At 41.9% G+C, this 122,519-nt stretch overlaps 1 protein-coding gene across 1 annotated transcript; it reads left to right on the top strand.

Annotated features, from left to right (window-relative positions):
* Positions 1-13,618: 13,618 nt before the first annotated feature.
* On the top strand, positions 13,619-119,382 carry Map7 (microtubule associated protein 7). Its single transcript, XM_035438762.1, has 17 exons — positions 13,619-13,751; positions 73,426-73,524; positions 75,841-75,918; positions 86,712-86,875; positions 88,782-88,899; positions 92,500-92,610; positions 98,257-98,370; positions 102,689-102,813; positions 107,352-107,467; positions 107,762-108,033; positions 110,384-110,612; positions 114,061-114,235; positions 114,703-114,804; positions 115,172-115,222; positions 115,519-115,576; positions 116,991-117,090; positions 119,130-119,382. Exons 1-17 carry the CDS (start codon positions 13,619-13,621, stop codon positions 119,380-119,382), a joined length of 2,298 nt encoding a protein of 765 aa, XP_035294653.1.
* Positions 119,383-122,519: the final 3,137 nt, after the last annotated feature.

The raw sequence follows: 122,519 nt of genomic DNA, 5'->3' as shown, positions 1-122,519 counted from the left end.
CCTAGTACTTGGAAGATGAAGAAGGATTAGAAGTTCAAGGCCAGCCTTGGCTACATAGTGAGAGGCCAGCCTTGGCTACATGAGATCCTATTTCAAAAAAACTGGTTGCGTAGGAGACCATGAGTGAATATAAGTAATCTAGAGGGGGAAGAGGATAATGGAATCCATGTGGCATGCAAGCAGAGTGGGTGGTTGGTTAGGGGAAGGAGAGGAACCAGCAAAGTGGGGCGGGTAGGGGATTAAGTAAACATGAATGGAGGAAGATAAATGAAGACAGTATAATAACATATATGTATAAAGACGGAGTATAGTAACATATATGTATGGAAATGAAACTCGTTACTTTGTGTGCTAATTTAATCTTGAAACCCAGTTGCATGAGACAGTGCCCAAAAGGATTGGCACAGCTAACCTGATAGTGCAGGTGGGCCCAGCGACTCCAAGGAAAGCAGAATGGGAACTTGGGAGTGGTTTGCTATATGTGAACTGCAAGCAATGTTAGTAAAATCTGTGTTTCTAAGTTTAGAAGCTTACCATACAAGGGATCTTAAGATTCTGTGGCTTTTTAAAAATTGCAACCAAAACCTCCCTTTTAAAGTTGGCTTTCTGGTAAATGGAACTGTGCCATAACCTTCTGTGTATAAAACATGTGGCATTGACACTGCATTAAATATAAAAAGAAGCTAGACTCTATGGTAACTGATATTTCAAGGTCAAATTCTCAGAAGAACCCCTTCCTCCAAACCATGCTGGGTGGTGCTGAAACGCATAATGAGGTTATAAATAAGATGGGTTCCTGCTTCAAGAAGCTTGGCTGCTTTTCAAGATTCTAATCTAGATATGTGGTTCTCAGGAGCTCCTGACCTGAGTCTTCTGTATGGCAGACACCACAGACAGGCCCTGGTTGACAGTGTTCTTCCTTCCAGCTGGATTGGTTTCTATTGGAGGCCCTTGCTCTAAATTAGCCCAGTGACACTCTTAACCACTGCCCTACGGGGCTCATTTGAATAAAGCTTACTCCTTGGGCAAAAGGTCCTGTAGTTGAGACAATGACCAAGGTCACCTGCTAGAGCACCATTGGTTCAGATCAGTCTTGGCAAAGAGTTAAAAATCACTTGGGGACCTGGAACTCTCACGGTGCCCAGGCAATTATCAGGGAATCAATCTTGCAGGTAGGAACTGGGTGGCTCCTGTGTGCTGTCCATGCTGAGAATTGCTTTCAGCCCACTCCTGCTTCCTGCTCTTCCATTTGTCTGCATGGGTAGGTTTAATTTGGAGGTGTCAGGTAGACCTGGCTTACAATAACCACACTAAGTTTCTCTCTGTGTCTCTCTTCTCTCTCTGTCTTCCCTTTCCCCACTCCCTTCCCTTGTCCCCAATAAAACTTCCCACCTAAGTTCAAAAAGAGATAACCACATAGAAAATCTTAACTGCTGCCATCCTGCAGTTTGTAGACTTGTTCCATTTCTCTCCCCAAAACTTTTGAAGGAAATATAGATACAAAAGTAGATGTGAGTACATTTTTGTGGACACTTGTGTAGTTTGTATATAAATGTAAAGCTTGGCAAAATGTTACATAATGAGCTGTGTTTTTATTTTTGTCTACTTCCTTTAGTTTTCACTCTGTCATTTTCCTTCTCCCCTCATAATTGGGAGAGGTGAATTTGGAGTAAGTAGATGGTATTTTGTCAAAATGAGTACACTCTTCCCGGAGAAGCTGCTGGTCGCCCTGTTGCCTCTAATCTCCTTGGTCCTTCTGTCATCTATAAATAGTTAATAGGGTATCACCTCCTCCATCTGTCCCCTTTGGTCCTCCTGTGAGACTGAATGCTGATGGCCTTTAGGGGAATATTCCCTCCCCTCTCCCACCCACAAGGCACTGTGGTACCCAAGGCTCAGTGGGTGCTTGCTCTTTTCACACGAAGCTTTTTTTCTCTGTAGGATTGGTCACACTCCAGATATCACCTCCAATTAACATCTGACACTGACACTTTATGTGCTGAAATGTCTAGAGGTGCTCCTGTATTGCATTTGTGTCTGTTTCTGAGGATTTGCAAAGCCATCTGTTGCCATCTGAAATGAGGGCCAACCCTCAGCATCCCTGTTTCATTCCTCCTGGCAGCTTAACCTTGTGTGTATTATCATGCAATCTAGGACCAAAATAAAAAGAACTGACCTCTAAAAAAGAGAGCGTCTTTGATTTCTCCTCAAGATTATACTGAAAATGATTTAATGTGACAACAGATCTTGCAAGGATGAAGCAAGGCCTTGCACTTAAAACTAAAACTGGTCAGGAATAATACTAATTAGTTTTTGATGCAAAAACGCTGGAGCCTCCACCCCTTACTGCCTGTGGTTTCTTGACAAGTCACCTAAGCAACCACGCTCTTCCTTAATGTCTTCCTTTTAAAACTGAAAACGGTAATGCTATTCTTTCAGGGAAGCAATATAATATATATATATATATATATATATATATATATATTATATATATATATAATATCCTATTATATATAATAGGATATATATATATCCTATTATATATATAGGATAATCCCTGACACAGTAAGGTATGAAGTGTTTGTTATAAAGGTCTGATACTGGGTCGCCATGCAAAGATGGGCATACCCTGACATGCTGAGTTTCTCCCTTAAGCAAGGGCCTCCTTAAATCAATGAGCTCACCGTAAGGAGGGCATTGGAATGCAATGCTGACTCAGAACTAATTGTAACATGTGACCTCACTGTCCCAGGTAAGGCCAGGTGTAAATGGTGTCTCAAAGCAGCTTTTCACCTGTCAAAATGCCACACAGTGTTCCACTAGAAGATTATTCTGTACTAGCCTTTGGGACGCTTAGACTGTGTCAGGTCGTTGAATTAGGCACCATTATTTTCATTTTACTTTTATACAAAGTGATTGCATTGTCTTCAGTTCTTTATTATTGCTGCAGAAGTTCATTTGATTTAAGCCAGGGAGACAGACTTCCATTCCCTTCAGACCATGAGATGGGGCTTCCCAGATCCAACTGAGTTAAAGCACTCCCTCCCCTCCCCACAGTAGATGTACTGTCTGTGAGGGAAACAGAGAGACCATGTAGCTCACCTCCACTAGGCTTTCAGAAGAAGCAGGAGGCAATTGGGCTTCTTTAGACAAAGTACCTATGTGAAGCAGAAGACAACAGTAAGTGATTTCATTTCTTAAAGTCATTTCTAAAGTTTTTAGAAGAAACTTCCTTAAGCTGAAAAAAACCTATCCTGGTTGTAGTGGGGTGCATTTCTCCCTTAGGAAATGTTATGTGCAAGCCAGGATCAGTTGTAATTTAGGTTTTTTTTTTTTTAATCTCATTAAAAATAAATAACACTGGGCGTTGGTGGAGCATGCCTTTAATCCCAGCAGAGGTAGGCGGATCTCTGTGAGTTCGAGGCCAACCTGGCCTCCAGAGTGAGTGCCAGGATAGGCTCCAAAGCTACACAGAAAAACCCTGTCTCAAAAAATAAAACAATAAATAACAATTTAGAAAAGTTAAAAATGTTAATAATGTGTCACTTCCTCAAGTGAGCTCTGATTTCAGTTCTCTAACTCATTCCTGTAGGGTTTGTATACAGTAGCCACTGTGGTGATTGACAAAGCAAATGTGCTTCATGATGCTTCTGAAGTATTAAAATGTAACTTTCTTCCGTAACAGTATGCTATAGGAAATGATAGTTTATTGTATACCGATATATTCAGCGTTAAGAATAAAGACAGGTTTTTTTTCCTAACCATGACTTTATACTTTTTTTTTTTTTTTTTTGAGACAGGGTTTCTCTGTAGCTTTGGAGGCTGTCCTGGAACTTCACTCTGTAGATCAGGCTGGCTTTGAACTCACAGAGATCCACCTGCCTCTGCCTCCCGAGTGCCACCACTGCCCGGTGACTATATTTTCAAGCCCCCTTGTGAAGATACATTTACATTTTATATGTCCAATGCTCTGTGTAAGTCACAGACACCAGTAAAAAGTTAAGTGCAAGTAGAAGAGATGGCTCTGCCATTGGGAGAAAGTATTCAAACTTATTGAGAACCAGGAAATGTAGCTGGTTAGTCCAGATCTGTAAGATTCAAATGACTTTAGATAGAAAAACCTTGTAACCACATAACCCGGTGAAGCCTCCCAAGACAGAATTCTGCTTTAGCATTTCACATCAATCCTCGTGGACCTAACGTCCAAGTCAAGGATTCTATTTCAACTCACTTCCAAGTTGAGCAACTCCAAGATATACCTGCTGCTCACTAACGAGAGCATAGAAGGCAGGAATATGGTCCCACCCATCAAACAACTGGTGCAGCACAAAATTCAAACCTTTTATTTAATTAAAGCCACACAGAGTCATGAAGGTGTCACAGGATGAATTGTCAGACATAAGAGAAAGTAAGTCTTCAGAACAATTTGGAAAGAGAGAAGGGATATGTGAAATGTCAGAAGAAAGGGCAAAGGGTTACTCAAACCTGCAAATGGTTCAGAATAGAACTTGGGGTGTGGAGTTCAGACAGCTCTGAATTGAGTATTTCAAACCACTGTAAAAGGCTCCGTGTTTACTAAGCATTCAGGCCTATGGGTAGAGCTCAGAAATAATCCTCTTACTTAGCATGTACAGGCCCTGCATTTGATCCCAGTAACCAACCAAAGAGTACACAACTGCTTTTTAAAACATCTTAGTGGGCTAGCTCAGTGGTCGAGAGCACTAGCTGCTCTTGCAGAGAATTTAGTTCCCAGCACCCGCATGGTGACTCACAACTGCCTAGAACTCCAGTTCCAGGAGATCTGATGCCTCTTCTGGCTTCTGGAGGTACCAGGCACACATGTGGTACACATACATACATGCAGGCAAAACACCCATGCACATAAAATAAATCTTAAAAGCCTTGGGTTACCTGTCTGTGTTATGAAAATGCCCATTCATGTGTGTATCTGCCGTGGCATGTGGTCTGAGGACAGTCTAAGGTGTTTGTCCTCAACTTCCACCTTATTTGAGTCAGGCTTTTGTTTATTTCCTTCTGTATATACTAGGCTTCCAGTGATTCTCCTGTCCCATCTCTCCATAGATGTGCTGGCCTTGCAGACATGCATTACCATGGCTGCCTTTACATGGATTCCGGAATTCAGACTCAGCCCCTTGCACTTTCATGACAGATGCTTGACCCACCAAGCCATCACCTTAGCACCCCTCAAATCTCTCACTTCCTTTTTTGAGATGAACCTGTCGGGAACTATATTCCTGAACAGGTTTCAGTACCCAGACATTCAGTATTGCAATATCTTATAATCAACAGCTTTTGGTTATACAAACACCTATCCTTTTGTCTATAAACAAGACCTTTTCCAGGAAGCTGAAGAAAGCCTTTTTCTGGGTGCTAGGAATCACCTTGTTTCAAGGGTGTGGCAGTGGGGGCAGGGAGCAGCATTTCCTCCGGACCTATGTAGAGACTGGTGCCAAGTACTTAGGAGACAAGAGAGTTTGATTCCCTCACTATAACACTGCATGTGTCTGGAACAGTTTTCAAAGCACATCAGAGATTTAGTTGACTTAACAGAGTGTAGCCACTTTGCCTCATGATAAAAAGTATAATGTTAGGGTGTTTTAGGAAGTTTGCCAAATAAAATTTACATGGCATGGACCTAGATGGTGGATACAATAAGTGAAAGGACTTTGGAGATAAAGTGGGCATCCAGTAAGTGCTTATCAACCTACTCATCTTTCTGAGGAGGTTTTTCTTTCCATATAGGACCCCTAAAACCTTGATGGCTTTAGCTCAAACCAAAGAGAAAAAGTGCTTATTAAAACCGAACAACAAATATACTAGTTTGGTAATAATATCCGGTTTGTGGAGATTAAATAAATGCTTCATATCTTTACTAAGCACAGTTATTGCATTGAGAATTCTTTTGCTTTACATTTGTAAATTTTCAAAAGCATCTAAGCTTTCAATTGAATCCTATTATATGTTTGTATCTTACAATTTAACTTAAGGCTTTTGATGTCCCAGTTGGCTGCTAATAATTACACCTGTTGACAGTTCTCACTATTGATTTGACTAATTGAAAATGGCCCAGCCCTAGCTTTATCCTGACAGGGTTATGTCATTTGGGTTTTCTGCTAGGTCCTACTTCCTCTAGGCCACATCAGAACAATATTGGAGAACTGTGTGTCTATGCTCTTTTGTCAGAAACAGTTCTAGTTGTCAAACTAGTAGGTGTTTACAGTTTAGTATTCAAACCTTCATAAACTGTTTTGTTTTTGCTTCTCATCTTTGAGGTGGGGTCTCACACTGCAGCCTAGGCTGCTTTCAGACTCATAAACTAAATTGCCTTTGCCTCACAAGTGCTAGAACAGCAGGTGCAAACTCCCTCCCTCTTCACTCCCCAGCTACCTCCTTCATATACATGTTTTCCTTCTAATGAATAAAATGTTCTCTTCAACTTGACCTCCCAGTACGCTATCCACAAAATTACTTGAATTTGGCAATGAGACAGTGGGTTTGCTTTATGATAACAGTAGTGTGTGTGTGTGTGTGTGTGTGTGTGTGTGTGTGTGTCTGTGTGTGTGTGTCTGTGTGTGTGTGTCTGTGTGTGTGTGTCTGTGTGTGTGTGTGTGTGTGTGTGTGTGTTTCGTATTAAATTTAACCCGGAGAAGGCCAGAAGGCTTACCTCTCAAATGACAGAAATGATTTATTTGCTAATCCTTTTAGCCACTATTGGATTCTCAGTGGGAGATCATTGATAAAAACAAAAGGGGATTTGATGGGTCCAGTCTGAAGTATCCTTATCCCAATTGTATGACCATCATTTTAAGAATATTACTATATTGGGAAATTATATGAGTAAATAGTATCCATCCTACTCAGTGAAGATTATGACCATTGACATGTATACCTTTGATGTGTTGCCTGGAATATGGGATATGATAGACCTTTGCAATTATCTGACTTTAAGTAGATATCCCTGGATGATGTTTGTAGGCGTGACCCATGCTGTTGTAGAGGAGAAGCCCTGCCCTACAAGTTTCAGTCTAGACAGTTTCACAGTTGAGAAACATTACTTAAAACAGATCCTTGTACATATATACACATGCTTGTCATGTGTTCTAGTAAGAAGTTTTTTCTCTTTTGGGAGGATCCACCACCTAGCTCCCAAATAAATCACACACAGAGTCTTATTATTGCTCATGAATGCCCTGCCTTAGCTTGGCTTGTTTCTTGCCAGCTTTCCCTAACTTAAATTAACCCATCTACCCTTTTCCTCTGGGCTTTTATCTTTCTCCTGTATATCTTTCTTTCCTTCTTAATCCATGGCTGGCTGAGTGGCTGGGTGGCTGGCCGCTGGCATCTTCCTCTCCTTGTTCTCTTGCTGCTTCTCCTCGTCCTCATTTTGCCTTCCATTTATACTCTCTGCCTGCCAGCCGAGCCTTTCCTTGCTCCTGCCTCGCTATTGGCCATTCAGCTCTTTATTAGGACCCCTAGGTATTTTAGACAAGCACAATAACACAGACTCACAGAGTTAAACAAATGCAGTATAAACAAAAGTTATATGCCTTAAAATAGTATCCCCCAACAATGTGTTGAACCAAAGATATTTGTGTTTCTGCTTGTCTGTGCTGATATACTGCCCACCCATCCACCCGCAATCATTTTCCCCCAAGATTTGTGCAAATCTCTTAAATTATTTCTTAAGTGATATATTTTGAAATTACATCCTATCTGACTTGTGAGGTTAAGGAAAGAACGTGAAGCCTTCTTTTTCTGGGTGTTGTTACATCCCCGGCCCTTAAGGGGGACTCTCAGGACATTGCACATAAACTAATAAAGTGCCTTGGTTTGCTAATGTTTGTATTGCTTTTCACCGGAAACCCTTAGATCTCATCTCAAGTTGAATAGTCAGAGTGGTCCTCCCATAACCAACTGTCTCATGGGGAAAGAGCTGTGTGTTTCCCTCATTTTTTTCAGTGGGTTTCATGAAGATGGGTAAGAGAATGGGGGCTCACAGGTGCAGATATCTCCTAACAGCTGTCTCCTGACCTAGCTCATTATTTGAGTATTTAGCCTTAAGGCCCAAATCTCTGGGACTGTGGATGGGGTGAGTAGAGCAATCCAGCCATATTCATGTGAGGTTCATTTTTATGGGTAGGTGCAGAGATTGGTGACAACAAAGGACGGGTTTATCTGAGTCTTGGTTTCTTGTTTGCCCATTTCCTCCTGGGTACAGAGCTCTATTTTCCATCCTTATAAAGTAGGAAACACAGGTCAGAAGAGGGCTGAGGGCTCTAAAAGCTCAGCCCATACACAACACAATAATCTAACATCAGCACCCAAGGTCAGCACGTGTGTACCACTGCCCACGGTGATAAGAAGCACAGTTGGTTTCCGGCCACTGGTCCCAGTTCTTTCTGTCTCCCAAATCACATTACAAGTAGAAATTTGGCCAGGCATAGTGGTATGTCTGTAATCACAGAACTGAAGGTATAAAGTTAGAGGGTCATGAGCTCATGATCCAGCCTGGACTATGTAGTTAATTCCAGAACAGCACTACAATGTGGGATCCTGTCTCCAAGGACAGAGAATGGACTAGGAGTTCCTCCATATGTTAACACGAATTCTATTATTCCCGAATCTCCCATGCTCAGAGAAAGTGCTTCTTCTCAACAAGCCTCCGCTGCTCTGCTGTGGCCTGGACTGTCTGTAAGTCCTGTGTCTGTAAGGTGTTACCAATGAGAATCATGAGCAAGAGGGTGAGAAGCATTCTAATGTGCTCTTAGGTTAAAGTTTAATTCGACATTTGATAATGTTCCCAAGTAACCTAGTGAAACTTAGGGTTTAAGGAAGGGTTAAAGAAAGCTTAGCATATACCTCATAGCCATACAGATGAATCTTAGAGGTTACATTTCAATCCTGGTAGAGCAGGGGAAATGCACTCTGTTGGCAGTGAAGTGCCTAATGGGTAATGAAGATTTATAGAAATGTTATAAAAGGCCCTGCAGGGCTCTGGTACTTCTTGGCTGATGGCTTTGCCACTTCTAGTGTAGTACTGTTCCTCTCATGTGCCCCTAACAAAAGGTGGTCACATAAAGAAGATCAAAGCAAACCTGCCTTTTGATTTTCCTTTCAAAGAATCAGCATCTTTTTGTGCAGTGTTCTTTGTGCCTCTTAGAAGCTAAGATGGCAGAATGTTGTGCTTTTGTCATCACAGAAGCCATCATTAAGCAGCAGCATCCTAGGAAACTGTGAGAGAACCCCTTAACTTCAAGGATGAAAATGGCAAAGAACCAGCTGGGCCCCTTTGTTCCTCAGGGGTGGCTTGATCCCATGTCAAATGGCTAGCTTTACTACTTTCAAGTCATCTGAGGTTTTAAACTTGCATTCAAGTGTGGATTTCTAAAAACCCTGCTGGAAATAAATTACTACTTACCTTGATGGGGAATATATCAAATGTTTTAAAAATTACTAAGTCTGGTAGTTTTCTAGGATTAATGACCTCATTTAATAAAAAAAATACTGAAAACAATTTTGATGTTTCTGGGCTCTACTGAAAAGTAAATAACACACATATATAGAACTTGTAATTTACCAGTGGCAGCCACTCAACCCAGTGGTAATAATTTCTGTTTTTAACTATGGTCCTTGAATAGTCCAAATTAGGCTTTCTCCTGATGCAGCATGGTTTTGTTTTGTTTTGTTTTTAAAAAAGCTCAATAGGCTTTTAGAAAGGAAAATTGTAGGTATACTTCTCACTGATTGGGCAGATTTCTTCTGTTCATTCATGGGCTCTGCTAGTTTCTAAATGTCTGCTTACAGCATGGAAGCCTGGGAAGTATAGTAGTGGTCATGTGTGCATGTGTGTTGGGCTACATGCCTCAGCCTCTATATAGGTTGCTGCAGCTGGTGCTGAAGGATTTAGACTTGTGCTACATAGTAAGCACTAGGCCAGCCTCAGTTAAGTAACAATATCCTGTCTAAAATTAATTAATTGAGAAGGGATAGCTGAGGAATAGAGTTCAGCAATTCCAAGTGGTACCCATTTTACTTCAAGGAATGTTTAAATTTAATGTCTTGCCATTTGCCCTTGTTGAGAATCAAAGTACAGAAGGCCAAAAGTGTTAGAAGGAAGATAGTAGTTACTTTATGACCCTGAGGGATTAAGTCCTAAAACCCTAAGAGCAAACTGCTCTATCCGTTAAAGATTGGATTGAAAGAGTTAAACTGGTCTCAGATTGGAGAGATGACTCAGCAGACTTAATGTTTGTTGTGCAGGCATGAGGACCTGAGTGAGTTCAGTTCCCCAACACCCATATAAAAGCTGGCCATGTTTTTAACCCCCTTGGTGAGGGAATGGAGACAGACAGCACCCAGGGATGCACTGGCTAGCCAGTTTAACTGAAATAGTGAGTTCCAGGTCCAGCGAGAGACCCTAAGGTGAAAGGTGTGTGAAGAAAGCATTTTCTTGTCAACCTCTAGCGTCCACGTGCACCCACATGAATAAGCACACAACTATACCACGCACCTACATACTCACAAAGACTGACATCAAATGTATGTGTGTCTTAAATGAAGAGAGATCAAGCCTCAGTGTTCATGAGAATTGTGTAAGAACAAACTCCTATATCAAAGAGAAGAAAATGAGAAAACGTGTACTTCACAAGAAGGAAAAACAACCTCACTATTATCACTATTTGACATTGGGCTGTTTTCCTCCCTGTGACTGATCACAGCCATGGCTGTGACAGACCTAGCTGGTATCAGAGTCAGGATTCATAAGGCCCCAGGACAAAATCACCTTGACTCCTAGGACAAGAGGCCTGAATTTAATCCTGACTCAGTGACCACCCAGCTGGCTGTTTGACTTTGGCCTCTCTGTGCCCATTTCCTGTTAGCCAGGTGGCAGTAGCTCCTCTTCACATTGTGGTGACTAACCACAGTGACATTTCCAATGACCCTAACATCTGCTGTGATAAGGCTGAGCAAGTTCCCAGTCAGTGGGCCCCTGCTTTGTCCCTTGCCTTGCACTCACGGTTTGTTTGGAGGTGACTTTTGGTCTCCTCAGTCAGTCTTTCATTTTTTTCCGATAAAGGTTGTCAAGAGTAGCGTAAGAGTTTTAAAAGAAAACAGAAGTCTTCACTTGGGTGATTTTCACCCATTGATACAAATCAGATTTCAAGATCTCTCAGGCTGGAGAGAGTGAAGAATCCAGTGTTTGTCACTGGACAATAGCCCCCTGACGTGGACACTAAAAGGAAAACTACTACTCAGTTGAGCATGGTGGGTAATGACTTGGGTCTGGTCTTCTATGGGATCCTGTGTTCTGTAGCCTCTTCCTGGGTACCTCCAGCACATGGGACTTCTTGGTGAAATTTGTTGTCTTATGTGGTCAAATTAAACTCCAGGTGGCTTCTGCTTTGCTGTTACCCTTCATCCCTGTTAAGCATTTGAGGCCTTGTGAAGTGACCTTGAAAGTAATGGAACCACCTTCTTCTACTCTTGTCTAGAGTTATAGCACATAGGTCAATCTGATTTCCCATTGCATTTTTTCAAGCCACCAGTTTAGATCTAAATGTGCATTAACATAACTGAATCCCCAAGCCTTTGGAGGGAAACATTTTTTGAGGATTTATTCATTTCAGTGGAATTTGCTAACCATTATACCCAGCCACAGGCAGGGCAATGCAAGTAAATAAAAACAACTAGTTACAGTGGGTATGTTATAAAATATAGGAGCTGATACTTATAAACCACTTCTTATTGCTAGTACTATATTCATTAAGTCTTTACCCTCAACCCCATAAAGTAAGTGGAGTCATCATCCCAGCTGTCCAGAGAAACTGGGACACTTAGGAGTGCAGTCCCATATGCAAAGTTTGTTTCACAGAACAGGTTGTTTGCCTTAGAATCTATGATAATGTGAGTTTTTAAGCACTGAGGTAATTTGCAAGAGTAGTTTAAGGGAAGAAGGATTGCTTCTGACTTTCTAGATAGATTTGATTTTGATTAAAATGCAAAAGAAAGAACAGTTCTTTTTTCATTAATTTAGCAGTTGGCATTTTTGAAATTTTATTTTTGTCATAAAAATTGTTTATTAGTTTTTTATACAGTACAAATTTTAAGCAGTCTAAAAATGGAGAGTCTTAAAATGAAAAAAAAAACTTATTTCAGAAGAAAACAAATCGTACATACTGCTGTATGCTTTTGAGAGAATAGTCCAAAAGAGTGGAAATTATGACTAGTGTTGAGACCCTCTCAGCAGTGCTGCTGGGGCATTGGGATAGGAATGTGCTGGGGTGCAATGTAATTGAGGCAACTGGGACTCCCCTCTTTGCTGGCTTTGTTCCTGCCCTTTAGACTTGGCCTGCAGAGGGAATATTCCATTCTGTGTTTTTTAGTGGGAAGGGGTACAGTCTCCAATTTCTGGTCTTCTAGTGGGGTCTCAGAGATGCGGTACTGGTTGACCTCATGAATAAGGTGAATAAAAACAGCATTATCTTGGGGCTGAAGAGATGGCTTGGCAGTTAAGAGCACTGGCTGCTCTTCCAGAGGACCCGGGTTCAATTTCCAGCACATACACAGCAGCTCACAACTGTCTGTAACTCCATTTCTAGGGGATCTGACACTTGTGTGCAAGCAAAACACCAATGCACATAAAATAATAAATTATTTATAAAAACAGCATATCTTGAGAGAGTTTATAGTGGAGTTGAAAACATCTTGAAAATGAATGCAAAGCAATGTACATCCCGACAGATGCCACCAAGGCAACGCCTCTACAGACACAGGAGGTTATGAATGTCAAGAGAGTGAGGCAGTTCCAGCATGCCAGCCATGTGCTCCTCTGTTTATTATAATAGACCACCTAGCTAGGGATAGAAAGAGAGCTCCATGCTCCTTACTGAAGAATTGGCTCTTGCTTGTGCCGGCAAAACTCTGTTTCTCCTTCTCCACCCATCCTGCCGCTCTGCGCTGCCACCCAGAGGAAGAGGGAACTGCATAGTGGCCTCCCGCTGCAACCAAACCTCTGCTGCTGAGTTCCGAGGACACTGCATGCTAGGGCAGCTGGAGAAGGAGCTGCTCCCTGCCTTCCTTGATTAGCCTATGTTAGGGTTGTCAGGGCAACAGTTCGCAGCGGGCAGTGTGTCATCTTTTGCCCTCTGCTGTAAGCGGAATGTTTTGCTGTGTGGTGTAGCAAGAGAAGACTGGGGAAAGTGCCACAGAAGGAAGGCCAGGCTGGGATCTGATTGAACAGGTTAGGCAGTCGGAAGGAGGCATCTGAACCTGCACGCCTATATAGAGTTGTCCTGGCATGGGTGTGTGTGTGCGCGCGCACTCGAGTGTGTGCATGTGTGAGAGTGTTTACTCACCAGCGCATGTGCCTACTGGGGGGAGTAAGTAGGAGGGGGCTGCTGCTAGGTGAGGGGGAGCTGCAGGGCCTCAGTTGCCAAGTAGCTGGTAGTGTCTGTCAGCTGTTTGCGCACTGTTTACCCATAGGGGATCTATTACAAGTGCTCAAATGAACCGGCAGCTTAGGAGCTAGCAGCTTCCTGGGAGCTGCAATTACATAAGCATATATTTTTAATATAATTGTTGAACAAGTAGCAGCGGTATGCCTGGATCAGCTACAGCGATCCGACAAGAGAGACTGAAGAAGACCCATGCAAGTCCAATTCCCCTTGGTTTATTCACCATTAATGAGGAAGATGAGCAGCAAAAGAATGGAAATTCCAGAAGACCCAAAGGTATGCATTAGCCCTCCCCTTTGGTTGTAGCCAGCCGGATCCAGCACTGTTTCTTACTCTTCTTATAGCACAGGTTCCAAACTGTACTCACGGCGCCTGCTTCTCGGAGTACTCATGACCTAACACAGCTTGCCGGTCATGTTTACACACCCCTTAAAGTAGAGGATGATGAATTGGGAATAATTTTTTGCAGGTCTAGTCGATTTCAGATATGCTGCTTTTTAAAACCCAAAGTGTTCCTAATATGAAGGTCTTTAAAGTCCACTCCTTCATTTAAACGGGAGCCAGTGACTCTGACCTCATCCAGGGAAAGAAATTTGACTTTGAGGGGTTTAAAGGAACAATACCTTCACCTTCCTGTAGGCACATCAGATCCTTTTCATTTACTTTAATGAAATGATCTTTTCTGCAAAAACGATGGATTGGGTAAAGTGGGGAAGAAGAAGGAAAAAAAAAAAACGGCCCCTCTCCATTGGCAGAGAATGAGGATGCTTCTGGGTGTCCTTTACTGAGATGCTGAGGGACCAGGAAAAAAGGCATAGTTTCACAGCAACCGCAGAAGGCAAAGCCAGGGAGCTGGGAGAGCACTGTGGTGTCTAATAGCTGATAGCTGCTGCTAAGCACTTGTGTAGCAGTTCAAACGTGCGGGGTCCAGAAAACAGAAAGATCTGAGAGGTGTGGTGTTTTACTTATGACATGTAGCAGCTGGCCAGACTTAAGTCCCATGTACTGTGTCATCCAAGGCATTGTCTCACAGCCATTCTCATGCATTTTTGAAGAAGGGTTTTCAGGCTTGTACTTAAGTTTTATGGCATCCTGATTCCTGTAGCTGCCTTCCTCAAACTATTCTAGCTGTTCTCTCTAGCAGATGTGGTACCAATTTTGTTATTTTTATGAGCTGATGAAGTTTTAGCTTGTATTCTGTTCTATCACTGATATTATCAAATTTTCCCTGTGCTGGCTCAGAATACCAGCACAACATGGCAGCCACAAAAGATTAAGCAGTAGAATGAGTGTAAGCAGGGTCTACTAGCCACTGCTGCTTCCTTATTCCTGGCTTTTAAATGAATCCTGTTGCTTTTGTTAAATAGAATGGACACTGTCTACTTTAAACCCAGAAGTACATTTTGCTGCTGGTTTTAAAAACAGGTTTTAAAGAACAGAATCTTATCACTGTAGTTGATTTCTTTTTACTGTCAGGGCTTCTGTCTGAAGATCAAATGACCTCAGAAATTCAATGCTGCTGTAGGGGAAGGGGCCTCTCCATTTGCCCAGGAGTGGGCTGTTGAGCCAGAGTCTGTGCCTTGCTCAGTGAAAATGCTTTAAGTCGTTAGTAGCAGATCAGTCAACCTCTGAGGGGGTTGGTAACTTTTTTAAGTTAATGGATGTTTGCCTAAGTATTCCCACAGTGTATTTGTCAAAAACAAGTCCCTTTCCGTGAGTGTCGGGAACAATCATTCAGAATAGCTACCCAGTTGTTCTTGATAGTTTCCATGACTTTCTCTTCCTCGCTCCTTCTTTGGTTTGGTTTGTTTAGATTTTTTTTTTTAATTTCTCTTCTGTGTAAAAGCTGCCATTGGATATTTTGTTTCATTAAAAAAAAAAAGAGGAAAAGTCAGAATTTCTAAAGATGTTTTTTATGCACCAAACTTTAAAAGCCATGTCATGAAACCTACAAACCTTTTCAGTGCACAATAGCCTGCATGGACACTTCATTCCTCCTTCTCCAGGTATTCCTTACAGTTGCTCTTGTTGTATTGTATCATCTTCTGCAACTTTTAATGGGGCTTCTATTTCCAAAACAGAACCTGACGATACAGGTTGTTCTTTATGAGTAACTATTAAGATAAGCAATCAAATTTGGTTTTCTTTCCACTCCACAGCCTAATCAGCCCATCCTGTCTGAACCTGGTGCACAGTGCTGGTTTGCATGCCTAATACCTTTTTTCTGTCATTATCAGTAGTAAAGAACCTTGCTATCTGAATTCATTAAGCTGAGTGCTTCTGGCGAGGATTAATTACCCTGGGTTAGTGATGAGTACTGTCTTTTCAGGTGTACTTGCTGTTGAGTAACCATCACCAGGCTGTCATAGGAATGAACAGTGTGACTGTCCTTTAGACTCCTGGATAGTGTGGCCTCTGAGTTATATGGTGGAGTGAGTCAGGAATTTGGTCAGCTAATAGACAAGATCAATTCTTAAAAGCAATGAGCACTTGTCCATGGAATTGGAGTGCACATGCTTTACATGCCTTACAGCTGCTGACACATAGCATTTATATAATATTGGAACAAGCTAGGCTGATACTGCTGTTTGCATGCCTCTAAATGTGGAACCTCTGTGTAATGCTGACCTCGGGCCTGCCCAAGCGAAGTCTTTTAGGTACTGCTGTAAGTAAATGCCTTTGCTAGGTCCAAGGCATGCTTGCTGAATTTTTCTAAGCACGGTATGTTATTAAGTAATGAGACAGTTTTTTCTTTGAGCTGCCATTCATTAGCTGTTTACTGTGTCAGTATTCTTTAAGAATGTTGCAGAAGTGTTGGGATGCGAAGATAATTGAGTATTTTTGCCCTCAGAAGTGTTAACTGTCTAGTAGACGAGGACAAATACAGCCAATAATATAAGTGAAAATTGAAATGAGGGGACTCATGTGGGGGATGCCCTCATGACGAAGCAGTTAGCCTGGAAACTGAAGCAGATGCCTGAAGCCTATCCCAGACATCTCGATGAGGCTGGGAAAGCATCTGGAAGCACACACACAATCCAAGGCAGGAAATAGGATGAATGGTTGAAAGGCGTCTTTAAAAACAATTTCAAAACCTAGTTCTGGGGCCGGGCTGTGGTGGCGCATACGTTTAATCCCAGCACTTGGGAGACAGAGGCAGGCAGATCTCTATGAGTTTGAAGACAGCCAAAGCTACACAGAGAAACTCTGTCTCTCGGGTTGGGGTGGGGGGAAAGGAGCGAAGAAGACCTAGTTCTAAATACAGTGTTTTCCCATGAAAGGTCATTTCCATGCCAAACTCTAAGTCTGCCCGAAAGTATGACAACCATAATACACTGTGTACCTTCTCATTAATAGTGACTTCCCTACCACTTGTGAGCCATCTGAAGTATTATCTTCTTTGACTTTATATTCCTAAGTTTTGTCTGTTTCCTTGTTTGTGTATTTGCCTGTTTGAAATGGGATCTCAGCCCAGGCTGGCCTCTCCTGACCCTTCTGTTGCTCCCAAGGGCTGGGATTACAGGTGTGTGCCACCACTCCTGGTTCAGCTTAATTTTTTTTTTATATAAACCTGGTTGGCTTCCAGCTCCAGTGTTAAGTTTATTTGTGAGACTTGACTCCAAATAATTTATTTTTTAAAAATTACCACCTTCAAAAGACAATCGTATCTGTGCCTGGACGATTCTCACCCTCCTGCTTCCACGCTTCCTCTCCAGTCATTCTCCATGACATTCGAGGAAGGCCTCTGTGACAGTACGTCTTTTCACCTCTCAGTGGCAATGCTCCACTGGAGACAATGTCACAACTGCGATTCACAGCCATCTTTGATCTATAGGTATTTTCATTTAGCACCTGGGTTTTTTGTTTTGTTTGTTTTGTTTTGTTTTGTTTTTGAATAAACCTCCATCAGTGATCTGGAATTTAGCTTCCCTCTATCTTGGGTTCCTTTCTATTGCTATGATAAAGACTGTCCAAACACAGTTTAGTGACAAGGAGGTTTATTTCCAGTTCCAGTTGCAGTCCATCGTGAAGGGAAGTCAGAGCAGGAACTCAAGATGGGAACCTGGAGGCAGGAACTGAAGCAAAGACCATACAGGAATGCTGCTTTTTTGCTTTGCTCCTGTTGCTTGGCACAGTTTGCTTTCTTACTAACCCCCACCCACAGTGAGCAGAACCATCCCTTGTCAATCATTAACCAAGAAACTACACCAGAGCTTGCCTACTGGCCAGTCTGATGGAAGCATTTTCTCAATTTATGTTTCTTGCCTGTGTCAAGTCGGGAAAAAAAAAAGTCTAACCAGGATGCCTGGAAAAATTGGAAGGCATGCCACACCTGGTCATTTCTTCTCCTCAGTAATTAGCAAGAGCTAATTGCAGCTACCATACAGAGGAGTCATGCTTCCAGTAACCCCCTTCTATAACAGAATGTGCACCAACTGGTCTACCTTAATTGCTGCATTACCATGACCATTTGCTTTTAATTAAAGCCCTTGACCTAGAAGAAGAAGAAGAAGAAGAAGAAGAAGAAGAAGAAGAAGAAGAAGAAGAAGAAGAAGAAGAAGAAGAAGAAGTTGTTGTTCCAAACTCCTTACCCTGGATGTGATTTTCCTATAGTCTGGTCCTTTCTCCCTCATCATTCTCTTCTCTTTTACTCTTCAAACTCTGTGCCCTAGCTACACCAAAATCATGACATTTCCCTGTCCTCTTATTCTCCTCCTGTGTGTCTTTCTTATGGTTTCCCTTGACCCTCTTCTGCTTTCTTCTTTGTCTGGATATTCTAACACATGGTTTGGAATCAGACCAGATGTCCTAGACCTCCCTTCCTTGCCCAGCTCCTCTAAGAACACTCCCCTCGAAGGGCCTAGGCCTGGCCCAGGACAATGTGGTAGACTTTGGGGAGCCCCTTTTGAGGGCCTTACCCTGCCTGGGGAGTGGAGGGGGGATGGCTAGGGGCAGGTGGGATGTTGATGGGGAGGGGAGGGAGAGAGAGAAGAGATTGACATGTGAAGCAAGCTTGTTCCTAATTTGAACTAATAAAAGAATTAAAAAAAAAAAAAAAGAACACTCCCCTCTCACTGCCAGTCTCTCTGTCCTGGTGCAGAAGGGCAACCCTTCACCATGCTTCTTAGCTCCTGAGTCTCGACCACAACTGCATTTAGATAATAATATCCCAGGATTTGGCTTCATTTTGCTGTTTCCTGTGATTCTGTTATTTTCTTTAATGTAAAAATGAAGTCATATACTTGCCAGGTGTGGCAACTACTTGGCTTATATCGGCGTTAATAATGCTTTCTGTCCCTTTGTTAGCTGTTCAGATTAAAATTGTAGTGAAATAAAATTTCCCCTTGAAATCATAACATAGTAGTTCTGAAAAACAGCTTTCCTCCCACCCTTGTTGTTAAGCTGTATTTACAGAACCTTTGGCCCATTCACTGCAGAGGGAGAACACTGCTGGTTAAGGTCTGCAAATGGAGTATGATCTGCCCTCTACACACACTTGTTGGACAGGTGATGATATAGTGACTGCAGTGTCCACATGGTAAATCATGAATCTTTGTTCACAGAAGTCTTGGCACAAGGCAAGTGAGCACCTCTCTGTTGTCCTCACATCTTCCTGATTCTCTCTTCCCTTGTTCTATAGGACATGACCATTGTCTATTACCAGTGTCCTTTCTCAGCCATTTCAGAACAAGGTAAATGGTTTTAGTAGGGAAATTTAGCAGTTAGTGAGGTAGAAGGAAACCTCAAAGCCCACCCCCACAGTGACACACTTCCTTCAACAAGGCCATACCCACTCCAACAAAGCCACACCTCCTAACAGTGCCACTCTCTCTGAGATTATGGGGGCCAATTACATGCAAACTACCACAGGCCCTAAACGTCATCTGAGACATGAAATAATCATGCTCAGATGTAGGTGAGGACTAGAAAGACTTTACAAGTACATAGCACACTTCTGGAACAAAGCTGGAGCCCATAAAACAGTAAGATTATAATCATGATCTATAACCAAATGACCCTTATTTCTTTTCACTTCTGGTTTGTAAGTTTTATTTTATTTTTAATCATGTATATTTCTCTGTGTGAATATGTGCTGATGTGTGTAGGTTTGAAGAGGGCATCAGAATCTCAAGTTGGAGTTACTAGCCATTGTGAACTGCCTGATATTGATGCTGAGAACTGAACCTGGGTCCCCTGCAAGAGTAGAATGTATTCTTAACTGCTGAGCCATCTCTCCAGCCCTCTATTCACTTCTGACACATTCTGTTGATTGCCTTTACGGGAACACTACCATGATCGTCTGTTCCACAGCTCTGCTCAGTGTGTTTATGTAAAGATGCTTCTCCTTGTTGAATTTGCTGCCTTTATCTTAATTTGTGTGTCTAGGGATATTGCCTCCTTCCCCCTTAGTCAGGGTTTTGCTGTGTAGCCCTGCTTGTCTTGGAACTTCCTATTATAGACCAGGCTAGCCTTGAACTTAGAGATCTCCCCAGCATGTGTCTCCCGAGTGCTGGGATTCAGCTCCCGAGTGCTCCCACCACACCCAGCCTTGAGGAGTTTTTAGTAATTTTCTTGTCATGGCCCTGTGTGACTGGATCCTTGTTCTATGCTTATTCTCGTGGATCAAAAGTATTAGACATCAGGTAGATTACTCATGAAGTACCCTGTAATTTTCTTTTGTTTAATGAGGGAAGTAAATTACTACATTAGGTCAGATCACCTCACTTGTTTCAAATATAATTAAGGGAGTGTACTTTTTGTTCCTTAAAATTAATGGCAAACTCAGTCTTTCTTGATCAGGGAACAATAGTAATGATTCATCTTGGAGTATTCAAAATGAATTTTTTTCTTAAAATTATGAAGGTATGTGTGGATGTGCCTATCACTTGATGGGAATGTTCTAGAACTGTAGGCAGGTTTCCACAAGTGTGTACAGTTACAGATGCTTGTGCTCTGCATGGTTAATGCCAATCTTTATTTCAGAACTTCTTTCTCTGTGATAGTCTTCTTTCATTCATTAGTCAACTGGCAACAAGTACCTCAGGCACATATGACAGCAAAGCACCCAATTAGCTGACATGCTATCATCAACCTTGTGTGCAACTCGGTCTTTGTATCCTGAAGCCGTGGATATTGGATACCACCTGGCTTTCCTTAGAGTTCTCCCCTCTTCTGTGTGGCCCCCTACTGCTCCTCTCCTTTCCTCCTGCTCTACTTGATTCTTGCCTACTTGACCCTAGGTCCTTTCCCTAAGGACACCCCCAAGCCATCAGGTTTCATTGATCATGAGTTCCAACCAAATTATAAAGTATGTGTGTGCTCTTTTGCTGAGTCACTATTGATGTCTCATTCTTCAAGTCACGCTGTGCTGGAGACAGCACCCTAATACAGAAGCTTTGGTGCAGTCGAGGCACCAAATTCCTGAATATTGGTTGTGTGAACAGATATTCAAAAAAAAAAAAAAGTGAAATTGACAGGAACGTATCCAGCAGAATTTTTAATTTATCATCAATAGTTCTGGAACACGTGACCTTCAGTTTCCCAGTAGATACATACTCTTTTGCCATTAAGCCTTAGGGAAATTCATTCTAGAAGCCAGTGCCAGACTGTCAGGCCAATAGGTGGTAACTAAGTGTTGAAGCACAAATCTGGCCTCTCAGGAGCTGCAATCAGCAAAGGATGGGGGAGGGCAGCCAAGGAAGTCTGGTTCTGCTGGCTTGAACGGTCCAGGGCCAGGACTTTGTTCTGAACCTGGCAGAAGAAGGACATCAGATTGATCATTACCCTACAGGTAGTTACTACTGTGACTTTTGTATGAAAGACCTTTGCCCACAGGCCTTCAAGTGAAGGTGATTAGTTGGTTTTAAACTAGACATTATTATGGTCTTGAGACTCTGTTGTAATTTACCTGCATCAGGTTCTCGTGGCGGATCCGGCTAGAAGCACCTTCTACCATCCTATTTCTTTTAAGTACTGGAGCTAATTATGAGATGCTCATCTTGAGTTGGTGGTGTGTAGTCATGACCATGTTTGTGTTATTATTAGCATATGCTTTCCTTTTGAGCAACTAGAGCTCACTGTCAAGGTCGTAAAGCATAAATTGTAGACCAGTGAGAAATGACATAAGAAATCCCCAGTGAATTTAAACTTCCCTTCCCACTGTACCCCCACCCACACTAGCTGCTCCATGAGTCAGAAAATGTCCTGGAAAGAGACCTGGAGCTGCTGCTAAGTTAGCAAAACCCAGTCGCATTCCTGCCTGTCCCTGCCCATCCAAGTGCATCTCATTAAGCCACCCTCGGAAGTTGCCTTTTATGCTTCTCTTTTATAAAGCCATCTCGGCATCAGATTTTTTTAAGACCTAGAAAAACAGGTTTCTTTGTGGGCAGCCCTTTCAGTCAGCATTATAAAGATGCAGAGTGGCAGCTGAGACCTTGGGTTTCCAAAGCTCAGTGCTGAGTTTTTACCCTAGGCTTGTTTGGGGAGCCAGTGTTTTCTTTTCATGAATGTATTACAGCTAATTCTCCTGTGAGACTGCAGCACTAATCCTTTTCCTTATCTGCACGTGGTGGTGTCCATTATCCTGCAGCTTCCCTTTACCTCCAGTAGTTTGGAATGCTGGCATCCACAGCAGCATGACTTATGAACAGAGCTCTAAACAGCCACTTAATCAACACTTCTGATCATTAACCAACTTTATCTATTTTCTCTCAATCCAGTTCATTTCAGGCTCCTCTCCACTGCCTTTTACAAATGCAATAACATGTTGGAAACTGCACAGCCTTCACTTCAACCCCATGCAGGCCTCAGCAGTCCAGGGCTATGCTCGTACTTGTTTGCACTCCGCCTACCATATCATGAGCCTAGACATTCCCTGAGGCCCACCGACTTCAGCAAACACTGAAGTGTCTGTCCTGTACTAGTAGGCGGTGTGCTGCATGTGTCCATATATGTGAGTGCATGTTTCTGCAAGCCTAGAGCCTCACCCCCTGGGAACCCACCTCTGTGTGCATCTCAGATTTCTGCCTTTGTGTGTTCAACCTGTGTGACTTTGGCCTTAAAAGGGAGGGGATATCACAATTGATAATTAATATAGGAAAAATGCTAGAAAAGATAATATAATAAATACCCACATGCTTATGATCTCAGCCATTAAACATATTTAAACATTTTATAGTAAAAGACCTAATAGTAGGGTGTGTGTGTGTGTGTGTGTGTGTGTAAGTATAAGTGTAAGTGTAATAGCTGATGGCTCCTGTATCCTTGTATCATCAATTTTTTTGTCTGTGCCCCCATGTCATTAATTCCTTGTCCCAGGGAGGGACAGTATTTACCCTTCTCAACCATTTCTGTGTCTTGGATACATGCACACATCTGTAAATGCGTTATCTTGTCAGTTTGCAGTTTTGTGCTGCTCCCACTTCTAGAGTGTTGACTGCTGCCTAGAGTTCAGGGGTGTGACAGGCTTAGCATCTGCATCCTCAGTTGATGGAGGAGTTGACTGCATCTTTGTTCTGGCTCTTGTCCTGCTGGTGGTCTAAATCTCCACACTGTACCCTTTCAAGGGCATGTGTGTGTTCCTGGAAGTGGGTGTTGTGTGTATTCGCATATGTAGAACAGTCTTGCCATGCTTCCTCCTGGGCATCGGAGAGGAATCACTGCCCCACATCCTCACTTAGGCTCCATGTAGTAAGACACTTTGATTCATGATTCAGATGGATATAAAATGGTAATTGATTTCAACGAAAAAAAAATAGGAGGCATTAACTCCTATAAATTCTTTTCAAGTAACAGAACTGACAGGACCACTGAGATGTGTTTCCTCCTGAGGAAGGCAGGAGAAACCACCACACTACTAATTGGCTTTCGAACATACTGTTTTTGAGAGATGTGGGGGACTTGAGGGAAGGCAGTTTTCACAGCATTATTGCCTTGGTGGCTTTGGTCAGAGCTGGCTTCATCCTGCTCCAAATAGTGCCTCCATTCTTAGGAACGGGGCCTTTTAAAGTCCTACCTGTTGCTTATTCCTGTTCATGTTCAGCTCACTGTTACTAGATGAGCAGAGAGGCTGGAAAGTATGAAGATTAAGGCAGGCTGTGATTCAATTACTTCTCCCAAAATTTCATTCAGGATGAAGGATATTAAAAGTGGAAAGGAGGAGTGAGCATTTGGAGATTCCTCTGGAGAGCACGTATTGAAAACAGTACTTAAAACCAGATTTTCTAATCATTTGTGGGATTCCATTATTCATGGAATCCTTGGGCTTGATTAGCATGTGTAAAGTATCAACTCCACAAATGCTGGGCATTAACATGAATAATTAAAAGGCCAGGAGGTAGCACTGTGTGGCTGAGAGTTTCTTTATTGCTGCGGAGGCTATTTCAGTCCGTGAGAGGAAGCTGGAATGTGTAGACAGCTAGTCTGAAGATCTCAGTTGTTGCTTTTAGCTTGGCCACACGAATGTATAACTGTCTTATTTTCCTGGAAAAAGAAAGTTGCTTTGCTGGAAAAAAAAAAATCAATGTTTTGTGGTCTCTGTATCAATAAGATGCAGTCTGAATTCCTGTAGTGGGAGCTGTGCTCAGCATGACCCAGACAGACTAAGAATACAGGTTTGTGCACTCCTGGTTTTAAATTAACTCAGTTCTTGTTCTGCAGATTATTAGTCCCAAATTTTGGGCATTTCTTAGGGATTTCTAATGAGCTTACATTGTTATTGTGAATTTTAGGGTGTCCCATGGGGTTACCAGATGATGCTGGGGAAATCAGGGTCCCCTCTCACGAGTCTTAGTCTCATTCATAACATATTTTAAGAATTGACTTAAACAGAGGTTCTAGCACAATTTTATTAGACTTTAAAAGAAAAGGCCCTTTTTTAAAAGAAAAGGCCCTAGGGCACTAATACTGTAAATCTTATCAGCTGCCCAGAGGAGGAAAATGAAAGAGAGAAGGGGAAAGCGATGTTGTTTGAAGTACTGGCATGCAGATCCAACACATGGGGGGAGAAGGAGGGTGGTCTTGAGAGAGAGGGAGAGAGAGAGAGAGAGAGAGAGAGAGAGAGAGAGAGAGAGAGAGAGAACAAGGAAACCCAGGTACCAGAAATAGCTTTCTTAGGTCATGGCTGTGTGGCTTGTAGGACCTCTGATGAAGGGAAGAGAGGGAAGACTAAGTCTTTAGCATGGCTTAAAGTGAGCCCACCTTCCTAGAGGCAGGTTCTTTAGCCAAGTCATCAGCCCTGTCCAGAATGTTAGCTCTACTCAGGCCAGAGATTCTATTCTTTTGCCCAGGAGTTTGCTCTTAATGGTCCTTTACTACCACTGAAACAACAGGCCCTCGTCCTAGTGCCCAGGCTACCCCACAAGTCACGCACATGCCTTGTCACCAACGCTGGGGGAATGGGATTTCCCCTCAAGAATTCCAGGGCAAATTCCAGTGAAACAAAGTCACCAAGTTTATTCATGAGGAGAAAGGAGGAGATTCCTGTGCAGGCAAGGGGGTCTTGACCCCCTTTACAATTGCAAATCAGGTATCCTGCATATCAGATATCAGACACTTACATTACCATTCATATCAGTAGCAAGATGAGTCATGAAGTAGCAATGAAATAATGTCATGGTTGGGATCACTACAACATGGAACTGTATTTATGAGTCACAGCGTTAGGAAGGTTGAGAGCCACTCCACTATATAGTGTTTCTACTTACTTCCTTTTGAAACAGAGCCTCATTCTGAAGCCAGAGTTGGGCCCAGACATCATAGTCTTCCTGTATGAGCCTCCAGAGTATTGGAATCACAGTACTCCCAAGAAGGTGGGTGGAATCTCTAACATTACTATATGAACTAAAAGGGAGTTTACTGTGGTCTATACTGTTTCCATAGTGACCCACATCAAACAAAGGATGCTTACTTGAGACAGCTCTAGGCAGCAGCTAGGGAAATCTTCCTTATATAAATACGTGTAAATGTTAAAGACTAATAACCATCAAACATTAGCAATGTGTTCCATGAAGCAGAATCTAAGAGAAGAAAGAACTTTTGAAGAAACAATGCAGGATTGTGAACAATAAATTTACTCTCCCAGAATACATGTGAAACCTGAGGCATTTGGAATTTTTATCAGAATAGTTGTTTAGTGTGATGCTTGTCAATACTTAACCAAACTCTTGCTGTGTAACATGTGCTTTATATAGCTACTCTGTAGCACCATGCTGTTTGGACACTCCAGCCACATAACCTATTTTCTTTATGATGGACCCAGCCTTGGGTAATTGTTATAGTCACACAAAACAGGCTAACTCACAGTCTGTGCTTGAGGACTGGCAAGTTAGTTTTTGGCTACAATAAAAAGTATTAGCTTGTCTTTGAGGCATTCTTTAACTGTCTTATGTTTTGAACTACAACCCATTTTAAACTCCTTGCTAGATTTGTAGACCCTGAAAGTTCAGTTAGCATGGATGAAATGTCCTTTTCTGTCATTCTCATCTCCCTCAAAAGAAAGCGCAAGTCCTGGAGGCAGACTCCTTATCTTACAAGCCACTTCAAAGTCACCTTCCCTTTTACTACTAACAGCAGTCCTTGGAGGTAAAGGGTCAAGGGAAGGGGGACAAATTCTCCCAAAGCCCAAAGCCACAGCAGGCCTTGCCTCTTTCTGTCAGTTGGAGTAGCCTTGTGATTCAGCTGTGTTGTCTCTAGGCTAAATAGTGAGAACCCCTGGCTGTTTGGAATTCCTCAAGGAGGAGGTCTCATCGGTACATTAGAGGCTGACTAAACCTGCAACTACATCTGATTTCCCTGGGTGTTGTATCCAAGAGGAAAAGTGGTATTAAGATGAGCAGTATTAAATCCACACATGACTTTTTCCCTTGTAAAATCAGAATACAGAGAAGGACTGATGACTTCCTGATGAGAGACCAAGCCCAGCATGCATACTGCCAGGCCCTGCACAGCCCAGGCCTACTGGGCCTTGCCTCAGGTCTTCCATGTAGATGGAAAGATAGTTGAGCATAATGAGTAAGGACACTGTCTGTGGAATTGGAAGGCTCTGGGCTCACTTCTGGCTCCATTGCCATTATCAGCTGTACCCTCAGGCAAATCATGTGACCTCTGAGCCTTTTTCCCTCCTACCCTGTCAAATGGTGATGATAACAAGTGGTGGCTTCAGAGTTATCGAATGGTTAAACAAGAAGACACATGCGAACCCACACGTGGTAGGACAAATACAATGTGAATGAGATTTATTGGCTTATGTCAACAGCATGTACACAGACAGAATGCAGAGAAACCTCTTTTCCTTGGAAGTGAAAGACCCTTGAAGTCTTAGAGTAGCTGAACCAAGAAGGGGGTCAGTGGAGAAAATGTCACAAAATGCATGACATGATTGTAGGCACCTGTAAGCCTGTTACTCTGGACACTAGGTGGGGAGGACCTGCGTTTGACACCAGTTGGTGGTCTACATAGTAAGACCCTATCTCAGAAGAGGGAGAGACCAAATGACAGCATGAGTGAGGGTACCCTGAGGCCTTTCCTGCCTGGAGGTCTGTCTCATCTGAATGCCTGTACAGCCCTGGCTTCACAACTGTGGGTGACTTCTGTTCTGGTGTTGCCATAACAAAACACCAATCTGTGGCTTCAACAACAGCAATTTGTTTCCTTCATCTAGAGATTAGAAGTCTGTCAACATGTCCTCAGGGGTGGTTTCTTTGGGAGCCCATTTGCTAATTTGTCTCTGTCCTGGATTCTCACTAATGCCAATCAGTAACTTCTTGTCCCCTGATAAGAACACCCTAGGACCTTATTGACCTTAGTTACTTCTTTGAAACACTGTTTCCAAGTAGTTGCACTCCAAGGTCCTGGGAAGTAGGGTTTCAGTTCATGGTCCATGGTGAGTTGTGATTTTTATAGTTCTCTATGTGTATTAACTGGCCCTTTGAGGAGAATTGCTGTAAATTAGTTTAGTCCAGATGGAAACTTCTGTTGGACCTGAATAGGGAGACTCTCGTACACAGCAAGGAAGGTGAGGGGAGAGTCAGTCATGATGTTACTGGAAGCCCTTAACACATCTCTTCACACTGGCTAAGTGCTCAATATCCACTGGGATTTTTACAGATACAGTTTTCAGCTTTTTGAGAACTTTATATGTGATCACTCAATGCATCACTCCCACCCCTCCTGGTATAAACTGCTTTTAAGAGATAAATTTAGAGCCAGTAATGTTGCATGCTTGCAATATCAACACCCCAGAGGCTGAGGCAGAAGGATCTCTTTGCAAGATAGGCCAGCTTGGGCTACATAGTGAATGAAAGGCCAGCCTAGGCTACAGAATGAAACCTATCTCAAAGTAAATAAGGGGGAGAGAGAAGGAGGGGGAACAGAATGGGGAAACTGTTTTGTAATTTTTAGTACATATTGAAAGTTTTTTTTTAAACTCCTAATGAGTCACATCATTTTTAAATTAGTATGTTTTTATACTTGTAAACCCAGGAAGACATTCTGCAGGCCATCTCTTGAGCCACCAAGAGTCCCATCATTCAGCCAGCCCAGGGGGTGGCTTCCACATCTACCAGTCTCTGCACCTGCCCAGTGTGCTGGATCAGTGCCATCTCGCTGACACATCATGCTCAAGGGAAGGATAGAGCGTTCTGGAAAATTCGGGTAGCCTAAAAGAGATACAGCTTCTCCGCCTGACACTGGCATTTAAATTCTGCTAGTGAGACAACATCATTTAGCTGTTGCTGCGCAACATGCCACTCCAAAACCCAGGTGTCTCATAGCCCTGTGGTTTGGCATAGTACTTCTCTACCTGGTTTTGCCTGTACTCACTCAGGCTCCTTTCAGCCAGGGCCTGGCAGTTCCTGGTAACTGTCAGCACGTCTTTCCTCGTCCTCCACAGAGCCTTCCGATCTTTTAGGGAAACATTCCAGAAGAATAACAGCCAGCAGGTGCTGCCTGGTCCCTTGAGTCTTGGAAGTTGCCCATGGTTACCTTTGCCGTGTACAATACAGGGTCAGGTGTGTCGATTCCAGCCCTGAATAGGGGAGTAGTAGAGGCCCTACTTCCTGGTGGGAAGAGTGGCCAATCAGATTCAAAGAAGGCTGTGACCCAGTAGGACCTGTGACTGGAACCATTGCCCACAGCTGCCAATGTTCCCTGGTCCCATGTGCATCCCATTGTGATTTGTGGGGGATGCTGACTGAGAAGCATTTCAGACCTGGGAGCCAATGTGCTGCACAATATACACTTCCTCAAGTGTGCTTATTTTAAGATTTGTTTACTTTTACTTTATGTATACATGTGTTTTGCTTGCATGTGGCCATTTGCAGCATGTACATGCTTGGTACCCTCAGAAGACAGAGAGGGCATCGAATCACTTGGAATTGGAGTTTGAGACAATTGTGGGCTGCCATACGGGTGCTGGGAAATGAAGCCAAATGTTCTGGAAGAGTAACCAGTGCTCTTGACCACACACAGAACAATCAATCACTCCATCTCGAGTGTGCCTATTTGTATGCAACATTCTAAAGTGTGTAATAAACAGAAGCTTGTCTGTTACACTTTGCTTCTAGGACAAGGTCTTTCAGAGATCCCATCCTCTACCCTTACAGTCGACCTATTGAGGGTCTTCAGCCGAGCTGATCACATAAGTTGCTGAAGTGATTGACATTTCCATTTGCTAGGAGCTTCAAAATAAATCTTTTCTAAATTGACAACAACGTTAGCTTTGCTATGCTAGATGATTTTTTACACTCCTTGCTTTTGTATTCAAATGCATTTTCATTACTACATTGGGATCTGTGCTCAAAATAGAGGTCAAATCCTATTACATTCATACATTCAGATTGGTGGACACCTGTCTGTAAACAGCTCTTTATTTTAAAAGACGTTTATATGTACAAAACCTCATTGCTTATTATACACACATGATAATGTGTTTTTTTAAACGTGCTGCCCTATGGGTGTAGCCACCCAAGTCAAGTGTGAGCAGTGAATGACTTGTGACCCCTTCTGCTCACACAGTCCTACATGTTTTCTTTCACTCATCTGTTCCCTCTTAGCTGAAACTCACTCTATATCCCTTCTCCCTCTAATCTTAAAGCATTCTCATTCTGTCTCTTCTCTGTAGACAAGCATGCTCTTACAGTAACGGCTAGGTGTGAGCACCCTTTAACACCAAGCCCCAGTACCAGGCAGAGTCCAGCATCCCCATTCACATTTGCTACCCATAGATATAGGCATTGTTTTCATGACACTACCTCTATTCCCTGAGCATTCGACGACGACAACGACAATGGGCATCAGAGCTTCCCTGGGTGACCCTCTAAAAAGCAGCTGGATTTAACTTTCAAGTAAGAATCTCAATATATGTTCCTTACTGTCTGGCAAAGGATCTTAAGAGGGAGCTACTAAAACTCTTGTGCTCCAAAAGATTGATGATATGAAGTTATGTCCGTGTGTGTGTGTGTGTGTGTGTGTGTGTGTGTGTGTGTGTGTGTGTGTGTCTGTGTCTGTGTCTGTGTCTGTGTCTCTCTGTGTTCTCTGTGTTCTCTGTGTTCTTGATTTTTTTTTTTTTTTTGAGACATTTTCCTGAAAGAACTCAGAACTCCCAGAAAAACTTCAACAAATTTACAAACCACTTTTCTGGAATAAGTTAGAGATGTTACATCATTCTCTCTGAAGAAGTTTAATTTTCTATATCCAAGCATTCGGGGTCTTAGAGCATCAAGGAGAGTAGAGTGAGTTGGGTATGAACAAGTGACGGGATGCAGTGATAAATAAAAGAAGGGCCCAGGGCCATTCTGAAGGGTAGATGGGACTTCTAGGACATTGGCTTCTGGGGTGTGAGATGTTGTAGGTGAAGTTTTAGCACAGTAGCTTTATTAATTACTTCCTCTTATTTGTCTCTGTTCTTGCATTTTTTTTTTATGTGTGATGGCCTAGCCTTCTATTAATAGTCTCTATGTACATGAGTAACAATTCCCCTTGTGTGTCATGTTCCTCCATCCAAAGTGTCTTCCGGACATAGTCTGTCTGCTGGTTTGATGCACAGGGCTTGAAGGTGGTGTGAATTAAGTCACCCAGGTTTTGTTTCCTAGGCCCACTATTATGAGGGGCATCCTCACTACTCATGGTCTGTTTCCTAATTGTTTATCTACTTTTGCTATCACTTTCCAGTAAACATGACTCAGTAATGAAAGAATCCTGTCAGTTAAATGTAACCTCAATGTTGAGGGAAACTACTAGATAGAAGACATGACTGTGTGAGGATGTGTTTTGTGTGTGTGTCTGTGTGTGTTACATAAAATGATATGTATGATCATAAGCTTACTGCCCGAAACATCTTTAAGAGTATGGCATTCAGTACATTCACAGTGTTATGCCTCCAAAGGGTTGGTTTAACATCCTTTTCCTATATAAATATCTCTACCTTGCACAGTCAGGTTTCTATCTACTAAACTATAGCTCTTAATCCAAACCCCAAGGACAATGTAAATGTAACATATCTGCTGAACACATCAATCCACTTTCTGCCCTAACTGAAAGACTTAATGTTGTAATTGCCACCAAATCTGTCACCTCCTGTCAGGATTCTACTTAGCGCATCACACCCTATGAAAGCAACCTTCAATGGTGGCAAATGCCCTTGATTATCTCCTCTGCCTCCTAAGTCATAGTGATATGGAAAGCATATACCTTAAATGTTGACTTCTACTAATTAGTCCAACAAATACTTATTTCCTTTTCTACATGATAGGCTAGTCCTAGCTATCCTCCATGTCAGAGGTTTTAGCCCCTCAAACCAAAAACTACAAATAAAAAATGATAAGGTATTAAGAACTCTAAAAAGTTTGATTACTTACAACTTGAGAAGCAGGTAGTTTTTAACATTCCAACTCTATAGACATATAATCTGAAGTTCAAACTTAGATAAATAGCTTCTCAGTGATAGTTGTGTTTTAGCCTATGTCACTTCCCTATAGAATATATCCTTCACTTAGAATTTAATGTCATCTTAGACCTATAGGGATACAAAAACAAAGATATGAAGATCCAGTGTGTTCACATGTATGAGGCCCTGAGTTCAGCCCCCAATGACAAAAGAATATAAGCTTTGAGTGTAAGGACATTTAATAGTCTATGTTCCAAACAAGGAGAAACCATGGCTATGTGAGTGTCATTTACCTCCTATAGTAAAGCACAGATCTCTGCATAAAGTTATTTGCTCATCTGTCCTAACCCTTTCCTGTTAGAATGTGGGTTCCATGGTTAGGGTTGAGGACAGGGAAGATGTTACACTCTTAGTCCCAACCCCCCAGCAGCTTTGTTAAATACTAAAAGGGCTATTAGTTCTGTAGGGTTTCTGAGTGACTTGTTTATTGTACAGAACAAATGTGTCACAGCATAATTATTCCGCTGTTTCCCCAACAATACCCTCTTTCAGATCAGACCCAAAGGCAAATAGAGCAGCCAGTCATGTGGAGATGACCACAGGTGGATCATTTAGTGTTTTTGCTTTTGGTTTCAATTCTATACTTAAAACTAGGATGTCTACCTATCTAATACAGCCCACTAAATAAAAATGTTACACTCACATTTTACAAAGGATTTTGGAATTCCAGAAGAGGTGACACATACCTGTTAACCTAGCACTGGGGAGTTCAGGGTCATCCTTGGTTACATATTGACTCCCAGGCCAAGCTGGGCTACATTTGGTACCTGTCGCCAAAAAAAATAAATAAATAAAAAATAAAAATGCATAAAATACTTGGAAACCCAGTAAGGGAAAGGGGAGAGATTTCTTACAGCTGTACTTCCACTATCTGTTTCACTCTTCATATCCTGTTAGAATCACTGATGGTGCATATACAAACACAGCTCCCTCACCACAGTTCTCCTTGTCTGTATAGGTGTCAGTACCATCAGCTGTCTGCTGGCAAGGTAGACTGGGTTCAGGCACCACAATGTAGCAAAAATAGGCCACCAGTTATGAACAGCTTTATCCTAGGAACAGGGGCTTGCTGGTTGTCATCTGTCTTTGGAAAAGCAACTGATCTTGGCACCAGGAAGCATTAGCATAAACTGGGTCAGATAATAGAGTGAACCCTAAGACATCATCCTACTGAACTATTTTGACCCAACATGACAATTTAATGTTGTCCATTCAGTGCACTACAAAGTGCAACTGAAGAAATCTATCTAAATTTTAGGCCCAATGTTACCTGATAAAACAAGACTCAATAATCCAAGAATTTATGCAGCTAACACCTTTCACTTTCAGAAATGTCAGTATCATGCAAATCATGGCAGAGTCCTAAGTGTTGCAAAGTTAAAAGTCTTTGAAGGAAGCATCCGAAAGAGGGATAGCAGTGGGGAGAAGGGAGTGTTTAGCTCATAAGGCTGGTGGTGCAGAGGGACCATAGACAAGGCAAAGGCCTCCAGGGCAGATCTGTAGTGGGATGGCTGGTCATTCAGGCCCACGGAAGCAGTGATGTTCAGACTGTGCCTTTGAAATAGTACAGGTAGGTGTGTGGGCATAGAATAATTCAGTACCACATCCTTTTATCCCAAAAGATGGCTTCAGCTTCAGACTCAGAAAAGACCATGCCGTTTGCTGATGTCTGAAGTCAAACCGAGGTTGTAAATAGTTGAAAAAAACCATCTATGCAATGCTTGATAATGTTACATTGTAATCATTAAAGATGAAAATAGTCAACTACATAGATCATTTGGTGGTTTAGAGAATTATTGAAAAACAAATGTCCAAAACCCAAGAGACACATCACTAGAATAACATTAGAGCCTGAGAAAACAGGCCAAGTTTGCCTTCTACAGTGTGCGGGAAGTGAAGTTTCACCAGCAAGGTCACACTGTGTCTCAGTGTTAAGATTAAAACAATACAGATTGAGCATTCCTAATCAGAAAGCTCAAAGTCCAGAAAGATCCACAGCCATTTTGAACTCTAGCATGGTGCCACAAGTGGAAAATTCCACATCTATCCTTCATGTAATGGATCATTGTCAAAACACAGGTGCACAAATGTATTGTGTAAAATTACCTCCAAGCAAAGTGTGTAAGGATATATGAAATGTAAATGAATGCCAGGTGTGTGTGTGTGTGTGTGTGTGTGTGTGTGTGTGTGTGTGTGTGTGTGTTTCACAATCCAAAGAAAATCCACACCCTCAAGCATTTAAGGGATACTCAACCTGTAATAGAATACATGCGATCTGATGATGACTTTCAAGTGAAATGCTTTATACTCTTGTAATGATTTTGTATTCTTGGCTCCTTAGGTTTCTTGTGCCCATTGTTTTAAAAGCAGAACTTGATAAATACAGGATTAATAATTATGAGATATGATTCTTAGAGGCTTACGACTAGCACAGTTTTTCTTTGTGCTTATCTTTAAAGACATAGAAGGAGTTTTCACTCTTTCAAGCTCTCAAGATTGTCTCTTGCCAATTTATGAGGAAAAATATATTTGGAAGTGGAATTGAATGTCTTCATTATTGGCTGTCTCCTATTCAGAGGTGCCTTATGAATCTCTGAGTGTAATTGATGCCTATCCCAAATTTAATGGCATGGGCTTGCTGTTCTAATTCTGTTAAAGTGTTTTGTGGTTGCCTTAGCAACTGTGACTAGGTTTTTCACAATTATAACAAGGAAAATAAAATTAAAGTCATCAAATTACAGAAGGACAGAAGGAACAACATGTTATTTGTCTTTTAGCTTAAAATGTAACATTTTAGTTGAGGATATCATTTATCTGATTGTAAATAATCTTAAAATTATGAGACTTCTGGTTTTGAATGAATATTCTTATTTCTCTAATCACAGATCTTTGGGTTTGGTTTGTTTTTTTGAGACAAGGTTTCTTTATGTAGCATCCTGGAACTCAATTTGTATAGTAGGCTGGCCTAGATCTCAGAGATCCAACTGCCTCTGTCTCCTAAATTCTGGGATTAAAGATGTGTGCCACCTCGCCCAGCTAATCACAGATGTCAATATCCATTGTTCTCCTCCGTGCCCACCACCATCCTTCACTCACTCTTTTCCCAAAGTCATGAAGTGCTGGGTTCTCTCACCTCTCCTAACCTGCCCTTTATGTTTCTTTGCTGATAGCATCTAAACCTCACATGGAAAATATCGTAATTCAATGCTGTTGTGCAACTAGAAGAAACTATTATTTTATTGTTTTCTGGGGTGTTATGATTAGCTGAATGTGAACATAATAGAAAGTTGAAATTTAAGTATTCTTTTCACATAAGACTTGTCTTTATGGAGTTTTGGTTTTGTTTCTGGAGTGGTGATGCGGAATGCCTTTTTTTTTCTTTTCTTTTTTTTTTAATAAATATGCCTTTTCATAGAGGGCCCTCTCCTCCGCTCATTAGCATATGAAGTGAGTGCCTTCACAGAGTGCCCACATAGCTTAAAGATTTTGTCTGTCCGCACTAATAACTGAGCCACACAAGATCCTCAACAGAAGTCTCCAGGTATTTTTCCCCTGTTTATGCCTAAGTATTTAAAACTGAAAATGCATTTTTCTAATGATAAAATAGGAGTGAACACCAGTGTGTTTGACTAATACAGGGAAAGACTAAAACTGTAGGTTGGCTGTATTCCTACCATTTATAAGTAGCCAAGTCAACATTTGTGTACCTTATTCTGGCTTTTACAAACTGTATGTATCATTACATATGTAACGTTACAGCCCATTTTCACTTGTATTAGCAGCATTCTTGACATTGTTCTGAAGTAGTTTTGACAAGTGTCCTCTTATTTGAGATTCCTATGAAAAGAACTGGTGGTTTATTTCTACAATTTACATCTTTTTGACTGATGGTAATGATAAGCATTTTATATGCTTATTGGCATTTTGCATCCTGCACAAATGTTCATCTGTTCTGGTATTTTTTGTTTTCCCATTAAACCCACTGACTGTCATTTACTAAGCAAGTGTTCTACCACTGAACTACACCCCAGCCCCTTTGACATTTCCTTTTGAGATGTGTTTCTTATAAAGAATGCTTATCCTTTTCTATCTACCTGTATAACAAGTAGCTTTCTCATATCAGCATTAGCAAGTTATTACTGTTACAAGGTTTTATTTACGTTTTTATTGTTTGAGTTGATCTGGGATGGCCTTCAGTGGTCAGACCCTCACTATACTGGTTTCCCACAGCAAGTGACCTATAAACTGTAAACTCATAAGAGCTGATGAACCCTAAAGCCTGGAAGCTGGGGCAGGATTAACCCAGCTCAGATGCACTCAGCCTGACAGTCCTAACTAGGTCAGTCTGCAGTTACTCTCCCAGGCTCTGAGCTATTTTTATCAGTGTTTCTTCTGCCTATGAAAATTAAAATTGAAAAAACCTACAGATGCTTCTTTTCATATGGTTGCTATTCATCAAATGTTGTGCAGAAGGTTCCACTTGAAGAAACAGAGTAGACAGGAGACTTCCAGCAACCACAGGTGCAAACTCCTGTCCACAGGGAGGTTCCAACCCCTCTGGGAACCTCCTGTCCTTCTCTGGGGTTTACCTCCAATGGGTTGACTGTCATGCCCGTTGTTTAGTGTGGTGCTTTATGAGGGCATTCAGTGTTTTTTCCCTCCTTTCCTCTCTCCATGCCACTTTATTCAAATAAACATCTCCTTGATTTTTATGTGCCTTTCTTGATTTTCCATTGGGCTTCATGAATTGAGCAGAGAGCAAGTGCTGTCCCACACATCCGGGACTTAGAGAGCATCTGCTTTTGTAGCCATTTGTGCTTGGTCTTGCAGCAGTTTGTTTAGGCACAGGGGAGTGGGCGATGATGGCTTACCACCCTAATTGGTCCATTAGACTTACTCGCCATCTCATGAAGTTCTAGGAAGATGGAAAAAAAAAATGTTGATTCACATCAGACTTGTGGAGCCTACTAATGGAGTGTAATATCTATTTTTGCCATCTTTAAAAATGCATTATGTGTTTATATTTAAAGCCCCCAAAAGCAAGAGGAATTGATTATTAAGTCATCAAATTTAGTTACCTTCTTCTGAGGCAATCTGGTGACCCTCTAAATTAGATTTCCCCTAAATTTCTAATCAGCATGCCTCTTCCAGTACATTTGACTAGGAAAGAGAATTTACTGCTGTGCTGTGTTGATTTTATGGAAAATCAAGTGAAACTCTATAACATAAGTGGAGTTTTTAAAGAGACTCTTATAAATAATATAATTTAAGAATATATTTTAAGGTGGGTGTGGTGCATGCCTATAAACCCAACACTTAGGAAATAAAGGTAGGAAGAAAATTAAGAGTTCCAGGCATACATGTGGGGTCAGATGACAACTTTTGAGAATCTGGTGATTGAACCCAGGTCATCAAACCTGTGTGACAAGCTCTTTTACCTACTGAGCCACCTGTATGGCCCTTAAATGCATTCTTAACAGTAGCAAGATAAATAAAAGACCCAGAAACTGATATTGTGGTTCAAGCTGAAGATCAGAGAAGTTAAGCAGCTGACCACTAGCTCTTACCTCTCTCAGACAAAAGGGGCGGTCCTAAGACGGTTCCAGACTTCACAGCTCCTCAGATTCACTCAGAATGCTCTCCTCAACGTGGCTAGAGACTCTATGCCTTTCTATACTCAATGTGACTGGAGACTGAATGCCAGCTCTGAGACCCTGTTTCTGTCTTAAATACCTCAAGTACTGGGATTAAAGGCATGTGATTCCAGGTGCTGAGATTATCTTTCTGTGAACTGTATCTTTAGGACTGGATCAATGTCGTGTAGGCAGTGTGGCCTTGAACCAACAGAGATCCATCTACCTCTTAATCCTGGTATTAAAAGTGTGTGCCGGTCTTCTATGGCTAACTAGTATGGTTGTTTTTCTATTTTGATCTCCAGTGGCTTTAGTAAACCATAGGCAATATATCACCACACTTAGCATCTTTCACTGGCATCCATTGTCAGGAATCTGTACCATTAAACAGGAGCTACCCTTTCCTTATCTCAGTCTTTGGCAACCAAAGCTCTACTTTCTGTCTGAGAAATTAAAGGCTCTAGGTACCTCAAATAAGTGGAACAAATCATGTAATATTTGTCATTTTGTGATTGGCTTACTTTACTTTCATAATGATCTTGGGTTTATCCATATTGTAAAATGTTTGTATTTTCTTCTTATATATAGATGAACAGTATTCCATAAAAAAAAAAAAAAAAAAAGAGTTCCAGGCACCCTCCAGTGCATAGGGAGATCAAATCCAGGCTGGGCTACAGGAGGCCCAGAGTGAAACAATAATAATAAAAGCAAAGAATTCCCACAACTACTAAGGATGTAAATACTATCAGGGGGGTGGGGGGAAGTAGAGTGCTCAATTAAGTCAGGAACCTCGTAAAATTGTTTGCCTTAAGGATTCTTCAAGTTTTATTCGTTATTTAGTTGTTGCTTTTAAAAAAAAGACATGATTCAAACCATCTCCCGATGTATTTAATAATGAAAGCCATCCTTTTGGAATCAGAGCACATGGGCAGACCCTGAGCCTTGTACTTTTGTTATGCTTGCAGTTCAGGAGCTCGTCATTGCACTGGGTTAGATTTATTTTGTTATAGAGATATGTACAGAAAGCATATCCTAATACATAACAAAATGCCTTTGGTCCTTTTTATGTGCAAATACTCTGGCAAGGAAAGCTGAGGCTGTAAGTCATAGAGAGAGTGCTAGTCTATCTTGTTCAAGGAACTGGGTTGGATCCCTGGAACTGAGGGATAGGGAAAGCCAAGGGATTCACCAATCGTGTGAGAATTTACTGACTTAGTAAAGAATGTAGTTAATGCACCATCCATCCACATCATACTGGAATGGCTGTTTGGGTGAGAAAATGGGGGTGGGGTTTTTTTTTATTAAAGATGATGCTGATTGACATTTATAATATAGTAATGTGCTACAAGAGTACCTTTTGTTCCACAATTCCTGATTATTATAGTGTTTTCTTCAATAAGAACATTTAGTTAGCTTTTATCTTTATGGGGGAGAGCATAAAATATATTTCTTCTTGCTTTTGTGTTAAAACACTGCAGGTGTTTCATTTGGCTGAAGTTTGTGTAATGTGGGATCTCCCCTGGTTCTAGGAGAGCAAACCAAACTTTCTAGAGACGGATCTTCCAAGTCTAAGTCTGAGATAATACAATTCTCAACCAGGCAGTCGTCGTGCAGGCCTTTAATCCCAGCACCTGAGAGGCACAGATAGGCAGATCTCTGTGGGTTCAAGGCCAGCATAGACTACTGAGCAAGTTCCAGGACAGCCAGAGCTACACAGAGAAACCCTATCTCAAAAAACAAAACAAACAAGCAAACAAACAGAAAACAAAAAAGAATACAAGTCTCAAGTCAGTTGATGCTACAGGGGATTTGATCTCTGAAACTACCCCGCTGTTGTCTACTGTTCCTAGTCCCCTTTACCACAAGCCAACCAGCTCCAACTCTATTTGCTTTTTGCTTTCTTTTTATACTTAGTTTTGGCCAGTTTGAAATTTGGAAGCACTGCTTTTCCCATCTGAAATCTAATTGATTTTTTATTTTGTAAAGGAAAAAGGTAAAACCATCTGAAGATGGTACATTATTTCAAAGAATAGATTTGAGTCTTTCCTCTGGAGTTATAACAAGTTGCTTCTAATTGAGATGGAGAAAGGAATTCATGAGAAACTCACATTCCTTTTCTGTCTTTTGCTTTGGAGAAGTTGTTCTAGTCTATTTTAGAACGCCATTAATTTGAGTGTTTTGCATTCAACTCTGTTTCCATTTTCATTAATGTTCCAATGTATATGAAAAGAACCCTATATAGCGTGCACGAAGGACGATCCTTAGTCCATAAGGCTAAGATTTCTTTATTCAGATAAACACCAGCCAAATGCAAGCCAGAGCGTGCCCAGAGGCAGCAAGCTAGGAAGCCCAGAGCCAGAGGGGTCTCCACGTGTCTGCGACCCCTTAAGAATTGCCCCCCCTCCCCGTCATCTTCGATCTCCCTTGACCACGCCCTCGTGGGCGTGGCCAGACACACCTTTAGGGGCTTCTAGGAGGTAGGGCTACAGTGTCTCCCTAAAACCCTAAGTTACATTTTTTAAAAATCAGAAACGAGTAAGGATTCAGTAGCCTTGGCTTAAGCCCTTTTCACATATTTTCAGGCCATAGGAAAAGTTGAAAGAGCAAGAATGATATAAAGATTTCCTGTGTGCCTTTCTCTCTTAAAGTATTGGGGTTGGAGAGATGGATGGCTCAGCAACTAAGAGTACTAGCTGCTCTTCTAGAGGATTTCTCTATTGGTAACTTAATTTTTTTAACTTGTTATTAAAAAACAAGTTTCAAGTAAACACACACACACACACACACACACACACACACACACACACCAAAATTAATAAAACCCCAAACCGCTAACTTTTTTCTTTTAATGATTTTCCTTTTAATGTGCATTGGTGTTTTGCTTTCCTGTATGTCTGCTTGAAGGTGTGAGTTCTCCAGGAACTGGAGTTACAGACCGAATTTGATGGAGTTGTGAGCTGCCATGTGGGTGCTAGGCATTGAATGGGACTCTTCTGGAAGAGTAGCCAGTGTTCTTAACTGCTAAGCCATCTCTCCAGCCCAAAGACTTAAACTTTTTAAGATTTTATTTAAGATTTATTTTTAATTGTCCTAAAAAAAGGGGGGGAAGAATGGTCTTCTGGGCATATTATATTTCTCAAATGCAATAAACTAGCTCCAGTGCAACACCACTTGTCCCAGTGATGAAAGCCCAGGATTGTGCACTATAAGCCCTGTGTCTAATCTTAACAGTTCCTCAGGGGCTTTCTGTGTAGTTACTAACACTAACCTTTCGAAGCATGAGGTCAGTTTTTCTGGGGTAGCATCTCTGTTTGGGATTTGGCTAATGGATGATTAATTTTAGGTTCTATACTTTGGGTAGGAATGCCACAGAAGTGGTATTTAATTCGGCATGAGACAACATATCAGGAGACAGAACTTGTCCCAGCCCTGGTGATGGTAACCTTTCTCACCTGGTTGTAGCAGATCTGCTAGATTTTCCTCCACTGTCAAGTAGCTAGCCTTGGTTTTGTAGTTGTTTTGTTGTGGGAATCCATTTTGAAGCTTTGAAAATGTGCTCCTCTTCCTCATATGTTTACCCATGAGTTTTAGCACCAATTATTCTTTCCTGGAGCAATTACTGTTCTGTTAGAAGCCAAGTAGTGATTTGGTAAGTCATTATTCTTCTTACATTTATTAGTTGGCTTTCTGCCATAAGAACTGCCTCCCCTTCTCTTTTTATTTTTATCAGTCTGCACTAATGGATATTTATTTTCTTCTATTGTAGTTTTTTTTTGCTAATTACATATCTTTAGGATAAGGTTCTCTCATGTTTGATCAATGAGACCCCTTTCAAATTTTCATAGTTCAACTGGTATCTATGATATGTATATTGTAAAATTACAAATAATCTCAAATTAGGATGTGTCCTATATAAACTAGGGTGATTCCTTACAGGTCAGGATTGTGTAGCCACTAGTAAAGGTGTTTTGGAAACATTCCTGATACACAGAAGTTATCCCGACAGACTCCAAGATAGGATGAGTATGACATGAAGATTCTGGGGTTTGTATCATTGAATCTTTGAAAAAAAAAATCTGTGAGAACATATACTAAAATGCTTGTGGTATTTGTACCTAGACTGAAGCTGTAACTTATTGTGAGCGTGGTGCCCATTTATATGTTCTATTTTCCAGACTTAAATTTTTCAACTGGATATTTCTTGAAGAGTAAACCTCCGTATTACTGGAAATTGGTAATACATTGGATAGTAGGCCATTGCGATTTGGAGTAAAGCTTTCCCATGCTGTGGCTCTTAGGGAAGATTAAGCAATGTGCTTCTGTATTTATAAAAAGAGAGAAAGTCTTTCCTGCCAGGAGGATCCAGGCAGGCTTCCTGCAGGGAGATGCCATTGGCTTAGGCTAGGGAAGCACCTGGGAGGTTTAACATAAATGACTGAAGAGTTGGTCCAGGTAGAAAGAAAGGCAGAGAGAATCGAGGAGCACAGGATGGAGCAGCTAAGGCATCCACTCTGTGTATAAAGGGGATTCTGGCATTTGAAGAAATTGACGAATATCCCATTGGAAAGTAGGTCATGGGCCTCAGTTCTGTTTCTGGGCTAACATGGAACTCCAGCTGTCAGGCTCTGTCACTAATCCGCCATATAGTAAAATCCCCTCTGAAATACATTGTAATTAACCTGAAAGATCTGACACCAAAATAAAGCACTCAGATATAATAGACCTCTCAAAACCACCAGAAGTGCTTGGGGAAACTGAATTGTGAAGAAATTCTTTCCATAGAAGGAAGCAGTTGACTCTCTTCTAACAGTTTCAACTTAAATCATCCCAGCTAACCAAGCAATTGGCTTTGCTGGGTTGTTTAGTAAGCCGTCTGACTTCCAGCCAACATCTTTTTTGACATTGTTTTCTTCTATTTTTAAGATTATATTTACATCATTTTCCCTTTCCTTTCTTCCCTCAAAACCCTCCCATATACCCATCTTTGCCCTGCTTCAAATTCATGGCCTTTTTTTTTCCCTCATTAGTTGTTGTTACATGAATATATGTATGTGCATAGACATATATATTCCTAAATATAACAGGCTCAGTCTGTATAATGCCATTTTAAATAACTAATATAATCATCCCATAGCAAAGCTGGTTATAATTGATCGCAAGCCTGCGGCCTACAATCACAGTAGGGAGAAGCCTGGGGAGGTGGGATCACAGACATGATAGGAAGATATCATGTACAAAATAAAAATGCCTTGATTATTTCATAGAAAGTCTTGCTTCAGTCACTACTGTGAAGTACAGATCTAAAGGAAATTGGTTTTTGTAATTTGAAGTCTGCATGTAAGAGTCCAGAATAATGAGCATGTGGATTAAAAAAAAAAAAATGGCCCAACAAGTAAGGTCATACCCCATTTTCTAAAGAAAACAGTTACTTAGTTGGCCCTAGTGCTCACACCTGCAAACACAGCTCTCATGGAAGCTAAAACAGGAGGATGGTGAGTTTGAGGCTAGCCTGAACTACATAGCAAGACTTTGTTAGAAGGAAGGGAAATGAGGGAAGTATGGTGACATACACCTGTAACGTCAACACTCAGGAAAGTAGAGACAGAAGGATCAGGGGTTCAAGGCCAGCCTTGGCCATCTAGCAAGCTGGAGGCTAGCCTGGTCTACATGAGACACTGTCTTAACAAAACAAACAAACAAACTAAAGCAAATCTTTAAGTGAATCCACAAGTTTCTTCTAAATAACAAAGCACTTGTAGCTGTGTCACTCACCGAGGTACTATTAAATTGGGGCTAAACAGGCAACAGTGTCCTTTCCCATTACTGTAAATCGTGTCCTCTGGGAACTTCTGAGAGGAAAAGAAAGAGAATAAAATAACTACTGAGACACAGAATGACCAGGGGACCAGGCCGCACAGTGACTGCTCCAGACAGGGGCCTTCCACAGCTACCCTGGCTTTCTGAACACAAAGAAAAGGGAAATTAGGAATTAAGATGAAGGGATCTGAAAAAAGGTATGCAGTGGGATTCTTAAACAGACATTGAAATTAGAAGCAGTTTGGGTGTGGTCAAGTTAGAACCGTATGGTAAGGCGGAAACCAATTTGCAGAAACTAATAGCTGCCTGGCTAACTGGCTGGGGTCCTTTAATTATGACTAATACCGGGATATAGGTTTTCATTTTTTAATTTTTAAGCAAAAAACACAACATACATTTCATTACAGAATGTTTCTGATTTTTCTTTTCTATAACTGCAAATAAACTGTTCGTGAAGCCTTTTTCTCAATATTTGCCTCTCCAAATAGCAGTAGCCAAGCTCCTAATAGTTTGTTAAACACCAAATTCTACTAAACACCAGTCTAAGCTGTATCATTCTGATAATTGTGACAATCAAGCCTAGTTTGTTTATCTTATGTTCAATACTTTAAAGTCTGCAAGAATAAATATTTTAAATTCTTATAAAAAACAAGAATATACTAAGTGCAATGTCATTTTCAGATTTGTGCTGCTAGGTTTTTTGTCATCTTGACACAAGCTATAGAATCATTTGAGAAGAAGGAACCTCAATTGAGAAAATGCCTCCATTGGTTTGCCTGTACCCAAGTACATAGGGCATTTTCTTGATTAATGATTGATGGAGGCAGGGAGGGGCAGCCCGCTGTGGGTGGTTCCACCCCTGGGCAAGTGGTCCTAGGTTGTATAATAAAGCAAGCTGAGCAAGCTATAGGAAGAAAGCCAATAAACAGTGTTCCCCTGTGGTCTCTGCTTCAGTTTCTGCCTCAAGGTTGCTGCCCTGCTTGAGTCTTAGCATCGCTCAGTGGTATACTGAGACTGGAAGTCAAACTAAGTAAACCCTTTCCTTCCCAAGTTGTTTTTGGTCATGGCCTTTATCACAACAATAGAAAGCACACTAGGACAAGATTTAAGGGATTGACCAGTCCATGTGATCACAGTGACTGGGGAGAACAAGCTGGGTCTTTGTGTTTTCATTTACATGTTGGTTACTGTTCCTGTCCCTGAACCCTCCCTTTTCTCTTCTCTGTAGAATACAAAAGGATGCAGGACCCCACAAATCTCTGTAACATGAAGCCTTGTTACAAACAAGCAAGGAACAGAGGGATGGGGAGATGTTTGTCAAAAGGCACACACACACTGGTTATGAGTTCTGGGAACCTGCCATACAAGGACTTGGTAGTAAAGAATTCTGTACTTGAAGTTCTCTATGGGAGACCTGCATTCCCATCACACACAAAAATGTGAGGCGATGGAGGTGTTAATTAACTTGATTGTGGCAATCACTTCACAGTGTGTGCATAAGCATGCTATTATGTTAGACACCCACAACATACAAATTTACTTCTTAATTGCAAGTCAGGACAGTTAGGGGTGGGGAGAACAAACAAACTCTGCTAGATCTCTCATAGCCACATAGAATTCCTGTTGTATAAAAACCAGGTTAGTAGTAGCCAAAAGTTAAGGTGGAAAAACAAAGGAAAGGGGGTAAGCTGCGGATTCACTGAGAGAATACCAAGTGCTGTGTGCCGTTCCCACAGTTTACCATGTCCACTCAACAGCTCTCTCCCATCTCAAGGATAGCATGCAGGCTAGGGTTGGAGAAGAGTGCTGATAGGTCATGATGTTGACCAAGTTACAGCTGAGGTCGATTGTAGGGAGAGCATGTAGGCACTGGCCAGGAAGTAGATGAGCACATAAAAAGGAAGTCCATAGATTCCTCGGACTTTCTTCCTAGGGTCTACTCTGTAGTCAGTTTCCTCATCCATCAGCTCCTGCTGTGAAATGTTTACCCTGTTTTATATTTGCTAGGGATTATCATGTGGTGTTTGTTTATAAATGTATGTTTATTTCCTCATAACTTATTGGGATTCGTGTACATTTAATCTCTGCTTAAGTGATTTCCATTCCTGTAAGCAGTAAACTACCAGTTTGACCTTTATTCATCTGTCAATATCATTTATTAATATAATTTTGCAATCCATTGAAAGTGAAATAGTGGGAGGATGGGAGGTCGAGGGATTGGGGGAGGATGGATATGTAAATATGAGTAGTAATTTAAAGAATTTAAATTTTAAAAAAGTGAAATAAGAAAATGGAATGAAAAGCCAAGCCTTTCGGCTTGAGAAAATAACAAGGAGGATAGCTGGAGCCAGGCTTGTACCTCTTTCCAAGACAGTTTCTGTGCAGTTTAGGATGAGTCATCACTCACAGCACCCACAGCTCCAGTGCTGGGCACAGGCACCTTCTGGAGCCACTTGTGTAGAAAGCCTTTGTTCTCCCCTTGTTGACCATCAGCTGGTCTGCTGCATGGCTGCATCATCGTTTAGTAAAACACTGTTGTTTAGGAAAGAGAGCAGCACTGTGCCCACACAATGTCCTCCTCTGTCCTTCCCTTTCTTCTCTCCCTGTGGCACTGGTCATTGCCCAACAGGCCACCCTTGGTGCTCATCCCCTGATTACTTAAAGAGCTCATGCTGCACTTGAGCACAGTGAAGGAGTTATAAAGAGACTGACGGTGACAGGGGACCCTCCAGTGTCCCTGGGGGCTGCCCCCAGTGCTCCCACATTCTTCTGTCCTTCTCCATAATAGTCATTTGCATACACTCCCTATACTCTAAATCATTTCCACATCTTTTATAGTACCTTATGCAGTGTAAACAGCTGTTAGACTGTACTGTTGAAGCAGTCATGTTCAGCAGACATGTGATGTTTCCACGGTATGTTTCACCAGAAATTGTTTAAATTTGTGCATTTAAGACTAGCGTCAGTGGATGTTCATCTCTGTGCAGCCCAGGCACCTCATCCACAGAATTGACATAATAATGTTATTGCAGTGATATCAGATCGGCCCACATGTGTAATGCTCTCAGAATAGCATTTGACCCCAGTAGATCATCATTAAGTTTGAACTGCTATCCGTAACACAGAATTTTCCAGGCTAAAGACCAGTGGCACCAGGGTTGTGAAATTCTATATCAGAGAGCTTGTCTATATTATGTAAGTGCTTTTGATGGTGTAAGAAGCTAGGAGAAGAGTGGTAACAGCAGCTATGATGGTGGACCCTGAGGGTGTTGGGATGCACTGGCTGAATGTACTTCATTAGCTACTGGTGAGTAATCTATACTTTCAAGGGCTTTAGAAATGGTTCATTACCAACTCCAGTGTGTGTTTGAGCCTCATCCATATTAGAAACCATGGTGTCCAACCTCTTTCTGGGGCCTGCCAAGTCATTTACTCAAAGACACTTAAATCTTTTTTCTTCTAAAAGCCTGTCTTCTATTTGAAATTGTGCCTGTAGCTAACTTAAATTCATTAGATTAATTGCTTTTAATCAAAGTTTTCTGCACTCCATGCCATGTGTGTAAGTCTTCTATTGGGCCTCTACATGAAAGATAGCCCTTTAAAGCTCAGTATCGTGGTTCAAATCTATAATCCCAGCACTGCATTAACAGAAGTAGGAATTTTGTGAATTTAAGGCCAGCCTGGGCTACATAGCAAGCTCTGGTCCAGCCTTGACTACATGATGAGCTGCTATCTCAAAAAAAGCAAGCAGAGACTGGTCATATGGGTCAGTGGTTAAGAGTATGTACTTCTCTTACAGAGGGCCTAACTTCAGTTTCCAGCACCCACATTGAGCAGCTTACAACCACCTATACACAGTTGACTCCCTCTTCTGGCCCCTGTAGACACCTGCACACAGGTAACATGTACTGATACACACACACACACACACACACACACACACACACACACACACACACACGCACACAAATAAAAATAACATTTTAATAAACAAGCACTTTGCAACTGAGTAAAACTGGGAACAGGAGAGGTGGCCCTCCCCAAAGAAGAGCACACCAGTTGGTTGTCCAGTCAGCCCTGAAAACATGTGTATAAATAACACTAAATGGACCCAACAGGTTATATTTGCAATAACAACCCATGAAAAAAGAGGCCATGAATTTAAAGAGAAGCAGGGAAGAGCATATGAGAGTGTTTGGAAGGAGAAAAGGGAAGGAAGGGAGAAATGTTGTCTTTAAAATACAATCTTAAAAAAAAAATTAAAAGGGGGGACCCCTTTAAAACATGAACAAAGCAAAATGACATCAGGGACACTGACCCCAGAGTTCCATGGGGCTCCCCACTGACTAGAAGTGGCAGATTCTCTGGACCTGTCCATAACCAGTGCAGAGATAATCTGCAGAACTTCAGCATTTGTATAACTTGTCCTCACCCTCCTCTTTGAAGACTTCTATCATGTCTTAGAACCTGCTAAAGCAAGTCTGTGAACAAAGCAGCTAAGCTTTAATCCCTGCAGTGAGTATCTCAGTGGCTCCGTGGCTGCCCTTAGCAGCAGGGGAGAGAAGAATAGAGGTCTCTCCGCATGACTGAGTCTGAATGACTACCATTGGATGCTTCTGCTTTGGGAGTAGAGTTAGTGGGAACCTTGGGGGATTTAAATGCCATTGTTGTGCATCCCCAAACCAAAAGGCAAAAGAGCCTGGAGAAATAGAAAACAATGCATAGATGTTTGGATCAGCGATGTCATTTTTTTTTTAAGTAGGTGCTTCATGCACAGCCTATTTGGGCCCCCCAACCAATGAATCCCTGAGATTGGGATGTTTCACAGGCACTTTCTAGCCAGGAAAGGCCTCCCAGCCTTCAGCCCACACCCCTGTGAGCTTCACTGACTCTTTTGAATAGAACTTTTACTTGGTTCAGTGAGCACGGCTACTGTGTCAAAACAGGGCTGCAGGGTTGGCTAGAGGTCTCTTCACCCTTTGGTTTGCTCCGGAGTGTACCCCAAGCTGTAAGAGAGAATCTTAGCGTGATTAAACAGCCCCTGACTGACCATTTGGTGTTTGTTTGCCTGGCTGAGGGACACAAAGCAAGAAGAGGGAGACATGCAGATATGGTGCAGCATATTCGAGAAGGGATTTTAGGATGGAAGATGTGGAAATGGACTGTAAGTTTCCCAGCTCAATGTTTTGTGAAAACCTTAATAAGGAGTTTAGTGTTCTCTAGACCAGTTTTGACAAATTAACACTTTTAGCAGATGGAAGCTCTTAATAGATCAGCTGGCTAAAACAAGAAAAAACTATCTAGTTTTGATATTTTTAGAAAGCAGAGTGGGATTTAAAGTTATCTTTGCTGTATTATATAAATGGTGGAAGTTTGCTTGTCATGTCCTAGAGCCGTGTGGTAGTGCCCACGGTTTTCCATTATTGTCCGTGCCGCTGCTGCTTTCTTCTGACAAAAACCAAACGAGAGCCCTATATATTGATATACAGCTCGTAGGGTCTCCCTAAAGAACTGCAGCCCCACAGCAAACCACACACTCAGTTATGCCATTGTCTGAACAAAAGTTTGATACATAATTTATTGATAATTTCTTATTGTTCCTAACATTTCCCTCTGGATCACATCAGGAGAGTTTTTGGGGAATGATTGCTTTTCTATGTAGAGTAATACATTTGCAGAATGCTGTTGTTATTAAAAAGGGTTGTGTTTGTCTTGCTTCTCCCTGCCCCCTTCTTCCTTCCTTCCTTCTTTTACTTCAGAAACATGGCCTGCATTTTCCTGTCCTTTCCTTGTCTTGGCCTGTGAGCACTGATTTCATATGGTCTCTACAGAGAAAAGGCATGTTTAGAGAGTTATTTTTATAACCCTAGTTTCTTCTCCAGTAGTTTCTTCAGTATATGTTCATCAAGCTTAAGTTTTGATTGTAAGGAAGAACTTGTTTGCCTTTAAATATATTTTTATTGGCATCGTTTATAATATTCACTATAAAACACTTGCTGTAGGAAAATCATGAATTTTATGTAGTTACCAATCTCCAGCAACTGCTAGGAGATGACTTACAGTCTGAATAATTGTTATTTATATTTTGTGTTAAAAAATATATAATCAATACAGCATATTTTTAATATATTTGAGGTTTGATTTGAATCTGCCTTTTAGCTCTGACCTTTACTAATTTGAGATATCAGAAAAAATATCAATCACAATTACAGTAAAGTTTATATTCTGTAATGTGTCAGTGTTATACAGTGAAATCATCTCAGATTTTTATAGGCTTCCATATACATTAAAGAAAAGCAAAATGCCTCCTTTATGATTTACTCAATTAATTAATTGCCAAATTCCCTTTGCCCTTGAGTGTATTTTATGGAGACAGCTTTCTACACAAAAAGAAAGTACATTTAAATGGGGGAGGAAGGTGCATAGCACTTCTCTACTGTGTTCATGGCCCTCAGTTTGACACCGAGCATTGCTGAACAAAATTCAAAGCAGATTTACATAGAGATTTTGTGTCTTAGGCTGAAACATAGTGATGAATAAGCAATAGGTTTCATAGTATTTAGATATGGTGAACTATAGTTTACTCAGCATGGAAATGGGATAAATCTCCAACAGGTAAATTTCAAATGGGGAGAGGTGGGGGGACTACGCCAGAGAATTCTTAATATCGAAGGTAAATTCTTACATGATGCTGGGTTTGGGTCCTGCTATTCCAGTTTCCACCTCTTGATGTGACATTACAGACCCCACAGAAGCAGAAAACAGGAAAGCTCTATGCTTCCATTGACTCTAGCCTCAGTGTGAAACCAGTACTTTAGAGAGGGGGTGACCAGACTATACACTTAGCAATGCATGTCCTCTGCCCACACAGAGCTCAGCCACTCAGCCATGGACGTGTACACAGGTAGAAAGGGACAGCCAGAGATGAGTGAGCACTGCAAACAAACTGCTTCTCTGCTGCGCCCTGGGCAGTCCTAGCACATACCACTTCCCACCACCTAGGTACTCAGTGAGGTGAGGAGCTTTGCTGTATTCACTAAGTAGCTTCTGGAAGGTTATCAGGCCTAGTTCCAAACAGAGATGTAAACAAGACCACACTTTGGTTTTTGGGGTGTGTGTGTGTGTGTGTGTGTGTGTGTGTGTGTGTGTGTGTGTGTGTGTGTGTGTGTGTGTGGTTTACAGGGTTTCTCTGTGTAATAGCCCTGGCTGTCCTGGAACTCATTTTGTAGACCAGGGTGGCCTTGAACTCACAGAGATCCGCCTGCCTCTGCCTCCCAAGTAATGGGATAAAAGGTGTGTGCCATCACATCACACCCAGCCTGAGACCACACTTCTTTTCTGGAACTTTTCTGAGCTTAATGATGCTTAGATTTGTGAAAAACATCCATTAGTAAAATTAAAATTGTCAAGTACCATCATTTACTGACCTTCTGCTAGGTCAAATGTAATTTAATTTCTCTGGAGCAAAACACACAAAAGCACAATAATTCTGGGAGGAGTAAATTAAGGACAGAAATTAATTTTTTTCCCTAGGGAATGTGTGTTGTTTCTGAATCCTCTCGATGTCCAGCCACAGTTGTTGGAGCCTAACCTAAAACTCCTTGTGTTCTAGAAATGAAATAGCATAAAAGGGAAGAGACTTACATCAACAGTGGGGATAACAAGGTAGTGACACATATCACATAACCTGAAGGTTTGTAACATCATCTAGAGTACAAATCATGCATGCAGCTAAAGCCACTAATCTATTCTAATAGCATTTGACTGAGTCGTTATTTAGTGGATATTCTCTCAACTGAAGTTTTACTGCTGAATTGCAGGCCCTTGTATAATAACTTGACACTGTAATTTGTTTCTCATATCAGAACCTTAGGGTAACATAAAATTTTTATTAAATTGTAAACTGACAGGTCTTTCAAACCTTCAGATTTTTTAACTCTCGTGAACAACTGATATATGATTACTTGGCATGAATATGAACAGGTGTGCTTTTTTAAAACCAAAGAGACTTTGGTCCTGAGATCTAAAATGCCTGATCACATATTAGAGAGATACATGTGTATAAATTAATTCCATGATACTAATAATTAGGCTTGTTGGTGTCTACTTCAAAACATCCACAGGAGTTCTTAAAACAAGATTCGTAATGACAAGTTGCTACAACCCATTTCTGCACTGTAAACTGTTAGCTTATACAGGTATATTTTTAATGTCTTCAAAAACAGAATAAAATAACATGACCAAAGAGCAAGTAACATGACAAATGGTCAAGAAGGTAAAAGTTAATATATAATCTTTCTGCTTACTTGATTTGATGGAATATTAACAATGAAAGGTTCCATGTTTTTCCATAACAAACCTTATAAAGTCAAAGATTAACATTTTTATGTAACATTTTAAGACTTCTTAAGGCTAGGGGTGTGGCACATGTTTACAATGTGGAAAGCCTTGGAATGATCCCTGGAACCAATAAGAAGGCTTCTTACTTTGTGTAGTTCGATTTTGTTGTATTTTTCTGATAATTAAAATTCCCAACTTGAGGTGGAAGCAAGATGATCAGGAGATCAAGGTCATCCTTAGCTACATAGAGAATGCAAAGCCAGCCTAGGCTACATGAAACCTCATCTTACCCCAACCCAAACACTCATGAACAATGGATATACAATTACTTGGCATGAATATGAATGAACAGTAGTGCTTTTTTCATACCAAAGAGACTTTGCCCCTGAAATCTGAAATGCCTGATTGTTAGAGAGGTATTGGAATATTAGAGAGGTACATGTAGATAAATAAATTCCATGAACTTATAACTAAGCTTGTTGATGTCTGACTTCAAAACATCCACAGGCATTCTTAGAGACAATAAGTGTGATGTCAGTATGCTCAATATAAAAAACAAAGCAAATATATGGTTCAAAATGTTAAGTACATTTAAATGAGATTAAATCACTAGGAACTAAGAAAGTGTATTTAAATGCTTGCATTTTTCTATATGAGACAGCTCTTCCTTACCAAATGTGGAGCCTGGAGTTAAATATTCTTAAGTAGATTCATATAGCTACATTAAGTATGTTTAAAGGTATACAATGGATGTTAGTGGCCCAATGGGGCCCATGTACTGAAGTAGTTCTCAATCATATAAAAATGTATAGTGTTTTAAACTTACATACTTTACCTTTGCTATCTGTAACCTACAACACCTGAGCTGATTGATGGAAGTTCTCTAGAGTAACTAAGCATTACAGTCGCCATGGGTGTGAAATGGAATATAATGTCTTCTCAGTACATATAGACAGATTGTGTTCCTCATATTAATTGTGCTTCCGGCTTACAGCAGTTGATCCTTCTTTTTTTTTTTTTTATTTGAGTTACAAACACGATTGAATTACATGACAATCCCAGATCCCTTCTCCCTCCCCTCCTCCCTTACCACCACCACCCCAACTAAAACCCTACCTATCGAATATCCTTTCTTCTAATCTACACCTGACTCAACCTTTCTGCTCCCTCATGACCTCTGCATCCTTCCTCTTCTTCCCTTCTCATTCTCGTAGCTCCCTCCCCCCCCCCCCGCAGTTGAATTTAAAGTTAAATTTAAAGTTAAATTTAAATTCCAAAACAGATCTTGGGTGTGGTGTTTGTCATGATATCTACTCAGCAATCTCACAGCCAACAGCATATAGATAAGCTAAATTCTCCCTTGATAGTGGGTGAAGCCAGGTTCTGTAAGTTACAACCAAGCAGGCTGTGAGGTTATGTCTTTTGGAGGGTAAGGACAGCATAGAAGATCCTTCTAACTTATAAGAAAGGGACTGTCTTTCCAAATGACACACAGCAAAGGGGTGGGGCAACATGCTGCCCACCTGTACTCCCAGTACTGGGCTGTGCAGTTGAAGCAGGGGAATCTAGCGTTTGAGACCAGGCCAGGCTTTGTAGCAAGACCCTGTCTCAAAACATCAAAGCAAAACTACCAGCATAAGAGGAGCAGAAATCGCTCCTTTTGCCTTTTATGGGCTGAGTGACTTTCAGGTATGAAATTTAGGAGATAAATTCATTTAAAAGGCAAAGGTGCACTTATTTTTCAGCTGTCTTTTTAAAACAACACTGCTTCTCAGATTTATTTTAGGTTATCAAAATATGCCTTAGCACTATACAACCCTTGACAGAAATACAAAAGAGACATCGCCCACCCCCAGTCCTGTCACCACAGTGCAGTCTTAAGACCCTTCGGGTATCCACTCTCAGCATCAGTGTGCAGAGCTGTGATTTAATTACAAGCCACAATACTGCCTCTAAGTGCATTAATTCTGCTGGTTATATAATAATCCATGGAGAGGTATCTCCCCACTGACTATTGTTACTTCTGATTTTTCTCCCAGTGTGTTGTTCTAATAGACCATCTTTAGATATAAAAATATCTTCTATGTTTTTTGGTTATTTCTTTAAGGTGATGTTTCAGAAGAGGGATTGAAGAGTCTTTAATTTTGACCTCTTTAATGTGTACATAGATATTACTCAATTCCTTTTTAGTAATGTACTGTAATTTTGATTGTTTTCCGTTTATTTTTTGTGGTGGTCAGGATACAACTCTTATGCCAAGGTGGATTTACCACCAGTGACCTACTTCCCCCTCCGGTGTTTTGTTCAATTTTGTTTTTAAACTATGGCAAGAACATTTAACAGAAGACCAGCTCCCTGGTGTTTTGCCATATCATACAACATTGTTAGCTCTGTGCAGTGTTGTGCAGCGGCAGATCCCTGGGCCTGATTCGTGTCATACAACTGAAACTCTTCCTCTCTTCCTCTCCCTGGTCCTTTGCAGCTGACTTTCTGCTTCTATGAGTTTGCTGTGTACATCAAACTGCAGTTGGTCCTGTGACTCGAACATTTCTCCTAGGAGAATCCCTTCCGAGCTTCTCTGTGCTGTCGTTGTTTCCTTCTAACTATGGTTACTTTTTAGGACTTTTGTATGTACAGACCATCTTTTTTTTTTTTTTTTTTTTGGTTTTTCGAGACAGGGTTTCTCTGTGTAGCTTTGGAGCCTATCCTGGCACTCGCTCTGGAGACCAGGCTGGCCTCGAACTCACAGAGATCCGCCTGCCTCTGCCTCCCGAGTGCTGGGATTAAAGGCGTGCACCACCATCGCCCGGCTCAGACCATCTTTTCTCTGTCCACTCAGCACTAAGTGGAGATTTAAGTTGAGCCAATGCCCTGGCCCTGGTGCTGTGTGGGGAGAATGTGAGCAGAGGTGTTATCTGAGGTCTTGATTTCCATTCTTCTAGACCATAATTCTGGTTCCAGTACTTGTGCTTGCTTGGGTTTTTTGGTTTTTAATTTTTCGAGGCCCTTGTATACTGCTTTCTATAGCAGTCATACCACTAAATAGTTTACAAGAGTTGTATACAAGGGTTCTAATTTTTCTCCATCCTTCTCAACATTTGTAATTTTTCTTTATAATAAAGCATCCTGACTATGAGAAGATGTCCTACCATGATTTTAATGCATTTCCTTTATGGTTGGGAAGGAGTCATCACTTTATATCTACTTGCCCCTCTGTATTTGTGGGGTTCCACATCTGAGGATCCCACCTTCATTACATCTGCACTGAACATATATAGAATGTCTCTTAAACAGTGTGCGTGCGTGCGTGCGTGCGTGCGTGCGTGCGTGCGTGCGTGCGTGCGTGCGTGCGTGTGTGTGTGTGTGTGTGTGTGTGTGTGTTTGAAACGAGAGTTTACACTGTAAACCAGCCTGGACCACAGCTCACAGTGCTATTCCTGCCTCAGCCGCCCAAGTTCTGAGGTAACAGGCCTGAGCCACCATGCCCACCTTGTACCAAATTTAGTACTTCAAATACTCCTAAGTGGTTCTTTGAATGAGCAGTAACTAAGGAAAGATCTCCTAAGTTGTGAATAGATCATGTGAGTAAGGTTGAGTTTCATATCTATCAGCAGTTGATGAGGATGGGCTTACAAATGAAGGGTGGATTCTGAGGGGCACAATATGGCTAAACATTTGTAGTTCAGAATTGGAACCAAGTAAACCAAAAGGGACTTGTTCTGGAGCCTCTCGCAGTTTGGGAAGAGCCTCAGGGCTCTGTGTGCCTGGTAGGCAAAGAACTCAGCAGAAGCTGCCCACTTAACTACGAAGGTAAAATACTGAAAAGTAATGGTTTTGCCGACCTTTTCCAAAGTTCCAAACTAACAATAAAGAAGACAGACATCTGGATACACAGAGATAGCAATTACAAAATCTCTCACATCAAAAAGCAGATCCAGTTCTTCTCAGTGAACACAGAATTCTTTATCAGAACTGTTTATAGGGATTTAGTATAGGCCTGTAACCCTAGCACTCTATCTAGCAACTGAGGCAGGAGCATCAAGTTTGAAGCCAGCTGAACTGTATAATGAGTACCAGGACAGCCTCAGTTACATGGTAAGATGCTGTCTCAAAAAAACACAACAAAAAATAATTAGCCTGTTCTGTATTTGTTGGTGTAAGAACTGGTAGTAAACAGATGAACTGCTCACTTGGAAATTATTTCTTCAGTGTTACTCAGTTGCTTTTTTAAAAAGTTAATGTTATTTAACAAACTCCATCAAAATGTTTCATGCACCCAATACCTCCAAACAAACATAAAGAAGAGCAAATTAACTTACCAAAATATGGTGGGATTAATGATGCCCAAATGTATGTAATTCATCATAATTACACATCATTCTCCTGTCTGTAGCTAACAGGAGGGAGTCTTTTTTTTTTTTTTATTACAGCATGCACTTTAATAGTGAGAATAACTCTTCACAGGCTAGGGGAAGTAGTTAGGTTCATTAAGCACCAGCTGCTGTCATCAGAAGGTGTATTATGACAGTGCAAATCCAGGAATCTAAACACTGTCACCTTCAACTAATTACCTCTAGGGTAGAATCCCAAGCAGCGCTTTTGAAGATGCAGAAACAGCTTGGATTTATTATAAATTAATGACATAGGATGTTCATTAATTATTAACTTTGTTGAAATATGCTGAATGTTTTACACGGGTTTTACTGCCAATAGCTGTCATCAGAATGGTTTGAAATTATACCCTTGAGAAAAATAGAAAGGTTTTTTACCTCCATGCATTTTGAGCTGTTTGTTAGTTTTGCAATATAGAAAAGGAAAATAAATAAACTCTCCTTCTCCCTTTCTGAGTTCATTATAACAAAGGGCAGATTAAAAAGAAAACAAGCCATTTCTAACACATGCAACACATGTGTTCATGGATGATCCATGGAGAAACTGCATGGCAAGCATAACTCTTTAAACCTAGTGTGAGTGCCTACCTTCTGGAGGGCAGTGTGGGAGGCAGAAGACGGAAACTGGGCTCCACAGGAAGAGCACAGTAATGGGAGTGAGGCCAGCTGGATGCAGGAGTTTCTGGGTCAGAGAAGGGTCACCCTTTAGATGCTTGTCTTTTGTTAAAAAGAAACTTCCCTTTTTCTAGAGCTTTTCCGGGTCTACTGCTAACCAAAATTATCAGTGCAGTGTAATCAGTATGCCAAAAAAAGCAAACCTGGGGTTTCATATTCTATTTCTTACAATGATTTGGCTTGGTGAAAATCTAGCCACTGTTTTGAAACAGTATAGTAGGTTTCAAAAAGTGCTTCTTACAGATGACTTAGGAGTTGGCCGAAGAGGCTGCAGTAAAGGGCAAATCCCTTGAGGCCAGCCTCAACAGTTTAGGAACACCCTATTGAAGATGCTGCTGCTGCTAATGATGACAATGACTGCAATGACAATGTTGAAGATATTCCACTTGAGCCAGGAGGCGGTGGTGGCACAGGCCTTTAATCCCAGCATTTGGGAAGCAGAGGCCATCCTGGTCTACAGTTCCAAGACAGCTAGGGCTACACAGAGAAATCCTGTCTGGAAAAAAAAAAAAAAATCAAGATATTCAGTTGGTTCTAAATTAGTAAATGTTTAGTATTTTGACCAGTTAGGTAGAAGTTACTTCATTGTAGAAATTATATTATTTTAAATATATAGTTACAATATTGTAAAGGGGATATGATATTTCTAGTTTAGGAAATTAAATAAAGAAGTCTACAAATCAGACATTGAATTATAAGTTGGTTTTAGTTAGCATGTATTATTGAGAAGGACAAAAGCCCTAACAGATGTGACATGGCTCACAATAACACCATATATTCAAGTCCCTGTCTCCTTCTTTCTCCATAGAGCTGTGTTCTTTCCCTTCCAAGTCCATGCCAAAGTGGGAATGCCCTTCGTTAGTATGCACATGAGGCCAACACCTGTGTCCTGTAGCCGAGGGTGCCACAAGAGCAGGACACTGCCTGCTTCTGCCCACCTTCATGCCCCTGTGCCTTGCATGTTGTATATAGGGATTCCGTGTGTAGACAGATAAGGAACAGACTCTTACAGTCACCCTTCAATGCATGGAGCATTTTTGAAAGAGAATAAAACACTTTTTTTCTTGGCCACTAATGAAAGGATTGCTTATTATTTCCTTCTTTACCTTGGGTCACCGATCTGTCAAGTGTTGCTATGATACCATTTTGTAGAGTGGGAGCCCTTCATCAGATTTCATAATCCCTAAGTAATTATAGCCTCTCAAGAAGCAAGAGTCACGGTGGAGGCATTTATATAATCATGTTGTTGAAAGGGCCTCATCTCAAGCTAGGTTTGCATGTGGTGTTTTTCCTGAGGCCACCGAGCATTGTACTAATTCCCAATACCAGTTTATCCTTCATAGCCCAAAATAACTGCTTATGACTTCCTGAGCTCTCTTGCTTTTTCGGGGAGAAGCCAGCATTTTAATGTTCCTGTATTTTAGCAGCACAGGGCTATATGAAATAATTGTTTAAGAAAGAATCTGGACAGTTGATGAGATGGCTCAGCAGAGTGAGCTCTTGCCACCACACCTAATGGCCTGAGTTTGATCCCTGGAACCCATGTAAAGGTGGAATGGGAGAAGCCACTCCACAGAGTTGCCCTCTCTGACCTCCATATGTACGCTGTGGAGTATGTGCCAGCAGTCACACATGCAAACCCTCACACAGTGATAATACATGCAGTGTTTAAGTTAAGAAAAAAGGATTTGTAGGCTGGACATGTCATCCTAGTACTGAGGAGACTAAGGTGTGTGGGGGAGCACATGTTTGAAGCTAATCTGAACTACATAAATGAGACTCTGTCTCAAAAATAAAAGTTAATGTGAGTACCAGATGTGTCTACAGTTGAGTGGTAGACCTATTAATCATGAGGCCCTGGGTCCAATCTCCAATACTGGAAAAAATAATTTTGTAAGATTACATGAATGCTTTTTCAAATTTCTTAAAGTACCAAGTACTTGGGCTTTTTTTTTTTTTTTCCTTTTCAAAATAATGTCACTGATTCAGCCAGCCTTTGGGGCTTTAAATTTGGCCTTAAATATTACGGATCAAATCCTACTTGTTGCTATACAACTATGCCAGCACTCAGAAGGTGTGGCAGGAACATCATAAGTAGTCCAACTTGAATAGCAAGACCCTGTCCAAAACACCTGAAAAGCAAGTATTGCAGTTTAAGATGTATAAATCTTAAATCAGGATATAAATATTAATTCAAATATTGAGATTTCTTAACTCATTTCTACTTAGTCAATTTTTTAAATTATGCAAAAAAGACCAGAAACCTTCAGTTCTTAAAAATATTCACAATATCCTGTGTTCTAAAAATATTTACAGGACTTTGTAATGGGCAATGTGCAGTTTTATGTATGTGACGCATCTGAGAAATAAAAAATAAACTAGAGCTGGAAGGTAAGTAGCAAGGAAACCCAGTCCTCCACACGGGAAATAAGTCCCTAAGTAGGTCCCAGTGTCTCTAAGATGCTCACACTGGCTGTAACTGGGAATCTTGCCAACAAGATGATACTTCTTTGGTCTTAACTGCTGCTTTACTGCAGAGCCTGAAGGGTTTTTCTCATATCCTAAAGTTGAAAAGCCACAAATATGTAACATAAAAAAATTCTAGATCCCTCCTTAAAGCAAATACAAATTCTGGAAAATGAACCCAGGTCCTTTGCAAGAACATCCCATGCTTTTAACTACTGAGCTATCTTCCTGGCCCAAGATTTTAACTGTGGTAAAAATCCATTAATATAAAATTTACCATCTTAGCCAGTTTTAAGCAGAGTTCACAGTCTAGTGGTATTTGGTTTAAATAAATTCATTTGTAACTTCCCTATGTCTTCGTGCACTTTATCTTACAAAACATACTCTATGCCTACTAAACAATATTCCATTCCTTTCTATCACGAACCCCAAGACTCTTGCGCTTTATGTTTCTATGATTTTAAGTTAAATGTGTTAGTCTGTGACCCATTACTGTAAGGACATACCCAACAAACAGATAGTTAATTTGTCAAGTGTAAAGGTGATGCTCATGATTCTGGAGTTGCTAATGTAAGATTAGTGGTCTCACTGCACTGTGCTTCTGACTGTCAGCACATCACAGGGTAACTGTGAAGCAGAGAAAAACTTATATCATGAGCCAGCAAGCAAGAGAAAGGCGACCTTCAAGGACATGCCACCAATGACCTAAAGTCCTCCCACTAGGCCTCAGGACTTGAAGGTGCTGTCCTGGGTGCGTTCTAAGATAAAGAACACGAAGATGTAACTCCAGTTCTGTTGCGGGTTACCCTATTCGGACACCCGTTGGGGAAGGGAGTGAGAAGACGCAGGACCAACGACTCAGGCACGGGAGTCAGTGAGTAGCAGAGAGTATTGCAGATTTATTCAGGAAGTTAGACCTGCCTTTATACCTCCTCCCAAGGTCCCATTGACTGAGATGGCTGACTGTGCTGGGTTGTCCTTTCCTTATTGGTGTCTCTGGGTCAGGTGTCTCTTCTTCAGCAGGGAGGCAGTGCCTGCTGCGCATGTGCATGCGGCTTGGGTAGGCTGGCCGTAGTTCGACTACACAGTTCCACAGATCTAATGTCCTCTTCTCAACTCCATAGACACCAGTTGTGCACATGGTACATGCATGTATATAGACATGCATGCAAAACATTCGTGCACACAAAATAAAATCTAAAAACCTTAAAAATTATTTTTAAATTGAAAAACTAAAGCTTCATTAGTTTTTTATAGATTTAGAAACTGAAATCAACATTATTTATTTTAAAATAGTTTGACTGCAAAGGGCATAATTTTAGAAATCTACATAATGTATGGATGATTTGAACGAATTTGTAGCAAAACCTTGAAGTTGTAGATTTGGGCCATTTTTCGTATCGTACTTAAAATCTGGGAATGGGGTGGGTTTGCCTCCATCTTTTGTAAGAACAAGTGTATTAACTTGTTCCCTGGGGTGGTGATATGTTTAGAGGGGCAGGAACAGAACATGTGTATTCAGTTGTACACAGTGAGACCCTGTGGAGGGACCCTGCTGCAGGAGCATTATATCCTCCCTCCAGAGGTTTTTTCAGTCTGCAGAATGAACCGTAGAATACTGAAAGTACAAGTTGGGGCTGCAAAGTAAGCAAAAGCTTCTAGGAAAGAAGCTGAAATTGAGTTTGCCTTAAAGCTGCCCATGTGCAGGTACCTTTAGATGAGGCTTGGTCCAGGCCTTGTGAGCATGAATGAAAATTATCGCACCTTAAAGTAAGAACCACTTCTTGAGTGTGGGCAGCAAGCGTATGTGGCCTGTGTGTCTACAGTTGGCAGATGCTTTCGTTCCATTGGATAATGGCTTTCCAATAGCTCAAAAGAAGTGGTTGAATTGGTGGCTGCTGTGAAATCATGGCAGTTACTACACATGCCCCTAGATTTTGCCCTTTAATGGGTTAATAAAAGGCAAATATAATTCTATAATGTGAGCATTCTGATACCTTGATAACCTGTAAGTATAATTTAAGCTTGCTTTAGTTGGCTTTGTAATTCTGTCTTAATTCATCCATTTTTAAATGTCCTGAGAAGATATCCAGAGTGGCTTTTCCAGATCACCAAAGGAGTTGAAAGCACTGAAGTGTGAAGCCCTTTTGTGGAAAGCCTGTGAGTGGCCATAAGACTATGTATACCCACTTTGTAGGCTGCTGGTTTAGGGAACATGAAAACCACTAACTGTTCCTAATCCTTGTCCTTTTTGGTTAGCAATGAAAAATGTGAAATTAAACTAAATCTGCAGTCCAGTGGTGCTATTCTCTTAAGAGAATCCAGCACTTTAAACAGAGGCACCTTGATGGCTTAACTGTAAGAACTATTTTAAGTATCTCATTTAAGAAAAACTAAAGATTTGTATTTGATTCAGAACACCCAGGCAAGAAACTGGACAGATTCTCTTCATAGTGTGGAACTTTTAACCAGTAGAAGAGTCATTTGCTGTGGTTAAAAGGTAGCAAGCAGTTCGTGGGGACCATAAAAGTTTCTGACACCCTGACACACAGTTCTTCAGTCTAAGATACTAATGGCTGTCCTGAGATTTTCAAAGATAAACATGATCCAAAAACATGGGTTGCTGCTTCCGTTGGAACAGCGCAACTTATCAGTAAGCTGCCCCCAAAATGAGACAAGCTGTAAACATTGAGGAAATGCTTGTAGGAACTGCATTCATCTTAGCATTGCCCTAGTTTACTCTCATCAGTGCTGTCTGCTTCATATCCTGAATCAAAGTACTATGCATGGGTAGATTGAATGTTTTCTAGTCTGTAGCCCATTATTACAATGAGACAACCAATATAATGCACTTAAATGAGGGAAATTTTCTTTCCACTCACAGTTTGAGGGGCTTGGTCTTTAGCACCATTGCTTTTGGTCTTGGGGCAAGATATATTGCAGAAAAGGAAACTGCTAACCCAAAGCAGGAGTTGGGGGCACAAGACAGGAACAGGCAGTATCTATAGCTTCCTCTCCCAGGACATACCACAACTGAACTGTATTTAGTGAGGTGAGGCCCACCCTCTAAAGGCTTCAGGAAATACTACCCTAAGACATGTAGTCCCTATATACTGATGAGTTGGACAGAGGTAGATACTTGGAGAGTAACAAGAAGAGGGAAGCTTTCCTTATCTGCCCGAGAGTATATCCTTCAAAATGAGCTCTGGAGGGTGTCTGATCAGGGAGAGAAGACTAACCCTGGGTTACCCCTGGGAGGAAGTGGGAAGCTGGTGCCACACCATGGATGGGCAACTGTTTTGTTTTGTTTTCTTTGTTTTATTTTGTTCAAGACAGGGTTTCTCTGTGTAGCCCTGGCTGTACTGTAACTCACTCTGCTGACCAGGCTGGCCTCAAACAGATATTCGCCTGCCTCTGCCTCCCAAGTGCTGGGATTAAAGGTGTGCGCCACCACCCTGGCCAGCAGCTGCTGTTCTTTTGAGGGTCTAGTCATCTTTCCCCAAATTACTTATTGTCCCCTAAGTTACCCACATTCCCCCTTCCCTTCTACTCTATAAAGCAGGTATATAAACTTCTAGTTCCCACAGTCTGTGTGTTTGTTTTAATGAAATTAAAAAACTTTTCAGGTCAAAGGTTGTCGTCATAATGAGCTTCCTTCCTGCATGTAACAGAATTTTGTTCTTGGGTCTCTGCCCTGGCTCATTGTGGAGACAACCTCTCTGCTCTTGACTGGTGCTTTACTTGAGAGCTTGAAGGGATTTTCTCACATCCTAAAATTGAAAAACAGCAGATATATAACATATAAAATGTCTAATTCCCTCCTTGAAGCAAGTAAAAATTCAAAAGAAAGCAAAAAGGTGTGATAACCCTTCATTTATAAAGGAACGTGACAGGTTTTTTCATCAGGATAATTGAAAATTGTGAATCTACCCCTTCCCACTCACCCACCGCCACGCCCCCACCCCCACCCCGTGCCACACGGGACAAACTCCTTCTCTTGTTTATGGTGTCCTCTCCCTGGGCACAGTGCTTGCTCATGGTCTAGAGTCATCGTGGGTGTCCTGTACTCCGGAAACCCTCCATTATCTGTCTCTCTCTTAAACAAAACCTTGCTCCTCTTTTCTCCTAGTACTTAGCATATTCTGTTTTCAGCACTTTAGCCTTGGTACCATTATCATTGCAATTTACCTGGATGGGTGCCTGCTCATACATCTTGCTATTTACATACATGAGTCCAGTTCTCACCTCCCATCTGTCGTACTTGTCTGTGTGCTACATAGGCAGGACAGCGGGCTAGGCAGCACAGAACATGTACTTTGGCCTTCAAGCTCCTATGCTGAGCTGAGCCTCCCAGCCTGGCTAACAGGCCATCCTAACAAAGTGGATACTAACTGATTCAGTGCTGGTAGTTGAGCCATACTGCCTTTCAGAACTACTCCTGAGCTGGTCACTCCCCACATCTGTCAGTGTCCGCCCCTGCCTCCCAAGCTTACAGTCTTGTTACTGTCTTCCAAGACTGCATTTGTTATAGGTCTGTAATATTAAAAATGTGGAGAGAGGGGGAGGGTCCACTTAAGTCTATTTGGTCATTAACATAATAGTGTCTTAATTCTGTACTAGAAACGAGTTTCATTTTTCTTTCCCGCTCCTTCCCTCTCTCCCTTCTTCCTCCCTCCCTGCTTCTCCCCCTCCCTCCCTCCTTCCTTCCCTCTCTCCCTTTCTTTGTCTCCTTATTTTTGGTAACAGGAGGAAACGGGGTCTCCCACATTATACCCCAGGCTGGCTTAAAACTCACTATGTAGCCCAAGCTGCCCTTGAATTTACAATGAACCTTGTGCCCTCAGCTTCCATGAGAACCGTGAGTTTAGTGGGGAAGGAAAAGGAAACAGGGCAGGGCAGTGTTGGAGTGATGACCAGAGAAAGCAGTGAGGTTTGCTTACCAGTTCATGCATTGTGTATACATTTTAGGTATTGGCCTATGGACAGTACAGTTGGACGCCAAGTCAACATGACTCATTGTGACTGAACACAAGTTAACAGGGTCGAGCCTGAGCAGCACACTAATCAGTCTTGAACAGCTGTGCTCTATAGCCGGGATTTTGGTAGAGAACATAGCTTCCTGTCTACTCTTGGCTTGCTGCGATGACCTTTTCTTCTCTTTCCACCTTGAGTCCTTCAATTAAGTAAGGGGTGGGATGGAAAGGGGTGAGAGAGAACAAGTGGGTTTTTCTATGATTTTAACAACACTCTAACGTCTATCATGATGCACAGAAATCTAGACCTCTAATTCTTAGTCAAATGTGACTTTGTTATGGACCCATCAGTGAGTGAAGTGGATGCTGTGAGTGAATGTGTGCTTGGCTGTGAGTGAATGTGTGTTTGCCTGTGAGTAAATGAGTGGATACTGTGAGTGAATGTGTGCTTGCCTGTGAGTAAATGAGTGGATACTGTGAGTGAATGTGTGCTTGCCTGGGAGTGAATGAGTGGATGCTGTGAGTGAATGTGTGCTTGCCTGTGAGTGAATGTGTGCTTGCCTGGGAGTGAATGTGTGCTTGCCTGGGATTGAATGAGTGGATGCTGTGAGTGAATGTGTGCTTGCCTGGGAGTGAATGAGTGGATGCTGTGAGTGAATGTGTGCTTGGCTGTGAGTGAATGAGTGGATACTGTGAGTGAACGTGTGCTTGCCTGTGAGTGAATGTGTGCTTGCCTGTGAGTGAATGTGTGCTTGCCTGTGAGTGAATGTGTGCTTGCCTGTGAGTGAATGAGTGGATGCTGTGAGTGAATGTGTGCTTGCCTTTGAGTAAATGAAGTCTCGCAAAGCAGTGTGGGAAATTGTCAGCAGGACAGAGCATCAGAACTCAAACCCTGTTGTTTCTCTTACCAGAAAAAGCAAAATAGCTGCATGTGCAACCATATAATTGTAAGCCCAGCACTTACTTAGGAGGCAGCAAGAATACTTCAGTCCAGCTCAGTAGTGAGAGGCCCTGTCTCTAAAAACCTAAAGACAAAATCCAGGCAGTGTGTATTCTCTCAGGTGCTTGGCCTGCCTAAGCCTGTTATCTTCCAGAAGGTCTCAAAAGTAGACATGATGATACCCAGTCTGGTAGGATGTACCTGTAACCCCAGAACTTGGGAGGCAGAGGCAGGAGGATCAGGAGTTCGGGAGTTATCCTCAATTACATAGTGAGGCCAGCCTGGACTAAATGAACCATTGGCAAAGAAAAAGCACAATGAATATCACCCATGCAAGTTTTGAAGTCAGTCCAAGGTAGATTTTATACCCTGTGCTGATCATTCTCAGTTACTATGTTTTCATGTTACAGGCAGATGTCAGTTTCCTCCATTGCAAGGTGTCTGTAGGAGCCAGAACTTACCCAGCTTAGTGCCCACATCAGTGCTCTTAACTGGGGCTTTTGATAGAAAGCAGAAATACCTAAGTCACAGAGCACACAGTGTGTGTAGGCCAGTGGAGTGGAAAAGGGACCAGGAGTAATTATTTTTGCACTTTTTTTCCAAACTAAGATTTTAAAATAAGTCCACTATTCATTGAGGGCTGTTTCCAGGAGTTGTACATTTTTTACTTTGATTATACTTTCACGTTTAAGTTTTGTAACTGACCTAGTAAGTCTGTAAAATCTTGGCATTGTTTATGTTAATTTTCCTTCGAATAAATCATTATCCTGGTATATAGTAAAAAACAACCTTTTTTCACTTTGCCTTAACTAAGCAAAGTCTAATGAAGTTGAATTCTAATTATTTCTCCCTTCCAAGTTATTTAAATAGTTCCTTCTAATTACAGATTGAGCTTAATTGATTTCATCTAGCTTTATAACTGTACCCAGTTGTTGACTTTAGCTGGGTGATAATTACAGTCTCTGATTTACTGTTTCTCATGATAACTGGAAACCTTTTACATGGTCAGACTCTCCTCCTTGTATGTACTCTGCCTGTACTTTGCACAGTCACACACATAATTCACGAAGGACAGGGATAATGTGTGTAGCAGCTAAGTCACCAGTGAACACCGAAAGGCTGGCCGTGTAACCTGGCACATGCAACAATAGATAGAAAATACAGCGTTTTCTATTTAGAGGATCGTCGTATGTCTGAAGGAAAGTTTTCCATCTGTTTACTTTTTTGTTTTGAGATAAAAAGTATTTTTCCTGGAGTTGGGAAGGGCTGAGTGGTTAATATTTGTCTTACAGAGAACCCAAGTTCAGTCCCTAGCAGCCACATCAGGTGGCTCACAACTGCCAGCTAATATCTCTCCAGCAAGTCCAGGCGTCTCTTTCTAGACTCCTCAGGTACCTGCACTCTCATGGTCACCGATGCAACATACCTACCCAATTCTTTTATTAATCTTTTTCAAGAGCCTTTTCCTGCCTAGTGTGGTAGTACACACCTTTAATCCCACATTTGGGAGGTGAAAGCAAGTTCAAGGTCATCGGGGCCAATCTGGGCTACATGAGACCCTGACTCGAACAAGCAAACAACCCCCCCTCAAAAAAATAGTTTTTTAATGGAATTTAAAGTATGTGAAGTTTAGTCCTGTTGGCTCGGTGTCTGGGATAGCTATAAGGGGAACCAAGGGAATATTTTCAGTAGGAAACAAAACAGCTTAGTAGAGTTTCTCATTGCCACAAAACTGTTGACCACATATGTTCTAAGATACTGTTTTCCCTCATGTCCAGCTAAGGTGGCTGTTTCTTGGGCTGTTTTAGAACCAATTTATCAAAACAAATTTGGTAAATTACTTCAGGAGATAATGGGACTTGCACATACATCTCTGTGGTTGAAAGGCTTGTCTCTGTTCTCATGCCGTCAGCTGGAGCTGTAATAGTCACGTGATTTCTCACACGATACAGGCAATATTCTCTTGTGTTTGGACAGTGACACTGCAGTTCCCCGAATTTCTTGCTTGATCACTTAATTTTAAGTCTTGTCTGATAAAATAGTAAACTCTTTCTAACATTGACTAATGCCACCAGTAGAAAATTCCACATCTGACTTCATGTGATAGGTTTCAGTCAAAATGCATGGACATGAAAAATACATTAAATTACTTTCAGGATGGTTACACATGAAGTATAATTAATTTCATATTGAGCCCTGGATCTTGTCTCCCAGATATGTAATTTTGTATATACAAATGTTCTGAAATTTAAAAAAAAAAAATCCCAAATCTGGAACATTCTGTTGCTTGCTCCTTAGGAACACTGTCACCAAGTTAGCCTAGGTTTTCTTTTCCTTGGAGCTCCAAGGGCTACTCAACCTATGGTACTATTTCTGATACACAGCCTCATGTGTTCTGTTTTAGTAGGGTGCCATTGGAATATTTTAAAGGAGGAGGAAAACTGAGGCTAGGTGGGATAGTTACTCCTATGAGCTTTGATTGCTGCTACATAAGCTCATAATGGTTATGATTCAAAATTCAAATGAAAGAAAAGTCCTCTGTCATGTGATATACTCAAGCTAGGAGATGTTATAAATGGCTTTAGTCCTTCTTATAATGCAAATTTTAAAACTAACGCTGAATAAATATTTAGTATCTATGATTGGAATGTTATAATAATCCTGGCAGGTATATTGAATGGATAAGTATGAGGAATGATTATATGTAAATATATGAAATGCATATGTGAGGATAGCAGTGTCTGGTCTGCTGCATTAGATTTTTCTTGCAGATAGATTGAAACATTTAGATTGAAAGTGAAACTGTTAATTTTCCACTGTGATAGGAAGTGATGTCGTGTGTTCCCTAAGCCATATGTCCACAGAGGCCAATTAATGTTGGACAGAGAGAGGGAGGGACTGAGGTCTAACCTTTGGATGCCTTCCAGCTCATATTCTCTATTTTATTAGAACTCATAGCTAAATCCATCCATATGGGGATGCCTATAATACCAGAACAAAGGAGACTAAAGTAAGAGCATCATGAGTTCTAAAGCTAGCCTGAGACTCTGTTTCAACCGAGGGTTTAGATTTATCTCAGGAGAGAGTTCTTATCTAAAAAGCATAAGGCTCAAAGTTCATTCTCCAGGTCCATTTTTTTTAATGTGTTGTAGAATATAAATTCTGACCAAAAGAGCAGCTAGCTCATTCATTAGACCAGTTATATCAAGCTATTGAAAGAAGGCATGTCCATCACATCTTATGTTCAAAGGTCAAAAGGAAGCAGTGGAAATTCCCAGGACCTCTGAAGAGAGGCCATCACAGGAAGCATAGGATGCCACAGCCAATGGGGACTGTCGAGGTTCATTCCCTGCTTGTCGGGAGCCGCACAGTTTGAGTGCATCAGGGAGACTGTCCCAAGACTGTCAAACAGGCATCTTGTCTGTATGTTTCCTCTTGGCCCTACTCCAGCATGCTCATTTAGACACTAATGGAATAAAGCTTTTAAAGGAGCAGGGAGTTCGTTCATGGTTTCTTAAGGCTGGCAAAAGCTTATTGAGCATCATGGTATATGGCTCTGTTCTCCGATTTGAACATGAGGAAAAGATTCAAGTGAACAATATTGGAAAACTACCTGAGTCATTTAAAATGTTTTCCTACCGATAAATTTGAAGATGGTATGTGTAGCCCTATCTAATAGTGTCCTCTTTTTTTGTTTGTTTGGTTTTTTGGTTTGTTTGTTTGTTTAATTTTGGAAAACTAAAGATAAATTTCTCCTTTCATTGTTTTTTTTTGTAGTTTGGTGAGGTTTGTTTTTTTTTTTTCTTTTGTTTTTGGTTTTGTTGGCTTTTTTTTTTTTAATTGGGGTGGGGGGCCAATGCTGAGAACCAAACCCAGGGCCTCATACATGGGTTTGTGTGAGGTAGGGTAAGGCACTCTGCTCCTGTGCTAAGTCTCCAACCCCATGTTGTTCTTATACAGTGAAATTCCCTGTACTATTAAAATAAATATGAATAATTTATTTTTCATATTATGATGATTGAGGTTTTTACGGCTTATTTTCCACTTGATATTAAAAGATTTTTAAATCTTAGAAAAAGGTTGACCATAGGCTCTTCTTAGACCAGGTCACACCCTGGAAACCATGTCAACAGTCAGTCTCCACAGGGGCTCCTGGGACTTTTCTGTCCCCTCTGTTGCTTGCTCCCCAGGAATACTGTCACTAAGTTAGTCTAGGTTTTCTTTCCCCAAAGCTCCGAGGAGAAAGACAGTTTACTAAGTATGTATGGAATAGGGGAAAAGCCAAATGACTTCCTATAATTTACTGCCAGCAAGGCATTGGGCTTCATAGCCTGGGTCTCTGCTTTCTTTACAAAGGGGAGTTGAGCCTTGGCTTAAATAGTACACAGAGGATTCACACAACAGAAGCAGGTTTGCTGACTCTAAAACACACTGCTGACATGGAAGTCCCCGGACACTGCAAGGGTATAAAAGTTGGGAGAAAGGGCCTGAACAGACTTTCCGTGTGACAAGCCTGTGGAAATTGTTAGCACACATCTTCCCAATGCGTCCTCCTGCAACCTCTGTGATGTAGGCAGTAACCCCCCATTACCTACTTGGGGTCACTCAGTAAATGAGAACCAGGTTTCAAATCAGCTTCAGGTCTGCCTGTCTTTAGTACTTACTATAATCACCAAGGAAGTAGTTGATAAAGCATGGACTCATGGTAGTGGAGCACAAAGTCTGACCGTTTAAGCCTGGCATGGCTGTGTGTGCCCGTAACCCCAGCACTTGGGAGCACCGCATACACAGGAAGAAGTAGCAGAGAGTTCTACACCTGGATCTGCAAAGCCCGCCCCCAATAAAGCCACACCTCCTCCAATAAAGCCACACCTCCTCCAACAAGGCCCACGCCTCCTAATCTCTCTCATTAGTGCCACTCCATAATGACCAAGCATTGAATCTGTGAGTCTCTTGGGGCCATCCTCATTCAGGCCACCACCCTTTTATCCTCATGGGCACTTTACCCAGTCTCCTTTTTTTTTTTTGTAATTTTTTAAAAGATTTTTTTTTTAAATATAGATTTGTGTCTGTATCATGTTTGAGGCAGGGAGGCAGGAGAGATGTGCACCCGTGTGTGCTAGAGCCTGCAGATTCCCTTGAGCTGGAGTTACAGGGGGTTAAGAGCCACCCAACCTGGGTTTGCTCTACAAGAGCACCAAATACTTTAACCACTGAGCCCTAATCTTTGTGTTCTCAGGAGTAGCTGTGCTAGCTGGATGGAGTTGGTTTTTATCTGTGAGTTTTTTTGCTGCTGTTAACAATTGTTGCAGTGTTGGAAACTTAGGGTTTTACTCCCACTGAATGCTCTAAGCACTGAGCTACACCCCCAGCCTCGGTGTAATGTTCACTTCATTTCCCTGATGCCTACTGCTGTTGAGCATAAAATTTATCTTTGACATTTGGCGTTTTATACAGTAAAGCAAACTAGAACCAAGCAAAAGAGGGAAGCTTATTCAGAAACATGACTCACACTGCACTCGTATTGTGGGTCTTGTTATAATACTCAGTTGGAGTTGGTATTTGTCATAAGAAAGTCAGTCAGCATAGAAAAGTTAAATGATGTTGGGTAACAACACCAAACGAGAAACAGATAAAATGTATTTTAAGCCAATGGTGCAGTTATAGTCTGGTTATCTAAAGATTAAGGTGATCATTCTTCTGAAAATTTGCAGTTGTCCTTTCTCTCCCTCGATCTCCAAAGTGCTGGGATTGCAGCTGTGCACAACCAAGCCAGCTCAGGGGAACACTCGCTTTAATAGCTTTTATTTGTATATATAGTATACTTAATAATGCAAAAATGTTCAAGTAGCCTTCATGATAATATGCAAACTCTGTGTGCTGTGTGCATGCCAAGAGTTGGGTTTTGTTCTAGGAATCTGCCCATTACCTCTAATAATAAAACTTCAAGAAGGTAGCATAAAATAAAGGTTTAGCAGGTGGTGGTGATGCATGCTTTTAAATCCCAGGACTGGGGTGGCAGAGGCAGGAGGATCTCTGGAGGCCAGCTTGGTTACAGAGCAAATTCCAGGACAGCCAGGGATACACAGAGAAAACCTATCTTGGGAGAAAAATAAAAAAGTAAAGGTTTAGGAGGACATTGTTAGATAGCTTTCTATGTGCTGGCAATGACAGCTTAAAAAAAAATCCTCCACTCTTTCCCAGTCCCTGAGGCACATCTACCTAATTATTACTTACGAGCCGTTTTTTGAGAGATTAGTTTACAACATGAGGGAACAGCTTGCTCTATCACAGTGAACAGCAGAGGTTCCAATGACACCTCAGTGTGTCATTTCAGGGGGTGCCTCTCCAATTATGAGACCAGCCATAGTCTGTCTGGACTTCACCTGCTACATGGTGACCACTGGCCACGTGATTTTGAAATAAGAGCACACGGAACAATATTATGGAGCTGTCCTGACATCATCTACTTTCCTGGGTCAATGCCAGGGCCTGTCCTGGTCCACTTAGGCTTATCCTGGTTTAGCCACCACCACCACCCCCTTCAGCATGGTATGCACTACACAACATGCTCCTTTTCCAATTGGAAAATGGAAGCATAAGTAAAGTTTCCTTGAGTAGCAAGTACTGTTAGAAGCCCATGATCAAGGTATCTGCTATTTAACTTTTCATTTACTCTCTGCACATTCTGCTGGGCCCTCTGCACCACTAGTGCTGAAGGTGGATGGATGCCTTTGCATACTCAAGGCAAGAGCTCTACCACTGAGCCGTTTCTACCAAATCAAGTTCTTTTTTTTTTTCGAGACAGGGTTTCTCTGTATTGTTTTGGAGCCTGTCCTGGAACTTGCTCTGTAGACCAGCCTGGCCTCAAACTCACAGAGATCTGCCTGCCTCTGCCTCCCTAGTGCTGGGATTAAAGGCCCCGCCTCATTTTCCTCTTTTAAGAGACATGTTTTTTTTTTTTTTTTTTTGGACTCGTGGTTCAGATGATAGTCTTCCTGAATTTTTACAAAGCTTTCCAGAAAATGAGGCTAAAAAAAGAGCCCGGTGTAAAAAGCAAAGCCACTTATCAGTGTTTATCTTTGAAGCAGTCACTTTAGGGCACATAGGTTGTTTGAACCTAGGTAGCAAATTCCATATGTAATTGAAATATAGCCACAAAAAGTTAGCATTTGCCTTCCTTAGAGGGCAAAGATTGGGTCTCTTCAATCTGCTTGTAAATGCAGTAATCCTCCCCCCAGGGTATAATTGTGCATGCCTATAATTCCTTCCTGTACTGAGAAGATTGCCATGAGCTGAAGTCTGCCTAGCTTATGCTGTGAGCACAGGCCAGCCAAAACTAGATATCAAGACCTTGTCTCAGAGAACAAGGAGAGAAAAGAGGGGGCAGGCAGGAAATACATCTTGGAAAGCTCTTTTAAACTTAGTCTCCATGAAGTGTATTTGTCATCCCACCATTTAGGTTCAAACCCCTTGATCAAATGGAACCCTGTTTTTCCTGTTCTGTCGCCTTAGAAAAGGAAATCATAGGAAGATGTCCATGGATAAGGACTAACTGGGCAAGCTAGGGAGGAGAGATAAGTGGCACTTTTAAATAGGTCAGGAGGACTCTGATGTCACAATTGAGCAGAGAGGCAAAGAAAGTGAAGCACAGAGCCCAGCTGCTGACCCCATCTGGAAGAAGAGTTTTGGGGGTACATGCTGAGAGTCTGAGATGGACTATGGAGGCAGTTGGTTCTCCTGGAGCCAAGCAGAATGGGAAATGGTACCCTATCAAGACGAAACCACATCATGTCTTCCAGGCCATGGTAGAGACTGTGGGTTTTACTCTGGGTGGAATGGGAGGTGGTGTTGGAGAGTTTTGAGCAGAGGAGGGGTAGGAAGTATTCTCATGGGGTAACTGATGTGAGGACAGACTAGAGGCCAGAGCAAGGTCAGGTAGATGAGCGAAGTGATTGAGGACAGTTGGAGGGGAGGAGATCAGAAGTGGTGAGATGTTTGCCAAGGAAAATTAGAACTAATGACTTAAATGTAGGGAATAAAAAGAAGCTAACAATGACTCCTAAGGCTTGGACCTATTTATCTGAACTGAGGAAGATGTTGAAGGTGGAACAGCTGTAGAGGCAGGAAAAGGGGAAGGTCTTGGGATTTGCCATGATTTCTGAAATTGCAGCAAACCTCCTTAGAAATCAGGTTCAGTCAAGTAATTTATGTCAAACGGCGGTCCTGGATCTGAAGAATCTTCTGTTTCTTTCTTTCTTTTTTTTCCTTTTCAGTTTTATCTTTGAATTGAATTTGGGCCAGAGCCTTCCTCAAAATCCTAGTATATATTACCTCCTGGTTCCCTTTTGGTGATCTATGTGGTTTCATTTGTGAAAATTTTATATTCCTTGTAAACTTTTTAAGAACTGTTTCCTGTAATCTCAGCACTCAGGCAGGAGGATTTTTATGAGAGTTTGAGGCCAGCCTGAGCTACATAGTAAACACCAGGGTAACCCAGTACCTACTACTATCCAAGACTGTCTCAAAACAGTGAAAAGACTTGGGTTTTAGGCAGTACTTCCCCAAGGGTGAGTGCCTTGATCATGTCACTTATACAGGACTGGCCACTTCTGCTGAGCAGTGCCCGCCTTGTAGGTGGGAGCTATAACTACTACTATGTATTTTTGACTCTAGCCTCCTGCCCAATACAGAGGCTAACTGAGTGACTGAATGCTTGTGAATAAATTGTAAGGAACTAATGAAATGTCTCTTCTTGTCTCACTCTGTAGCGCCTGATGGCTATAAGGTACAAGAAAAGAAAACTGCCCCCAGCCGCCCTAATTCTACACTTTCAGGACAAAATAACAGCCACTCAGGAAATAAACCAGGTAAGATATTATGTGGAGAAGAGGAAGGTTGTTCCAAAAGCCTCCGACACATGACAGTAAATAGAAATCAAAGGTAGAATTTAGGAGTGATCGGTCATATCCCTGCCTCCAAAACCCTCATACACAGATTTGTGATACAAAAAGTAAAATCTCTCGATTGTCTCAGAGTTCTCTCCTTTAAATGGAAATGAAAACGTAAGCCTTTTGAAATCATTTTATAATCACTGAGATGACTTTCATGGACACATTCATTTACCACCAAACAGCATCTAAAACAGTGGTTCTCAACCTTCCTAATGCTGCAGTCCTTTAGTACAGTTCCTCATGTGGTGGTGACCCCAACCATAAAATTATATTCCTTGCTACTTCATAGCTAACTTTGCTACTGTTAAGAATCTTGAGCAGGGCGGTGGTGGCGCATGCCTTTAATCCCAGCACTTGGGAGGCAGAGGCAGTTGGATCTCTGTGAGTTCGAGACCAGCCTGGTCTACAAGAGCTAGGATAGGAGCCAGGATAGCCTCCAAAGCTGCGGAGAAACCCTGTCTCAAAGAACCAAAAAAAAAAAAAGAATCTTAGTGTTTTCCAGTGGTGTTAGGCAATCCCTGTGAAAGGGTCATTCGAACCCCAAAGGGGTCGTGACCCACAGGTTGAGAACCACTGCTCTAAAAGGCGCTGTGTTGAAGCCAAGTTATAATAGTTTTTGAGCCTGTTTGCCCAGCATTATTATATATCTCTTTTGTGACTTTTATGTAAACCCACTCACGTCTTTACAGAGACACTGACACAGTTGTAAACCTTCATTCTGTTCCGTGCAATGATCATAACCTACTTCAGAGTAATTTTATGTAATTTTTTGTGAGTCATGATCTGTTCCCCTGTCTGTACACACAATGCAAACATCTGAACAGGCAGCACCACCTTCTTCCCAGCATCCCAAACCACTGTGTGGCTTCTGGGCAAGTTGAGCATGCAGCACAATGCTGATGAGAGTCCACAAGGTTCTTGGAAACCTGCTTCATACATTATTCAACTTCCGTGGATCGGTGAGAATAAAGACAGAAATGCCTGGGTCCAGGCTCACAAAATAATATCCATTCTACTTCGTTTTGTCTTTTTGACATGTGGAAAGCATCTTTATCGAAGTAGATAAATCTGGCTTGTCATTTAGGCGGAAGACAGCAGTGAATAGATATTGTTGCTTGAACAGTGTCAGCTGCATTTTAGTGAGCAAGCTGAGATCTCCCATTTACTCAGCCACATCTGCCTGCCCATGTACCCACCAAGAGCTAGTATTTATTGGCGGTTTCTCTGTGTCTGGGACTAGAGAGGGTACTGTGTCCCCTCTAATAGATCTGTTACTCTAATAGAGCTTCAACTCCTTACATTCATGTGAGTGCCCTATGGAAGTAGAAGTCCCTTTTGGTTTTATTTGTTTTTATTGTGCCAGAGAGCAAACCCAAGGCCCTGCTTTATGCTAGGTAGGCATTGTACCACTAGCTATATCCAAATCTGAAGTGGAAATTCTCCTTTTTCAAGTGTTGTTTAGATTTGATAAATAAGAATAATAGAAAACAGATAGCTTAGTGGCACAAAGATTATCTGATGAAAATATCAAAAGGCTTCAGAAAGATTATGACTTTACTTGATTTGTTCTTTTCTGATGATGTCGGAATCAAAGGACTCCGTACATACCAGCCAAGCATTACCACTGAGCTCTATTCCTGGCTCAAAATGCTTTAAAATAGAAGAAAAATACTTGGGCGCTCTCAGAAAATTAATGATAACAAAGCATATCACTGAGTGTAGACACATTCTGATTTTCATAAGACTATTATTATTTCAGTAACATTTTTTAAAATTTAATTATGTGGTGCTGAGCAAGGTGGTGCATGGATCTCTGAGTTCAAAGCCAGCCAGGCCTTGATCTCTGAGTTCAAGGTCTACAAGAACGAGTTCTAGGTCACCCAGGGCTACACAGAAAAACCCCGAGTCAAAAAAACAGGAAAAAAATTATTATATGTATATGTGTGTTGGGGGTGGTGATATGTGTACACGTGATCGAGTGCCCATGGAGGCCAGAAGAGCTTGTGAGATCCCTGGGCCTGGAGTTTCTGCAGTTGTGACACACTCACACACCCTACCACCCCACCTTGTGATGCTGGGGACCAAACTCAAGTCCTCTGCAAGAGTAAATAATTGTTCTTAATCACTGAGACATTGCTTCAGCCCCTCATTCATCAAAAATTTTTAACAGAAGTTGTATACCAATGTGTATCTTTTTAAAATTCATTCTTCTCCTACTTTGTCTCATTTCAGATCCCCCGCCTGTGCTACGGGTTGATGACCGGCAGCGTCTGGCCCGAGAACGCCGAGAGGAACGAGAAAAGCAGCTAGGTAGTCCAAACCCCACACTGCACATGCCTGGTCATTCAATGATGGCCTTGTTGAAATACTAATCTTTCTGCTCTCAGACAAGGGACAATTAACATTGAGAGAGTAGGCATGACTGTAACATCTTTGCTGTCTGGTGTGCTTTTGCGTATTTGGCTGGTGGCTGGTGAAGCCGTCTAGTGTGTGAGCCAAGCTTAGAACTAGCCCTAAATAGCAGTCATCTACAATCTACAAAACCAAAACAGAAAAACAGTGCAAGGACAGTCTCCTTTTTTTTTTAGGTCCAAAGGTATGAGACTTGATACTTCCTGGTGTCCACGTTGAAGTAATCGTGCTGCTGACTTTACAGACAGGAAAGGCAGAGACCTGATGCCAAGGTCCCTGCTTTTCCTCTTGTCACCAGAGGCCCTTGTGAAAGGTCAGCAGCTCTAGTGTTTGCCTGCAGCCACCTGGCAAGCTGAGTCACAAGGCTGGCTCACCAGGAAGTGGCACTCAGGAGGCACAGTCCCGTGTTCTAGAAGGTTTCACTGGATATGGAGGCCTGTGCCAGCCCTTCCTTTATTTAATGTCTTTTGTTAGTTGATTTTCAGAACTGAATTTTCTTTTACCTTTTAAAATCCATTCTTATTTTATATGCATTTAAGAATTCCTTTTTACAGTGTTTGGTTTGCATGTGTGTCTGTGTGAGGTTATCAGATCCCCTGGAACTGGAGTTACAGACTATTATGGGAAGTGAACCCAAGTCCTCTGGAAGAACAGCCAACGTTCTTAACCACTGACTCATCTCTCCAGCCCCCAGAATTGAACCTTTATATTGAGTGATCTTATAGTTCCTATCCAACAACCATTTTTTCTAACTTTACCTTTATTTTTGACAATTTTATATAGATAGCATTTCGATTACTAACCTCTTCAACCCCTATTTTCCTCATACTACTGTTGCTGCCCCAAGTTCTTTTCCCACGTTCATGTTGTCTTTGTGCGTGCGTGCATGCATGCGTGTGTGTGATGAGTTGTGTGCCCAAGGGTTTGCTACTATGTATAAAGCATAGAGCATGGTGAGCTCATCTGTGGATACACAACTAAAGACAGTATGTGCCCTCCCCCCTGAGTCCATCAGTACAGTTCATCGGGGAGGGGCATGCCAAGTTGCCAAACAAGGGTCCTTACATTCTTTGAAAAGAAAATGCTTAGCGTGTCTAGAGTGTGGAGATGTTTCAAAACTAAGGCAGCCTGGGGCCTGAGGTCTTTACAGAAAGTGGCCTGTGCTTTGCTGACGTTGTGTAGTCTAGAAGAGCTAGTTCATCCACTGGAGGACCCAGCCTCTCTAGCCCATGCCTTTCCTGTTCCTGATCAAGAACCTATGTGTGTGGAACTATCGGCCTGGTAACATTGGCCTCAAACTTGGGATCGTCTGCCTCCTTAGTGCTGGGATTATGGCCCCCTGCGCCATTCCTGCTGTGGCTGAGATGTTTTTAAACACATTTTCACTAACTCACTGGGAAGTAATTAAACTGCCGTTTTTCTGAGCCCAGTGTTTCCTCCCAGACCTACTGTCCCCTGCTTCTGCTGGATTTCCTGCAGGCGGGCAGTTCCTGGAAGCAAGCTTGTTGTGGCCTATAGGCCACCCTCCTCCTGGGCACACTGCTCCCCAGCAGTGAGGTTAGTCAGACAAGCTGGCCAGCACGGGAGTATTCAAAATGAAAGGCTTTGAATGAACAGAAAACCTTAGAAATGCGCACCATATGAAAAAACAACATAAAGGTTGGCTATGACAACTGCTACTGTGCTTTCAAACTTTGTAGTGCTACATATCTGAAAATATTTCAATTTTTAGAAGGAAACTAAAAAAATGAATGGCCAGTGATTGTGATTATTTTCTGTTGGATGTAGGTTGAAATTAACATTGAAATCTTTAAAGTTTTTTGTTGTTGTTGTTGTTGTTGTTGATTTATTTGTTTTTCAGTCCAGATCTTTTAAAAGGCAAAGTCAGGAGGAGGGAGGGACGAAGGATCCGGTGGTTTCATCTGGAGATGTGGTGTGCTTGTACTGGTGGGTTAATAGGTGGGGACTATTAATATTTTCTATGTTAAATCTCTGAGTCATGCTTTAATGCTTTTATGGTCAAACTGTGTCACTTGGTCTGTTCTTCCTATATTATCCTTCTGGTTTTCATCTAAAACCTAGCATAATTTCTTCCTCTGTGAGACTGCTTGGTCAGTTGGTTGGACATATGGCATATGCCCTCTGAAAGCTTTTCCCCTGTCTTAAAAGCTTTATAAGTGGTCTCCTCAATCACTCCACTCCATCTAAATCAATTCAAACCATTCCTTAAAACCCCCACTTGATTTCTACATTTCTCTTGGTGTCTCTCTTTCAAGCTTTTTTTTTTTAACCTAGGGAGAAATGTCTTTGTCTTGATCATTTGTTGTTGTGTTCATCTCTCTCTCGGTGATGCTGATGGTTCTCACATCTCTAGCAGGTGGTTCCCTGTTGTCTGTAACAGAACTTGTTTGGGGTTAGAGTTTTGGCATGTGTCTCTCTCCATAGCCTAGGCTGGCCTCAGACTCCCAGCCCTCTTCCTGCCTCAGCCCTCTTAATGCCACAATTAGAGGTGAGAGCCACCACATTTTGCTATAAATTCAGCCTCTATACAGCTCCATTGTCATCCAAAACTGACTCATCTTGGTAACATCTGTGTCCTAATCAATTGTCCAATACATTCCTGGCCTTGAGAAATTGGGGTCATGTTTTGTTTTTAGGGGTTAGCCATTTGTGGCATTTCAGCTGTTTTGAGAGATGCTAGAACCGCTTTATTTACTACTGGTGTGAGCTACTAAACACTTACTGTGAAGACATGAGGGCCCAAGTTCAGATGCTCACGTAGAACTGGGAATGGTGCTGGGTGTATAATTCCCCAACTCTGAGGGGAAGAGACAGCCAAGGTCTCAGAGTTTGCTGGCCAACCAGTCTAATAAACAATGAGTGCCAGGTTCAGGAAGAGACCATCTCAAAAAATAAGGTGGAGAATGATAGTAAAAGAGAGCTAGCATCCATCTCTGGCCTCTCCATGCACACTTACATTAGTCAGGACCTGTAAACGAGAATGCTCCTGCAAGCATACACCACACATATACCTCTCTCTCTTCTCTCTCTTCCTCTCTCTCTCTCTGATGCACACACACACACACACACACACACACACACACACACACAGACACACACATACACACACAGAATATTTACCCAAGAAAAAAAGTCCTCCACATTTCAAGAGATACGGAGTTTCTCTTTTTGAAAATAATAGGGTGAGTTTGAAGTGTTAGGTTTGATTTTTCAAGTATTTTGACATACTTTTGATAATTTGGTAAATTAGCTGAGGTAATTATATTAGACTTTACCCTTCCAACTATAGCTTTATTATTTCACCTTTTTTTTTCTTTCTAATTTTAATGTGTTATCAATTCAGGGACAGCAGTATTAGTGAGTACAATAGAGAGATAAATTGTCATTTCAACCTGGCATAAAATATTCATCTCAAAAATACTGATAAGCAAGTTAGTATTTGCTAATTATTTTGTCTTTTTCAAATACCAAATCGTGTGTGTGTGTGTGTGTGTGTGTGTGTGTGTGTGTGTGTGTGTGGGTGGGTGGTGGTGGTGGTGGTGGTGGTGGTGGTGGTGGTGGTGTGGTGTGCTGCTGCTGCTGCTATTATAATTTTGGGACCTAGGTTGTTGCACATGCTATATAGATAAGCATTCTAGCACTGAACTATATATACCTCCTGACCCTCTGAGACCAAAATCTTTATGTGAGTGTACTTTCATTCCCAACTGGAGCTGTGTGGGCTTTTCTGGGTTCTATAAAATCATGGAAGAGGCATGGAGATAACTTAGTGTATAAAGACTCCTAACATCAAACTATAGCCCACATGTATACTGTGTCGTGAATGTGCCCACATACACTTACACACATATGAATGCAGAAAATAAGTGCAATTTAAAATTTTTAAAAGATGAAATTATTATTATGTCATTGATACAGCTTTTATTGAACTTATAATTCTTTAATTAGCTTGTGTTGGTTTTTGTTTTGTTTGTTTTTTGAGACAGGGTTTCCCTATATAGCTTTGGAGCCTATCCTGGAACTAGCTCTTGTAGACCAGGTTGGTCTCGAACTCACAGAGATCCACCTGAGTGCCGGGATTAAAGGCATGCTCCACCACCTTCTGGCTCTTGTGTTGATTTTTTTGTTGCTGTTGTTTTCTGGGGGGGTGGGTGTTGTTTTGTTTTGTTTTTTTGTTTTTCAAGACAGGGTGTAGCTTTGGAGCCTATCCTGGCACTCGCTCTGGAGACCAGGCTGGCCTCGAACTCACAGAGATCCGCCTGCCTCTGCCTCCCGAGTGCTGGAATTAAAGGCGTGCACCACCAACGCCCAGCTTCTTGTGTTGGTTTTTACAGCTAAGTTTAAAGCTGTCCAAGAGATCTATCAGAATTTTGTTGTTGTTGTTGTTTGTTTTGTTTTGGTTGGTTGGTTTTCGTTTTTTTGAGACAGGGTTTCTCTGTGTAGCAGCCCTGGTTGTCCTCAACTCACTTTGTAGACCAGGCTGGCAGAATGTATTTTCAAAAGAGCACAATAATATAAAATTTTTCAATTAGATTAGCTGAGATAACTATATTAAACTTTTCAGCTGTAGCTTTTTTACTTTGTCTTTTTTTTCCCCCTTTCTCATTTTAACGTGTTATCTATTCAGGGACAACAGTATTGGTGAATACAATTGAGAGATAAATAAATTATCATTTCAACCTGTTACAGAATGTTTATCTCAAAAACACTGAAAGCAAATTAGTATTAATTAGCAAACACTCAGTGATGATATAATCCTGGCTAGAGTTGTCGTATGTGAACCCCTTCTGGTTTGGAGAGCAGTTTTGTTCTGAGGAAAGCTCTAGAGATTTCAGAGACTAGTCCCAAAAGAAGTGCGGAGGGGGACAAGGAGGAGGGGAAGTTTATTGAAATCAAGGCATCGATCTTTCCAGCAATCCAGACACCCAAGTGTGTAAACTTAGCTGATCCACTGTGATCAGTCTCAGCACTGACTGCCTAACTCTGGCAAATGTTGAAATGCTACACAGAAGTTCCTAGACTAAGCAGGTGGGTAAGAGACCACTCTGAGACCAGACGCCTCCTGTGGGAGGAACATGGACATTAGCACACACCAGAGCCAGAGCAGCTGTATCATGAGTCGGGCTGGGGCTGGAAGACTAAATGCTTGTCTGTGGGTGGATTAGGTAAACAAAGTCTGAGTGATGTCTTCAGATCAAATGAATAATGTGACCAACTCATCTTTGTACTCCTAAATTTACTTGGAGTGTGACCATAAAAAGACCCTAAACCCAAGCAGTAAGAATTCTTGTGAGCAGATGATAAAGTCTAAGGGTGACATTGAGTAATGGGAACCTTCCCTGTCTCTCCCCGTGTGGAGGAGGAACATTAGTCACTGGGAGAAGTTCCAGCCCAGACCTTTTACCAGAATGGCTCATTGTGCTTCTAGAGTGAGACAGTCGGGAGTCTGAACTCCAACTGCACCACTTGTTGTGAGATATGAAGCAGGTTACCTCACTTCCATGTGTCTCACAGTGGTGCCGGTCTCAGAGCACAGCTGTGGAGATAATTCCTGTACATGACTCGGGGTTAGGGCAGAGCATGAGCCAAGCCTCGTTCCAGGTGATGATGATGATAATGAAGGACCGAAGGACCGTGGTCAGTCGCATGTCTAGGTGCCTGGAACTCTGGGCCTGATTTTTCTGAGCTAAGGAATAGCAGATCCAGGGGTATCTGTGGTTCCTGGGATGGGCTCTGTGAGACAACCAAGAGAGGACAATGCTACCATTCTATGAGGAGTGTCAGAGATTAGGGTTGGAATGGTAACCGGAAGTTCCAAGGACAGCCATTGGTCAAGCAGAGGCTAAACACAGATTAGAATTTCTGAGAACTCTCTTTGTCTTGATTCTTTCTCCCCACACACAAGGGGTTCTAGGGTTTCCACATGTGTGAATTGCTGTTCAAACACCTCAGCTAGCCTTCAAGCACAGGGAAACAGACCAAGTGGGAAACCCCTCACACAGGAGACAGTGTTGTGGTTGTTGTGGGTGTCTTGCAAGGCCACACCACACAGCTCTCCACTGCATACTCCAATTATAGTTAAAGGGAAAGACAGTTTTATCCTAGCACTTGGGATTCTAAGACAGAAGGATTACCCAGAGCTCAAAACCAGCTTAAGCTACAGAGTGAAATCCCTCTACAAAAAAATAAAATTAATAAAATTAATTAATAGTAAGTGGGAAATAGGAAATCCTTGGGTTACATTCATCAAAGCAATGTAAGTCACTTTGCTTGAGCGTCCTTTAGTTTCCCCTCCCTACTTCCCTCCTGTCCTTCCTTCCTTCACTTGCCCACCTCCATTCTAGGGATGGCACCCAGGGCATGTTTTAAGTGATCCCCCTAGACTAGATACTGTAAACACAGGCAGGAGAGGGGTGGTGTGACACCTCTGGTACAGCTCTGAATGGAAGAGGCTTGAATGTCAGACTATCAGGCAGGAGAGATCCTGGACAGAGGTAGCCCCAGTGAGGGCTCAGAGAGATTTGTGTATTGAGAAAAGCAAATAGAGTAGATGTGAAGAAGTAAAAGAGTAGACTCCAGTACAAAGCGGGCAGGAGTTCATACAAAAACATCGAGAGTTAGGGAAAGCACACTGGATCTGAGAGCAGTTTCTAAGGTGTGACTTCACACAGTGTCCCAGGAGTCTGATGGGAAAAGACAAGTAGGAGCGGGTTCTGCTTTAGGGTAGGTGAGAATGTGCAGGTGGATTCCAAGCTTTGGAATCCGCTGAATTAAAAATCCCAGCTTAGTTCTTTTGCACCGTATGATCTTGGGAACATCATTTAACTTCTTTGTATCTTCTTGTTTCAATTCTGGGCCTTCTTTGTAGAGTTTGTGTTTTCCTTACTACATTTTTACTTTCATTAGTCTTATAGCTCTTTGTCATTTATTCCTTTTTCTTGGTAGACTGGAGAGCAACTCCAGTGCCTTGCATAAGCAGCAAGCATGTTACTGGTAAATGAGCTATATGCTGAGTCTTTTAAGCAGTGTATCTGATTATTTGAGGGTTAGCTAATTGAAAAAAAAAAAAAGTCCTGTAAAATAAATTTACTCTCCATCTCTAGATTCTTTTATTTTCCCCTTCCCACAGCCCCTTTCTTAGAACCCATGAACTAAATCACACCACATCTCCTTCAAAGAATTATTACATATATTTATTGTGTTTGCAGTAACCAAAAAAAGAAAGGAAGGAAGGAAAGGGCATTTACCTGAATGTAGACAATTCCAACAAGAGTTGGAGTAAACTGTAAGGTTAAAGACCAAGCCAAAGGTCTTGTGTATGTTAGATAAGTGTTCTACCAATGAGCGGTATCCACAGCCCTAAGATTAAAATCTTCAAGTTAAAATCTCCACATTCAAAATGAAAATAAAGCAAAGTATAGTGGTGCATGCCTATAAATCCAGCACTGGGGAGGTAAAGGCCAGCCTGAGTTATATAGTGAGTTCCAAGCTGGCCTGAAATGCATAGTAAGATGCTATTTCAGCAAATCAATAAATCATATACACAATACATGTATCTTAAAGATTATTGTATACTTTTTCTCTAACTTAAAAATCAGCTAATTTCCCCATGATATTAAAGTAATAATAGTATATTAATAAATACTATAATAACTATTAATAAAGATATACATATATACATATATATATATTATATTATATTATATTTTTACCAGGGCCCCCAGATCAGAGTTTGACTCTCTGTGGTATTATTGGCTATTCTAGTACTCATTGTACTAGGACTGCTTCAGCACCTTATTTCGAAATTCAGATTGGAGTTGTAGCCTCGTTGTAGAGTATAAAGCCCTGAGTTCAGACCCTAGCACGGGAGAGAGAGAGAGAGAGAGAGAGAGAGAGAGAGAGAGAGAGAGAGAGAGAACATGTTGCAGAAGTTGATGACATTCATGTGTTCTCCATTCTGTTCCTCAAACAGCAGTGAAATACGTTCTCTACCTGTATAGATATCGGCCTGCTCAGGAGGACCAGGACAGTCCCAGACTGTGATGGGCATAGGTGGGGTGTCCACCCAGGCTGTGAGCACACACTCTGGGTTCTCTGTCCTACCTGTATTCTTTTAGTAGTTGAATGCTCTGTGCCAATAGAATAGGAGTTACCCAGATTGACACATAATTGCCTCATTATTTGCATGTGTTGGATCCATACAAGAGCATGGCACTGTACCAAAGTGTTCTGCATGTTACCATGAACTCACCCACAGTCCTAGCCCTCAGCAATGGGCTCTAAGATGACCAGAAAGTAATGTTTGCTTTTCTAACATTGTTTGCCTGTTCTCTGTAACAATTGCCCGGGGGGGGGGGGGGAGTGCAGGGTAATAGAGTCTCCACTTCCTGTGGAGACAGAAAGAAGTGGAGAAAGCTTTGACTCAAGGTGAGTGTAGCTCCGAGGGGGAGTGCTTACCTAGTATGGGTGTGCAAGGCTACAGTTTGTCCCCTAGTAGCCCCCATTTCTTTTCAAAGAAAAGAAAACTTCTTTCAAAGGATTATTTGCTGTAAAATTAGTCACTTGACTAATAATGTCAAATCTCATGATTTGTAGCCACAACCATGAGAGCAAGCCTTTTGTTTTCTTAATTGAAATGTTGGTGGCCAATTTTCCTGAATGCTTAAGTCCAGAAAACGATTTTCACTGCTTTAAGTATAATTATATTTGAATCCTCATAACAAGAAAGCTCCTATGTGTTCCCATAACTTACTCTGATAGAACTCATTTCAGAAAACTTACCGAAGATTGGGTTATCCAATCAATAATTCACAGTAAGCCAGGAAGAAATAATTAACATGTTTGGATGTGTTCAAGTAGTGAAACTTATGTGCTGGGGCAGGTGGTGGAGGAGATAACTTTTGCTACATAGAAATTGGAGACTAGGAAATGCTAAAGTTTGTGGTAGATGTCAAGAAGTTCCTTCAGAAGATCAAATGTTGCAGGGTCCCTTCACATGCCATCAGTGGAAAACTTGTCTCAAATCTACCTGCAAGGTTTATTAAAAATATAAATTAAGCCGGGCAGTAGTGGTGCACACCTTTGATCCCAGAGCTTAGGAGGCAGAGACAGGTGGATCTCTGTGAGTTCAAGACCAGCCTGATCTACAGGTGCTAGTTCTAGGACAGCCTCCAAAGCAACAGAGAAACCCTGTCTCGAAACCCCCAAAAAATATATATACATAATATGTATAGTGTGTGTATATATATATATATATATATATGTATATATATATATATATGCATATATATAAATTACTTGTCCCCAGCACCAGCAAAAAGTAAAAACTAAACATCATGTTGTTATTAGTAACCCTGAATATGAGGGTTGGAGCCCAGAGATTTAATTCTAACTAGATGTGTTTACCCTTTACCTCCTACACTTCCAAAGGTGGTTATTACATGCACGACAGGTGTGAAGCCACTGCCTTCAAGAGTGGATTAGCCGGAAATTGAACAGGAACAGAAAGAGGGAAACCTTGCTGGAAAGCAGGGCAGGGAATGCAGGCTAACTGGAGTAGGGAGGTTGGGTTGAGAACAGGGCAAGGAAAGCAAGCAAGATCTTAAGAATCGGAGGAGCATGCATCCAAAGAAGAAATTAGTCACAAATGTTTACTTCATTTCATTGCTGCATTGCAATGCTGGGATCAAATCTGGAGCCTCACAGATGCTGTGCAAACATATTCCCACTGGACTACTTTCCCAGCCTCGTGTCCTTCAGATTTTTGTAGTATTCCCTTTGACTCAGCAATTCTGCTTCTGCATGGATATACCCACACATCTACAGAGATCTATGCTAGCACAATGGTGTAACTCAAAGTCTGAATTAGTAAAATCATAAAAATGTTTCAGATAACCTATCAAGCAAGCGATAATTGTTTATTTGAACAATACATAGATGATAAAATGGTGCAGAGCCATTAAAAATGCAGTTAGATTCAGGTTTTCCTATTTTTTAAAAGATTTTATTTATTTCTTATGTATCTATGTTTATCTGCACACCAGAAGAGGGCACCAGATCTCAAAACGGATGGTTGTGAGCCACCATGTGGTTGCTGGGAATTGAACTCAGGACCTCTGGAAGAGCAGTCAGTGCTCTTAACTTCTGAGCCATCTCTCCAGCCCCCCAGGTTTTCCTATTTTAATATGAGAAGCTTTCTGAGACTTTTAAGTGGAAAAAGTTAAGTGCAGAATAGTTACACTCTGAAACAATATGAATGGTATATGTCACTCATGGAGATAGAAATGGGATATAATGGATTCCAGGGTAAGAGGAAGACAGTCATTTCATCTTGTAAATCTACAATTATATATATGGCCTGGTGTGTGATGCATGCCTTTAGTCCCAGCACTCAGGAGGCAGAGGCAGGAGGATCTCTTTAAGTTTGAGGCCAGCCTGGTCTACAGAGTGAGTTCCAGGACAGCCAGGGCTGTTTACACAGAGAAACCTGAGAGCTATACATGTTCCCAAAGAGCAGAATTCAGGGCAGCCTCTTTGACATAGCGAGGAGAGCAAAGGCCAAGCTGGAGCTGCACAAACTGATAGCCCATTCAGTGTGGACCACTTACCCAGCACTAACTACTCAAGTCCTCAAGCTTGCCTGTGTTGGATCTCCCTGTTTTCACCCAAAGCTGCACGAGAAATCATCTGGCTAGAAAGAGAAGAGCGAGCCCGGCAGCACTATGAAAGGCACTTGGAAGCACGGAAGAAGAAGCTGGAGGACCAGCGTCTGAAGGAAGAGCGGAGGAGGGCTGCAGTGGAGGAGAAGCGAAGGCAGAGGCTGGAGGAGGACAAGGTACGACCACGCCCCTCTGTAGAGGACCGTTCCCCTGCTTCCGTAGTGCTAGATGTTCGGTTGCCATGTAGTCAGTGGTCCAGATAGCTGCCGGTGCTGGGAAGCACAGGGCAGGGGCGGGGGTGGGGGAGGACTGGATACCTGGTTATCAGTGTTGCTGCTGGAACTTTGAGTACTCGTGTTTCTCATGAAAACATAATCTCATTCATGCTTTGTTCGTCGTACTGATGTGCTAAAATCCCCAAGTGATCTTCCATAGGGTCTTGCTATTGTAAACATTTCCACGTAGGTAAATATTTCCACAGATGTACCTCATTTAACATTCACTCAACCCTTAAATAAATGTTATATGTTTCCCCAGACGGGCTATTAGGTTACACAGGTAATACAGCATAGGAAGCAGTGAGTGTCCTTGCCAGGTGAGGTGGAACATGCTTGTGATCTCAATACTCAGAAAACAGAGGCAGTAGGGTTACCACAAGTTCAAGGCTAGCCTGGCTATGTACCATTCATGCATCACAGATAAAAAGGTTTTCCTTTCTTGGAGCCCTCTCATTCTTGAGAGTTCTCTCTAACTTTTCCTCAATATGCACTCTGTGTGTGGGTATGGGGAGAAGAAAAATTATTGTTGTACCCTCACTTTCTGAATTCTTTTTTTTTTTTTTTTTTGGTTTTTCGAGACAGGGTTTCTCTGTGTAGCTTTGGAGCCTATCCTGGAACTTGCTCTGGAGACCAGGCTGGCCTCGAACTGAGAGATCCGCCTGCCTCTGCCTCTGCCTCTGCCTCCTGAGTGCTGGGATTAAAGGCTGGTGCCACCAATGCCCGGCCTGAATTCCATTTTTTGAATACGGCTCCATATGAGGCTGGGGATTTAGACATGGGCCAAGCACTTGCTAGCATGCATAAAGTCCTGACACCTTGCATCTCTGTATCTCTCACACACGCACACACATTTTGTTGGTGGTTTTTACTCTTTAGCTCTTTTTGGTTGCCCAGAACCCAAATAAATCACACATGGAGGTTTATTTTTAGTTAGGAGTGTCTGGCTTTAGCTTGACTGCTTCTAGCTAGCTTTTTTTTTTAATTATTAATCTTTAAATTAACCCATCTACCTTTTCCCTCTGGGCTTTTATCTTTCTTTCTTTTGTATATCTTACTTTCCTTCTTTGTGGGTGGCTGACCCCTGAGGTCCTCCTCTCCTTGTTGTCTCGATCCTCTTTCTCCTTTTTCTCCTTCTATTTATACTCTCTGCCTGCCAGCCCCGCCTGTCCTTGCTCCTGCCTGGCAGTAGACCATTGAGCTCCTTATTAGGACCACCAGGTATTTTAGACAGGCATAGTAACACAGCCTCACAGAGTTAAACAAATGCAGTGTAAACAAAAGTCACACACCTTAAAATAATGAAATAATAATGATAGCATGCATAAGATCCTGACACCTTAAATCTCAGTCACACACACACACACACACACACACACACACACACACACACACAAAAACAACAACAAAACTACCAATTAAATGGGGAAATGATGGTACACACCTATAGTCATAGCAGTCAGGAAGATCACAAGTTTGAGGCTAGCAAGACACTACATAAAATGTATACACGTAAATAAAAACACGTGTTGAGTGTCAGTCTAAGTGAAGTGAAGTGTCACACCCAGTAGGGAAGTATTTATTTGAGTATCTGTTATACGCAAGGGCTTTAAACTAGGAACTAATGGTAGTAGAAATAATCCAAGAATGTCACTGTTCCCATCTTAAGATAAAGTACACAAGTTAGAAAATAGATGCTAACAGCAATATTTAGGCAAGAATTTAGGTAGTCTACTCCACTCTGCCTTAAGTTCTGGAACCTTCAACTTAGCTAAGCCTAACCACTGGTTCTTCCATCCCACATAAGGAGCGCCATGAAGCTGTTGTACGACGGACGATGGAAAGGAGCCAGAAGCCAAAGCAGAAATATAACCGGTGGTCATGGGGAGGCCCTCTCCATGGGAGCCACAACATCCACAGTGCAGGTAAATACAGACACCACTTTCAAGTCTCCTCTTTGTGTTTGGTTTGGTTTGGTTTGGTTTAGTTTTCCTGAATAGTAAAGGTGCATTTGCTTCCCCTCCTCCCCAAATCTTTGATTGCAAAACAAAAATCCTGCTGAAATCATTAAACTATAATTAAATGCTACCACTGTTTGAGGGTAACAGGATGATGGAGGTAAAACCCAAGGACCTCTGTTTGCCTCTGTATGAGCTCCCTTTTGTGTGGGCTGCAGAGTCCCCTAGAGATGAAACCTATGCCATATTCTAAAATTCACCAGTCTGAACTGTGTTAGTGATTTGTTTGCATAAAGTTTTCATGTTTTGGGGATAAGTTAACCCATGCCCCTTTCTCCTGGGAAGAATCTCAGCAGTGTAGCTGGATCAGGGTCAGAACTTTGAGCGTGTGCACCCGACACTAGCATGTGCAGCACTGATGTTCTGCAGGAGCGTGTGCAGGTATCTTAGACAAGATATAGTAGTAAATGTCCAAGCTGCTTCTCTACTTAAGTGGTCATAAAATTATATTGAAATAGGAATTTAGCAAAAGATTTATTTTTGTACTGTAAATTCAATACACCTTAACTCTTACATAGTATGTCAATTCTTTTTCATTTGTGTGAGTCTGATACCCTTTTTTTTTTTTTAATCATGTCTTACATTCTGTCCCCAGGTGGTTCTGTTAAGTCATTATTCACCTTCTCCATTTAGCAGGGGTGGACCACCACGTCACAGTTTTTTTTTGGGGGGGGAAGGGGGGTCTAGAAAATCTGGTACAGATATCCCTGTATTGCTAACTGCCTGCTTTGTAGGTAGCCCCTGAGACGTAGGACCAGTTCATGGATAGCTGACCCGTCACCACCCTGGTCATCATGCATGCCTGCTGTCTATAGCATAGACCTAGATCTGAGATGGGCACAGTGTTTCTTAAGTATGATGTCATGACTCAGGTGACTTAAAGGTATTGAAATAATTACACATGGCATGTTTGCTTTCTCTTTAAGTCATTTTTAATAAAGTCTATTTACATTGTTTTTTAGCCAAGAATCACCTATAATCAAAGTGCATCCATTTTAATGGCTCCCATATCTATCAATACAGTATACTCATAGACAGCTTTTACTTTTATGTGAGTAATTGAATTGTTTTCATGTTTGCTGTGTTTTTTTTATTACTGTTTTTTGTAACCCTTAAATTTTTATTTTAAGTTCAACAAGTATAACCACAGTTTATTTCCCTATGACACTGAACCAAGCCTAGAAGCACATTCCCCCCGCCCTGTGTCTCTTTACCACCTGTGATGGAGCACACCCAAATCTGTCATCATAAATGACAAGTTTACATGTGATGTTTCATCTAGAAATAGTTTTCATGGATGTGCCACAAAGAAAAATGCTCATGGTAAATGTTTTTATGACCATGTTTTTCTTGTACCGAGCTTCATGCTTCCTGTCTATATGACAGAAATGCTCTGTTATACAGTGTCAGGCATCTTTGAGAAACAATAAACCTACATAGCCTTAATTCTTGCTCTCTATTTGGGCATCTGGAGCAGTAAAGTCAGTGACACACTTATGAGCTGTAAAGTAAAATCCAGCTTGGAGCAACTACTGGTATGAGGGGGGGGACCCGTGTGAGAAATGACTAGAATTTGTTGAAGGTCTCAGAAACTAGGATGACCCACTGGCATTGGGAGAGACATCCAGTGCTGCTCATCTCTAGCACCTTCACTTCATGCCGGCACCAAGCCTGGTCCTAAGCCTTGCTAATCATGCCAAGCCCTCAAGCCTAGAAATGGTCCCCATGAAATTTATAATCTTGTCTGGCTACTGGTACATCAGCTAATACTACCCTGGAAACAATTTTATCTATAAAATCACCAATAAAATTGTCTCAGATGACACACTATGCATGCCCCCATGGTTTCAACTATCTGTAGCAGAGCTGAAGACTTGGCCATTCACAATATGTTAGTAGATAAGAGACTGTCTAGCTCATTTTTTTCTACTTACTAGGAAATAGAACTAAATGTTTTTAGTAACCTATGAAGAAATACCAGAGGATAGGCTTAATATAGACACCGCTCTCCCCAGCTAAAGCTTAGTGTAGAAGCAACATCAGGAAATGCTGCTATCAAATCACATGAATATGGCTTTCATCTGTCCTTAAGCACACACCAAATCCATCATCCATCATTAGTATTTCCTATGTTTTCTCATTGCCCAGACCCCATCAGAGAAATGAAAATGAGTCCCAGTAATCACGTTAGGTCATTTTTTTTTTTTAAATCACAGATTCCAGCTATAAAAGTTAATCCCAGTTGAAAATTCACATCTCATTAATAAGTTATTGCCAGTAGATTATAATCATCAAAATGGCTATGCTATAGGGTAAAATTCACCAAAAATGTTTACTGCCCAGATTATTCAGACCATGGGAACAGCAAAATGGTGGTGCTACAGAGAACATTTCTATTGTGCTTTCATTAGCCATTGTAGATCAGAGTGTGCACACAATGCTGACAGATACGCACTGAGACAGGTAGAGTTTTATCTCAAGTCCATTCAGGCATCATGCACTTACAAATGAGTAAGATTGTGATCTGTTTGTGCTGTGATGACAGCAAATTAACAGAACTTTTTTTTTTTTTTTGCCTTTATAATGATGGTTTCCCTTCTGATTTGAACCCCAAAGCCATTCTTAAATTATTTGGCTCTAGAGTAATTTTAACAATAATACTCATTGACTTAGAGTTCTGATTTATACTGCTGCTGGGCAAGTTTATGTACTGATTCCACCTGTGATGTCTAGAGCCACACAGACCCCCAGTACTATCAAACCCAGAGCCATGGCACAGTTGGCAAACTCTACCACTGCACCCTTTTTGTTTGTTGATTTTCTGTCTGGAGCTGCAGTTCAGTTGTAGAGTTCAACCCGCAGGAGAGATAAAGAAACAGGAAGCAGGAAGGAGGGAGAATAGGAAACAGATGGACAGACTTGTACTAAATGGTGTGCACCTGCAATTCCTTGGATAGGGGGTCAAAGGTGTAGTAAGTCTCAGGCCAGGCCAGGCCAGGCTACGTTGAGACCCTATCTGAAAAAAAAAAAAAAAAAAAAAAATCAAGGCAGGGAGTGGGAGCTTGCAAAGATTCCCAAGCTGGCCTCAAATGTACAGTTCTGGACTAGCTTCCTAGTAGCTGGGATATAGGCAGAAACCAGCAGCAGACCCTGGTGTGCATTTTACCCCACCACACCCACTGTCCTGGGCCTTTTTGCTTTACAGTTGGCCTGTACCAGCTCAGTAGCCTTTCCCTCGCCCTTGAGATTGTCTTCATCTGCTCATGTTATAATAACATGTTTGCATGTAAACTGCTGAACTAAACATTTATATTATTTCTTAAGGGGAAAAAATGAGTGTTATTTCTTGCCTTTAAGTGACTTTCATTGGCCCACTTAGAAAACTGTGCTGTTATGGAAGATCTAGAAATCATGCTGAACGCCTTCAGTCCTGCTTCTCCTTTCACCACTGAACAATTTCAATCCTGCATGCCTGCTGTCAATTAGCATTATCTCCATTTGTTTTAGATCCAGACAGGAGGTCAGTTTCCACCATGAATCTTTCGAAACATGTTGATCCTGTCATTAGCAAGCGGCTCTCGTCCTCATCTGCAACCTTGCTAAATTCTCCAGATAGAGGTACAGTCAAAAGGAAAACCAAACCTGTTCTGTTACTTACTTGATGTTTTCTTTTCTGGATGTATACAGATGGAAATAGCATCTGAAGTTGCTCTCCCTACGTTTCTTAAATAGGAAGAAAAAAATTTGAGAGTAAAAAGGCAATAAGCGGCCGAGCATCACTTGCCTTGGGACGAGAGCGTTTCTCGTGTTAGACGGTGGCTGAATGGTGCTTTTAGCAGTGCAAAGCGGTGCTTCCCTCAACCGTTTAGCAAATGAACTCACCCACCTATCCACCAGAAAGGAGATAACCTTGTTCTGAACAGTTCCTTTCTTTCAATCATCCATATGTTGGGAGTTCTAGGTTCCGGCTTTCGAAAGAAAACTTTAAATGATTCATGATGGCAGTTTCATATTACCAGTTTGTTTCTCATGTGGAGGACCATTTCTTACAGCATTTCATACATTGTGATTGGTTGTTTGCTGTCCATTCATTTCAGTCTCAAGGGATTGACCTAATTTTAAGGCTGTCATCACCATGACTACCTCCTGAACAGGTTAATGATCATGGTCTTCCAGCCAGAGTCTTAACTGGGTTTTGAGTTTATACATCCTATGGATTTACAGTACATGAGTGTTTAGTTATTCATAAAAGGAAAGTTTTATTTTACATCATAGGAGAAACATTCAAGCTTTTAAGAGAAGCTCCTTGTTTTAGTAACTAAGATGATTTTAAATAAAAACCAAAGATATTGTGTAATGAAAAAAAACACATACTTTTTAAAAGTAACAAAATATGGTGATTTTAAAAAACTGGAAAGTGTCATGTCTTAATCTTTAATAAGAATGTAATGTGTGCATGTCCTGTGTGTATGTCAGTTCATATATTTTGTATTTTGTTATTGGTATAGTGCCATTGTAATATATAATATTATATGAATGTTGGTATTATTTATAAAGTAGTAAACGTCTGAACAATCTCTTATCCTTGTTGCTTACCCAAACTGTTCCTTTTTTTAAAGCTAAATTTGCCTAAAGCACTTATATTATCATGTAATCAAGTTTTAGGGGCTATTTATGTTAATTTATTGTTGATTAAATTTCCTTCATCAATATGCAGATGAGATGGAGTATATTCTGGGGAGGGTAGACTTGTGTTTCAAGCTCATTCCCTTATTAGAACATAAAACATAGATACAGCGTGGATGTTGTTCCTACAATTGTCTGGTCACATCTCTTTCCTTTTAAAGTGGTCACTTACCCAGCACTTTAATGTCATATTTTTGTGAGCCTGGGTCTGAGACAAACCATAGTTAGAGATTTATAATACTCTTAAGTTACACCTTGCTCTCCTGCCTCCTGCAGTCCCAGGCAAAGATGAGAGTAAAGAGACAGACTATAAACAGGATGATGCCCAGTCCCATCTCTGGGGATTCAAAGTGCTGAATTCTGTGTCAGTTAGAAATAAACTTATGTGTAAAAACTTTGCATGATGTATCTGATTGCATTTACTTAAAGTAATGTGGTTTGGGAACTAAGATCCATTGGGTAGCCCATCTGTTGATTTGAGTACCTCAGAGCTTAAGAATCTAACTTTTAATGTCCCTTTTGGTAATGATTATCAAGAGGGACTGGAGGTGAGATTAGAAGCCCCTCCCCAAGCTCTATCGTCCTACAGTTCTCACCTTCATGGCCTCCACGTGTACTTTCTTTGTTCTTGTTCTGTTTTGAGATGGGGGGTCTCACTTACGTAACACTGACTGGCCTGGAATTCAGTATGTAGACCAGGCGGGCCTGGAACTTGCTTCTACCTTCTGCCAATTGGTTGAGATCACAGCCACAACAAGATATTCATCCTCTGGCTAAATGAGAAGTAGAGGTAGGATGCCAAGACCAATAGATCTCAATAACTAGTCTGCAGCTGGACCCAGGAAACTGCTCCTTGAATCAAGACACAGGGCTACAGAGTTGAAAGCTAAGCTAAAGTGATAGTATCAGATGGGGAGCTCTGAAGTCAGCCCTGCTCTCCTGCCCCTATCAAAGGAGCTGCAGCAAGTTCCTGGTGTGACAGATCAGACCAACCTGGAAGAGGCTCTCATGATATAAAAGGCTTTGTTTGCTTGTTTTGGTTAAGCAAAATCTTCAGTAAGACTACTTTTCTGGCAGCTTTTTCTGCACATTAGTTATGCCTTATTGTCTCGCTAAAAGAGTTCTTAAATTCAACTAGAAGCTATTATCAACTAATGTCAATAGAGCCTATGCAATATTATTAAATTGTTTTAGCTTTCTCTGGCCTGTAGCAGTAGCCTTTAAGCTGATATGAAACTGAAGCTCTACAATCAGGGCTGATGGTTGGCTGGAACACATCTGAACAGCTCTGGTTATTAAATGTACTGAAACACTGTCAAGTTACTTAGTAAATAGCCACTTCCCCCAAATGTGCTTTCTCAGACACTCCAAACACAGTGGCAGCTGCTATGGTTATTTCTGTGGCCTACCTTTTAAGAAATATTTGTGATTTGAGGATCGGGATGGCTCTGTGAGTAAAATACCACACCAGCATGAAGACCTGAGTTAGCTCATTTGGAACCTACTTTAAAAATCTAGGCACAGGTAGGCAGTAGTGGTGCACACCTCTAATCCCAGCATTTGGAAGGCAGAGGCTGGGGGATCTCTGTAAATTCAAGGCCATCCTAGTCTACTTAATGCATTCTAGGACAGCCGGAGCTACATAGGGAGACCCTGTCTTGGAAAAAATAAAAATGAATGAATGAATGAATTAAAATTAATTTTAGCTGGGCAGTGGTTGTGCACGCCTTTAATCCCAGCACTCAGGAGGCAGAGGCAGGCGGATCACTGTGAGTTCGAGACCAGCCTGGTCTACAAGAGCTAGTTCCAAGACAGCCTCCAAAGCCACAGAGAAACCCTGTCTCAAAAAAAAAAAAATTTAATTTTAAAAATTCCATGGAGATGGAGAGATGGCTCGATGGTTAGGAGCACTGCCTGCTCTTCCAGAGGACCCAGGTCCAATTCCCAGCACCCACACAGCAGTTCACACCTGTCTGTAACTCCATTTCCAGGGGATCTGACACCTTCACACAGACATACTTGCAGGAAAAACACAAATGCACATGAAATAAAAATAAATTATTTAAAAAAAAAAATCCAGACTAGCAGCACTCACCTGTAATCCCAGCCCTGGAGCATCAGAGAAAGGCAGATCCTTGGAGCTTGCTGAGTCTGGCTGGCTTAATGAGTGCCCTCCAAGTTCAGACAGGAGATATGTCTCAAAAAACCATGTGAGGGGAGAGAGATACTCATCACTTAAGCACACTTGCGCTGATGAGTTCAGTTCCCAGCATCCATGGCAAGTGGCTTATACTTGACTGTAGCTCCAGCTTTCAGGGTTCCAGTATGCTCTTCTGGCCTCTACAAGGAGACACACACACACACACACACACACACACACACACACACACACACACACACAAAAAAAAAAAAAAAAAAAACATTTTTTAAAATAAGATAGATATCAGTTGATGAGGATACTTAACATTGACTCATGGACTCCACCTTCATACGTGTGTAAACATGTACTTACACCTATATATACACATAAATAAAACGGGAACACACAAAGGGGAGGAAAAAGAAAATACTTTTATTTTTATACCTGAATATAGTGTCACATGGTAAAGCATGTGAGTTCTCATTGATTGTCCCTCTAAACTCTACAACAGAGACAGTGTTGCCATTTGGAAATTTCCATTAAAGGTTCATATCCTCATCTTTAACGCCACACATTTAACTAGATCTTTCTCAAGAAGGAACAACAGAGGGCTTAAAAACAGGGAGCATGAGGGGCTGGAGAGATGGCTTAGAGGTTAAGAGCACTGACTGCTCTTCCAGAGGTCCGAGTTCAATTCCCAGCAACCACATGATGGCTCACAACCATCCGTTATGAGATCTGGTGCCCTCTTCTAATGTTTATTTAATAAAGATATACATGGAAGTAGAATGTTGTATACATAATAAATAAATGAAAACTTAAAAAAAAAAAAAAAACAGGGAGCATGAAACTCTCTACTCTTAGCTAAAATTTGTCTAGACAGTTTCAGGTGTGGTGGTGAAAGCCTAAACCCACCCTTAGGAGGCTGAGACAGAAGGAAGGGTCAAGGGCTCCCTGGCCTATTTAGTGAGAACTTGTCTCCAAAATAAGTAAATAATTAGAAATTAATCAATACATTCTCACTTTGAATCAATATCATAGTACATAGTGATTTTCACTGCTGCCTTTGTGTTTTTAGTTAATCATAAGGCTAGAAAATATGTAATCATGGAAGCCAAGTATTGTGCACCAAACCCATGATCCCAGCACTTGGGTGATAGAGGCAGGATTACTATGAGTTTGAGGCCACCTACAGAGTGTGACCTTGTCACAAAATAATAATAATAATAGTTTAACCATAACGGTTTTCCTAATAAACAGACAATCTAATGGAAAAGTCAGTAATTCTTAAATTAACTAAAGCTCTGATCAGAAAAGTCACTCTTAAAATAAAGCCATGTCATTAAAGGACTTCCTGGAGATTGGTTCTCCCTGCACAGAAGCAACCCCTTTCAGTGTAGCAGTATGTGGTTTTATAAACTAAACCAGATTCCCTGGAGTTTGAAGTATTGTTCCTCTAAGAAATAGTATATAAAGACTGTCTTGAGTGACATGGGAAGGCGTTCTGGAAGAGTGGTGTGTGGTCTTTTTATTGCAGTGGCATCTGTAGGAATTTGCAAGCTTCTTCACTGGTACCTTCATTGTTTGGTGTGCACCATCACTAGATGCTAACCCTGTAAACAAATTCATAACTAGCATGCATCTCCTAACCACGGCCTTGCCAAATCCCGGTTGTTTGGGACTGATATGTCATTGTGTTGTTTTTAAGTTTGTTTTCTAAATTCTTCAGACGTCACTGATAATCTTCGGGAGTAGAATTGGACTTTGGACTTTGGCATTTCTGCTTAATTTTGGACTTTGGCATTTCTGCTTAATTTTGTCTTTCTTCAGCTTTAGCCTTGATCCTCAGCTGAAAGTTTTGTATTGTGCCAAACAGGGCCCTGAAAGAGCCCAGCTTGTCATGAGCCTTCTTTCACTTTAGTGTAGCTCACCTCCTTCCAGTTACTCTAAACAATACAGGGCAATCCATTGTAGTTTAACAGCGCCCTCGGTCCTTTATGTAAATCTAGTCTCTATTTGCCAGCCCTTATGAGGCTGATTATTAAGATGTACAGGAATCCCTGTGTCAGAGATGGGTGCCACCAGTCTGCTGCCCATCATGACATCTCATATCAGTATGAGTTCTTTTTAGTAGCAGATCTGTAGTTGAAATGGTTCTTCCTTTTCAAGACCTGTTTGTTTAACAAGGGTGATTAGCAAAATACATTCCAGCTGCCCCTTTAGAGCCTTCTTTAAGTGTTGAGGAAAGGTAGCGATCATGGAATAACTGCTCCCCTTGGGTAGGGATCCAGTTGTCCTGACTCATGGCCACATGTCCTCCCTGGAGAGCCTGGACTGTCTCAAACGTCCAGACTATGGAGGTATTAGGTATGATGTTCTGCATCCTCTTGGCCCGGCAAACAGTGTTCCTAACATCTTGCTTATGTGGTGACATTTAGCTCGCCGCCTGCAGCTCAGCCCCTGGGAGAGCAGCGTTGTAAACAGACTGCTGACGCCCACACATTCCTTCCTGGCCAGAAGTAAAAGCACCGCTGCCTTGTCTGGAGACACAGGTAAAGTCGTCCAGGCACAACTTTCTGGTGAGGTACAGTCCTCCTTTCGAAGCCTGTCTTCCCACGTTCTTTTAACCCCACCTCCATTCAGCTGGTGTGTGCTTCCCTCTGTTGGTGTTGGCTCTGTGTTCTTGGCATTGTTTCCTCTTTGCATCCACTGCAACATCTTATCGGGACACCAGACACCAGGCAGGCAGATGACGCCCCCTCATTGTGATCACATGGCCTCCATTTATTTGTAAGATCAGCAGAAAAACAAGGATCAGTTACCTGCTTTTCTATCTGCCCCTGTATCCCAGTAGATGACCAAGGGGAGTAGATACAATTTAATGTTTAATGCTACTGTGCAGGCTTGGAAATAAATCAGCACACTCCTCCAACATAAGCACATAGTTTCTTAATACGTCAGCTTCTCAGTCCTGTGCCAAGTTTGTGTGGGTAACCTAGGAGCTGCCTTCTAAACCCGGAATAGCTGAGAAGGCTAATTGAATGCACTTACTTGTGACATTCATTGCAAACAATATAGAACATACCTAATCCTGCTTGTTACATTAAAACTCTTTACAATGCAGAATGAAAATTGAGTGTAATGTATCCAGTTGGTAAGAACCATCCATGTAGACTTTGAGTAACATCTCTCTCCTGGCTACAGAGGTTTAGATTTCCCAAGTCTCTCTGGGGGCAGATGGCATGTCTGGGGAACCAGCCTAGCAGCCCCTCATCCTTTGCACTTAGGAAATTGCACACCCTCTTTGAAAATCACCCTTTAAAAATGCTTTGTCTCTTCATTCACATTAGTCTGCTGCACAAACAAAGCTCTTGGAGATTTTATGGTGGCTCTCATCTGTAGTACCCAGAGAGCTAACAAGTGTCAACTCTACTCACCATCCTATGTGGGTCAGTGAAGACCACTCAGATCTCGGCATCCTCAACACCTCTTTCTGGAGATAAGTGCAGTGGCTGGAAGTGCCTCTCCAGGCCTCTTGGCGAACCTTCAGGATGTTGGCCTCCCCTCTTGGCACTCACACTGCATCTAGGTTTTTTTTTTCTACAGGAAAGAGTGCAGCATCTAAAGATAGTCTGTTTTATGCTGTGAATTTCATACCTCTTTGCAAGTGATGAAAGCAGTCCTTAACCTGTTGAATCTTCCAGGCTGTTTGTTCATCCTGTTATGTGGACACTCCATGGTGTGTGACCATCACACTCCTGAATCCATGTTGTATGTTATCTTGTTCCAAAGCTGGAAACTTGTCTTTCTCTGCTGTTTCTGTCAGCACTGACTCTTGGCAATTCTTTCACTCCCCCCTAGCCTCTCCCATACCATTTCATTTCCACTCATTAGTTCCCCACCTGGCCCCCTTCCCTTCCTTGTTATGCTTAGTTGGGGTGCTTTTCATCTGTAGATTGGCTCTTTATTTTATGACTTCTCTATTCTTTTTTATTAAATTGTTACATTTTAGTAATTGTTTTAGTGAGAAACATTATAAATTTTGGTACATTATCTAGGTTATTATTATTTATCACATTGATGATAGCTTATATTTAATGAGATTAAAAGCTGGCTTTTATGAATATTTCCATTTGGAATTATGTATGTAAATATATGTCCTCTAGTTGTCTTTTCAGAGACATCTGCTGTCATCTTTATTTTCCATACACTTTCCTGATTATTTTCTTTCCATTTTAGTTTTCTTTCTTACTTCATCTTATTCCCAATTGCCATTGCAGAAGAGGGACCTATATCCATAGATAGAATTACAGTAGCAGATTAAGACTGGCACCCTTGTCCCTTAAGGTATTTAGAGCTTGTAGGACCCCTCCCAACTCCCACATCCCACAACCCTGAGCAAGCAGTAAAGCTCCTGGGTGTTGGAAACTCCATCTTTGGGTTGATTTTTCCAAAGCCCATGGTTTTCCAGAACCTGCAAAATATGCTCCTGATCACTAGAGGTCAGAACAAAGCAAATCAGAGCTCTTTAGATGTGCATGGCAGGCTTTAATAATGTCACCATCCTACTGTGCAGGTCTTTTACACTCTGATTCCCAGCCCCTTGAGCTGCACTGCCTTGCTCTGTGCTCACTGGTTCCCACTGAAGAGCTTGATGGGTGGGGTTAATGTACTCTTGACTTCCAGGAGCAGTGGAAGACTTTCTCAAGGCAGTTGCATCCTCTTTAATCAAACGATGCAGGACATGGAATGTACAGGGGTGGGAAGTATGTATTGCTCTTGTGTTTCTTCAGAAGAATGAGATTATTCAATTTGCAGGTTTCAGCTTTTCAGTGGTAGATGTTCAAGATTTAATCCCTTTGGAATTTCTAGTGTCTGTTTTAGCCAGAAAGTATTTCTTGAACAATTAAGGTTGAAGATTTTTAAATAGAACAGCACTTCAGGGTATTCTCAAACCTCATATGGTGGTGCACGCCTTTAATCCCAGTACTCAGGAGGCAGAAGCAGGTGGATCACTTTGAGTTCGAGGCCAGCCTGGTCCACATTGCAAACTACAAGGTAGCCAGGGCCACGTGGTGAGAAGAGAATATATTCTGCCCCCATTTAATGCTTTTTCAACTCTCCAATGAAGAATAAACATGATGAAATTAAATTGCATCTAGGATGGCCTCAACAAACACTTATGAAATTGTTCACTTTACAAGAAAATGAAGTCAAGTTTCTGTTATGTTCTTTTTTAGTGTCAGCCTTGACCTCAGAGCAGGCCTGTTCTCCAGGGGTTCTTGACCTTTGGGCAAGGCTAATAGTCCCTGGCTTTGCCTGAGCACTGGCAAAGTGCTGATCATTAGTCCCCAGGAAAGCCCCATGCAGGACGTGGTTTCTGCAGTGTATTGCAAAAGAAACAAAGTTATTTTCCAGTATTTTCCCTTGGGGTCACCACAAGCAAAGACAAGAGGTTTCCTACCTCAAAGTACAAATCTACCCCTCACCACTGAAGATCAGAAGCAGGGCTTTGTGTCCATTCCCATGTTCTTATAGAGAGAACTGGGAAAATAGCAATCTTTCAGATTATTGTAAGAAAGGTGAGCTTATGTTTTGTTGAGATACAGGAAAAAAGCATGCAGCTCCCATCCCAGTCCGTCCACGGGCTTCACCATGCAATGTTGAGAAGATCCTGGGAGGCGTGTGATGAGAGGCTTTACTGGGAAAGATGCACTTTAGAGCTGGAATTCTGCTCAATGAAGGTCGTCGTAGTTTCCATCCCCCAGCAGAGCAAGCATCAGAAAGATGCAGGGTATGGTCGTGCACATTTGTAATCCCGGCACTCCTCCAGATGCTAAGACAGGGGAATTGCCACAAGTTCATGGTCAGCCTGGGGAATGCAAATACATAGTGAGCCCTGTCTCTAAAAGTTAAGAACTGATACAGGAACTAGGGGTGCATAAAGAAATTTTATAACCTGGCTCGAGTATATGGCATTACCTTCAATTAAGGTATTTTTGATGAAGAACAAGATTTTTTTTAATGAAATCTGAAATTCTGGCACCTGTGCAATATTAAATAAATTCTCTTAAACCTATGCACAGTTCCTTTGAAGGTGAGCTGTCAAAACTGCCTTTTCAAAAAAAAAAAATTCTGTCCTTTGTAAAACTGTAACTGCTAACCATGATTCAGCCACAGTATTGGCAATCCTAATGCTAATGTTCTTGCCATTTTAAATAATTTCATCCTGTCTCCCTGTATTTTCTATGGCTTGGCTTTGGGGCGTGGGGCAGAAGTATGTATAGGCTTGCCTTTAAATGGATAAATCAGTTCTTTTCTGGCTATTATTAACTATCCCTATAACAAGTCTTAAACACCTGGTAAGACCTGATCAGCTGACATTTTAAATCTCAGTCACTTTCCCCCACTTGCTCCTGAACTTGGCTCTTGAGACCGGTGTAGACCTTACTTGCCTACTCACCAGCTTCCTCGTTCCGTTTCAGATGTAACTAGGAAAAATCTGTTTATAAATCAGTCTTCACATAAAAATGGCATCACTCATACAGGGTTGTAGCAGAACCATTGGTTTGTAGTCATGCAAGGCTGCTATTGTCCATAAATACTGGATTGTTTCTGTGTCTTTAGTCATAACTGAAACAGACAAGTAGCATTATATTCCAGGTCTTTCATGGACACACAGGTAAAAGGAGAGTTGAGGAACACGGGGCCGGGTGCCGTTAGGTAGTAACACCTTCTCTCTACTTTTCTCTCCATCTGCTCTGCTCCTTCTCCTGAACCTGCCTCTGGCTTTCTTCACCTGCTCCTCTGGCACTCTTGTGTGTAAAACCAATCACTGCACTCTAGTCATCCCCATTTGTCCTCGTTCAGCATCTTCCAGCCCCATCATCATGCCCTTCAAAGCTGCACACTCTAGAAATCCCGTGGACCGGCCAAAACTCTTTGTTACACCGCCTGAGGGCTCTTCGAGAAGGAGGACCATTCATGGAACAGCGGTGAGTAGTGGTGGAGAGGCTCTGTCTCTGTGAGGAGTGGGCTCTGCCCTCAACTGTATTCCAGGTACAAGATCAGATGACTACAACATATCGTCCCACCCATTATAAATCCAGAAGGCTGTGTGCTTCTGCCCCTTACTGCCTCTCCACTTGGGGATTTTTGTTTCTCCCTAAACATTTAAACTTGAGGATGAAACTGTTCTTTACACAAGTACCAATAGGCAAGTCTATTCTGCTGGGCTGTTTATATAAATAAGTGGTTAGAATACTTTTTGAAAGTCAGACACCAAGTTGCCTTTGCAGGGAAGTGAGCCTGGCCTGCCACCCCTAACCATTTATCCCATTTCCAGAAGCTGACTCTGCTCACTCTGAACCAGATATAGATATCCTGGTCAAAGCCCATATCTTAAAACATGGGGAAGAGAAGTATTTGGAAACATTCCTTGTTCAGTAGGCACCTCTTGGAAGGCTATAGAACTCTACACCCTGGGTCTTTAAAGTGAAGGATAGATAGTATGTGTACTTATTACTCCCGACAGGGTAACTGGGCACATTTATGACTGATCCTGCTGTAAAGGAAGTGCGGTCATTTATGTATCTCTAGAAATCCACCCTTATCATCATTTAAACTGTGCACTTATTGTTGTGGTTGAAAGTTACAGACATTGTTCTATGGCTTTGGACCCTGGACTTCAGTCATATAATGAGTCCCCAATCCACCACATGTCAGTGCATGCCTGGAAGGATAATAGTGTGACCATTGTCATGAGAGGCTAAAAACCTTAAAAAAAAAACCTTGCCAGACAGAGCAATTCTGGTCTTTAAAAGGTTTGCTTAGCAGTAGATTTGAGGGCTGTGAGAGCTTGGTGATTCTGCCTACCGGAGAGTTTCTCGTGAGCCCCTTCAGGCATCAGGGTTTGATTCATAACTGAGACAGGCTTCCAGCCGTACAGCCAAAGGTGAGCTACTTTTGATGTCTGTAAAGTGTCACTTCGTTAGCTTTCTGATTTTGTAGAGATCCAGGCTGTAACCAGAGTGACAGCCAAGCAGAACAGTTGGGGTGCTTATTTACGGAAGGACAAGAATCTGAGCCCTTTTGGAAAGTAAGGTAGAAGGCTGACTGTGACTAACAGAATGAAAGTCTGTCATCTCTTGAACCTTGCTTGGTTATGTTTGTTAATGCCTTCCTCTCTCTGTGTGTGATCAATTAGAATTTTCACTGCCTTACGACCAAATATGTAGGGGAATACTACTGTCGGAAAAAATGACTTCTAAATCTGTACTGTGGAATCCAGTACTGATTAGCCATATTGAATTTTTTTTTAAAGTAGCTAGTGACATAAATGAACTGAATATTTAATTTTTAAAAAAGTGTTTGTGCATGGGCTAGGATGTGGCTCAGTGTGTAAAGTGCTTGCTGTGCCAGTATGAGGACCTGAGTTCAGACACCAGCATAAAACACAACTGAGGCCTTATGACTGTATAACTTCAGCATTGAGATGTAGACCCATCTAGATCCACAGCTGTTCTGGCTAGCTGAAATGGCAAGCTCCAGGTTCAGTAAGAGACCCCATCTCAAAATACAAGGTGGCTTGGGAGAAGGCATCAGCCCCTGACTTCCATACATAGGTAGGCACAGCACACATACACACACCAAGACTAGAGTTGTAGAATCATGTCAATTCTATATTAGTTTTTGAAGAAGCACAATACTGTTTTGCATAGTGACTACCAATTTACATTCCTACCAATCGCTCACAAGGATTCCAGGTTCTCTACCTCTTTGGCAGTACTTGCTATTTCCTGTTTTGTTTTGTTTTGTTTTATAATATCTAGTCTATGTGAATGGCCTCTCATTATGATTTTGATTTGCATCTCTGGTGACCATTAGTGTGGCACAGTTTTCATAGACATATTGGCAGTTGGCATATGTATTTAGGGAGATACTTACTAAACCGTTTGTGTTTACATGTATGTGATGCTAATGATCCAATTCAGGGCCTTGCATATGCAAGGAAATTGCTTTGTAACTGACCCTGTCTCCAGCCCATTTGAAATCTGATAATGAATTGTTGCATTGTGGGAGTTATCTGTTTATTCCAGATAATGACTCCAGATCAAATAGGCTCTGTGTATGTGTTCTTCTGTAGCATGGGTTGCCTGTTCAGTCTTTTGTGGCTTTTGACCTATAGAAAAATTTTTTGATGTTCATTTGTCCACTTTTGTATTGTTGCCTGTGCCTTGGGTCCATAAGTTAGTAACAGGTCCCATAATGTGAAACTTTTATAAATATTAGCCTCTTTTTACAGGTTTAAGACCCATATTTGCATCTTTAATCCATTTTGAGTTCATGTTTGTGTATCATATAAAGGAAGGGTCCAGTTTCATTGTTTTTCCTGTGACCATATGACTACTTTGGTGACATTTGCTGAAGACATTCTTTCCTGTTGATTGGTCCTAGACTCTACAGTTTCTAGACTCTTTATTCTATTCTATTGCTATGTGCCTGGTTATATATCCCAGTACTATACTGTTTTAACTATTACCGCTCCGAAATATGTTTTAAAATTGGGAACTATGAGAGCTCCAGTTTGTTCTTTTTCAGATAGACTTGAGCGGCTTATGTGTGTGTTCTCAGCACTGTGGAGGAGAGGGTCCAGAGGAAAGATGACTGTAGAGACCCACACCAGGGTGAAAACCAGGAGTGCCTTTGTGTGTGTGGTCTTTGGGAATTCAAGATGGGACAGAGGGTGGCTATGCAACTGGAATGGTATAGATTGGCCCCCACCCCATGGGGGAAGGTCCCTCTTGCCTTCAGTTCTTTTATGGTAGGAACTCAACAGAGACAGTGGAAACATGAAATGTCTCCTCCACTTGCAGCCAGTCAGTGAGCTAGGGTCCTACTCTGGAAGATGTGAGAAACAATTAGAAGGAACACAAAAGGGGAGGGAGGGGAGCATTGCGACTGTCCCTCATAGAAAAAGAGCGGAGGCACACTGGCAGCTCCTGGCTAGGTGACATCTTCCTGGTCCCTTGTTCCCTTGCACTCACTTTCCCACAGACATGCCCAGCCGGCCTCCCTGCCTCCCATAACAGGTCACAGTCTCAGATCCTTCAGGTTTTTTCTCTTTGTCTGCCCTTTGTTCCTGTCCTCCTCCATCCTCTCCCCCTCATCTTGAGATTCTTCAAACATTTGTCAGGCTTCCCCTTCCCTCCCCTCATATCCTTCACCTCCCACCCCTTCCATGTTGTCTGTAGAATGCTTTTCCAGGCTTCTCTTTGTATGGTAGACCAGATCTCTGGCTGAGTTCCTAGTTGACCCTCTGGGGAAGGCTGATGTGTCAGCTCCCTGTTAGATCTCTTCTTAGGACAGAATAATCTTAACTTCTCACCCTAGCCCCACTTTCCTTGGGGAGAGTGGTGGCCTTACAGAAGGACTTGTCTACAGTAGCCACATAAAAGGGGACCGACCATGTTTCTGGAATAACAGACATGTAAAATTTCTTGTTTGTTTGTTTTCCAAGACAAGGTTTCTCTACATAACAGCCCTGGCTGTCCTGGAACTTCACTCTGTAGATCAGGCTGGCCTTGAACTCACAGAGATCCGCCTGCCTCTGCCTCCCCAGTGCTGGGATTAAAGGCATGCACCACCAACGCCTATTGTAAACTTTTTTTTTTTTAACGACTAAGCAATACTTTCCAGAGTAAAAGATGAAAATTGCTAGAGAATAAAAAAGTAGATGATGTGCTTAAAGGTTTTTGTTTTTTGTTTTTAAATGGGGCTGGCAGTATGGTTCAGTAGTAGAGCACTTGCCTTGCATGCATGAAGCCTGGAATTCAATCCCCAGTATGGCAAAAAGAAAAATCACAAAATTTAAAATGAAAGGAAATGACTCCCATTTTAACATATGTGAGAGACAAGATAAATTCACTCCAGGTAATTTTAGACATAAAAAGTATAGGTGCGGGGGCTGGAGAGATGGCTCAGAGGTTAAGAGCACTGACTGCTCTTCCAGAGGTCCTGAGTTCAATTCCCAGCAACCACATGGTGGCTTACAACCATCCGTTATGAGACCTGGTGTCCTCTTCTGGTGCGCAGATATACATGGAAGCAGAATGTTGTATACATAATAAATAAATAAAATCTTTAAAAAAAAGTATAGGTGCTTTTTCAAAGTTTATGTTTATTTTCTCTCTTTTTTTTTTTGAGATTATAATGTAATTACATCATTTCCCTCTTTCCTTTACTCCTTCCAAACCCTTTTTGACAAAAACAATCCAAATCATCCATCTGGATCTACTTTATTCATGTCATCTCTGTTAATTCAGTTATCCTGTTCAGTTGTAAGCTAACAGGGGGCCTTTTCCTGCAGCGAAATGTATGTGTATATGTCATAAAACATATGACATGGTTTATAAATTTGTCTTAAATAAAATTTTTAATAAAACACTACATGGTTTGTAGCTTGTTGCTGGATATCATTGAGTATGACTATGTCACTCAGAAAATTTTAATTACTGAGTTTCTCTGAACCCAGAGCCATAAAAAAGAGCGAGAAAGAGAACACATGCCCTTCCACTTTTCCTCTGGCTTCCGAAGGACTCTGTCTCCATCTAATCCCAAAGCAAGATCACCAGCTCCAGCCCGCCTTTGGTGAGTGCGATGATGGAGGCTGGTGGGGGTGTCCACATTGGAGAATTAGCTTTTGTCCTCAGTGTCTCCCGTTCTCACATGGTTCATCTTTGACTTGAGGAATAACAAGCTCCCTGTAAGAAAGGAAAATGAAGCTTTGAGATGGGCCTAAAGATTAGGGGCTCCTTTTCTGCTTTGACCACATACAGAACAATACTCACACCTAAACATCTGTGCAGTTTTCCACTTGTGGGTGTTCTGGGTTCTGGTAAGCTAATCCTGACACACCCATTGTCCTTGTCATTTGTTGTCCAGGCTTCCATCCAAGTCCATGCCTCATTTGCCTGGCACACCCCGACCAGCATCCTCCTTGCCTCCTGGCTCAGTCAAAGCTGCTTCCACTCAGGCCCGCCCCTCATCCCCTGGCAACATCCGCCCTGTCAAGAGAGAAGTCAAAGTGGAGCCTGAGAAAAAAGACCCTGAGAAGAAGGTTGCCAATGAGCCTTTGGTAAAGGGCAGAGCACCCTTAGTGAAGGTAGAGGAAGTCACAGTTGAAGAGGGGACACCTGCAGAGCCAGCTGACCCTGGTGAGAATGGACCCACTGGTGCTGGGGTGTGGGCTGGAGTTCTCTGGGTTTGCCCTTTTCAGACATCGCTTTATTTAACTTTTTCTTACTGGTTATTTGAACTTCATATTCTCACTATCTCCTCTCTCCCTGTCTCTCCTCCACTCTCTGTATTGTGACTTCACTGTGTGGCCATAGATGACCTTGCTAACTATGTGTGTGTGTGTGTGTGAATGTTTTGCCTGTGTGTATATCTGTTTGCCACATGTGTCCCTGGTGCCTGTGGGAGTCAGAAGAGAGCATGAGATCCCCCTGGAACTATAGTTATTGTGAACCACCATGGGGGTGCTAGGAATTGAACCTTGGTCCTCTACATGAGCTGCCAGTAATCTTAACCACTAAGCATCTCTCCAGCCTGACCTTGAACTTCTTACCCTTCTGTTTCTACTTCCCAAATTGCTAGGATTTCAGTTTCATGAGGTCCTGGGTGTTAGACTCGGACTTTGGCATTAAACTACTTCCCCAGGCTATTCTGTAGTTTTTTAAAAGATTTTCAACGGATTTTAAAAAATATTTTTAAACTGTCCCTCCAGAATTTTTCAAACTACAAGTCCCCAGCCTCGCCTCAGTCCTACTGGATCATAATAGGAGGTGAAGGGTCAAATCATCTGACAGAGATCAGGGGAATTGAGGGCTGTTTTTTGTGAGGTAACCCAGTGTTGCTCAGAAATTTAGAGTCACCTGGAACTAGGGATTCGACATTTTCTTGTTGAAATATTTTCATATAAAATACAATCTGGGGTTTAAGGACGGGAATCAGAACAAGTTGAAGTTTTGGAGTGGAAGAAGAGCCCAGTGCTGGCTTCGTTCTGAAAGAGAAGATGAGGACCCCAAACAGCAAAACACTAATGAAAGGACCGGGCCCCTGCTTCTTACTAGTAATCCCAGCTGTGATGGAGACCAAAGCATGAGGATCTCAAGTCTGTGGCCTATCTGAGATGAGCCATGAGCTCAAATTCAAACTGAGCAACTTAGCGAGACTAAAATAAAAAGTATTATGAAGGGTGTGTAGCTCAGTGAGAGTGCTTGCTTGTCATGTGTGAAACTGTGGGTTTAGTCCCAAGGGCGGGAAGGAGGGGAAGAGGGAGAGAAAGGGCTTTGTAGATTGAGTAGAACTGTAAGTCTGAAAAGCAGGTGGGGGTGGCGGGGGGATGAAGTCTCAGATGCCAGAGCATGAAGTTCTGGTGTCACGCCATCATGTATAGTCATGACAAGGCCAGCTCAAGTAGCATCCTCAGCCATCTTCTAAACACTAAACACAGTTGAAGAACTTCTGCCCCAAACACTCCTGGGGCCAAATGGGTATGTGGGCAGCTAGTGTGCCTGCCCTGACAAGGCTATTGCATCCTTGTGTCTCAGGTCTCAAGATAGCTCTGGGTAGTCTTTGAAACAAAGTCTCACTGTGCATCACAGGCTGTCTCTCAAGTACTGAGATTAAAAGCATGCACCACCAAGCAGTGGTGGCACACGCCTTTAGTCCCAGCACTCGGGAGGCAAGGGCAGGCAAATCTGTGAGTTCAAGGCCATCTGGTCTACAAAGTGAGTTCCAGGACAGGCTCCAAAGCTACACAGAGAAACCCTGTCTGAAAAAACAAACAAACAAACAAACAAACAAAAAAGGTATGCACCAACACACCTGACCAAAAAGAGAACTCTTAGCAAAATATAATGGTACACACCAGTTATGTGATCCCAATAGTCAGGTGGCTAAAGCAGAAAAATCATTGGATATTACTCTAGACTATCCCTGACTACACAAAAACCCTATGTCAAAAAAAAAAAAAAGATTTTACAAATTAATCAAAATAAAAAGAGCCTCTTCATTGGGTATCACCTGCCTGGCCCGAGTCCTAGACATGTGGTCTGGGTGCTAAGGATGCTCATTTTAAAAGGCTTTCATACGCTGGTAACAAAGTCACCAAAGCATAGGGATACTTGGGAAGTGATAAAAGGCAAATGGCAACCCTCATCTTCGTTTTGCTCAGAGTAGAGCTTCCCACAGAACCTAACACAAGGCTCCCAGGATATATTCAGTAGATGTTGTTAACTGATTTAACTGCTATAAAAATAAGCCTTGGTGACAGAGTGTGAGCTTCGTTGGATGTCTCACTTAGACATGCAGTTTTTGTTACCAGTTGCTTGGCTACAGATAGACAGAAGGCAGGGAAACCGTGAGAACACGCGGTGGTAGATGTTCCCTTTTCTTTGAGAATGATGAATCCTAGGCCTGGGGGCATGGGGAATGCCAGTTTTTGTTTTGTTCCTTGGGGTTTAGTCCCATTTGGTTTTCTCCTTGTACCTATTTGTACAGCTGTTCCAGTCTCGACCCCTGTTCCAAGTCCAGCCCCTGCTCCAGCTACAGACCCAGCCCCGGTCTCAACACCATCATCAGCTGCGACTGTCAATGTTGCTCCAAAGGCTTCTGCAGGCACCACTGACCCAGAAGAGGCCACGAGGCTGCTGGCTGAGAAGAGGCGGCTAGCCAGAGAGCAAAGAGAAAAGGAGGAAAGGGAGAGAAGGGAGAAGGAAGAGCTGGAGAGGTAAAGGTTGCAAGTGCCATCACACTTGCTCTCTAGCCAACAATACACTCACCTTCCATTCCTCCTGCTCCCTCTCCAGAGTGCTGATGCTATAATCATGTGCCATGCCTGGTTTATTTAGTGCTGGGTATCGAACCTGGGGTTTTGTCCATGCTAGGCAAACACTCAAACTGAACTACATCCCCAGAAATATTTTTAAAATTATATTTTATTCTAAATAGAAACACAGATAAGCAAAGGTTTAAAGGGAGAAAGGGTATCCTAATTCAGGTAATTGCATATGTGTTAAGTAGCTCTTTCTGTTCTCTGAATGCTTGGAAAATATATGTGCTCATGCCCTGGCAGATACATTTACAGATCCATAAGCACAGTGAAGGTACAGTGGTCAGGTCTGCTTTTGCACTTAGCACATCTCCAGCCATCAACTGTCTTCATTATCTTTGTATTACTATAAAGAGGCGTAATACTGACAGACATATTCTCTCAGATCAGACTCCTCTCCTCAGCTGGGTAGGATATTTAACTGCTCCAAAGTTGCCTGCCAGGCTAGTTCGGCAGTTTTGGCAGAAGCATTACATGCAGGAAAGGCAAATCCATAACCAGAATAAGTTTCTACTCCAGTAAAGACAAAGTGTTGCCCTTTCCATGGAGGAAGTGGTCCAATGTAGTCAACCTGCAACCAGGTCACTGGCTGGTCATCCCAGGGATTGATGCCATAGCTGGGGCTCAGTGCTAGTCTCTGATGTTGGCAGGTCTAGCACTCAGCAGTAACTGTACCAGGTCAGCCTTAGTGATTGGAAATCTGTGACTCAAGCCTGTGCATAGCCCCCATTTCTGCCGTCATGGCCGCTTTGTTTATGGGCCCATTGAACAATGACAGGGAGGGCTGGGGAAAGAGGACAACTACCCACAGAATGGGGCATCCTATCTACTTGATTACTGAACTCCTCCTCAGCTGAAGTCACCTTGCTATTAGCATCTACTTTTCTCCTTGTGAAGAGACAAGTATCTTCACACCCTTTGTCCATCTGGAGAAGTCTATCCACATATTTCTTCCCCAGATGTCTTTCTCACCAATTTTCCAATCATGCTCTTTCCAAATCCCTTAGCATCTAGCCAGTCCATTGGCTTCAGCCCATGAATCAGTGAACAAGTGCACATCTGGCCATTTCTCCTTCCACACAAATGTGTACTACCTGAAGATCTGCCCACTGTGAAGATTTCCCTTCACCAATGTCTTTCAGGGTTATACCCTATAATCTGTAGCAGTCCACTTGTGGGTAGTACCTGCATAATGTGCAGAACCATCAGTAAAACAGACCCTAGTTGTCTTTTTCCTTAGTCATCCAATCATAGGGCACACCCCATGAGGCTATAGGTGCATACCTCAAAGCAAACAGCATTGCAACAGGAATAGAAACCATAGGTATTTGGACAACTTCATGCGTCTTCAGAACCTGCTCAATTATACATAAGCCACTCCCATCTGATAATAGATTGCTGCTATGTACATCCTACCTTATGACTTAGTGGGTCTGATAACATCCATCTCATAGTGGACAGCTAAAGTTGCATGGTAACTTGGTAGCTTTCCACTAAGGCCCAATAGCAGGCCAAGAGCTATCTTTCAAAGAAGGAATAGTTGTCTACAGATGATGGTAGAATCTTGCTCCAAAATCCCAAAGTTTTCTTCTGTGGTTCACCTATAGGGGCCTCTGAATGCCCCAAGCAGCACCCCTGTCTGCCACTGATACCTCAAATACCATTGGGTCTGCTACATCGTATGTTCCAAGTAGTAGAGCAGCCTGCATAGCAGCCTTAACCTGTTGAAGAGCCTTCTGTTCCAGGCCCCACACAAAGCTAGCAGGTTTCCAAGTCACTTGTTATATGGGCCAGAGTAACACACCCAAGTGGGCAATGTGCTTTCTCCAGAATCCAAATATATCCACTAAACACGCTTCTTTCTTGGTGGTGGGAGGGGCCAGGTGCAAAAACTTATCCTTCGCCTTAGGAATATCTCTGCATACCCCACTCCTGGTACCAACTTCCATCTTAGTGTTCTACTGTGAAGAAACACCATTTAATTGGGGTGGCTTACAGTTTTAGAAATTTAATCCATCCTCATCATAGCAACACACAAACAAGACATGGTGCTAGAGTAGGTAAGAGTTCTACATGTAGATTCACAGGCAGCAGGAAGAGACAGTGGCACTGGGCCTGGCTTGGGCTTTTGAAACCCCAAAGCCGCCTGCCCTCCAGTGATACACTTCCTCCAACAAGACCATACCTCCTATTTCTTCCCAAGTAGTGCCACTCCCTGATTACGAAACATTCAAACATGTGAGCCTATGGGGGCCATTCTTATTCAGACTACCACAGCCAGGGATGGTGTTCTAAGTTTCATTCTATTGCTCTGATAAAACAGTCTGAGCTGAAGCAACTTAGGGGAGGAAACAGCCCATTTGTCTTACACTTCCAGGTCATGGTCCATCTTTGAGGAAAGCCGGGGCAGCAACTCAAGCAGGAAGTTGAAGCAGAAACCCATGAGGCATGCTCTCTGGCTCGTTCACACACTTTGCTTTGCTAGTCCTCATATGCATCACTGCCCACAGTGGACTGGGCTCTGCTACATAGCTAACCATCAAGACAATCCCCCACAGACATACCCACATTCCAATCTGATCTCGTCAGTTTTTACTCAGTTGACCAGTCAGGTCTTCAGACTATGTCAACTTGATAGTTAGAATTAACTCTGATGGTTTGCTTAACTGGACACCTTCTGGGGCTGATAAATGTCAGCAATTGTTCTTGACAGAGGTGGGGAGGACCTCAGGCCTGATTAGAACCACCCTATTGGCTGTGCTTACCCTTTGTTTTATGGGAAGTTTCCATGGCCTGTCCTCATCCTGATCTGGCACAAAACATTATTATCTCAGTTTAAAAGGTCTCCTTGAGTCAGGAGAGGTGGCTTATCAGTTAAGAGCACTGGCTGCACCTTCAGAGGACCTGGGTTGGGCTCCCAGAAACCCCATGGTGCCTCACAATCATCTGTTACACAGCCAATAGCATCAGCTGCCCTCTGCAGGCTCCTGGCACACATGTAGTACACAGACACACATACAGGCAAAATTCCCATACACATGTAATTTTTTTTGAATTATGATTTCTTGTTGAGGTGTGGGGACTCAGTAGTTATTACTAAAAATCGCCTGTGTTCAAGTATTCAAGTCTCTCCCATTTAAAAATGAACTGTAGCTCCTTTGAAAAAAAGCAAGGAGTCCCCCAAATGGCAATGGTTGTGTGCCACTTCTGACAGAAATGAAACTGGAGAGGAAGAGCAAGGGTTGATCCATAGTCGTGGTGGAATGTAGCCAAAGTGGGGGTTTCCCTCCAGATCTTTGAACTACTAGTAGTGTCTTCATATGCCTTCATCCTTGTCTTTTCCCAGACAAAAGATAGAGGAATTGTCTCGAAGGGTGGCTGAAGAGCGAAGTCGCCGGGAGGAAGAATCCCGCAGACTGGAAGCGGAGCAGGCACGAGAGAAAGAAGAGCTGGCGCTGCGCCTTGCGGAGGAGGAGCGGGAGCGGTGGGAGAGGGAGGAGATGGAGCGTGTGCAGAAGCAGGTGCGGGTCTGCCCCACACTGGGGCTGTCTATCAATCAGTGGGGTACAAAGCAGGTGCGGGCCCTGCCCCACACTGGGGCTGTCTATAAATCAGTGGGGTACAAAGCAGGTGCGGGCCCTGCCCCACTGGGGCTACTCTCATGATCAGGGCTGCCAAGCAGTCACAAGGCAGGCAAGGCCCACTGCTCCAAAAAGGACAGGACACCTCCAAGATGAGGAAGGCAGCTGGGTGGTGGTAGCACACACCTGTAATCCCAGTACTTGGGAGGCAGAAGCAGGCAGACCTCTGTGAGTTCAAGGCCAGCCTGGTCTACACAAAGAAACCCTGTCTCAAAAAAAAAGGAAGGTATTGTACACCATCATGGCCTTCACCTGTCAGTGCCATGGTGGCTCTGCCTGATAGTGTGGGGACCTGGGTTGCAGGAGACCCTGACTAGGTATAAGCAGCAGAAACAACTTGTTTTCAGAAAGAAGAAGAAGCCCGAGCCAGGGAGGAGGCAGAGAGGGCCCGGCAGGAGCGAGAGAAGCATTTCCAGAGAGAAGAGCAGGAGCGCCTGGAGAGGAAGAAGGTAGGCCGGGGCAGAAGCCTGGAGCCAGCATGGTTCCCCTCACTACCTGGATCTCAAGTTGCCTGAAGACCAAGAGACTGGAGCTTTGGTCAGGAACATAGTGTTCTACCCTTGTCTGAGAAACAGCCCTTGGTATTTTATTATTACTTCCAAGAAAGCTGCCAGTTTCTACCTTCCCCGAAGTAGTTACTTCTATCAGACAAGTTAAAATGGCTCCAACTCTATTAATAACTCCAGTTAGGATGAAGAACTGTGAATTATACTTTCTCCACATCCTAATAACTTGCTACTTATTTTATTGCCAGAATGTGCCAGGCCGGCATGCTTTCTGTATCTCATCCTCTCTTTTATGTGTTCTTTTTTGCAGCGCCTTGAAGAGATTATGAGGAGAACCCGGAGGACAGAGAATGCAGACAAGGTGCTGGCGTGGCCTTTTCTAGTGACTCCTCTGTTCTGTGAGGCAGGGTCTCATGTCCCTCGGGATGGCCTCACTGAATATGACCTTGAAGATTCTACATCTTCTGCCTCCTCTTCCCAAGTGCAGGGACTACAGCCCAGTGCGGTGCTAGCTCTACCTATCTTGATATGGCTTTTTCTTTTCACACCCCCATCTTCTTGGGGATCAAACCTAGGTCCTTACAGGTACCCAGGGAGCACTCTACCACTGGGAACAACAATTTTAAATTTTTAAATTGTTTTTTCTCCTTTTTCTAGAAAACCACTGAACAAAGAAATGGTGACATAGCCAAGGGAGTTCTCACTGGAGAAACAGGTATTTCTTTCTATCAGTGAATTCAAGTCAGTTGAAATGTTACTATGGAGATCAGAGTGGGTGAGGGGCTACACTCATTTCCTCTCTAAGGGCTTCAAAAGAGTTTTTAAAGGTAGGTAGGTGTGTGTGTGTGTGTGTCAGCGTCTGTGTCTGTGTGTACCCACAGAGGCCAGAAGAGCCCCTGTAGCTGGACTTACAGCTGGTTGTAAACTGCTTGACATGGTTGATTTTAACTGAGCCATCTATCCCTAAGGGCTTCAAATGTACACATTTGTATAGGGTTTTGTCTGTCTGTCTGGAGTTTCATTTGAACTAGAGTCTTATTCTGCTCTACAGTCTGGATTTGAATTCACTATGCACCTGAGGGTAACCTTCAACTCCTTACCTCCTTCCTCAGACTCCCAGGTGCTAAGGTTACACGCCTATGTTACTACCCCACCTTAAATTTACATGTTTGTAACTTGTATTTATGACGAGTCTCAGAAAGAAAAATTAAACATTATTTCTTTTGGTCCTGACTTCAAAAGAGAGGTAAAATGTAAAGTGTGCTGGTTTCATTGTAACTTACTTATTCATATACTGTGATCTTTGGAGAGATTATTGTTTCTTGGAGATTTCAAAACAAATAATGGTTTAAATAAAAATGAAATGAACCTTAATTTTCATACTCCTGTCTAGTTAGGATTGGTTTCATTTCTCTGTATGATAGTGGAGATCACATGCTTACTTGATCATGCTCTAGCTGTATTTGTCCGGAGAACACACACAGTGGCAGCATAATAACCCTATTGCAGTTTTGCTTTGCTTTGCTCACAATTGAATCTCCAGCCTCATGCATGCCATTGGGGTATTCCACCTCACCCACCCCCACTGCATAATGAGGTAATTCCAAGAATGTCACCAATGACATAGGCTATCAAGGTTTATAAGACTTTCACTTAGCCCATCCTAGATTTGAGCCAGATGTCAATAATGTTGCCTTAAGCTGAACTCCAACATCAAGTCACAAATTAGGTGGCAAAGTTAGGGACAGCACACAGTGGGCTTCCATTTGTGAAGTGTGTGTGTGTTTGTGTGTTTGTGTGTGTGTGTGTGTGTGTGTGTGTGTGTGTGTGTGTGTGTGTGTGTGTGTGTGTCCAAAACTAAAGTGCTACAAACAAAAAATAAAATAGTAACATTTATTTCTGCCTTTCAGTCTGCTGAGCAGTAAGAACTTTACCCCTGTTAACGCATTTAGTTCTCACAGTAGCCTGCCAGGCAGGTACCATTATCCAGGAAGGATTAGGGTTTGAACTGCCCAATGCCCCACAGGCAGTAAGTTGTAGAGTCAAGTCATATATCCAAGTTCTGGTTCCTAGGGGTTGGATTTGATTGGAGGATATTAGTAACTGTTTGCTTTCCTTGCTGTGTACAGAGGTATCTGCACTACCATGTATGAACTCTCCAGGAAATGGACAGTCTGCACACAGTGCACACGGAGTCACTTTACAACAATCAGAAGTGACCACAGAGAGGTGAGTTAAAAACCGAGGCCTTTCGCCGGGCATTGGTGGTGCACGCCTTTAATCCCAGCATTCGGGAGGCAGAGGCAGGCGGATCACTGTGAGTTCGAGACCAGCCTGGTCTACAAGAGCTAGTTCCAGGACAGCCTCCAAAGCCACAGAGAAACCCTGTCTCTAAAAACCAAAAAAAAAAAAAACCAAAACCAAAACAAAACAAAAAAAAACCGAGGCCTTTCTTATTGCTATATTCAGTGCAAAGCACTACTATCTTCACCCCCAGGTGGGATGCCAGAGTTTTATTTTTAACTTAATTTATTTTTCACTTGTCTCTTTAATTTTTTGTAGAACTTGTAACTCTAAGAAAGGGAAACTCACTTTTTTCTTCACTCTTGTTAGTGAGGTTTCAGTGACTATTAAAGACTATTACGGGGCAGGGGGTGGGGTGGGGGGGATTGACATGTGAAATTATAATTTTGTAAAAATTAAATTAAAAATAGACTATTACAGGCAGCTCTATTGGTGTAGACTTGCAGTCCCTGCTTCTTGGAAGGCTGAAGCAGGAGGATAAAAATGCAAGGCAAACTTGAACTACAGAGAGAGCCTACATCACTAGTCAGCTTAATACACAGAAGAGAAGAAGGGGAAGGGGAGAGAGGCGATTCAGTCTGTACTTACTAAGAACTCTTTGAATGCCAGTATTTTTGATATATTGAAAAGTGGGGTACAGTGACCCCAGCACTTTAAAAGGAAGCTGAGGCAGGAGATTGTTGCAAATTTGAGGCTGGCCAGGACTACATAGCAAGACTGTTTAAAAAGCATTCATGCCTATAATTGCAACATGGAGAGACTAAAGCAGTTGGATTTCTGCTTATTTGAGGACAGCCTGGGCTACAGAGTGAAGACCCTGTCTCAACAATAAAGAAAAATACACAAAACAAATAAAAACAAAACAGCAGGGCACAGTGGCACACACTTGTATTCCCAGCCCTTGGAAGATTGAGGTAGAAATATGCAAAGTTCAAGGCTATCCTTGGCTACATTTTATTGAATCTAGCCTGGCCTACAGAGTGAACAGGGTGAGACCCTGTCTCAGGAAAAAAAGAAAAAGAAAAAGAAACAAAACAGAGAGACATATACAGAGACAATGAGAACTAATTTACATCCTCATCAGTCATGTATGAGGATTCTTTTATGCACATTGCCTCCTTGGCAGGATTCTTGTCAAGCCCTAGAGCCATTTCCCTCAGCTATCTTCTTTCCCCTTAACAGATCCACCACTGAAAGCATATAGAATTTTATAGGGATCAGGCACTCACACTGGTTGGCCTAGAACTCACTCTGTAGGCCAGGCTGGCCTCAAGTTTGCAGAGAGTCTCCTGAGTGCTAGGACTGTTAAGTGTCTACCACCATGCCCAGAAGCACATAGAGCTGAAAAGGGTGAGGCCTTTTCAAGATGGCTCAGCAGGTACTGTCGGTGACTGTCGGCAGCCCTAATGACCTGAGTTCCATCCTCAGGACACATGTTGGAAGGAGAAAAAAATGTCTCCTGCAAGTTGCCCTCTGACCTCTGCATGCACCCCATGGCATGTGTATATACATGCCCACATAGAAATAAATAGATGTAATTTAATTTTATCTTTAAGAATTTAATCCCAGGCAGAGGCAGAGGATCTCTGTACCTTGAGGCCAGCCTGGTCTACATAGTGAGTTCCCAGATAGCCAGGGCTCTATAGAGACACCCTGTATTAGAGGAGGAGGAGGAGGAGCCAGGAGGAAGAGGAAGAGGAGGAAATGAAGAACTTGATAACCTTTGGTAGTTTCCTTTGGTAGTGATCTGTTCTAGCAAATTGTCCTATTGTGGATTCTGGGGAGTAAGCTCAGGCCATTAGGCTTGTATCGAATGGTAACAAGTGCCTCCACCTGCTGAACCATCCCTATGGCACTGAATTCCTGTTTTATTGCAAAGTTGTAAAAAATTTTTTAAAGAATTTTTCATTCTAAAATAACCTTAATTCTAACTCATTCTGTTTTTGACCTTTCACATTCCCTAGTTCTCCAATTTTGGGAAAAGAGCCAAATGAAAATGGAATGTCTGCTCAAGATGAAAATTTTGAAGAAATTATAAACTTACCTGTTGGATCAAAAGCATCCAGATTAGATGTCACCAACAATGAGAGCCCAGAAATTCCTTTGAAACCAATCTTGGCCTTTAATGATGAAGGGACACTTGGGCCCCTACCTCAGGTAGATGGTGTGCAAACACAACAGACAGCAGGTGAGCTAGTCTTCAACCGCCTCCTGTAATCATCAGAGCTGAAACCCAAGAGAGGGTGGATGGTTGTTTTGTTCTTTGAGAGAACAAGTAAGCCACTGTAGAAGACTGTACATGGATCATACACGTTGAATTTTGAGTTGCTTTGAGCCACTTCTAAGCCCTTTGTGCCCTCTTATTCAGTCTGTAGCACCCAAGGAGCATTACCCAGCCTTTGAGTAGCACTGGGTGCCAAGCATCAGAGAGACTTCACATTGAGGTAGACTCTTCTATAACTGATGCACCACTGGGCCAACTGCTTCACTAGAAATGAGACTGGGGCTTTGTCCCTCTTCCTCAGGTCATCAATACTTGAAGACTGCCGTGGGTTTTCTTGCCATTTTTCTCTCATTTGGGTTTTGCAACCTCGGTTCATATGTTACTACTGTCTTTAAAATACAACATAACACAGTTAGGATATCAGTGGTAAGAACAGCACTCCAAGCCAGAATCTCATGGAGCTTGAGAGTCTTTCATTCCTTGTTCATGACTACTGAGTCTGCCTTGGACTCTCTTAAACAGTCTTCACGACAAATTGACCTAAGGTCTTCATGCAAAAAGAACAATAGCTATACTAGCAACCAAAATAAAAAGCAATATCAAATATTACTAACTCAGTGGTCATTGACAGCTCCATAACACAGTCCTAGCTATGTCAGGGATGTGTGGAATAGACCCAGTTCTCTATCTCAGCCAGCCTAGGTTTTGTCTACCTGTCTTTCCAGCAGATCACATTCAACAACCAGCATTTCTTAAGGAGAGAACTGGCCAAATTCCAGATATAGAGAGGACTGTGATCAAACTGTTTCACCTGTGAACCTGTAACACTCTAACAAGTGAAGAGGCCCCTGATGAGCCAGTCCCCAAATGAAACTTCCTTCTTTTTCTCCTGTAGGGCATTATTGGCTTTAGTTAACTCCATTTTCTAGGCTGTGAATATGATTGTCCAGCCCCCTGTGGTCTGCCCATGCGATTGTTAAGCCTTCAGAACCAGCCTGCTTAATGTTCTGTTGGTGGAAACAAACATGGCGGATGCTGCTTCCTGGTGTCACATCCCAGATTCACTAGGAAGAAAACACTTCCCCATGATTTTCTGTTTCTCTTGCCATGTTCTGGATCATCTTTTAAGCTATCTGCCATTCCATTCCCAGTGCTTGCTCCTCCTTCCACCACCTTTCCCTGGGAAGCAGTCTAGTTTCTGGTCTGGAGCAGTACAGTGTTCCTTTGGGAGACTACTTACGAATAAACATCCCTTCATCCTCCATGGAAGTTTGGAACCCCAAGCTTTGAACACTGAGGATGCAAGACAAATGAATGTAGTTTTCTTAGAGTTTATGGATTTAAATTATCAAAGCATGGAGTTTCTAAGTCAATGATATTCCCTAAACTGCATTGAAAGGACATACATTTTTTCCTCAGACTGGCATTAACTTAAATTTGTTTATGCCCCAACACACTCTCCCATTTTTGTTTACATTTGGTTGTTTTTTTGGTGCTGCGGATTGAACCCAGAGCCTCATGTGTGCTAGGCAAGTACTCTCCTACTAAGTATATACTTCAGCACCCAAATCACGCATCCTTATAGATAGTATATATAAAGTCGGGGTGATTTTCTTTTAGAAATATAAGATATTGCCGTAGTATCCGATAGATGAGATTTTGGATGATTCTGTATTAATCTGTTTTCTGTCTCCTCATGTAGAAGTTATATGAACATTCCTCTGAAGAACCAAAGCAAACATTTTCTACAGTTAATGAAACTTCAGGCTCCACAGGAGCACCTCCCTCCAGTTTTCTAAAGACTTCTTGACCATCATTTTGAAGATTTATTAAAGCCAGCTAAAGACAACAGACTGGGCAGCTTTTCTAATCATTTCCGCCACTAGAAAGAAATGCTCCTTCTCTGACACCCTGAGGTGGCTTTTCCAGTGTCCTTCTTTGCAAATCAATATTTTTCTGCATTCTCTAACAAACAAAAAAAAAAGAGCATTTGACTATAAAAGAAATGGACTGACAAAGCATGATTTTTCACACAGATCTTTTCATTTTTAAACTTCAGCATACAAAGTTGGGCAAAAATAAAAATACCTTTTACAATGTAATACTTGAAAATGAGTACCTCTTTGCTCTCTAAGCAGAGTGAACGGGGGTTGTCTAAACAAACCTACTTGTTTAAATGTTACTACAAACGCTGTTTGTAGAGGCAGAAGATGGCCAGGCCACCAGGCTCTCATAAACATACCTTGTACACGGGCATCCTACAGACCTGGCTGCCATTGTCTTCTTGAGACTCCTTTTACAGAACTATACCAACAAGTTTGAAAATGTGAAAACATTTTTTTTTCAGAGCAAGAAAATAATTTGCTATCCTCTTAAGTAATGTATTTATAAAGGGTTTTTTTTTTCAGATAAATAAATTAGAACCAGGACAACGCTGCAAATATGCTCTAGTAGTTGCACTCCGTCTGCTGCCGTGGGAGAATGTTAAGATGATGCTGGGCTATTTCTGAAGTGTGTATGTTGCTGCTGTCCCCAGTGATGGTGGGACTTATCTCTCTGCCTTACGTGATCACAAATGATGTGGGGGAAATAAATATTTAATATTTCTTTAGATCAAAAAAGAGTTTGGTTCTGCTCGTTTCAGAGCAATGAAAAAATAATGGAATGTCGACTGTGTGGGGACAAGGACCTTCTTGGATGTCCTTGGTCTGTGTGGCGTCCATCAGCTTTTCGTTTCTTGTCATCATTCTTCACTTTTGCTGCTGAGCCTAGCTGTACAAACTTGCACTTTCATTTGCTAATATAAATTCAACTTTATTTTCCCACTTAAAAGACAACTAAAGAGAAAGAAAGGGAGAAGGGAATGCTGAGGGAAACGGTTTTTATGTGGAGTGTTAATGAAAGATAAATTTCTACCACTACGATGTATTGGTTTTATACAAAGAGTTAATGATTACAAGATTTATTATTTCTTTTAAATCCAGCACATAATCTTTACCAACAGTTTGTAATTTGTTAAAACATTAATTTGTGGGGTTTTACTATTATTTGGTTGTCCATGTATATCTAGATACTGTATTAAAAAGATCTGTTCAACAAAGTTGTTTTATTTATTTAAGTCTACCAAACA

The sequence above is a fragment of the Cricetulus griseus genome, chromosome 2 (genome assembly GCF_003668045.3).
Source record: "Cricetulus griseus strain 17A/GY chromosome 2, alternate assembly CriGri-PICRH-1.0, whole genome shotgun sequence".
NCBI lineage: Eukaryota > Metazoa > Chordata > Mammalia > Rodentia > Cricetidae > Cricetulus > Cricetulus griseus.
This window is presented reverse-complemented; position numbering and strand designations above follow the sequence as displayed.

Coding starts and splice junctions, on each gene's coding strand:
- Map7 (XM_035438762.1), top strand. CDS start 13,619: ATGCCTGGATCAGCTACAGCGATCCGACAAGAGAGACTGAAGAAGACC. Junction 75,919..86,711: donor GGAACGAGAAAAGCAGCTAG/GTAGTCCAAACC, acceptor TTTCACCCAAAG/CTGCACGAGAAATCATCTGG. Junction 115,577..116,990: donor AGTTCTCACTGGAGAAACAG/GTATTTCTTTCT, acceptor TGCTGTGTACAG/AGGTATCTGCACTACCATGT.